The sequence below is a fragment of the Oncorhynchus keta genome, chromosome 11 (assembly GCF_023373465.1).
Source record: "Oncorhynchus keta strain PuntledgeMale-10-30-2019 chromosome 11, Oket_V2, whole genome shotgun sequence".
NCBI classification, from domain to species: domain Eukaryota; kingdom Metazoa; phylum Chordata; class Actinopteri; order Salmoniformes; family Salmonidae; genus Oncorhynchus; species Oncorhynchus keta.
Window position 1 is genome coordinate 45,138,188 of NC_068431.1, and position 144,179 is coordinate 45,282,366.

At 42.7% G+C, this 144,179-nt stretch overlaps 8 protein-coding genes, 1 long non-coding RNA gene and 6 other non-coding genes across 22 annotated transcripts in view; 10 read left to right on the forward strand and 5 right to left on the reverse strand.

Moving 5' to 3' along the window:
• LOC118390323 (vesicle-associated membrane protein 2) overlaps nt 1–4,439 on the reverse strand; it is a 10,506-nt gene extending 6,067 nt beyond the window's left edge. The window contains exon 1 of the mRNA XM_035780770.2: nt 4,121–4,439. Within this exon, the coding sequence (XP_035636663.1) occupies nt 4,121–4,122 (2 nt within the window). The 5' untranslated portion in view covers nt 4,123–4,439. The remainder of the gene's footprint in view (nt 1–4,120) is intronic.
• A 12,620-nt stretch (nt 4,440–17,059) lies between these two features.
• Nucleotides 17,060–17,194, forward strand: LOC118390804 (U8 small nucleolar RNA). Its single transcript, XR_004827005.1, has one exon. It is a non-coding gene; the product is annotated as a U8 small nucleolar RNA (small nucleolar RNA).
• Nucleotides 17,195–17,631: 437 nt separating this feature from the next.
• On the forward strand, nt 17,632–17,713 carry trnas-gcu (transfer RNA serine (anticodon GCU)). The gene has a single exon. It is a non-coding gene; the product is annotated as a tRNA-Ser (tRNA).
• A 2,466-nt stretch (nt 17,714–20,179) lies between these two features.
• On the reverse strand, nt 20,180–27,582 carry LOC118390325 (uncharacterized). Of its 4 annotated transcripts, XM_035780773.2 has the most exons (7): nt 27,220–27,582; nt 26,208–26,304; nt 22,821–23,028; nt 22,186–22,243; nt 21,930–21,962; nt 21,591–21,742; nt 20,180–21,403 (listed from the first exon to the last, which is right to left on the reverse strand). In XM_035780773.2, the coding sequence occupies exons 4-7, from the start codon at nt 22,232–22,234 to the stop codon at nt 20,699–20,701; spliced, it is 939 nt and encodes a 312-aa protein (XP_035636666.1). In that variant the 5' UTR covers nt 22,235–22,243; nt 22,821–23,028; nt 26,208–26,304; nt 27,220–27,582; the 3' UTR covers nt 20,180–20,698. The 4 variants fall into 4 exon arrangements, with proteins under 4 accessions (XP_035636666.1, XP_035636667.1, XP_035636665.1 ...); XM_035780774.2 differs by lacking the exon at nt 22,821–23,028; XM_035780772.2 differs by having other exon boundaries at nt 22,186–23,028.
• A 224-nt stretch (nt 27,583–27,806) lies between these two features.
• LOC118390324 (trimethyllysine dioxygenase, mitochondrial-like) lies at nt 27,807–36,871 on the forward strand. Its single transcript, XM_035780771.2, has 7 exons — nt 27,807–28,692; nt 31,275–31,451; nt 31,879–32,158; nt 33,036–33,155; nt 33,711–33,947; nt 34,302–34,440; nt 34,616–36,871. Exons 1-7 carry the CDS (start codon nt 28,518–28,520, stop codon nt 34,745–34,747), a joined length of 1,260 nt encoding a protein of 419 aa, XP_035636664.1. The 5' UTR covers nt 27,807–28,517; the 3' UTR covers nt 34,748–36,871.
• Nucleotides 36,872–37,011: 140 nt separating this feature from the next.
• On the forward strand, nt 37,012–44,007 carry LOC118390326 (H/ACA ribonucleoprotein complex subunit DKC1-like). Of its 3 annotated transcripts, none has more exons than XM_035780775.2 (15): nt 37,012–37,114; nt 37,927–37,988; nt 38,114–38,200; nt 38,539–38,630; nt 38,852–39,036; nt 39,150–39,214; nt 39,608–39,734; nt 39,864–39,994; nt 40,256–40,399; nt 40,509–40,629; nt 40,833–40,951; nt 41,061–41,164; nt 41,499–41,544; nt 41,831–41,998; nt 42,414–44,007. In XM_035780775.2, exons 1-15 carry the CDS (start codon nt 37,051–37,053, stop codon nt 42,477–42,479), a joined length of 1,581 nt encoding a protein of 526 aa, XP_035636668.1. In that variant the 5' UTR covers nt 37,012–37,050; the 3' UTR covers nt 42,480–44,007. The 3 variants fall into 3 exon arrangements, with proteins under 3 accessions (XP_035636668.1, XP_035636670.1, XP_035636669.1); XM_035780777.2 differs by lacking the exon at nt 37,012–37,114 and adding an exon at nt 37,172–37,193; XM_035780776.2 differs by lacking the exon at nt 37,012–37,114 and adding an exon at nt 37,575–37,706.
• LOC118390814 (small nucleolar RNA SNORD17) lies at nt 38,251–38,460 on the forward strand. The gene has a single exon (XR_004827014.1). It is a non-coding gene; the product is annotated as a small nucleolar RNA SNORD17 (small nucleolar RNA).
• On the forward strand, nt 38,680–38,759 carry LOC118390806 (small nucleolar RNA SNORD83). The gene has a single exon (XR_004827007.1). It is a non-coding gene; the product is annotated as a small nucleolar RNA SNORD83 (small nucleolar RNA).
• Nucleotides 39,308–39,518, forward strand: LOC118390815 (small nucleolar RNA SNORD17). The gene has a single exon (XR_004827015.1). It is a non-coding gene; the product is annotated as a small nucleolar RNA SNORD17 (small nucleolar RNA).
• Nucleotides 40,684–40,761, forward strand: LOC118390805 (small nucleolar RNA SNORD83). Its single transcript, XR_004827006.1, has one exon. It is a non-coding gene; the product is annotated as a small nucleolar RNA SNORD83 (small nucleolar RNA).
• Nucleotides 43,674–69,409, reverse strand: LOC118390328 (55 kDa erythrocyte membrane protein-like). Its single transcript, XM_035780778.2, has 12 exons — nt 69,101–69,409; nt 52,532–52,660; nt 50,891–50,969; nt 50,627–50,712; nt 50,410–50,478; nt 47,083–47,279; nt 46,547–46,650; nt 46,328–46,408; nt 46,131–46,211; nt 45,839–46,041; nt 44,486–44,560; nt 43,674–44,332 (listed from the first exon to the last, which is right to left on the reverse strand). The coding sequence occupies exons 1-12, from the start codon at nt 69,221–69,223 to the stop codon at nt 44,156–44,158; spliced, it is 1,404 nt and encodes a 467-aa protein (XP_035636671.1). The 5' UTR covers nt 69,224–69,409; the 3' UTR covers nt 43,674–44,155.
• Nucleotides 69,410–69,500: 91 nt separating this feature from the next.
• LOC127906192 (uncharacterized) lies at nt 69,501–76,401 on the forward strand. Its single transcript, XR_008060603.1, has 3 exons — nt 69,501–69,568; nt 70,407–70,522; nt 74,575–76,401. It is a non-coding gene; the product is annotated as an uncharacterized LOC127906192 (long non-coding RNA).
• Nucleotides 76,402–83,031: 6,630 nt separating this feature from the next.
• Nucleotides 83,032–85,001, forward strand: LOC118390747 (P2Y purinoceptor 14-like). Its single transcript, XM_035781465.2, has 2 exons — nt 83,032–83,132; nt 83,354–85,001. Exon 2 carries the CDS (start codon nt 83,367–83,369, stop codon nt 84,444–84,446), a length of 1,080 nt encoding a protein of 359 aa, XP_035637358.1. The 5' UTR covers nt 83,032–83,132; nt 83,354–83,366; the 3' UTR covers nt 84,447–85,001.
• Nucleotides 85,002–96,021: 11,020 nt separating this feature from the next.
• On the reverse strand, nt 96,022–100,289 carry LOC118390329 (V-set and immunoglobulin domain-containing protein 1-like). The gene is made up of 7 exons (XM_035780779.2): nt 100,068–100,289; nt 99,695–99,858; nt 98,423–98,627; nt 97,059–97,217; nt 96,842–96,958; nt 96,597–96,732; nt 96,022–96,493 (listed from the first exon to the last, which is right to left on the reverse strand). Exons 1-7 carry the CDS (start codon nt 100,126–100,128, stop codon nt 96,343–96,345), a joined length of 993 nt encoding a protein of 330 aa, XP_035636672.1. The 5' UTR covers nt 100,129–100,289; the 3' UTR covers nt 96,022–96,342.
• Nucleotides 100,290–110,292: 10,003 nt separating this feature from the next.
• The window catches only part of LOC118390330 (gamma-aminobutyric acid receptor subunit beta-4-like), a 65,864-nt gene continuing 31,977 nt past the window's right edge, over nt 110,293–144,179 (reverse strand). For all 3 annotated transcript variants that reach the window (XM_035780781.2, XM_035780782.2, XM_035780780.2), the window contains exons 3-10: nt 141,599–141,666; nt 137,668–137,888; nt 123,084–123,166; nt 120,628–120,765; nt 119,291–119,443; nt 118,636–118,892; nt 117,803–117,892; nt 110,293–117,450 (exon numbers count right to left, since the gene is read on the reverse strand). In XM_035780781.2, the coding sequence (XP_035636674.1) occupies nt 117,097–117,450; nt 117,803–117,892; nt 118,636–118,892; nt 119,291–119,443; nt 120,628–120,765; nt 123,084–123,166; nt 137,668–137,888; nt 141,599–141,666 (1,364 nt within the window). In that variant the 3' untranslated portion in view covers nt 110,293–117,096. The remainder of the gene's footprint in view (nt 117,451–117,802; nt 117,893–118,635; nt 118,893–119,290; nt 119,444–120,627; nt 120,766–123,083; nt 123,167–137,667; nt 137,889–141,598; nt 141,667–144,179) is intronic.

Sequence of the window (144,179 nt, forward strand, 5' to 3'; positions counted from 1 at the left end):
GACAATAAAAATAAAGCTATCTGTCCTAACTGCACCCTCCTCAAGAAAACATCAAGATGACCACGAAGCCATATATTCTGCATACCATATCTGACAGACACCATCCTATCCTACAACCCTCCGCTGGGCATTGTTAGGGTTGTGCTAAGGGGAAACTAATGGACGACAATCAAAAGTCCTGAAGCAATTACTACATGTCTGGTCCTATCAATCTATTCTGACCATCTATGTTGACCATCTACAACTGAGTACAGTAACTCACTCTTTCTCACCAATCTATCTGAATGTGGTATCTTTATTTTCATTATGATCTCAATGCAGTTGTTCTTTTTTCTAAACCTTGACTATGGACTAGATTAATCTACCATTAGGCCTAGTTGTAGAAAAGATGAAAAGGCACTGGAAAGCCTACTGGCAAGGCCAAAAACACTATGATGCAAATGTGTATGCTGGGTAGTCCTTCCTTTGCATGCCCTCATTGCTCTGATAGTTCTGCTGAATTTGTGTTAGTAACTCACTGTGTGGACCATGGAGCTGAGCTGTGTTAGTAACTCAATGTGTGGACCATGGAGCTGAGCTGTGTTAGTAACTCACTGTGTGGACCATGGAGCTGAGCTGTGTTAGTAACTCACTGTGTGGACCATGGAGCTGAGCTGTGTTAGTAACTCAATGTGTGGACCATGGAGCTGCGCTGTGTTAGTAACTCACTGTGTGGACCATGGAGCTGAGCTGTGTTAGCAACTCACTGTGTGGACCATGGAGCTGAGCTGTGTTAGTAACTCACTGTGTGGACCATGGATCTGAGCTGTGTTAGTAACTCAATGTGTGGACCATGGAGCTGCGCTGTGTTAGTAACTCACTGTGTGGACCATGGAGCTGAGCTGTGTTAGTAACTCACTGTGTGGACCATGGAGCTGAGCTGTGTTAGTAACTCACTGTGTGGACCATGGAGCTGAGCTGTGTTAGTAACTCACTGTGTGGACCATGGAGCTGCGCTGTGTTAGTAACTCACTGTGTGGACCATGGAGCTGCGCTGTGTTAGTAACTCACTGTGTGGACCATGGAGCTGAGCTGTGTTAGTAACTCCTTGTGTGGACCATGGTGCTGAGCTATGATAGTAACTCACTGTGTGGACCATGGAGCTGCGCTGTGTTAGTAACTCACTGTGTGGACCATGGAGCTGAGCTGTGTTAGTAACTCACTGTGTGGCCCATGGAGCTGAGCTGTGTTAGCAACTCACTGTGTGGACCATGGAGCTGAGCTGTGTTAGTAACTCACTGTGTGGACCATGGAGCTGAGCTGTGTTAGTAACTCACTGTGTGGACCATGGAGCTGAGCTGTGTTAGTAACTCACTGTGTGGACCATGAAGCTGAGTAACATACGTATATCAAAGAGGAGGCATCCTTTTGTGTCTTACTGTGGTAATGGAGTATATTGTGTCCCTCCAGTATTTCCAGCACCCATGTAGAGCAATAGTCATGTAACTGTAACTTCAACCCAATTTATAGTTCACGTTCTATAAATGGATTCAGGCTTTAGTAAAGTACTAGTGTTCATAATATCTTTAGGCTACATACTGTATGTGAGAGTGAGTATCAAGCTTAACTTGGTATTTAATTTTAAGTGTCTGTAGCCTTTTCATTATAGTACTATCATAGGTTCACAACTTAAGGATAAGTGGGCTGTAAATAATGCACAGCATCGACCATGAACCGCTTTCAATCTCGTTTCTCAACTACATCTTGAGGTTGCTTCCTGCCTGTAGTGACCCCCTTCCTCCAGCAGAGTGAGACAAAACTCTGTATAAAGGTCACCTTTAAGGCCGTGACACACAGAGCTAATCCTCATGTGGCTACAAATCCTTCTGTACACTCATGTTTTCAGTTGCATTTGTCAGTCCAAAGCAAGCGCTGTCTGGAAACACTAATTTGATGTGTTGAGTCACCTTGCCACATTAATCATTATGCTACCCAACTCGTATGTGGTCTACTGGGAGCCTCCATTATGTTGATGTTTAGGACGTGTTCTTTCTCATGTCGATTACAACAATTCAATTTTTAGAGGCCAAATCCTACCCAGACTCGTTCACCTTCTCTGCGGAAGAGGCCATCGTCATTGTGCAGCGAGCAAACGAGAGATGAACGATGGACGAGGACGTTATTGGCAACTCCCCTAGTGTGTTTTGTACATCATCCCCCACATTGCTACAACAACCATTGTTTTCTCGGGGCCTCAGATAAAAGAAGAGGGCGGATTGTGTGTGTGTGTGTGCACAGTGACGGGGAACATATTCAAAGGGCACGACGAAATGGATTGTGTAGGCTTTCAAATAAGAGTAATGGAGTGTCGACAGCAGTCTGGGGGGAACCCAGGGCAAGGTCTACCTCACATTCACAACGTCCTCCACCAACAGGGTGAAAAAAAATGTCCCCTTGTCAAGACCATGGCCAGTAAAATGGTCTTATTCCCTTTGAAAACAGCTCGCATGCTCTTCTGAATTATTATACAGACACGACGATCGGCCTTTTGTTATTAATAGGCGACAACATTAATCACGTCTTTCTTTCGTGCTTTATTGGGCTGTATATGGCCGATTGCCATAGACATGTTGATGAAGCTTTTACAAATCGTCTCTCACGCACGAGACAGCGCATACACACCATAGCCACAAAAACAGTGGACTCTAGTCTACAAGTCTGTTTCAGCACTGTTGGGGAAGACAGCGAAAGGCAGCGCTGTCCAGTGCTGGCAACGGCTTTGCATAGTTCCCAAAATTTGCCTAATGCAGTTAGCTTTTCTATTTATTTTTTATCAAGGGGGGTTTCATATTTGTTGAAAGGGTCCTCAATTTCGTCTAACATCAATGTCACCGCCAGTTTATCGCGGGAATTACAGTGAGAAAATAGGATACAAATGTATATGGCTAGATTTGTTTATCAACAGCATGTTGACGATGTAACGCTAACATTTGTTGCCTGGCCTCAATTAGATGCTGTCTGTTTCAGCAGCTTGTTCGTATGCACGTATCGACAGAGAAGAGAATGCCACGGCCATCTTCCCTGACAGTGAAAAACAACTGCCTCCTGTAGCCTAGCAGTCGCTAAACAAAAACAACCTCAGACGACTGAACCTGGTATAGCTTGTCAAGGAAAGGAGCGGAAACGGCCACATCCCCGGTGTACCCTTGAATCATCAAATTAAATAGGCTACATTTAATTGCCCGTCCTTGCTTGACAATCGACAGATATGAGCGTCAGTTACCCCCACCCCCACAGTTGGTTAGCAATATCACGTAGGCTAAGCCCATAATATGGCTAATGATAGTCTACCCTACTACATCCATTACATCCAAGATAATATGGATGTGTTGCTTCTCTAAGAAGATGTTCAACATGTTGAATGGGAGAAAATGTGTTATTAGGTCCAAATTGCTTAGCCTATGATACGTGTATATTTAGCCGTAGGCCTATACATTCATCTGTGGCAGAAACCAATGCATACGTCCAAATAAGCAAATGAGATATTTGTAGGTTTCTACTTCCAATTCCAATTTTCAAATGGATATACATGCGAATACACGGACGTCAACCCATTCAAATCAAACCAGTCCAATCTGGAGAAAAGGCGTGCGTGTTCAATTCCAATGATAAGAACATATATATTTTACATTTGAATAAATATAACTAACTCATCATAACTAGGCAACATGACTGAATATTTCGTAAAGAAATGTGGCTGACAACAGGGGCCAACCACCGAAGAGTCGCCTAACCGTTATTCGACGCCTATGGAATAGACTATAGGCGAATGTTGGATGCTATTTAGCCTATGTGTATTGTCAGTAAATGTTCATAAATAAACATCCCACAGTAAATCAACACATTTATCCTGTAATTATAGGGTTCTTTAACCCTGACGCACGATTAAAATGCAATAGGCCTATATGCCTTGGAGACAATGGTTAATTTCATTTCCTTTCTAAAATCATTTCTGAACAACAAATAGGCTTGCATTCTGCTACCCAACGAGCACGGATAAATAAATACACATAGGCCTAGACATAACAACAGGCACACAAAGAAAATAAACGTCACACAGAGGCAACAGTGTGATACTCACATTTCTTATGGTGGTTTATTAATGCAGGCTACGCAAGTCCGACTGGAATGTATTTGCCTAATAAGTGGCTGTTGAGTGGGTTGCCTTCAGCGCTCTTTTTCCCTCTCGCACCCTCTCAGTCGATTCACTCTTCTGGCGTTTTCAATAGGAGGGAGTGATAATGTTTACCACCAAATTGATTTTATTCCCCCGGTGTAAATATTCCCTTTTTCTCAGTTCGTGTGCTTATTTTATGCCGCACCTCGCCAATGTATTTGTATAATAACTCAGCTACCACTGGTCTCCTCTGTGTCACTACTGTAATGAACAAGTAATAAATACGCTTGTGTAAGGAGAACAAAGATGGCTTGATGACGTCATTCGCCATCCAGGGAGCCGCAGGTTGAAAGGGTTTTGTCTTTTCGTAGCAGGTTTAGGATCATTTACTCGGCATGCTAGGTGAATTAACTTAACCGGTTAGGAAAATTAGGTTACATTTAGGAAAAGGGTTAGCTAAAATAAAATACAACATCTACGTTTGACTTCAATTTGACAAAAACTGTGTCCCATCTAGATAGGACCTATTGAAAAGGGTGGGGAACCCTAACCCCTACGCTTACACTACCCACAACCCTTACCTAACCTTAACCTTTAGGTTTTAAATTTCTACTTCAATGGCGGGGTATGGACGTCCCAGGGATCCCAGATTGCACAACTGTGACATGGCAGTGTGTCCATGTACAGTCAAGCGTTAGCAGGGGTTAATCCATTTTGAAATCCATATAAATTATAACGGGATTAAACTATGTCATTGAAAACCTATGCGATTAGTTGAAAAGGCACAGTAGCCTACTGTCATTTTGATGGTGGAAGACTCGTTTGAGGTGGATGAAACGTCAACAAAATGGCGTTCCTTGAAAGGGGGTGGGGTGAAACTCCAGCCTAACGTTGAAACTCGCAGGTTAACCCCGATCATTTCGATGTACCATCTACCAGTAGGATATGAACATTCCAAATGGCAACATTTGAAGCCTACCAACCCAACATGGTAACACTACTGATTGGTTGTGCAAGAAAAAAATAATGGTAGAGAAAAACGCAGAGTGAATTCGGAAAGAGTGGGACATCATATAAACTGGAACATCTTAATCCTGATGCGTTTATTTCTTGCTCCGAAATTTCAGATAGAAAATGGGTGTAGTTATACAACGTGCCACGTTCAACCAGTTGGCAAATTGGAAATCTCCGAGTTTCCTAGTTCCAACTAGTATGTGAACTCGGCGTAAACACAACAGGAAGCACATTGTAAAATCATGGGGGGCAGTTTGAATGGTAGGCCTAATGTCGCATTCATATTCTAGTCGGAACTAGAAACTTTGACATTTCCGACATGCTAACTGGTTGTAGTTATACACCTACCGTGCTGCATTCAACCAGTCTGACATTTCAGAGTTTCCTAGTTCCGACTAACACATGAAAGCGGCTAGTCAACAACGGTTCTGGCTGGGATCTTACCTCAGGACTCTGAGGCTGATCCCAGTCGACCTGCGAGCCCCAGTCTCTTTCCTGCTACCCCCGCACTACGCCCAGCTCCAGAAGTTTTTAAGACATTTTAAACTGGAAAAAGAAACAGTCATGGTCTTAATAACAAAAAAACACTCTCTTCTCTCTCTTGTGCAGGATCGGGAACCAGAATGTCCAGTGCGCGGGCTCGCTATAGGTGAGCCCACAACGGTTTGGCGCAACGTGGCCCATCCTGTCTCCTGTATCGGCATCGGGACCTGTCCTGGTTGGTCGCCCACGAGATCCTCCCGGTCAGGGCCGTTATGCACTCACAGGGCATGGCGAGGACATCCGCATGCCCCCGACCAGGCTGCAGCCAAGAAGAGTCGGTGAGGCACATGCTCTGGGAGTGCAGAGCCGCCAGGGACCTGTGGAAGGAAGCAGGCCCCCTGATCACCTCGTGTCTGCCAGCAGGGGAGGACCTAACACCTCAGCTCGTGCTGTACGGGGTGGGCCGAAGGCCCATTCCATCAAGGACCTTCACCAAGCTCTGGCCCACCCTCACGTGCCTGAAGGAAGCACTGTGGTCCTCCCGTAACCTGCTGGTAGCGAAAAACGTAGAGACCACCCCCCAGGCAGTGGCCATGGTAGCCACAGAAGCCCTGGGGTGGTACAGAAGGAAGGGGGCCTCGACCCCAGGCGAAGGGTCCCCCACAACACCCTAGGTCCCGGTGGCCACGGCCTGACAGCGCTGCCCTAGGGCGATGCGCCTAGGAGAGGGATCTCCGAAGGACGGGACGATGATCTATTCAGAAGAGCAGGATGAGGTGAGCTTGATAAAGACTCACCCCACTCCTGTACAAGGGACTGAAGACAGCCTTTTAACAAAGTGGCTTTTTAACATGTTTTTCATGTCTTAAAAATGTTTTACCTTTGTCAGATCATTAGTACACATTTTAAATGGCTTTTACAGATTTGATGTTTTTACAAGGAAAGTACTTTTATTCATGGTTGTTTTCATTGGTTTTAAGAACATGTACTTTTTAACAAATTTAAATGTAACGTTCAAATGCTGTGTTTTATGCTTTGTTGCCGTTTTTATGTGTATAAATTATGTAAAAAAATGTATGAGCTGTTTTTAAAGGAATTGTGCCAATAAAACCTTTCCAAAAGAAAAAATGAAAGCGGCTAATAAACCAACTTTAGACCATTCCAGCCGTTACAATGAGCACGCCCTCCTATAGCTCCTCCCACCAGCTTCCTCTGGTGTGTACATTGTGCAATCAATTAGTGAGAGAGGACTTAAATATTAGGTTCATTCCACTGAATGAATCGCTGCAAAATTGGTTCCTGTTTCAGTCATCTCTTTGGTCACATTGGCGTGGGTCAAACAAAAGCATCCCAATGATTGGTTGACAATAGAGTCTCCCACAATGCAGGCGATAGCTGTTGGTGAAGAGTAACTGCAGTCAAAACCTCATGCATGACCTTTGAGCACATGATTTTTGTAAAGTTCATGCAGTAGACATGTAGGCGCAAGTCTGACCATTTTTGTCCCCATAATGCAACACGCCTTGAAAGGCGGTCTTAACAAAAGTGATCTGCTCGAACGCACCCACACCCTTTTCACAGCACTTCCAAACAAAGTGATTTTAGTAGCAGGTTAGGAGAGTATTTTCCGTAACCATAACTCTTTTGCTCACCTTAACCCCAGTCTTCTTACCTGTTAAATGAATTATTCTAACATGCTGCTTAAATTCTCCTAACCTGCTACAAAAAGTCACTTAGGTATTGAAGTGCATATAAAAGAGGATCAGTGACATAGCTTTAGTCACATATAATTAAGATTGACAAATTCTGATGTGAATGTGCATACTATACTGGTGCATCAAAACACATTAAAAAGTTGGCTATATTTTGTAAATCTTTTTTTTTTGTCCCACTTCACCAACCATAGCTAGCTAAATTAGGACAGCGTTGAGTAGCTAAAGTGGGACAGTCTTATAGGCTTTCCCAATGGAGGAATGAGATCCAGTTTACATTAGAGACCCCATGTACTTAGGTTAGGCAAATCAAATCCAATTTTATTGGTCACATGCACATGTTTAGCAGATGTTATTGCGGGTGCAGCGAAATGCTTGTGTTTCTAGCTCCAACCGTGCAGTAATATTGTTACGGTTTTCTTCCGTCGAAGGAGAGGAGGACCAAAATGCAGCGTGGTTATTTCGATACATGTTTAATAAAAGATAAACATGAACAAATACAAAACAATAGACGTACCGTGAAAACCTAAACAGCCTATCTTTTTTTTATTTTATATATATATATTTTTATTACCTTCAATACCATTCATTCTTTACAACTCATAATTTTCATACATACTCCAATAATGGTATTTTAATTTAACTAAACAAAAACCCCAAACAAAACCTCAGGGGAGCATCTTCCCTCCCCGTCACCCTACAAACTACCTTTCCCTATCTCCCCGTCCCTAATCTATCCCCTTACAAATCTAAATGACACCCAGCCCTAAACCCCCCTTCCACCTCTCCCGAGCAGCATGCTGCCCCCACTTCCTCTCCTCCCTCTTCATCCTCCCCCTCAAATCTCCTTCCACCCTCCTCACTATCCCTTCCACCCCCCAATCTCTCACTGTCTTCACCATGTTCTGCCTGGCTTCCCACAGCCCCCGTTGAAAGAGACTCATGAGAAGCCAGAGCAGAAACCTGTCCCTATCCGTCCCTCTCGCTCTCCCTACACCTCTCTCTAACCTGGCCCACGTCAATACAAAATCCCAACCTTACCAAACCTAACAACACCCGTGCCCTAGCCCATACTACTCCGGCAAAGGCACAGTCCCAAAAGACATGGCACACAGTCTCCTCCCTGCCACAAGAGGATCTTGGACAGGTGGGGGATTGCACCAAACTATACCGGTACATGATGGAACGTACCGGCAAGCACTTATGGAGGCTCAACCAATTCAGGTCCTTGAGCCTGTTGTCCAGACCCCGCGCCTGCACTCCCTCCCAGACCACTTCCGAGATGCCCACTACAGGCGCCGGACTCCCTGCCTTTCTGACCTCCTCATACAGGTGCCTGTGATCTAAACCTATTCGGGCAACTTCAACCTCAGGGTGCATATGCCGCATGACCAAAGTGCCACGGCAGCTGTTCCGCCCGAGGACCCGTGTTAGACCACACCATTACGCTTCTCGCCTGATACGAGAAGAACACCCACCCGCAGGAGGTAACCGGACGGGTGTATCACTGGATGAGCAAGCTCCGTTAACAAGAGGGGAAATGTGGTACCCCCTACCTCCCTCCCTCCCCGATGGGACAGAGCATGCGTGCCCTGGCGACCCACTCGCACCTGCCACTCCACATGAACTGAAACACAAGCCTCACTAGAGGCCTCCTCAGACAAGCATTGGGTAGATGTACGCCAAATACAAAAGAGATGGCAACACATCCACCTTTAGGACCAGGACTTTGCCCATAAAAGACAAATACCTAGCCTTCCACATTGCTAGCTTCCTCTGTACCACTGCGATACGCATGTTCCAGTTTAGCGTCGCTGAGCTGGAGGTCTCAAAATGGACCCCGAGAATCCTCAGGGCCCCCTCACAGAGAGATAACCCCCCGGGCACATCCGTTCTACCGCGCCATCTTCCGAAAAACTTGACGGAAGACTTTGCATGGTTCAGAACTGAAATCCCCAAAGATGGACCTTGTCATGCACGAGTCCTTGCACAGCAGCAAGGAAGTGCACAGCGTACTCGTCATCTTAACACGCAGCCCACCACTTCCAGGGATCAGCAAGCCTTCCACCCCTGTGTCTGCCCTAATGGCAGCCCCCAGAGGCTCCATGTACAGAACGAAGAGGAGAGCCGAGAGTGGGCACCCCTGCCTGACCCCAGACGAGAGGTCAAAAACGTCACCCAAGTGACTATTTACACTAACCCGGCACCCCGCTCCGACATATAATGTACAAGTCCATCCTATGAACTTCTCCCCAAATCCTAATCGACCTAACACTCTGAATAAAAATGATCTATTCACGCGATCAAAGGCTTTCGCCTGATCTAGCGCTGCTACCATTAAAGGCAATCCTCTATCTTCAACCCAAGCGATGGAGTCCCTGATTAACAGTAGGTTCCATCTAATAGAGCGGCCCTCTACCCCGCACGTCTGATCCTCATGGACGATGTAGGGAAGGGCTGTGCGCAACCGGTCTGCTAAAACCTTTGCAAGTAGCTTGTAATCTACACACAGCATGGTCAACGGCCGCCAGTTGCCAAGGTCTGTTACTTCCCCCTTCTTATATAAAAGTGACAGCACACCAACAGCCATTGATCCCCCCGGGGCCCCCGTCTCAAGGATGGCCTTCAAGACTTCGAGGACCACTGGTCCAAGTATACCCCAAAACTTGAGATAAAACTCAGCCGGCAGCCCATCCATCCCAGGCACCTTCCCTTTTCCCATCCTCCTAAGAGCGCTCTCAACCTCTTCTAATGAGATCTGGGCCTCCATCACTTCTCTAATGTCCTCCGGCAACCGCCTGGACAAGTGTTCTAAAAACACATTTCCTTGCTCTACATCTATTTCCCTTTCCTTAAATAAACATTGGAAATTATCAGTTGTCACCCTGACCATATCCTCTGGTTCTCTAACTATACTACAATTTTCGTCCCTAACGCCATGCATTACCTTCCTACTCCGTCTGGCCCTAACCGACTTAAAGAACATAGCAGAACAAGTCTCATTGTGTTCTAGAAAGCCACTATGCGCACGCTCCAGGAAAGCTCGAGCCTTCTGCTCCTGCAACTCCCTGAGCTGCGCCTTTAGGGTTGCGGATCTCTCCCAGTCAAACGACCCGCCGAGGTTGCCTGCCTCGTAATCGAGTTCAATTAACCTTTGGATACGATCCACCTCCCTCCTCTCCTCCCTTTTTTTCCTCTTGCAATACCCTATTATAAAAGCCCTAATCCTCACCTTAACTAATTCCCACCACTCTAACACCCTCTCGCACATAGACCGGAGGCCTTCAAGCCTCCAAAAGAAACCAAAAAACCCGTCAACAAAAGCCTGCTCCTCCAGCACATCCCGATCTAACTTCCAGTACCCCCTACCAAAGAAGCAGACTGGCGACCCCACCTGCAGGAGCACCCCGTCGTGATCCGAAAAGAAAACAGGCAACAGCCGCCCAGACAACTTACCCAAAGACCTAGGTACAAAAATATAGTCGAGCCTCCGCTCAACCCCCCTGGAGTTGCGCCATGTAGGACCGGCCATTTTCTGAGTAGTGTGCAGGCCACCATCAACCAGACCATAGAAAGCCATTAGCCCGGTGTTGGTGCCTGTACTGCTATCCCCCCCCTATTCCTAAATCTGTATTAAAATCCCCCCCTATCACTAATTTCCTATTTGTGACACACAGGGGCGCCAGACAGTCCACCATCTCCCTCCTGTCTGCCACCACCTGTGGCCCATACACCACCACTAATCTAAATTTACAATCCCTTATCGTAACATCCACCCCTATAACCCTCCCCTGCATCACCACAAACGAACCCTCCACTTTTACCTCCCTGTGCCCACACAAAATCCCTACCCCCCGATGAGTGCACCCCCCCAATACCCCAAACCGACTCCCCCTTGTCCCACTTCCTCTTAAACCTACTAACATCCCCTCCATCCCTCAGGTGAACCTCCTGTAAAAAAACAAAAATCAAACCCACACCCTCCAAATAACTAAAAACCGCCCTCCTCTTAACAAAATCCCTTAAACCCCTTACATTTAAACTAACAAAAGTAAAATTAGACCCCATGAAAGAATAAAATAAAAACATGTAATACACTCAAATACTAAACCCAGACAGAAAAAAACAAAAACAGGAGACTCACCCGATGCTCCCCTGCTCCATATCTACCTGTGAAAACACCATCCGTACTCCCGACATCCCCCCCTCTTCCTCCATCTCACCAACCCAGGATGCAGGAATAGTGTTTGGCTCCCCACCTCCTCCTGTACCCAGTCCTGAGTCTTGGTGTGACCCCACCCAACAGAAGGTGTGGGCCTGGGGAAACCAGCAGCAACCCAGAGGTTTCTCCCACCCCCATCACTCTCTTGACCATCCCCTCCCTCTCATTGTCGGCCAATCGCACCCTCCTCTTCATTCTCTTCTTTGGTGATGGCGGCAGTGGAGAGATACCACCCTCCCCCCTCCAGCTCCTCCAACATACCCCTCATCTCTTTCACCAGGGCACTTTCCCCCCACTCCACTTGCTCTTCCACCGTCTCCTTCTCCACCACCCCTCCCTCGCTTTCTTCTCTCTCATGCTCCTCCACTCGCTTGCCTTCTTCCGCCGCTTTTCCTGGTTCTCCTACTCCCGTGCCTTCCGTTTCCTTCTCTCTTCCATCCGCCGCTTCTTGCTCCTCCTCCTTCCTTGCGACCCTCCCCTCTGGACCTGTACTCTGGTCATGAGGCATTCTTCCTTCCCCTCCTCTTCTTCCCCCATCCCCCATCCCCCACTCCTGCTCCCCCCCAGCCACAGACGCGTATGACCTCTGACGAGCCGGGCACCCCCGCCACAGGTGTGCTAACGAGCCACACCCGTGGCACGCCTTAGGCTCGTCACAATCCTTCGCCTCGTGCTCCCCAGATCCACAAAATCTGCATTTTCTTGCACTGCACAAGGCGAAGATATGGCCATAGGCCATACAGTGCCTGCAAAATGGAGGCTGACGTGCATAAAACAACGTCCCCCTGTCAGCCCCCAGGGAGATGAGCAGTGTCAGAGTGGCGTAGACTAAGATACAGTAGAATATAATACAGTATATACAGTTGAAGTGGGATATAGGACAAAGCACTTCATGATGACAGAAGTGAGTGCTACGGGGCAATAGTCGTTTAGTTCCATTACCTTTGCTTTCTTGGGTACAGGAACAATGGTGGACATCTTGAATCATGTGGGGACAGTAGACTGGGATAGGGAGAGATTGAATATGTCCATAAACACACCAGCCAGCTGGTCTGTGCATGCTCTGAGGACACGGCTAGGGATGCCATCTGGGCCGGAAGCCTTGCGAGGGTTAACACACTTAAATGTCTTAAAAGCCCACAGTCATTGGTAGCGGGCGAGCTTGTCTGGAAGCAAGACGTCGGTGTCCGCGACATGGCTGGTTTTCCTTTTGTAGTCTGTGATTGTCTGTAGACCCTGCCACATACATCTCGTCTCTGAGCCCTGAAATTGCAACTCCACTTTGTCTCTATACTGACGGTTTGCCTGTTTGATTGCCTTACGGAAAGAATAACTACACTGTTTGTATTCTGCCATATTCCCAGTCATCTTGCCATGGTTAAATGCGATGATTTGCGCTTTCAGTGTTGCTCGAATGCTGCCACCTATCCACGGTTTCTGGTTAGGGTAGGTTTTAATAGTCACAGTGGGTATAACATCTCCTATACACTTCCTGATAAACTCAGTCACCGTATCAGTATACTCGTCAATGTTATTCTCAGAGGCAACCTGGAACATATCCCTATGTGAGAAAGCTGCTCATTGACTACAGCTCAGCATTCAACACCCTAGTGCCCACAAAGCTCATCACTGAGGTAAGGACCCTGGGACTAGACACCTCCCTCTGCAACTGGATCCTGGACTTCCTGATGGGCTGCCCCAGGTGGTAAGGGTAGGCAACAACACATCTGCCACATTGATCCTCAACACATGGGCCTCTCAGGGGAGCGTGCTTAGTCCCATCCTGTACTCCCTGTTCACCTACGACTGCGTGGCCATGCATGACTCCAACACCATCATTAAGTTTGCTGACTACACAATGGTGGTAGGCCTGATCACCGACAACAATGAGACGCCTAATAGGGAGGAGATCAGAGACCTGGCAGTGCGGTGCCAGGAAAACAACCTCTCCCTCAATGTGAGCAAGACAAAATAAATGATTGTGGACTTCAGGAAAAGGAGGGCCGAACACGCCACCATTCACATCGACAGGGCTGTAGTGGAGTGAGTCGAGAGTTCAAGTTCCTTGATCTCCACATCACCAACCATCTGTCATGGTCCAAACATACCAAGAAAGTTGTTAAGAGGGCACAACAACACATTTTCCCTCTCTGGAGATGAAAAAGATTTGGCATGAATCCCCAGATCCTCAAAAAGTTATACAGCGGCACCATCGAGAGCATCCTGACCGGTTGCATCACCGCCTGGTATGGCAACTGCTCGGCATCCGAACGTAAGTGCATCAGATGACCTGGCCTCCATAATCACCTGACCTCAACCCAATTGAGATGGTTTGGGATGAGTTGGACTGCAGAGTGAAGGAAAAGCAGCCAACGAGTGCTAAGCATATGTGGGAACTCCTTCAATACTGTTGGAAAAGCATTCCAGGTGAAGCTGGTTGAGAGAATGCCAAGATTGTGCAAAGCTGTCATCAAGGCAAAGGGTGCCTACGTTGAAGAATCTCAAATATAAAATATATTTACATTTGTTTAACACTTTTTTGGTTACTACATGATTCCATGTGTTATTTCATAGTTTTGATGTCTTCATTATTATTCTACAATGTAGAAAATAGTAAAAAGAAAGAAATACCCTGGAATGAGTAGGTGTGTTCAAACGTGTACACACAAAAACACTATATATTTATATATATAGTGTGTGTGTGGACTGTATGTACACACTATATATACACTATATATATAAAAGTATGTGGACTCCCTTTCAAATAAGTGGATTCAGCTATATCAGCAACCCCCTTTGCTGATAGATGTATAAAATCTAGCACACAGCGATGGAATCTCCATCGACTAACATTGGCAGTAGAACGGCCTTACTGAAGAGCTCAGTGACTTCAATGTGGCACCGTCATAGGATGCCACCTTCCCAACAAGTCACTTCGTCAAATATCTGCCCTGTTAGAGCTGCCCCGGTCAACTGTGAGTGCTGTTTTTGTGAAGTGGAAACGTCTAGCAGCAACAACGGCTCAGCCGCGAAGTGGTAGGCCACAAAAGCTCACAAAATGGGACAGACGAGTGCTGAAACGCGTAGTGTGTAAAAATTGTCCGTTCTCGGTTGCAACACTCACTTTGGAGTTCCAAACTGCATCTGGAAGCAACGTCAGTACAATTACTCTTCGTCGGGAGCTTCATGAAATTGGTTCCCATGGCCAAGCAGCCGCACAACGTAGAACATAGTAAAAATAAAGAAAACCTCTGGAATGAGTAGGTGTGTCCAAACTTTTGACTGGTAATATATATACTAGGTGGTGTCAGAGGAATGCCCCCCCCAAAAAATGGTCAAAGATTCCAGTCACCCAAGTCATTGACTGTTCTCTCAGCTACCGCATGGCAAGCAGTACTGGAGCGCCATGTCTAGGTCCAAGAGTCTCCTTAACAGCTTCTACCCCCAAGCCATAATACTGCTGAATAACCAATCAAATGTCCACCCAGACCATTTACATTGACACCCCCCTTTGTTTTTACACTGCTGCTACTCGCTGTTTATTATCTATGCATAGTCCCTTTACCCCTACCTACATGTACAAATGACCTCGACTGTATATAGCCTCGTTATTGTTATTTTATTGTGTTACTTTTTATTACATTTTTTACCTTAGTTGATTTAGAAAGTATTTTCTGAACTATTTATTGATCTGCATTGTTGGTTAAGGGCTTGTAAGTAAGCATATCACGGAAAGGTGAATGAATACCTGTTGTATTCGGCGCATGTGAGAAATAACATTTGATTTGATTCTCTTTACCACATGCAAATGCCACCGTAGAGCCCTTAAGTGTAGCCATGCAGCCTATTTTGGCGGTTCACAATATCGGCCATACAGATGTGTAATGCGGGTGGAGGAAGCCAGCCGTGCCCAACCAGGTGACGTCAGTGGAGGACCCGGCTGAGGAACTGTCTACGGGGCACGTTCAGTGGAATGGCATCTCTCCTTGAAACTGAACCAGAACAACCGCTACCCTCCCTGTCATCCCTTTCTGTACTAGACATTGTAAAAATAAAAAAACAAGGGCACCTGGGGCATGCAGGCATCCTGGCTGGCATGGCACTGTTGATGGAGCAGCGAGAGGCTATACGACACGAAACAGTTGGCCAGCGCACCAACCCCAACTGGTACATCATAAGGAGAGGGAGGTTAGGGCCAAGAGTTGCTGCTAAAAAGGGTTCTCAGATCAGTCGCTGGATAGGGTGTCATCTGTAAAGTATTGCTCCTCCTGTTTTCAGGGAAACCAATGGTCCAACAATATTCCACATAGATCACACACACACACTAGGCTCCCAGAATAGGTTATATTACATACAAGTTTGCTCAAAGCAGCCAACTAAAGTAATGTAGTTAACTTTGTCATGGGCACAGTGGGAATTTATACCTGTGAATCTTACCTTGTGTCTTACTTGCTGAAGGTCCCAGTCATCCCTGCCTGTACCTGACATTGTTGAAATTCAAGTGAACTCTGAATAAAGATCATTCACAAACAATATGCTCCTAGAATAGATTTGTATTATATTAAAGTGTTGCTCAAAGCAGCCAACTAAGGTAATGTAGTCAAAATGACCCCAGTCGGTAGTATGAGGGTTAACTCATCAGAGAACAATTCTGTTGAAAATAGTTTTGCAATGACTTAACTCTGGCTAGATAAAAAAACGAAACAGTGATGGTGCGTCATATACTTCAAACTGGCATGGTGTTCCATTACATTGGATACAAAGTGATAATAGGCTAGGACCAGATGGGAGATGGTAAATTCATATTGAAATCAACTGGGTCTGCATGGGTTAGCCTACGTACGACAGTCCTGCTGCTGAAATGGTTTTCTGAGTGTTTCTTTCTGTCTCGGTCTCAATAATAAGCAAGTGCAATGTTCTTTGGAGCAACACAGTCTTGCAAATTATTTGGTGTGGTGATGTCGTTTTACTTATCTGCCGCGTGGAGCAGCAACCACTCGCTGCTAAAGCGGAAAACCTTTGCTGTCATGAGTGCGGTGTAAGTAATGGAGTAGCAGTCACGCTATTTTATTTCCGACCGTTCTCTTTTGTATTTATTCAGCGAAATAACACAGAACAAAGTTCACCACAAAACGTTTGCTTGTAGAAATAGGTTGTTGTCATTAAGATGATAGTACAAACGTGCCACTTTAAAAGCAAATAAGCCAACCAGAGTATGCACCAATGGGAAGGCTGTTGGTCTGAGGTTATGCTAATATTTGCCGCAAAGCATTCGCTAATAAGTAAAAGATACCGGCTTTCCATGACATGTACGTAAATGTAACGATAGAGAAACAAAATACACATTTGTGTAGGACTGACATGGAATTACAGTTTGAAATGTATCAGCATTGGCAAAAATGTAATATTGTAACCATGACCTAAAATTAGTTCCCACGCATTCTTGAACATTGCTGCCATTGGATTAAAGTATCGTCAGTGAGGTACATCCTTACCTGTTACTTCAGTAAATGAAGTATCAGAACATGATGAATGGAATTAGATGAGAAATGATTATTCTCGCCTGATCTTCGGAGAACTACAACACTCCGATGATCCCGTTCTGATTAGCTGACGATGTAATAACTATTGTGAATGTAAACCTACAGTTATGTGCGCATGCTGTCGTCTTCAAATGTATGTTGAACAAGTCTTCCGCCCACGCACACCTTCAAAATACTGCTTCCAATTGTGATTCTGTATAAATCAAATACAACGTTATTGGTCACAAACACATGGTTAGCAGATGTTAATGCGAGTCTGACGAAATGCGTGTGCTTCTCGTTCCGACAGTGCAGTAATATCTAACAAGTAAATCTAACAAATTCACAACAACTACCAGAAGATTTGACCTCTAATGGCAATTGGGAAATACAGTTTACAACTCAAATGGGAATTTGAGTTGGCAATTGGGAAATACAGTTGACAACTCAAATGGGAATTTGAGTATTCCTGTGTATGATGTATTTTCCATAATATGGTACTGGAACAGCGTTCAAACATGTGACGAGGTGGCCGAGTGGTTAAGGCGATGGACTGCTAATCCATTGTGCTCTGCACGCGTGGGTTCGAATCCCATCCTCGTCGTTGAGAGAGATTTTGTCATTGATGGAGGATTTGAAATAGGAGTTTATTTCCCCTCAAAAACGCGTTACCGTTGTATTGGTTATGTTGGGTACAGCTAGCTAGAATTCTACTCGAGTATTTAAGAATATGTTTGAAAATAATATTTGGATTCGGAGCTGTATAGTGAAATGTAATTTAATGTAGGCCTAATCAGAAACATTACAACCAGGCTGTATGTATCCTTAGTTAAATGTTCTACATATATTTAGTCACAATTAAAATAGCATGCTATTAATACCTACAGTCAGAATCAGTTTCGCACCTAATTCAACGTACAAAGAAACACTCCGCTCTCAGAATTCCAGGCGGTGCCGTGGCTTAGATGGTTAAAGCGCCTGTCTAGTAAACAGGAGATCCTGAGTTCGAATCTCAGCGGTGCCTTTTACCTTTATCCACTTGATTGAGTTATAAAGGGTGTATGAAATAACAGTCACTAATTCATTTCACAGAAAGTGTCTGGTAGTGTCTGGTAGTGTCTTACGTTCGATTTTGTACTCCAGCTTTAAAGAGCCTAAAATGCAATATTTTGGGTTATGGAAAATATACTTCACAGCGGTTTAAATACAAGTACAATGACTCGTTACACCACACTTGTTTGTTTTGTCGCACAAATTGAAATGAGACAGAATAGGCCTCGTCTTCGAGGAATGCTCCTCAGAGCCAGATGCTGATGACAGGTTGTCCCAATGCTGGTTAGAAGTGGTTAGGTGTGCATTTTCGCTAACCCAAATACCCTTTTTCCTAACCTGCTACGTTATTTCTCCTAACAATTTAATTGATTGCAGTTTTAGATTGGATGTATGTAGCGAATATAGACCGGCCCACTAATTGGAGTTGTCAGGACACATGATACTACAGCGCTTGATTAAGTGAACCTATGACCATAGGATCACCTCGAGAAATGCTATAAAAATTCATTTGGCAGCGGCGGAATTCGGCAAAACGTCTCCAGAGACTGGAGCCTAAATCCAGCGCCATAGACTGTTCAGAGTTGAAAAGTAAAAATAATACTAATAACTAAATAAAAACTATGCACAGGTAGCGACTTAATAATATCATTATACATACTCACACACACAAATTCGTCCTGCCAATTTCCCAGTCATAATACATTATGTGCATTATGTGTTACACATTAGAAAATGCGATCACTACACATTTAATAAATATTCCAGTCTATTTTCCTAACACTGTCCAGAGAACTGGATTCATTTTCTGTTTCTCACCACTGGAGAGCGCCCTTTGACCACAATCAATATGACTATATACAGTGAATTCAGAAAGTATTCAGACCCCTTAATTTATTCCACGCCACATGTTATATTACATTTTAGAATAAGGCTGTAACGTATTATTTTTTTAAATCATCACACTACACACACACACACACACACACACACACACTACCCCATAATGACAAAGCAAAAACAGTTTTTTTAAAGAAATGTTAACAAATTTATTCAAAATAAAAAACAAATACCTTATTTACATAAGTATTCAGACCCTTTGTTATGAGACTCGAAATTGAGCTCAGATGTATCCTGTTTCAATTGATCATCCATGAGACATTACTACAACTTGATATGAGTCTCAGACCATGAGAAACAAGATTCTCTGGTCTGATAAAACCAAGATTGAACTCTTTGGCCTGAATGCCAAGCATCAAGTCTAGAGGAAAGCAGGCACCGCTCATCACCTGGCTAATACCATCCCTCCAGAGAAGCATGATGGTGGCAGCAAAATGCTGTGGGGATGTTTTTCAGCGGCAGGGACTGGGAGACTAGTCAGGATCGAGGGAAAGATGAATGGAGCCAAGTACAGAGAGATCCTTGATGAAAACCTGCGTCAGAGCGCTCAGACTGGGGCGAAGGTTCACCTTCCAACAGGACAACGACCCTAAGCACACAGCCAAGACAATGCAAGAGTGCCTTCAGGACAAGTCTCATGTCCTTGAGTGGCCCAACCAGAGCCCGGACTTGAACCAGATCTAACATCTCTAGAGAGACCTGAAAATAGCTGTACAGCAATGCTCCCCATCCAACCTGACAGAGCTTGAGAGGATCTACAGAGAATGGGGGAAAACTCCTCAAATACAGGTGTAGCGTCATACCCAAGAAGACTCAAGGCTGTAATCGCTGCAAGAGGTGCATCAACAAAGTACTGAGTAAAGGGTCTGAATACTTGTGTAAATGTCAGATTTTAGTTGTATATTATTTATACATTTGTTGTGAATAAAAACTTGTTTTTGCTTTGTCATTATGGGGTATTGTGTGTAGATTGATGGGGGAAAAAATGACTAAAACCATTTTAACAAAATGTGGAAAAAGTGAAGGGGTCTGAATACTTTCCAAATGCACTGTATACACTGTGTACAAAACATCAGGAACACCTGCTCTTTTCATGACAAACTGACCACATGAATCCAGGTGAAAGCTATGATCCTTTATTGATGTCACTTGTTAAATCCACTTCAAATCAGTGTAGATGAAGGGGTGGAGACGGGTTAAAGAATAATTGTTAAGCCTTGAGACAACTGAGACATGGATTGTGTATGTGTTCCATTCAGAGGATGAATGGAGAAGACAAAATATTTGAGTGCTTTTGAACGGGGTATGGTAGTCGGAGCCAGGAACACCGGTTTGAGTGTTTCAAGAACTGCAACGCTGCTGGGTTTTTCACACTCAACAGTTTCCCGTGTGTATCAAAAGGACATCCAGCCAACATGACACAACTGTGTCTGTGGAACGCTTTCAACACCTCGTAGAGTCCACACCCAGACAAATGTCCTAATGTTAAGGAAAATAACAGGCTCACATACACACGTTGAATACAAGATTTTGTCAGGCTTGTTATGGTTTTGTTCTACCTGTATTTGTTTACTGACCTTCGGTTGTAAACTAACACTACTGTTTTATTTGTATGTCAATTTTGTGTTCTTTTATTCGTCTACTGCGGGTCAGGGGCTTGGTCAGAATAGCGGTACGGGTCAAATATGTCACGCCGAAAATCACGCAGGTTAAAAGGTGTTTTGGTCTCCTCAAGAGCAACGTCTTCCTTCACCTTCTTCTCCACAACAACGGGGAGTGTATGGGGTGGTGGTAGTGGCTCAGTCGCCTTGACAGGGCGAGGTGGGTGATCGATCAGGCAGTCAGGGTCCCAGTAAGGGTCACAGTCATACTCCATCCCTTTAATGATGATGGGAGGAGGACGAGGAGGTTGGAGAGACTTCTTAGGAGATCGTGGAGGTGGTGCTTCAACAGCTGGCTCCAGAGGTGCTGCAGGAGCTGGCTCCATAGGTACAGCAGCAATGACCACCGTAGCAGTTTGTGGTTTGCAGGCAGGGTTGTAGCGTGGGTCACAGAGGACTGGGATGGCCCCTGCAGGCAGGTAGACTATGTGAGCTTTACAGAGGGGGTCTTTGGGGTTACACAGATACAGGACGTCAGTCTTAGTAAAAGAAAGTGGTGCTTGGGTAGTAGGAGTGGGCTGAGTGGTAGCAGGCAGTGTGGTGGTAGTAGGAGCTATGGTGGTGGGTGGTGGGGTTATCACACCCAGGGCATTCTGGTAGCTGGAGGCGTCTGGCCCATAGACCTGCTGCTCCAGGTGACGCATCTGCTGATACAGCATCCTGATCCTGTCAATCTCATACAGCTGGGATGAATATAGAGAGAGATCCACACAGGGTTTGAGAATGAGAGAGGGAGAGAAAGAGAAAATAAGTGATCAGGTGGGTTGAGGAATGGGCAGGTGAAAAGAACCTGTATTAAATTATGTTTAACATTCATTAGTGATGAAAAATCTGCTAGGGAGTGTCTCGTGATTTGCTCCCTTTACTCACTCCTTCAATATGGCCGATGCTGTTGTAGAATTTGTAGTAGGACTGGAAATCAGGCGTGCTGCCGTGCCACTTGTGATCGACATTCCGTTTGGGGCGTGACTGAGACAGGAAGCCACGAGCCTGGGCAGAGTCGATGCTGACCTCCCTCACAGCTGCATTTAATGGCAGGATCCATGGTGGAAGAGAGGGGGATGGAGAAAACACATTCAGGAAAAATAATTGTACCTTTTTTTCTTGCACGTGTGAACACTCGCGCACACACATACGCAAGTCAAACATAAATCAAAGAGTAGGCTACGCAGTAAAACAAGCACGCGCCATTGTTGTATTTTCTTTTACCTCTAGCCTTCAGTGGTGTAGCATCCAGCAAACCTGCAGAGCGGGATAAGGGATAGAGGATACCACAGGGTCAGAGGTGTTGAAAGGGGTCTTGCTACAGAATTATCTGCAGACTCAGAAGTTTAGGAAAACATAACTTTCTATTTCATAAAATCTGTTTGCGTTATCACGTTTGCAATAGAAAGCTATGCCCCGTTATATACGCTATATTTAGTTGCCAACTCGGCATACATGTTGGTTTAGAGTGGAAACAGACCTGGGAGTAGGCAACATAGTGTCCCCGTCAGGAGAACCTGAGAAATCATCCTTGCCACCTGGAAAACACACAGACACTTGACTGGTGTAGAATTCCTACTGTATTTTATGTTCTTCTGCTTTGATCATAGACCAGACAACTGCTGTTCACTTAGTAGCTGTATTGGCACATTGGATAATAAACTGACTAGTTTCTTTCAGATTTGAAACTACCTACATCAAAATATCCTTTCATTTTTATCAGACTACACAGAAAGCTTTCAATTTACCACATGAATCAATGAAATCACCTGTCCACCCTTTAATAGATTAATTACATTACACATGACCCTAAACTGACAAGTTAAACCTTGACTGAGCAGCAGTGATATTTTATATAGAATTATAAAGATCTTCCCACTTCACTCCAGGAAAGGCTCTGGTGCTCAAGCTTATGTCCACAGCATCAATTAACTAATTTAAAGAAATCCTGTTTTAGACCCACGATCAATCATTGATGCATGCAATCACACGTCCCCTTATACAATAATGATAAATATATGAATTGAATGAACCTAGTCAGGCCTCTTGACCAGTCTAATGATCAAAGCACATATTATATGAAGCAGATTATTTTCAAATAATTTTCTTACTCACCTGTACTCGTATCTCTCTTCACAGCCCAGTGTCAGTTTGAGACAATGTTACAGTTCATAAATACTGAACTCAATGCCACTCATAATTTGGGTGCTTTCCATTGGCTATTGAGCCCAAGAAACTCCACCCCTTGCACCTCTACCATCCTTTTCTTCTTGAGACGTGGACATGGTTAAAGCGCTCATTAAGCACCATAATAAGTGTGTACCTGAGGGAATTAACAATAAAATGGAAACTTCAAATTAAATAGGCTTACAACTCGTAAAACCATGACAGCCAGGCACCCGCTGAGGGCAGAAAGTGTGCATGGGGTGGTAGGGTCCCTTGATGTTTTGGCCTCACTACAGCTGCATTTGGTCCTGTTAAAAGTACTCTTCAGAAGAGATACATTGTAGACTCTCTTCATGTCATATGTATTGCATGATGATCATCAACTGACACACACACGTATGCCAAATGAGTTCTAAAATGTCCCAGTACAGAATACTTGAAACTTCTCAACCCTGTTTCAAGTTAACCTCTGTTCAGACACATGTTGGACTCCCAGGGGGTAATATTAGCAAAACAGACATTTTCTTGACAAAACCTGCTTGAACAGCAAAATTAGCCCCTTCTCCCAAAACAGCTGGGGTTTTCCGTTTTAACTTCTGTTACTTGGCAAGACAATAATTAGGTTGGGGGTGTAGGGTTGACTTCTGTTTCAAGTAACTAACACCGAAAAAGGATATCAAAAGTAAGTCTTTACTGCCTTGTCACAGGTTACTAACAAAATGACAACACTTTTGTTTTTGAGGTAGGCCTGCATCACTAAAAGTACACCGAGCATAACCACAGAACAACCTTATAGGTTTGCACATTCAAATTATAGGGCACTGACAACTCAAATAGTCTGTATGAGATGGATTAGTATAGAATGCTACTACACACAAACACACAGCAAGCTTCTGCCAAATTGCTGTCAGAGCTCATATTGCATTACTTAACTATCACACTAAGAGAAACAAATACATTGTACCTCTGCGATCTTTAAGGGAAATACCAGTACCTTGTCATCATGTTCTCTGCCGGGCATTGAGAAAGCACACAGATAATCACTACCCTCCGTGAACCAGACAGGCAATGTGGCAAAGGGCCACGTCCTTTAATTCTTTACTTTGAGAACAGTCACTACTATCTAAAAACACCCAAGGAGGAAAATTAGGCCTATTTGTACACCTACAGAAATCATTTGTATAAAACTGTTTTAACATCAATGGAAAAGGGGAACTGAGGAGTGGCAATATGGCTGTAGGGGCCTTCATCTGGGCTGTAGTCGTGGCATAGGCAGATTCAGAGGCCCCCTGAATGGGCTAGAGCCACACCTTTAAGGAGGCAGAGGGGCGTTTAAACCGGTGTGAGGGGAGCAGGGCAGGAATCTGAGAAATGCGCTAAAACAGTGGGGAGACCCTGAGAGACACACACACTCACCATAATAATCAAAGAATATCCTGTAGTGATACAGCAGTGGATTATAAACCACTTTCATGGCCAGCATGTCCTGACCAGTCTATTCTCACCCCCTTCAAAAGACATACATTCCAAGGAAAATTAAGTTGTGTTTTGGGGCACACATTAACATACTACATGACCACCATTATATGGCAGACAATGGAAATGTCATATTATATCCTTTAGGAGCACTTCGTCATAATACTCCTAAAGGTATTCTTTCCCAGCCACGCATGACACCTCTCCCAAAGCTCCACATTAGGGATAAAACACAATGTTCAATAGTATTTAGACTGTGTATCTAAATAACTTTGTGACAACTGCTGATGTAAAAAGGGCTTTATAAAATACATTTGATTGATACAGTGTGAAAATCTATGGCATGATGTTCAAAATACGCTATTCGTCACTGGCCTTGGCCACAAGTTGGGATGTTGTAGCTGAGACAGCTATCCTCCTCAAGACCGAGGGGTCTTGATTACAAAATACCTTCAAGCTACAGTTGAGTTCACGTCATTCTGTGACACTACATTATTTCCTATTCTACAACAAAACAGAGTCTCAATGCAAGATAGATAGGGTCCAAACAAACACTTTATTTCTGACTTGTTCATCTAAACATTCACTTCATGTCACATTTCAAATACCTCTCATGTACCGTTTGCCATCTGATCTTACTATCCTCCACTGTACAATCCTTTACAGAAATATGGTTAACAGGCAGGGCAAGAATGTCTTCTGTATGTCACCTCCCATGTGATTTACTCCAGTGGTCGCGCTCTGCCAGTGCTGTCAGACCGAGACAAGTGCAATGCCTCTTAAGATTGCCGGCAATTGCCCAAGACTCCGCCTCTCAACACAAGCCAGTCTTAGTGGCCCCACTTAGAATGTAAAACCACAAGGAAGCATAGCATGTTCCACGACCAGTTGCACTAAATTCCAATAAATTGGAGAAAATGGTGAAACAAAAGAGACAAAAAAGAGACAAGCTGTGTGATTCAGACAGCTATACTAGCAGCTAAAGGGCCCTTTTTGGGTCAAAGATGAGACAGCAAAGGTGCAAGTCAATATTAGGCTTACTTGTGTTGACAAGGGGTAGTAAGTTAGGAAGGGTGATCAGTTCCAGTTATAGTCAGTTTTGCATGGGTTTGCACAGCGACTCTTGAGGTGCACAGGCTGATCACCCAGCAAAGCTGTCCAGAACCAGCAGCAACGTAGTTGGATGTTTTCAAGGGATCTAAACCTTTGTGAATTCACATCAGAGACACAGCATCTGGGCTGTGCTTTCATTATAGCGCAAAACCCACCCTAGAGATCCCTGGCAATGTTATTTGCAGCAACTGCGACCAAGGAATTCCTACCCTCTGGTGGAACTGGATGAGTGGTGCACCCTGTGAGTCAGGAAGTGCTGCTTTTGCAGTAGGTCTGATGAGTTTATCTACCTGCACAAACAGCACTTTTGACACCAATGGGCAAAAACAGCAAGTTCAGTGGATCCCACCATTTATGGGGTGGCAGGCTGCCTAGTGGTTAAAGCGTTGGGCCAGTAACCCGAAAGCCAGAAACTATGTAATTGGGAAAATACAATGGTGGACTTCTTTCTTTCACCAAAATGTTGGATGACCACGTCAGATTTGAGCAGATAGGACGTCTGCCTTGTGACAGAAGTGCTCACATTGCGGTAGGTAGGACATAACCATTACCTGCACTGTAAGCACTTTATTACATAGCAGACAAGCTCCCCCCCACAAAGCACATTCTCAGTAAACATTGTAAGGCACCAGGGGTCTCAAAACATGAATTTAATGGTATGTAATTAGGGGGGCGAAGTGTTAAAAAGATGCAAGCAAAATGTTTATGCATAGACTCTTCCATGTTCCCACAGTCCACAACACTCACCCTTACGAATGGTCGGTAGGGAATTGAAACTAGGCATTGAGTTGGCAGATAGTTTGTCCCACTGTCTGAATAGACTGCTCCAGGCAAGTTGCAGGTACTGGGGAAATAATATTGCATGTTAACATCTGAATAACAAATCATGAATCCACAATATCAAAAATCCATAAATAATGTAACATTGTAAAAACATTCGCGTAGCAATGACCATAGCCTCAATCAAACTAATGGAGGAATTGGTGGGTGTGGGGATTGCAGAGGTTGATTGTAAACAAACGTTTTACCCACGTGACCTTCCCTCACCCACATAAAATCCACACGAGGACATCCCTCTAATAGTAAATGTACGCGCAACGAAAAGTTATTAGAGCGCCAATTTATTGCAGAATAGCTAGCTGGCTTCGAGTAAATAGGTTTCAGTGCGCAGTCAATTATTCTCCAAAATACCGAATGTGAAAGTGCACTTTCAAAATTAGCTAATGCACGAGTCATGACACATTTAGCTATTAATACAAATCAAACAATATAGTTGGGTATATCTAACTAGATAGACAATCGATCTGGTGATGTAATATAGAGCTAAACAATCTTTGGGCTCTTTGAGATTTTCGTCCTTACAAATGCAGCAAATGAAAGGTAACATTTGTGCCACTTTCTTCAGGGGTCTTTACCCTCCTTCCGAAATCTCTTTGTTGCGTAACTAGCTAGCTAGCTAACGTTAGCAAGCTGGCTAGTGGCTACACACAATCCGGCGTTTCCACACATTAATCATGATACCGCAAAGTTACGGACAAGTTCCATAGCGGTAATTACCGAAAGACTTAACTAATTTACGCAAACAATTTATGGTTTGATGGTCAAAGCAACATTGATGCCAGCATAATACGAAATAGGAGCGCGCATGTCAAAGGCCATCGACAAAGTAAATCCACGCGTTTTATGTCTCACGCAACACAAAAGGACAACCAATTCATTATATTAGTCTTCAAATAGACTAAAACGCAGACTTCCTTACCAGTTGTGCGGCTCACTTCTTACAAGTCCAAATTCTTTACAGAACTATTCACACAATTTCACCACTCCACTAACAGCCTATGTTTTTGTAAACAAAGAAGCACATGGCTTCACAGCCATATCTTTTAAACGAAATACATTTTCCTCCGCTCATCAAATAGTACCGGCACTCCATTTCTCATTTACTGGCTTTTCAGACATGAAAAAAGTAGTTGTTCTAGAGAGACTTCCATCCTATATCAACGAAAGAATACATTGTATATTTTTTTAAACGAATGTCTTTAAAATGCTGCTTCGATGTTGCAAAACAGGGCGAGGCAAGCCGCGAGTCCTCAGCGGTCATCCCTGTCCGTGCAAACCGGATGGATGGAACCTGTGACGCATAGGGTCAATATGTTTAGAAAATCTGTGGTACGAGACTTTGATTTTACTTTACCTAGCTACAGTATTTGATCATCTTGGGTAAACATTTATCCCTGACACAATTAGACTTTGTAATATAAACCCTGAGCCTCAAATACATTTTTTGTTTCAACATTTCAGAACTCGGAACCAAGCTGCATTATGCCAGTCTACCAGAGGGAGGCAGAAGCAAGCACGCGAACTGGAAGACTTACGCCTCGATCACACAGACAGAGATTTGCATTCTGGTACACCAGAAGTACATTCATTTCCACACGCCTTGATCACACCGACAGAGTTTTTGCATTCTGGTACACCAGAAGCACATTAATTTCCAATGGAACGTTGCGTTTGCTTTACAGCAAGCAGAGGCACTGTGATCAGGGTGTAAAATCTGACATGCGACAGCAACGCCTGGGCAGAGGAACGCGACCTCAAACTGTTCTGTCCCTATTTTATAGCTGCTATACTAGCAGTTCTCAGCGTCAATGTTATTAAGGTACGAGGCCAACGTTTACAATAACTGCAACGCTAGCCAGCAAAGACTATAAACTACTAGGAAAAATCGAGCAAACTTGTTTAATAATTAAACCCCGCGATTGGCATTGTGGGTGTTTATCGAAGCAGAAGAAGGTCCACGAAATCGGAAATACAGCCAAGTCACTGTGCTGCTATCAACAGTTGACTGGAATCCACACGAGATCGGTTCTGTGAGCACTGTATACTCAGATTATCAAACCATACGAGTTGATTTGTTCTCAATCAAAGCAAATTAAGTAAATCGGCGAATTTATCATTTGTGCAGGAGTCTCTGACGCGAATAATCCACATCAACTGCTGTATATAATTGTGCATCTGTCCAGTGTTTCATCTAAACCGATTTTACATGAACAGATAATGGCTTTGGCTCGGGTGTTTTTCCGTTTACATGGCTATTTGCGACCCATATCGAAAACACAGGCTCCTTTGGTCTCCCGACTCATACGGACCCAGAATGAAGCGAGGTATTGGCAGTGTACTGCTGCTCCACAGTCGACGAGTTGTCGCTGGCAACTTCAGGAAGAATGCCTTGGTGAGTGTCTTGACTATTGTTTTTTAAAGTTTTTTTTATTTTTTATCTGCGCTTCCCTTTACCAAAGGCTATGATTCTTTGGCATTTAATTCACTCTAGTTTCCTATGTGTTTGTTATTGAAGTTCAAGTTGTTCATATCAAAAACAATTTTAATCGTCTCATGTTTCGTAAACAACAGGTGTGGACTAACAGTGAAACTGCTTCCGGGCCCTTCCTAACAATGCAGAGAGAAAGAAAATGGAGAAATAATACAAAAGTAAAACACGGAATAATAGCTTACCGATGAGTAACGATAACTTGGCTATATACCAGGGGTATGAGTTAATGGAGGTAGATATGTACAAGAATACTGAACAAAAATATAAATGCAACGATTTTACTGAGTTACAGTTTATATAAGAAAATCAGTCCATTGAAATAAATAAATTAGGACCTAATCTATGGATTTCACATGATTGGGCAGGGATGCAGCAATGGGTGTGCCTAGGAGGGCATAGGCCACCCACTTGGGAGCCAGGCCCACTTACAGGGGAGCCAGGCCCACCCACAGGGGAACCAGGCCAAGCCAATCAGGTTGAGTTTTTCCCCCACAAAAGGGCTTTATTTCATACAGAAATAATCCTCAATTTCACCAGCTGTCCGGGTGGCTGGTCTCGGACGATGAAGAAAACAATGAAATACGATGAAGAAGCCAGATGTGGAGGTCCTGGGCAGGCGCGGTTACACATGGTCTGCGGCTGTGAGGCCGGTTGGACGTGCTGCAAATTCTCTAAAATTATGTTGAAGGCGGCTTATGGTAGATAAATTAACATTACATTATCTGGAAACAACTCTGGTGGACACTCCTGCAGTCACCAGGCTGATTGCAAGCTCCCTCAACTTGAGACATCTGTGCCATTGTGTTGAGTGACAAAATTGCACATTTAAGAGTGGCCTTTTATTGTCCCCAGCACAAGGTGCACCTGTGTAATGAGCCTTCTGTTTAATCAGCTTCTTAATATGCCACACCTGTCAGGTAGATGGATTATCTTGGCAAAGGAGAAATTCTCACTAACAGGGATGTAAACAAATGAATGCACTACATTTCAGAGAAATAAGGCTTTTTTGAATATGGAACATTTCTGGGATCTTTTATTTCATCTCATAAAATATGGGACCAACACTTTACATGTTGCGTTTTATATTTGTGTTCAGTATAACTAGGAATAAAGTGACAGATAGTAAACAGTAGCAGCAGTATATGTGATGAGTTAAAAAAAGGTTGTTCGAAAAGGGGTCAATGCAGTCGTATGGCTTGGGGGTAGATGCTGTTTAGGGTCCTGTTGGTTCCAGACTTGGTGCATCTCTACCGCTTGTCGTGCGATCGCAAAGAGAACAGCCTATGATGACCTCTATACCAGTGGGTCTGGATGGCATGGAGCTCAGCATGGAGCTCAGCTACAGTGATGTACTGGGTAGCACCTTGCCAAGTTGTCATACCAAGTGCAGATGCAGCCAGTCAAAATGCTCTCAATGATGCAGCTGCAGAACTTTTTGAGGATCTGAGAGTCCATGCCAGGTCTTTTCAGCCTCGTGTTACTTGAGAACCAATGTTGTACTTTCAAATCAAAGTTTATTTGTCACCTGCGCCGAATACAACTGGTGTAGACCTTACAGGGAATTGCTTACTTACAGGCTCTAACCAATAGTGCAAAAAAGGTATTAGGTGAACAATAGGTAAGTAAAGAAATAAAAAACAACAGTAAAAAGACAGTGGAAAAACAGTAGCGAGGTGCGTACAGCTGCAAGGCTATATACATATATAGGCTATATACAGACACCGGTTAGTCAAGCTGATTGCGGTAGTATGTAGATATGATTAAAGTGACTATGCAGATATAATGAACAGAGAGTAGCAGCAGTGTAAAAGAGGTGTTGGGGGGGGCACACAATGCAAATAGTCCGGGTAGTCATTTGATTACCTGTTCAGGAGTCTTATGGCTCGGGGGTAAAAACTGTTGAGAAGCCTTTTTGTCCTAGACTTGGCACTTCGGTACCGCTTGCCATGCGGTAGTAGAGAGAACAGTCTGTGGCTGGGGTCTTTGACAATTTTTAGTGCCTTCCTCTGACACCGCCTTGTGTAGAGGTCCTAGTTGGCAGGCAGCTTAGCCCCAGTGATGTACTGGGCCGTACGCACTATCCTCTGTAGTGCCTTGCGGTCGGAGGCCGAGCAATTGCCGTACCAGGCCGTGATGCAACCAACATGCTCTCTATGTTGCAGCTGTAGAACCTTTTGAGAATCTCAGGACCCATGCCAAGTCTTTTTAGTTTCCTGGGGGGGAATAGGCTTTGTCGTGCCCTCTTCACAACTGTCTTGGTGTGTTTGGACCATTCTAGTTTGTTGTTGATGTGGATACCAAGGAACTTGAAGCTCTCAACCTGCTCCACTACAGCCCCGTCGATGAGTGGGGCGTACTCGGTCCAATATTGGACTTTAATCTGATACGTTGGTTAGAATAGTGTCTGAACCTGACACTTGACTAGGCCAGTTTCCATATTATACACTAATATTTACTTATAAATTTAACATTTGAATCTTCAGAGCTCAGCTATGGAGGACTTGTTATGCACTTTGACTATGTGTGGCTACGGGATCATTGCCGCTCTGCCTCCTGCTACAACAGCAAGACCAACCAGAGGAATCTAGATACGTCACATGTGGAGCTGAACATATGTCCCGCCAACACCAGGGTGGATGATGAGAATCTCTTCCTCACATGTAAGTCTTGGTTTGAAGATTGCTTTTCTCAACTAAGAGAAAGCCCACATTGTGAAGTAGCCTGGAACTTGTCCACTGCCAATCCTGAGATAGTTACTGCATTGTTCAGGGAGACCTTTGCCTCTTGTAAAAGGCTATAATGACATACTGTAGACAGTGCAGACATTGCTACCATATGATTTATTTCACACTGTAACCATTAAATCCCTTACTCTGGTTGCAATCAGTCATTTCATTTGAGGTCGCATATCTAGGTCTGTTTGATGTCATCAAACTCTAAATCCATTGCACAGCATTTGATGTTTTTATTTCAGCCCATTTCCTTTTTGGCAGCACTGTGATATATGCACCTATTGCTAGTCATCATTATTTGGAACAGTTATTGAATGTATAATAGAAGGAATTGCCTTTGATGTGTGTACCCCAGGGCCCGATGGTCATGTGACAAAGTACAACCTGAGTTGGCTGGCTCAGAACAGCTATGAGGGACAGAAGCAGAGTGCCATGCAGCCACGCATCATCTGGAATTCTGACATCTATGCCAATGCCAATTTGTCCCCTGCCAATTGGGACAAGTTTATGACCTGTGACGATGAACTGAAGAAGTTCCTCAGGAACTTTCTGCTGTATGGCATTGCTTTTGTGGAGGGTGTCCCACCAACTGTTGAGGCCACAGAGACTGTTACCCAGAGGGTCAGCCTCATCAGGTACTGGCCTCTTAGGGAATGGGAAGTGGGTGTTCAGGGGTCTTAAAAGTAGCTGCATACCACCCACCACAATACATACAAACAGAAATGGTTTTAGAATGGGAGATTATTTAATAAGGGTTAGCTTGTTACAATGCTTGTGTTATAGCAACAGTGCGTTTTAAAAATGTATTTGACCTTTGTTTAACTAGGCAAGTCCGTTAAGAACCCATTCTTATTTACAATGACGGCCTAGGAACAGTGGGTTAACTGTATTGTTCAGGGGCAGAATGACAGATTTTTAATTCAATCTAGCATTCAATCTAGCAACCTTTCGGTTACTAGCCCAACGCTCTAACCACTAGGCTACCTGCTACAGGGAAGATGTTGTTAATTAAGGATACCAACAAGCCGTTGATACTTTTGCCAAGTGAACATGCACAACAAACTTTTCTCAGCACTTAGAATGGAGTGTGGATTTGTCAAAAGAGGAGAAGAGAGAGTAGTGGTACTGCCTTCTCATTAATCCACCAGGTTCATTGAGGACTCCATAGGTGGTGTGGTTTTGAAGTTTCCAATGCCTGAACCAGCACACTAATCCCTCTTTATACTAGACTCTAATTTGGGGTGACGAGGAGGGAAGGGAGGGAGGAAGCAGTGTGTTAGAAGAAATGCATTGCACATGGTTGCCAGATGAGGCCATTCTTCTAGTCCAGTAACACTGTTTGGCCATCAGAAGTAATCACCCTCCTTCTGACACCCCAAAGAAACAAAAGATAACTCTTTGGAGTAATGTTGCCATCATAAACATGTTTGAATTGCTCTTGTATAGTGTTGTCGATTATTATTTTTGAGACGGCAGACTCTACTTTGTGTTTTCATTCCTGTTTCCTATTAGGGAGACTATGTATGGCAAGATGTGGAACTTCACTTCAGATTTCTCCCGAGGAGACACTGCCTACACCAAACTGGCCCTGGACCGTCACACAGACACCTCATACTTCCAGGAACCTTGTGGGTACGTATTCAGAAGATCTTCACACATGGATGGGTGATAATTGGTTGAGTTAACATGCTGATCTGTATCTTGGTTAGGTTGAGATTCCTCTTCAGATGCAGACATGTTAGACATCTATGTAGGTTATTGTGTTAGGTGATTACAATGATGTGGTCCTCTGTAGCTGAGTTGAGAGAGCATGGTGCTTGCTACGCCAGGATAGTGGGTTCGATTCCCGGGACCACCCATACTTTAAATGTATGCACGCATGACTGTCAGTCGCTTTGGATAAAAGCGTCTGCTAAATGGAATATATATTGTTAGTTAAATGGACAGTTTTAACAACAGGTTCAGCATTGTGGAACAGGCCATTCCTTTTGGAAGCTTTTTTTAACTGATAAGATGCAAGGCAGATGCACATTGCTATGGCACAGATTTCTTGAATCTTGATAAAACAAGATATAGTGTGATAGGTTCCACCTTGGTGTCCCATGAAATGACAGGGCAATGCGCCATCTATTGGGCATTTCATCACATCATGTGACTTACATTGATGCCATTGACTTTGAATTACAGGATCCAAGTGTTCCATTGCCTTAAACACGATGGAACGGGAGGAAGAACACTACTCGTGGATGGATTCTATTCTGCAGACCAAGTACTCCAGAAGACACCTGACAACTTTGAGCTGCTAGCACGGGTGCCTATCAAGCATGAGTACATTGAAAATGTCAGCGACCACCGCAACCACATGATAGGCATCGGCCCTGTGCTCAACGTGCATCCCTGGAACAATGAGGTGTACATGATCCGGTATGACCAGTCTGTTTTCATTTGAGATGTGAATGTCTCCCTGAATGTCTTGCTTTAAACATATCTTCCATTGTCATTTTAGGCCATACAACCTCTAACCAGTATTTGTTAGCTATTAATTCACAATGTTGTACACATTTGAGAAATGCTACACCCATCAATATGAATTAAGTCCCTTGGGAGGGTTCTTTGTGGGATGCTCAGGATCTTTTGCTCATAATAAAAAATAATAGTGTATACAGCGTAACACTTGTTAATCCAGAGCTAGATCCTTTGAGCTCAATGTTATGAACATTTAATCTGATATTGAGGATTAATATGGTATCACCTCCTGCTTGGTTGCCTCTCTCACAGATACAATAACTATGACCGGGCAGTCATAAACACTATCCCCCATGACGTTGTCAATCGATGGTATGTGGCTCACAGACAGTTGACCACAGAGCTGAGGAAGCCAGAGAATGAGTTGTGGGTCAAACTGAAGCCTGGAAAGGTAAGGAAAAAGAGATTCCTTTTTCATTGATATAGACAGAAAGGATTCATCACTACATGTTTATATATAAGGGGGGTGGGGGACATTCTGAAACCAGGATTGGGTTTCAGGGGATGGGTAATGTACTACAAAATCATACACAAACAATACAGTATGTTCCCTCTTTTTCTGGTAGGTTCTCTTCATTGATAACTGGCGTGTCTTGCATGGTCGGGAGTCCTTCACAGGCCTGCGGCAACTGTGTGGCTGCTACCTGACCAGAGACGACGTCTTGAACACTGCCCGCTCCCTGGGTCTGCAGGCCTGAGTGAAGAAGAGTCTCCAGCCAAAAGCTGCAGTATTTTGGAGATAAAAGCTGCAGCCCTGCTTCTTCAGAATACCATATTATTAAATCAAATCAACAACAAAAAAATCACAGGCGCCGAATACAACAAGCCCTTAACCAACAATGTAGTTCAAGAAATAGAGTTAAGAAAATATTTACTAAATAAAGTTTAAAAAATGTCATCAAAAAGTAACACAAGATATTTACATAACAACAACGAGGCTATATACAGGGAGAACCGGTACCGGGTCAACGTGTGGGGGTACAGGTTAGTCTAGGTAATTTGTAACATGACTGCATAGATAAGTAACAGTGTAAAAACAAAGGGGGGTCAATGTAGATAGTCTGGGTGGCCATTTCATTAATTGTTCAGCAGTCTATGGCTTGGGGGTAGAAGCTTTTAAGGAGCCTTTTGATCCTAGACTTGGTGTTCCAGTACCGTTTGCTGTGCAGTAGCATAGAGAACAGTCTACGGGTGACTGGAGTCTTTTACTATTTCTAAGTGTTTAAGTGAAGAACATGGACTGTGATCTGCATTATGCATGCATATGCTCTTGTTAGAACAACAATCATGTTTTGAACTGGAACTTAACATATTGAGATGTTTAACATATTGGCTTTGTTTTAGGGATTAGATTCTAATCTTAAAATATTATAGTATGTCTCAATCACTACATAGCACTTTTACCAGACATTTTTGATTAATGTATTTAGGAACTTTTGCCTTTGTCAATACACGTTTTCTTGATTTGATTGAATAATCAACCCTTATCCCAGTCTGCTGTTCCCACATGCTTCAAGAGGGCCACCGTTGTTCCTGTTCCCAAGAAAGCTAAGGTAACTGAGCTAAACGACTACCGCCCCATAGCACTCACTTCTGTCATCATGAAGTGCTTTGAGAGACCAGTCAAGGACCATATCACCTCCACCCTACCTGACACCCTAGACCCACTCCAATTTGCTTACCACACCAAAAGGTCCACAGACGGCGCAATCACACTGCACTAACCCATCTGGACAAGATGAATATCTATGTGAGAATGCTATTCATCGACTACAGCTCAGCATTTAACACCATAGTACCCTCCAAACTCGTCATCAAGCTCAAGACCCTGGGTCTCGACCCCGCTCTGTGCAACTGGGTACTGGAATTTCTGATGGCCGCCCCCAAGTGGGCATCTCCATCCCGCTGATCCTCAACACTGGGGCCCCACAAGGGTGCGTTCTGAGCCCTAGCCCTACCCTCGCAGCAGCGCCTCTTCAACCTCAGGAGGCTGAAGAAATTCGGCTTGTCACCAAAAGCACTCACAAACTTTTACAGATGCACAATCGAGAGCATCCTGTCGGGCTCTATCACCGCCTGGTACGGCAACTGCTCCGCCCACAACCGTAAGGCTCTCCAGAGGGTATTGAGGTCTGCACAACGCATCACTGGGGGCAAACTACCTGCCCTACAGGACACCTACACCACCCGATGTCACAGGAAGGCCATAAAGATCATCAAGGACAATAACCACCCGAGCCACTGCCTGTTCACCCCGCTATCATCCAGAAGGCGAGGTCAGTACAGGTGCATCAAAGCAGGGACAGAGAGACTGAAAAACAGCTTCTATCTCAAGGCCATCAGACTGTTAAACAGCCACCACTAACATTGAGTGGCTGCTGCCAACACACTGACTCAACTCCAGCCACTTTAATAATGGAAAAATTGATATATAAAATGTATCACTAGCCACTTTAAACAATGCCACTTTTATATGTTTACACACCCTACATTACTCATCTCATATGTATATACTGTATTCTATACCATCTACTGTATCTTGCCTATGCTGTTCTGTACCTTCACTCATTCATATATTTTTATGTACATATTCTTCATCCTTTACACTTGTGTATAAGGTAGTTGTGATATTGTTAGGTTAGATGACTCGTTGGTTATTACTGCATTGTCGGAACTAGAAGCACAAGCATTTCGCTACACTCGCATTAACATCTGCTAGCCATGTGTATGTGACAAATACAATTTGATTTGATTTCTATTGGGGGGGTTCTGTTGTCAAGCAAAGGCAGACAGACATGCATTAAAACGTATTCAGCATCAAAGGAACATTTTTTATATTTTTTATTTGAGTGTCATGCATTCTTTTATAGTTTAATGGTGTTATCACAATGTTGAACTCTAATTAGTTGAACTCAAATGTCATTTTTTTCCAGTTCTGGTGAATTCTAGAATGAACTATCGCGTGGCTTGGATGGTAGGTAGCGCTTTTTCCTGAAAAGTCATGCGCATTGAACACACGTGTCCCCCTCAGTCTCATTGCACACCGAAGATGGCGGACGTTGAAAGTAAGTGGTCTGCAGCCCGTCTTTGCACAGCCAAACGGTACTATTTATATAGCTGGCTACAAGTGCTACGCAATGGGAGGTGTGTGAAGGATGTGTAGCTAGTTACGATGTTTATTTACTTGGAAATTGTTGCATGTTTTTAGCAGCACTGCTGCACCCTCAACATGGAGGCATGGTCAAATAGGCGGCCACGTTCGCAATAGCCTTTGCTGATCTAGTGTAAACCGTGTGACTATCCAACTAGCTAGGTCTATGGCATATTTATTTACCTGCGTATGCTCCCAGATGGTTTTGCAACCTTGCTGAATTTTGTTAGCAAAATGGCCAGCTAACTTTAGTTTGCTTAGCAAGTCGTAATGAGTAGCTAACCGTAGTAAATTGCAAGTAGATTAATATCTCAGTTAACTAGCTCGTTAATTTGGCATATCCGAGTTATGTGGCTGTTTGTAGATATACAAGTTGCTGTGAACGCTGGCATAGTACCTCGTTTGGTCAAATTGGCAGTAAAAGGCCTATTTTTTTAATACCATGTGCAGGCCGTGTCGGCCACGTGGGTGTGCCTCACCAAATCCAGTGTGGGCTTCCAATGATGGTGACTTGATGACTTTAACTACCGATAATTCTTACTCGTTATGTAACGATTTCTTCGTTGTCTGAAATAGCTCACAATAATGGTATGCGTATGGAGGTGAGATCTATTAGTTATCAACCACCACCTCTGAAAACGGGGGATCCCCTGTAGATAAACGTCGTGCCATGGAACGAAAAATGTAGTGAGTAGTAACGTGTATCTCTCTGTTTTTGCTTTCAAGTGAACTCTGCCAAAAAACAGAAGAGGAAGAAGGAAAGGACAGTTTCTGATGATCAAGTTGGGGTAAAGTCCTTATTATAGTTGTTATGCTCCAGTTGGCTAAAAGCTTCTCACTGTTATAGATTCAAATGGTATGAAAATGGTAGTGTATATTTTCCTAAATATATATCTTTTTTTTTTTTTTACAGGATATTCAGGAGAGTGGTGATTTCCTCATCAAACCAGAGTCCAAAGTTGCCAGTCTGGACACATCTCAGTGGCCATTGCTGTTGAAAGTGAGTTTTCTTTGTGCTTGTCATCTATCTGTAGAAGCAGGATGCTGTATCTGAAGTGATGAACTTGTTTATCCATTCGCTGAGTGCTGCTGGGCCCTGGCATTGCAGCCTCCCGTGTCTGTTCTTGACTCAGGGGGTTCAGCGGCCTGACTCTATGCTTTTGTCCCCAGTGTTCTACTGGGGTAACTGTTGGGGCAGGTGTGCTGATGCGTGTGTCAAGGGCCCGGTCACAACTAAGACGAGCGTAAACTCCTGATCACATGCACGTCCCTTTGCTGTTACATTTAGTTACTTGTAACTGTAATTAGTTTGTTTAATTCTAACTCATTGTGTTGCAGAATTTTGACAAACTCAACATTCGGACAGCTCACTACACACCTTTGCCAAATGGCTCAAACCCTTTGAAGAGGAGCATTCAGGATTATGTTCGGTAACTCTTGGTTCTTAATTGTTTTTTTTGCGTCATTTTTTTTTATGAAGCCACATGATGAATGTAAATAGATTGCACTAGCACTATGTGCAAAGATGACTTCTTATCTATCACCCTTGTCTGATGGCTCTACATGGATGCATTTGAAAGTATTGACGTCTTGTCTGTGATTTGATTTTGCTCCTCTTCTCTAACCCCATGTCGATCCATGTGATGTGCAGGACAGGCTTCATCAACTTGGACAAGCCTGCAAATCCCTCCTCTCATGAGGTGGTGGCCTGGATCCGACGTATCCTGCGAGTGGAGAAGACTGGCCACAGTGGCACCCTGGACCCCAAGGTGACCGGCTGCCTCATTGTGTGTGTGGACAGAGCCACACGACTGGTCAAGTCCCAGCAGAGTGCAGGTGAGTCGCCTTGTAAACCCAACCCCTTCCTGCTCGGACTGTTTACCTCCTGCTGGTTATGTAAACACATTAAGATTGGCCACTCCTTACTACTCTTCTGCCGTCTGTTTCAGGCAAAGAGTATGTGGGAATTGTTCGGCTGCACAATGCTATTGAGAATGAGCACACACTTGCTAGGGTAAGTTAATAGTTTGTCTTGTCTTAGCATGGCTCAGCGTTTTAATTTAACTGTAAAATTATACCTTTTCATATGAAGGTTTTTGACATGGACGTGAGATGATGAACGTGTTTATCCATTCTCTGAGTGCTTGCTAGGGTCCTGCTTTCTCTGTGGTGCGCATGTCTGTTTTAGACATGCGTGTCTGCTGTGTCCCGGGATCCACTCTGCCACCTCAGTGTTCTACTGGGGCAGCTTATGCTGGAGACAGGGGCAGGACTGGAGGGCCCTGCGATAACAAAGACGAGTTGACACACCTGATCACACATTAGAAAGGAAATGGGTGATATACCCGTGTTTTGGGAGTTCGTGGTTAATCCAATACTTATTTTTTTCTCTCTCTTTTTCTTTTAGGGAATTGAAACCCTCACAGGTGCTTTGTTCCAGCGACCACCTCTCATCGCAGCCGTTAAGCGCCAGTTGAGAGTTAGGACCGTTTATGAAAGCAAACTCATTGAGTATGACCCAGAGAGGAGATTGGGTAAGGAATCGAATGCATTATTTCCTCATGCTCTGGGGGGCGGGGGCGTACTTTTAATACATGAAATTCAATATCATTAAACTAGAAGCTGTTAGCATAGAGATAATAAACTAACCGTGCTTGTTGCAGGTATTTTCTGGGTGAGCTGCGAGGCGGGGACCTACATCAGGACCCTGTGTGTCCACCTGGGGCTCCTCCTGGGTGTTGGTGGTCAGATGCAGGAGCTGAGGAGAGTTCGCTCTGGTGTTCTGGGAGAGAGGGTGAGTCGCACCTCTTTCTCAATCCTTTGGCTGTGTCTTGTCAGTGGTTAAATTGAAGTCCAATGTGTTGAGTTCAACTCTGGGCCTCTCCCCAGTTCTGGTAATTATTTATTGGCACAGAAATGGCATAGTGGCTCTGAGTAGGAAGTAGATATGCCCAGCCACTTGATTCCACTCTAGCCAGCATGTTATGGAAATTATATTTAGGCCTGTGTTCTGTTTGTGTCATGTAATTTCAATGTTGGAACTTGTTCTCTGCAGGACAACCTGGTGACCATGCACGATGTGCTGGATGCTCAGTGGCAGTATGACCACAACAAGGACGAGACGTACCTGCGCAGAGTCATCTACCCACTGGAGAAGCTTCTGGTGTCGCACAAACGTTTGGTCATGAAAGACAGTGCAGTGAGTGATTTCGGCCTTGTAATTGATAGTCTGGGTGTCATTTTCAAACTGACCTTGTTTAGAGGACTGAACATGTCTTTAAATAAACTGTGGTTTATTTTCTCCCCAGGTGAATGCGATCTGCTATGGAGCGAAGATAATGTTGCCTGGTGTCCTACGATATGAGGATGGCATTGAGATGAACCAAGATATTGTGGTGATAACAACCAAAGGAGAGGCCATTTGTATAGGTGAGCAATAGAAATATGCTGTTCTGCAAAGCAATTGGGAGGTTTTTCCAAAAGGCCACATGATGATCTCATAGGCGGCATTAGCGCTTTGTGCAAAGATGACCTATTATCTATCACCCTTGACTGATGGCTTTGAAAAACCACATTTTCTCCATATACATCTTTTATGTTCGTGTCTGAAGTTTCCCCCTTTGATTTTTCAGCTACTGCCCTCATGACTACTGCAGTGATCTCCACGTGTGACCACGGTGTCGTGGCCAAGATAAAGAGGGTCATCATGGAACGCGACACCTACCCCCGCAAGTGGGGCTTGGGGCCCAAGGTATCACCTCTAGTGCAAGCTACTGGAAGTCTTCCCATTTTGCAACTTTATGCATTTAGTGCACATTGTTATTCTTCTTACTAGTAAGATTTTGATTTGTAATGAACAGGCCAGCCAGAAGAAGATGATGATCCAGAAGGGACTGCTGGACAAACGCGGCAAAGCCAACGACAGCACTCCATCAGACTGGAAGGATGGCTACGTAGATTACAGGTGTGAAGCCAGTCTAACAGGCGCTTGATAGAGCAGGGGTGTTGAAACCTACATGTTCTGATTCTAGTCAGCAGACGGTTATCCCTTTCTGGTCTGCCCCGTGGTCTCTGAGGGAGTCAGTCTGCAACATCAACTCTCATAGCTCAGCAGAGGTCTGGTCATCCGTTCTGTATGTCTGGCAGCTGAGCTGTGTGCACATGCATAGCTATTATTTCCCATCCATGTGGGTTAACTTGTGAGGAGCTTGATGACTAGTTTGTGGATGTAGGTGTATTTGTAAATTAAATAAGGTATGCGTCTGAAACAGTGAGACGTGTTGCCTTCTCATTTTCAGTGCGTCCAAGCCCAAGGCTGAAGAAACCGGCAATGGGGACGCGAAGGTATGCTAACATAAGTTTATACTCGGGTATTGCTGGCCACAGGAGGCTGCTGAGGGGAGAACGGCTCATAACTATGTCAGGAACGGAGCAATGGAATGGCATCAAACACCTGGAAACCGTGTTTGATACCTTCCACTAATTCCACTCCAGTCGTTACCACGGCCCCGTTGTCGCCAATTAAGGTGCCCCCAGCCTCCTGTGGTATTGGCACATGCCAAATAAGCAGTTTATTCCACATAAATTAAGCTCATGAGATGGAGTAAATGACAATTTCTCAATCTTTCAGAGGAAGAGGGAAGACAGTGATAGTGATGCTGCGGCAGCCTCTGCATCTTCCACTCCATTGGCAGAAGACCCCAAGAAGGAGAAGAAGAAGAAAAAGAAGGAAAAAAAGCAAAAACTGGAGCAGCCAGCTGCAGAGGCGGCGGAGCCAGCAGCAGAGACCGAAGGAGAGGTGGGTTTCTGCTGCTGGCCAGACTGGACAGCTGTATAATCTTGTGGCTAGAGAAATTCTGGTCGTAGCAAGGGACATACTGACATGTTTTTCGGCGGTAGTTTTTCAGTAACTATACTGGTAATGTACAGTGAGTTAATAATGTGCCATGCCTACGAGTGCACAACCAGTGCAGACAGTTATCCCTTTCCAACCTGCCTGTGGCTTCAGAGGGAGTCGGTCTGCTACATTATTGGGGGTGTGAGTCATTCGAGCATGTGAGCATCCGGTCATGTTGGGTCCTTACATTTTCCACATCTACTTTGTTAGCAAGTCGCTACAGCCAACATGCACTTAAACTGCAGAGAGCATTTTCCCTTAACTTTGAATTGCTTTCAACATTTACCCAAAGAATAACAAATCTCCTTATGCGCAGGTGGGCGAGAGTGCCAAGAAGAAGAAAAAGAAGAAGAAGAAGGAAGCGGATGCAGAAGCGGAGTGAAGAGCTTATGGACAATGAAAGGACCGTAGAATTGTGAGGGTCCAGAATGTGTGCCTGCAGATATTTATCCTACAGATGCAGCTGAAGAGACAGCAGGCGGGGCAAGAACCGAGTAACATTTTTTGTTTTGTTAATCTGTCCAGAATGACCACAAATGGCGAATCATAAGGAGCTAGTCTTATGATCATACAGTTGTGACATCTCAACTAGAGCCATTCAGGCCCTACCCATGCCTGTGACATTGTCTACCCATATCTGGGACTTTCAGGCCTTTACCCTACCCAGGCCCGATTGCTGCTTTCACATTTAAAGCCCGGCCCTACCTGAAATCAGAAGTAACTTCCTCTGTTAATAAATCCATTAGCGACTTCTCTCTGTCACTCAGTCCCTGGGCACAAGGCAGCTGGCTCTACATGCACTCTGTGAATATCCACAGCAGCGGCTCCACTTAAGCTTCCCTGCTCAATAATCGAGACCTGTTAAGTACTTTTGTCACACTAAACTCCAACTCAAGAAACATTTATTTTCTGTGAAATAAATCTCTCCTGGTGTTTATTTGCGGTTGAAGCACTTCTGACACAATGTTCCGACTTTAGTCCGATGTGACTAATGTGCAGCAGAGCACTAGCAAGTGGCCCAGCTTAACATGTTAGTGATCAATTTAGTGCTACCCATACCCTAGTTATTTTGAGGGAAACACAGGCCCAAACCTGATGTATAATGTCGTGGTTGGGTAGCAGAGCCCTGATTTCAACAATCCCTGTATGACCTTGCTTTTGTACTCAAATCTTGTTTTTACGTGTTTTAACTACTGTCCCTATGTGGACTTTGGTTTACTCTGGGCGTACCCTCGACTGTGTGAAATGCCACGGGCAGTTTTTTTATATTGTACTGTAAATACAAATGAGCTGTAAACATAAATTGTCATTTGAAATGAAATGTTTTTTTGTTATGCTGCCGTTGTCCTGTCTACCCAGTGTCTAGGATCTGAGGCTATTTTCTGCAGTATGATGACTTGCAGGGGGAGAGGTAGAATAATTGAGTTTCGTATTCAGAAGTACTTTTCACACCAACTGATGGTGAAACATGACCAGTAATATGGTGTAGGAGGGAAATTGAATTCAGTTTGAAAGTGCCTTACATATGCGGTATACCTTTCTGAGCTGAGACCATTTAATGAGGTCAACAAAATCATTCACGAGGAACCTTGACAATTTAATGTAGAACACACATTTTCCCTGTATTTTAATACATGACCATATGGACAATATAGTTACGTGACATTTCATGACACCCTGTTTACAATTGAACCCGAGATAAGGATACTGATGATGAAACCCTGTCAGGTAGTGTTACGTTCACAGTAGTGGTCCTCTATGCATTCACATGCTAATAATCAGCTGCAGTCATATGGCACCCATCATTCAGCACCTGAAAAGCCAGAAGCACTAAGCTCTTACAAAGATGTAAAATATCCCTTTGTGGTGAGTTTAATTCTACTTTCTGAAATAAAATGGTATCGTCTGTATTGCTTTTTTTTTTATGCACTTGTGCAAAACTTGACAGCAACCATAGCGATTAGCTGCTACCCAAACCTGGTGGTGTATCAGTAATGCGTGGCCAGGTCTTGTGATATTAAAGCAGTTTTGTTAGACTGTTCTTCGGGGGTACACGGGTCAGTAGACCCAGGAAACTGGCACCCATTGTGGGGTGGAAGTGGCTTGCTCTATGGCCGCCTCCACTCCTTTCACACTCTCATCAACATCGTTGTTAACCAGCAGCACATCAAAGAAGTGTCTGTAGGTGGAGTGGATGGCATCTGACTCCTTCTGGATCGACTGCACAGCTTCCGACTACAAGAAAAGGGACAGAGATGTTTCAGACTCCTGATATTTTCAGGACTTCATTACTTATTAGAAAGGTTGATATGGTATAAATGGTGCATTTTGAAAGGTCCTCAACAAATAGCCAAAATTCCTGGATGTAACGAATGAGCAGTATTGTACCTGGGTAGCTGAGTTGGTAGGTGCAATGAACACCACTAGAGGCGCAAAGTCTGCCGTCCGCAAAAGTTTCAATGTCTTGATCACAAGGAAAAATAAGCACCATGTTATTCATCTGACACAAATTAATTGCAATGCTAACCAACAGTTTCTTTTTAATACACTATACATACAAATGTATGTGGACACCCTTTCAAATGAGTGGATTCAACTATTTCAGCCACACCCTTTGCTGACAGGTATATAAAAATAGACAAACATTTGCAGTAGAATGGCCTTCCTGAACAGCTCAGTGACTTTCAACATGGCACTGTCAGGTAGGATGCCAACAAGTCAGTTTATCAAATTTCTGCCCTGCTACACCGGTCAATTGTAAGTGCTGTTATTGTGAAATGGAAATGTCTAGGAGCAACAACGGCTCAGCCGCGAAGTGGTAGGCCACACAAGCTCACAGAACAGGACCACCGAGTGCCGAAGCGCGTAAAAGTTTGTTTTCGGTACAAACACTCAATACCCGAGTTCCACATTTCCTCTGGAAGAAACGTCAGAACTGTTCATCGGGAGATTCATGAAATGGGTTTCTATGGCCGATCAGCGCAAATCATCATGCGCAAATACAAGAGTCGACTGGAGTGGTGAAAAACTTGCCGCCCTTGGACTCTGGAGCTGTGGAAACGTGTTCTCTGGAGAGATGAATCACACTTCACCATCTGGCAGTCCGACAGACTTATCTGGGTTTGGTGGATGCCAGGAGAACACTACCTACCCCAATGCATAGTGTCAACTGTAAACTGTAACTGTAAAGTTCGGTGAAGGAGGAATAATGGTCTGGGGCTGTTTTTCATGGTTTGGCCCCTTAGTTCCAGTGAAGGGACATCTAAATGCTACAGCATACAATGACATTCTAGACCATTCTGTGCTTCCAACTTTGTGGCATCAGTTTGGGGAAGGCCCTTTCCTGTTTGAGCATGACAATGCCCCCGAGCACAAAGCGAGGTCCATACAGAAATAGTTTGTTGAGACCGGTGTGGAAGAACTTGACTGGCCTGCACAGAGCCCTGACCTGAACCCCATCGAACACCTTTGGGATGAATTGGAATGCCAACTGCGAGCCAGGCCTAATCGCCCAACATCAGTGCCCGACCTCACTAATGCTTTTGTGGCTGAATGGAAGCAAGTCCCCACAGCAATGTTCCAACATCTAGTGGAATGCTTTCCCAGAAGAGTGGAGGCTGTTCTAGCAGCAAAGAGGGGACCAACTTCATATTAATGCCCATGATTCCGGAATGAGATATTCAATGAGCGGGGTCCACATACTTTTGGTCATGTGTAGTGTATATTAAGTTCTATGCTTACCTGTGGCTCCACATCGAGCAGGGCAATTTTTCCTTGCTCATGGATCTTCTGGATAGTCTCCATTTTGGTTCCAAACATGAACCCCTGGAAGCTGCCATACTCCAGCAGCTCATTCCCAGTGATGCACTTGGTCATGGCGTCATTGGAGATGAAGTAGTACTCCTGCCCGTTCTCCTCATCCTTACGTGGGGGTCTGGTGGTGTCTGTTGTTTGGATCGAGCCCCAGTTAATGTAGGTTGGTGGATTTGGCAAAACCAAACAGAAGAGTGTTAGAAGTAAAGGTCATACTCACGTGGTGCGGGGTAGGCAAACTTCTCTGGGTATTTGGTCAGCAACGAGCTTTTGATGTGGCTCCTTCCTACACCTGGTGCGCCTGCAAAAGAGAGATTACAGAAGGCCAAGGGAGGTTATTATACTCACGTTTATTGTGATTTCAATTCGTTTTATGGCAGGCAGGTCTTGATTATGACGATGACATTGGGAGCTTACCAATAAGCACCAAGGTTTTTCTGCTGAAGGCAGGGAGCCGGACAACCTCTTCATAAGAAATCATGTCCAACTGGTCAAAGACTAACAAAAGGGAGAAAATAATACATGGGTGGTTTAAGGATCTAAACCAATCCCATGCCATGTAGAATACTTTATACATGTAGCTAGTATAGGTGGTTCTCAAGACTGTATTGGGTATAAACAAATAACAAGTGTTACTAGAGCTGTGCTTGGCCAGATACTTGTCTTTGCACTTCTTCTTCTTTCCAAAGGGGCTGCAGGATTGGGTGCCCTCTGTGGCCTTGCTTTTACTTGCCACCCGCCTGGAGCAGAGAGGAGAGACTTTTGGGGTTACGCACACACTGAAAACCTACTCTCACCTACAATCCATACAACGTTTTTTTTACCTCTAACACATTACCGCTATATTTTATTTGGAGCAAAGTGATCTTTCTTTTTTGGTTTAGAGCAAAGTGATGTTTCTTTTTTGGTTTAGAGCAAAGTGATGTTTCTTTTTTGGTTTAGAGCAAAGTGATGTTTCTTTTTTGGTTTAGAGCAAAGTGATCTTTCTTTTTTGGTTTAGAGCAAAGTGTGTTTTTAAGCGTCTGATGTTTTTGTTCAGGTTAAGGTCAGCTGATCCTAGGGGTTCCAGTACTTCAGATCCCAGGACTTTAGAGCAACTTTGAGGCAAAAGTTTTTAATTTTTTTTACTGGTAATCAGATGTGGATGGACTACTCTACTTTGCGGATCATACCATTCTTGAAGTTCTGGGGAGGGGATGATTCCAGCAAAGTCGGCAGTAGAGATGTCCACCTTGCCTTGCCACCAGTTTGGATCATGCTTGTTGATGATCTGAATGATGTTGCCCGTTTTGAACTTCAGCCCTGCTTCTTTGCATGGGATGAGGTCATCCTGGGCAGGGTCGTAGTCAAACTGAGCCCTCATGTACGTCTGTTGAGTAACACAGAACAGCTGCATACACAGAGATGGCTGAGAGGACATGATCTCCTTTGCTGGGAATTGGGCAAAACATTTTGGAATATGTGTATTGCGGTTAATATGGTCTTTGCAATGATTTATAGCACTGCAGTTTCCAGCATATGGCAGAATTGTATATTACTCTAAAATAAGGAGATAACTTACCTGTCTCAACAGCATCCTAGATGTTAGAGTTAGTTAGTAATCTATGAGTTAATGGGTCACAAACGCTTCCCGTGGTATTATGCTCTCTGACGCAACACACAGAGGACATAGTACCATCCACAGGAGTGATTTGGGCTCCAAAATCGTTTTCTATATAATTACCATATAGTTTAGGATAGGCTTAGTAGCCTATCCTAATTATAATTATATAGAAAACGATTTGCTGGATTAGTATCTATCAATGGGCAAAAAGCTTTACATTAGACTGCCATCACTGACCATACTACTCGAGCAGTTATCATAATGCCTGGACATGCTTCTTTTATTCTGGAATTGACAAACATGACTTTGGTTGAAGGGTTTGTCATTATGTTGTATAACACTGTTTTTCAATTAGTTCACATTTCAAATGAAACTCATATCTCGAAATGTTTCATCATTTTAGGTTGTAAGGCAGAACAATCATTAGCCACTGCCATAAATTGGGGGAGATGTGATGGCATAATGTGACCAGCAGATGGCAGAGTGAATGAAAAGTTGAACACTACCAATGTGTTTCAGTTCAGTTCGCCAGTCTAACATGAGTGATGATCTGTATATCCGGCCACTAGTGGAATCTAATGATTGCATAGTCACCTGTGTCTTTCATTGGCTTAAGGGGAGGATTCGCCTGACAAAGAACAAACTCTATTTAATAAAAAAGGATTTGGGAGAAGATATCATTGGAGGTACAGAAGGTACCGTATCTAAGATACGGTCACGTTTCAAGCATGGTATCGTAGAAAAAGAACATTAACACTGTGGAACCCAGTTTATTTGTCTTATTACAATGGTGGTAGTGAATAATAATTCACCAATTTGCTGATACGGTCTAAAGATAATAGGAACAGTATTTAGATTACGTTATAGCACGTGAGTAGAGTAGGTTATGAGTCAATGGCACCAATAGGTGACTGAGGCCCTCTGTAATGACTGTCAACCTTTTGCAAACTAAAGGATGTACTATATATATATATATATATATATATATATACACACACATATATATAAAAAATATACAGTTGAAGTCAGAAGTGTACATACATCTTAGCTAAATACATTGAAACTCAGTTTTTCACAATTCCTGACATTTAATCCTAGTAAGAATTCCCTGTCAGTTAGGATCACCACTTTATTTTAAAGAACGTGAAATGTCAGAATAATAGTAGAGAGAATTACTTATTTCAGCTTTTATTTATTTCATCACATTCCCAGTGGGTCAGAAGTATACATACACTCAATTAGTATTTGGTAGCATTGCCTTTAAATTGTTTAACTTGGGTCAAACATTTCGGGTAGCCTTCCACAAGCTTCCCACAATAAATTGGGTGAATTTTGGCCCATTCCTCCTGACAGAGCTGGTGTAACTGAGTCAGGTTGGTAGCCCTCCTTGCTCACACATGCTTTTTCAGTTCTGTTCACAAATGTTCTATAGGATTGAGGTCAGGGCTTTGTGATGGCCACTCCAATACCTTGACTTTGTTGTCCTTAAGCCATTTTGCCACAACTTTGGAAGTATGCTTGGGGTCATTATCCATTTGGAAGACCCATTTGCGACCAAGCTTTAACTTCCTGACTGATGTCCTGAAATGTTGTTTCAATTTATCCACATAATTTTCCTGCCTCATGATGCCATCTATTTTGTGAAGTGCACCAGACCCTCCTGCAGCAAAGAACCCCCACAATATGAAGCTACCACCCCTGTGCTTCATGGTTGGGATGGTGTTCTTCAGCTTGCAAGCATCCCTCTTTTTCCTCCAAACACAACGATGATCATTATGGCCAAACAGTTCTATTTCTGTTTCATCAGACCAGAGGACATTTCTCCAAAAAGTACGCTCTTTGTCCCCATGTGCAGTTGCAAACCGTAGTCTGGCTTTTTTTATGGCAGGTTTGGAGCAGTGGCTTCTTCCTTGCTGAGTGGCCTTTCAGGTTATTTCGATATAGGACTCGTTTTACTGTGGATATAGATACTTTTGTACCTGTTTCCTCCAGTATCTGCACAAGGTCCTTTGCTGTTGTTCTGGGATTGATTTGCACTTTTCGCACCAATGTACGTTCATATCTAGGAGACAGAACGCGTCTCCTTCCTGAGCGGTATGACGGCTGCGTGGTTCCATGGTGTTTATACTTGCGTACTATTGTCTGTAGAGATGAACGTGGTACCTTCAGGCGTTTGGCAATTGCTCCCAAGGATAACCAGACTTGTGGAGGTCTACAATTATATTTCTGAGGTCTTGGCTGATTTCTTTTGATTTTACCATGATGTCAAGCAAAGAGGCAGTGAGTTTGAAGGTAGGCCTTGAAATACATCCACAGACACACATCCAATTGACTCAAATTATGTAAATTAGCCTATCAGAAGCTTCTAAAGCCATGACATCATTTTCTGGAATTTTCCAAGCTGTTTAAAGGCACAGTCAACTTAGTGTATGTAAACCTCTGACCCATTGGAATTGTGATACAGTGAATTATAAGTGAAATAATCTGTCTGTAAACAATTGTTGGAAAAATGACTTGTGTCATGCACAAGTCGATGTCCTAACCGACTTGCTAAAACAATAGTTTACAAGACATTTGTTTGTTAACAAGACATTTGTGGAGTGGTTGAAAAATTAGATTTATTGACTCCAACCTAAGTGTGTGTAAACTTCCGACTTCAACTGTACCTGCAGTATTTCTCTGATGAAATAATTTGGGATATCATGGCAGAACTAGTCTAACAATGAGCATAATAACGCTGCTTGAATAGTAACCATTTCTTTGATTATGCATGCAATTGAAATTAGACTTAAGGGTTAAAAAAATAAATAATAATTCAGTCCAGATAGTGATTATAGCCAAGTCCATTCAGGGAAAGGGGAAGTGTGCACATTCATTGGGTCATTTATTGGCTTACCTCACACACAAGAGAGCACCGTGGCTGGTTGGGGATGATTTTCATTGTGACTACTCCGTTGGTATCTTTCTGTAATGGGAGGATGGCAACCATTTTACTTACACTCCACACTATCAAAACTAGGATTGTGAGATTGCAACATGTCACCCATTCTCTCAGGGGCAGAATGCGCTTCAGCATATTTTTCTTTGTTAAAATAGAGACAGTAGGGACTCGCCAAGATCTTTTGTAGCTGGTCGACAGATTGGTTGGCCACACTCGTTCCATTGATCTCTGCTATTTCATCCCCTTCATGTAGGGAACCTGGAGAAGGACAGGAAATAATCAGCACCGGTACAGAATAACCAGTATGGCCAGAGAGAGTTATCAGGCAAGTAACCAATGTCTATTTTCCATACAAGTATGGGGATAATGTGGCTGTTCTAATACAAATTCATTCAAATCACTTCAGTATGTTCGCCGATGTGGTTGAGTTCTGTACCTTGTCTATGTATCATTCCCCCATGTAATATTCTGGCCACAGTGCACTTCTGTTTTCCATTAAATTTCAGAGTCACCCCCTAAAGGCAAAAAAAACATGAAAACAGCACACATCAACCCATCTTCAAAATGACAGAGTGAGTCACAGAGATAGAGGAGAAATGGGGAAGCGGAAGAGGAGAGATGGGGAAGCGGAAGAGGAGAGATGGGGAAGCGGAAGGGGAGAGATGGGGAAGCGGAAGAGGAGAGATGGGGAAGCGGAAGAGGAGAGATGGGGAAGCGGAAGAGGAGAGATGGGGAAGCGGAAGAGGAGAGATGGGGAAGCGGAAGAGGAGAAATGGGGAAGCGGAAGGGGAGAGATGGGGAAGCGGAAGGGGAGAGATGGGGAAGCGGAAGAGGAGAGATGGGGAAGCGGAAGAGGAGAGATGGGGAAGCGGAAGAGGAGAGATGGGGAAGCGGAAGAGGAGAGATGGGGAAGCGGAAGAGGAGAGATGGGGAAGCGGAAGAGGAGAGATGGGGAAGCGGAAGAGGAGAGATGGGGAAGCGGAAGGGGAGAGATGGGGAAGCGGAAGAGGAGAGATGGGGAAGCGGAAGAGGAGAGATGGGGAAGCGGAAGAGGAGAGATGGGGAAGCGGAAGAGGAGAGATGGGGAAGCGGAAGAGGAGAGATGGGGAAGCGGAAGAGGAGAAATGGGGAAGCGGAAGAGGAGAGATGGGGAAGCGGAAGGGGAGAGATGGGGAAGCGGAAGGGGAGAGATGGGGAAGCGGAAGAGGAGAGATGGGGAAGCGGAAGGGGAGAGATGGGGAAGCGGAAGAGGAGAGATGGGGAAGCGGAAGGGGAGAGATGGGGAAGCGGAAGGGGAGAGATGGGGAAGCGGAAGAGGAGAGATGGGGAAGCGGAAGAGGAGAGATGGGGAAGCGGAAGAGGAGAGATGCGGAAGAGGAGAGATGGGGAAGCGGAAGGGGAGAGATGGGGAAGCGGAAGAGGAGAGATGGGGAAGCGGAAGAGGAGAGATGGGGAAGCGGAAGAGGAGAAATGGGGAAGCGGAAGAGGAGAGATGGGGAAGCGGAAGGGGAGAGATGGGGAAGCGGAAGGGGAGAGATGGGGAAGCGGAAGAGGAGAGATGGGGAAGCGGAAGGGGAGAGATGGGGAAGCGGAAGAGGAGAGATGGGGAAGCGGAAGGGGAGAGATGGGGAAGCGGAAGGGGAGAGATGGGGAAGCGGAAGAGGAGAGATGGGGAAGCGGAAGAGGAGAGATGGGGAAGCGGAAGAGGAGAGATGCGGAAGAGGAGAGATGGGGAAGCGGAAGAGGAGAGATGGGGAAGCGGAAGGGGAGAGATGGGGAAGCGGAAGGGGAGAGATGGGGAAGCGGAAGAGGAGAGATGGGGAAGCGGAAGAGGAGAGATGGGGAAGCGGAAGAGGAGAAATGGGGAAGCGGAAGAGGAGAGATGGGGAAGCGGAAGAGGAGAGATGGGGAAGCGGAAGGGGAGAGATGGGGAAGCGGAAGGGGAGAGATGGGGAAGCGGAAGAGGAGAGATGGGGAAGCGGAAGAGGAGAAATGGGGAAGCGAAAGGGGAGAGAAAGACAGAAAGGGAATTAGCGAGACATAAAAAGAGAGGAATTGGCATCTGAATGATTTTTACCATGGGCTCTGAGGGATTTTTTTCAAACGCCACCTCACGCATCCTAGTTGGCTCAGTTCCGTTCATGTGACCAGCACTGCCGTTGGTGTATACTTCTGCTCCTTTTGTCTCATAGGCTGGCATGACCCCCTATGGGAAAACATATCAAGACTCCACATCAACAGGCACAGGAGATGGAATCATTGACAATAGGATACTGGGGTGAAAAACTCACTGTGAACACAACTGCAGTGTGCTCCTATAAAACATGGAATTTTGGATTATCAACTTGACAAAATGTCATAATCCGTCCAAAACAGCCACGTTTGCAGGGTTACTAGATGTCAATGGTTGTCCCTATTTGTTGTAGAAATTGTGGAACAATGCAATCATGGAAAAGCCTTTCTCATGCAAAGCACCCAAACAACTCAAAAGCATTGCCAGTTGCAGCAATACAGCTGTTTGTTTACTAGGAATAGAGTTCAGCATTCTGATCATCTGATGTCAGATTATTTGAACATTGGCATTTCTAGTGGCATTATTAAAAGCTTTTTTCGGCTGTGTCCCAAGAGCCATGTTTAATTCGCAGTTTCAGCATCTGTTCAGGGTTGAAAATTAACTCCGCATTTTCACCAGCTCATTAGGCAGGGACAACCCATATCCGCTGCTCTGGTTCACCTGCTAAAAGATTGCCATGGCTACGCCTGAGTGAGATCCTGTTTCAAAGAAAAGTATTGATATGAACAAACAAATCCCTCGTAAAGATTATGACATCCATTACAGCGACACATAGCAACCCTGGCCACTTGACCACTGTCTGGCTGCAAGAACACTGAGCTGTGTGTAATGTAACTCAAAGGAATGTGGCCTTTGCTGATGATCCCTCACCTCCACTCCACCCATTCCATTTCAGCGATGTGCAAACCAGGTTTGATTGAATACAAATGCCAAACGCTTAAGTACACCAAAGTACTCTATGCGAATGACCTTTCTATGACCTTGAAATACCACAGCAGCTAATTCAAAACAGGGATCCAAAAGTAGGCCATGAAATGATTTAAAGCAGATTGGAGCCTTTCCTTTCCACTCCACACATGGAGAGGATAATAGAAGAAGACCAGTCCAGATGGGACCTCCCGTGGGATTTGGCCTGCTCTGTTGTGCGGATGTCCCTCCATTAAACACAGTGCGGCACAAGCTTTTATCACACTGCCTAATTCACATTTACTGCTCTCACCCCCAAGCCCCATGGGCATTATCACATTACTAGCCCTGCCAGGGATGAGTAAAACCACTCAGGTGGACAGCCATCAGACTAATCTAGCCCCTGACTGTTCTGTACATGGACCCCTGGGTGACAAAGGTTACTTACCACCTGTAAGGTGCAGTAATGGAATTAAGCCTCCTACGCTCCCTGATGGAACACGCTGCCAGCTCCAGCGGTGTGAGTTTGTTTAATGCAAAGCTCTGTGGCTTGAGAGACGCTATCTAACGTAGATACGTTTGAGTATCTTTTAACAGATAACTGCAAGTGTCCCTTCAATGTTGACGATCTTAAGCTCTATGGGGGACATGGAACGTAATAATATTAGTTCAGAGAAATCCAATGGTGCCTTTGTCAACCACGTAAACAACTTCTCTTTTTAGATGAGCTGATCATTTGTTCAATGTGCTTGACCACATCCCACTGACACAAGTTCATTCGCAATGACTCTTGACAGCTTTGTTTGGTTTCCACAATTATCAGCTCACCGAAACATAATTAGGCCTCTAAGAAGGGGGTAATCTGTCATAGTTCTGTATACGAATAGGAATCAATACGCCGGTAGTCTTGTCTAGTGCAGTCAGATCCACTGACTAAAGAACGGATGATGGCAGTGATGTCTTTGAGGGAAAACAACAAGGCCATAAAAATGACTAACAACTCCAATGGCATAATATTTTCACAAAGCAATGTTCCTTTATCTTATCGGTTTTAGTCTCTCCTTGTCCCTTGTAACCGAGTGGGTTATCATTAGTGTGTGTTCTATGTGCCACAATGGCATATTATATTATTGAAAAATCGTGTGGAGGTTTTAGGACAAGGTCTAGTATGCCTATTTCTATGTTCAACAACCCCTAAAAAAAACTCCTGAAGTTGTCTGCCTCGGACGAACCACGAGGACAGATGGGTTTTGAACAAAGATGGAAAGCAAACTGTCAAACTTGTTACCGCTGTTACTTATAGACTGACCCTTCACCCAACCACTTTGACTGGGTCTAAACATGCATTGTTGTCTTGGCCATTAGCCAAAGAACAACTTTTTTGATGTTTGTCTGTTCTCCCCATTTTTTGGAGGAACTGTGTACACTATCTCACTATGCACACGCCCAGGCTCAAACAAACTGGGTGTGGGGAGCCTTGAGAAAAATGCTGAGGTAGGGAAAATTGAACACTGATCCTGACCATACCTTCCCTGACTGAGAATGACAAAAAGGATACTGTCAAAGCCTGACACAGGCCCATTTGTCTTTCAACACAAACCCCAGTAGGCTGTGGATTCTTTCCGACATTTTGAATAGACTTGAACGTTAAAACAGCAATGACCGAGGACAGATGTTAAGATTCTGTGCCCTGTTTGGTGCTGCTGCCACTGGCCATGGGGAGTGTGTGTGTGTGTGGGGGGGGGGGCTAATCATGGGAGATTCCTCTTCTCTACGGAAGATACATTCCCGGAAACGCAGAAAGGTCACACACACACACACACACTAGGCTCAACACCATGTGGACTCGTCTGCAGTGTTCTAGTAAAAGCCTAGAGGGGTCTTGTGGTCAATGTGAGTAAACACGTTGTTTACTCTGCAACATAATACTGATATTACAGGAGACCAGTACCAGGAGTGTAGAAATAGTGTCTGTCATAACACATCAGCACATCATTGTAGTGGAACACTCTTCAGACTGGATCCAAGGTAAACACTGAAAACATCCCCATAGGGCCATAGAGCGCAGTATGCTGCATGTTTACCAAGACGGACCTGTCCTGGCCTGTTTTGAAAGAAACTGGTAAGGGACACATGACAATAGTTTCACCATCATACAGGCAAAAAGGTTGAAGTTCATTAATCATATTGTTCAGCACACAGGACTAAGTCATAAAAGGACAGGCTCACCCAGTCTTCAATAAATCCCCCTACAAAGTGCTGACCTTGGTTAGACTGCGAAGGAAGTCACATGTTTAAAGGAAACTGACAGACTTTGGTCTAAAGGGTAACTGGTGTCATCTGAATAATGAATATTTTTAATAGCAGAAAACCGCCGAGGTCAGCTGAAGAACACACAGCACACGCATTTCTTGAACAAGCTTACTACAAAGTTGAAAAACGTTCCATTTTTGTTTTAATGATGACTCGGGTATACTTGGTTCCCACTATTACAAGCCGACCTTGGTGAACTGTCTGCCTACTGGGCCGTGATTTCAAGGTCATGTATAACTTAAAACATTTTTTTTTTTACCTTTATTTAACTAGGCAAGTCAGTTAAGAACAAATTCTTATTTTCAATGACGGCCTAGGAACAGAGGGTTAACTGCCTGTTCAGGGGCAGAACGACAGATTTGTACCTTGTCAGATCAGGGATATGAACTTGCAACCTTTCAGTTACTAGTTCAACACTCTAACCACTAGGCTACCCTGCCGCCCCAATTGAAGGCACTAGTTTTCTTGAAGCTTTTTTTGGAACTTCTCCAAAAGGGGAACCAAGGGTTTTTAACAAGATCCCGTTTCTATAGTTACAGCCAAGAATGAAAAAGGTGTGGGTCTAAAGTTTGGCTGTCAAACATACAACCCGCAGGTGGTTTGAGTTTAAAAAAAAGTATACGTTATATATAACTCAGTATACTTTAAAATGACTATCTTGCTGATTTTCAGTGCGGCCCTCCGGACCTCGTTGAAGACCGAATGTGGCCCCCGGGGCAAAATAAGTTTGACTCCCCTGGTCTAAAGTGAGACAGAAAAGGTACAGCCTTTTAATACCCAACACAGTTTGAAAGTTAGTTTACCTAGTGAGTAATCAACAGCCCAGTTAGAGCTAATTGGCCCAGCGTCGTCCGGGTTAGGGGAGGGTTTGGCCCGGGGTAGGCCGTGGTTGTAAAATAAGAATTTGTTCTTAACTGACTTGCCTAGTTAAATAAAGGTTCAATAAATACAATTCCAAAAGAGTCCTGTTACTATGTCATGTGAAATACAAAACTCGTTATGCTGTTAGTGTCAAATTAGGCAAACAGCCACTGTAGATATTATCAGTTTGACAAAGAGGGTAATCCTCCTCAACAGGTAACACAGTTTAACTATAGCATTATTACAAGTTTACAGCCGCTCATGGTACAATCCCTCCTAATGTCGCTTTAACAGAGTAAGCATTGTCAATCATCTTCTTTATCTCATAATGCTGAACTAGTCAACAGGACTCAGAAATACCGAATTATAAACCATAACATTTTTTAAAAACACTTCAGGCTCCAAAGTGCCAAAGTGGATTCAACTGTGGAGGTCCTTGGCACTCCCAGTCTCCCAGAAGAAAAACACTATGTTCTTCTGTGGCTTCCTACTCTCACTGCACTGAGCGGTGTCCGATTACGAGGAGGGCAGGGGGAGGGTCTCAGAGTCAAAGAAAAACAATCTGGTCTTAAAGCCTTTGGGTCTTTTGAACATGTGATTTCCTAGTTGGTGTTGACCCCTGACCTCAGTGTGTGAACAGCAGGCCTCTGGGAGTTGTAGTCATCCACCAGTGATGGAAGCTTGGTTATTGATGACTATTTATGACTCCCTGATAAAAATGAATGTTAAATACATTTAAAAAAAATTGAAGTGGGCAGGGGAGTAGTGTCAAAAACAACAGAGACTAAGGGCCATGTTCTGAATCAGCATCACAACACAGCGTTGTGTTGTGATGCTGTGTTGTGATGCTGTGTTGTGTTGTGATGCTGTGTTGTGTTGTGATGCTGTGTTGTGTTCTCTTTCATTCATCTGTGGTTCCCATCACCTAATCCAGTGACGATAACATTCATCTGTTATGTTGGAATGTAGGACATTTTTGTATTAATTTAGATAAGAAATGAACAGGAGGAATTACACCGGGTGCTGTGAATACACAATGTGAAAGACAGAGTGTTCCAGTGAAACAGCAACAACACAAGGTTGCTAGACAAATAGTTCAAGGTACAAACTGGATCTAATGTCTCTATAATCAAACCCTCCCAAACATACCAGGGCTAGGTTAGGGTAGATATCTAACCAATAGACTAACAACTATTGATCCATGAGACCTTGCAGGGCCACAGCGGTAAGGCTGCGTTTACACAGGCAGCACAATTCGGATCTTTTGCCACTACTTGGTTTTTTGACCAATCAGATCAGCTCTTTGGCCAATAATTGGGCAAAGGATCAGAATTGGGCTGCCTGTGTAAACGCAGCCTAAGGCAGCACATATCTGTGAGCCCCTCCCTATATCTAAACATAAATTATACAATAAATGGCATTCAAAATATAGAAGAAAATATGAGACAAGTTTCTGCCTACACTCACATATTGCTGTAGGCATTTTGTTTAGTCGAGCTCATGTTGGATGAGTCCCACTTGACAATAAGTTTTGCGAAAACATACCGTATGTATTTATATTGTAATTACAACTACAGGTACAGTGTGAAGTAGTGTGGTTGGTACTCTTTGTTACATAGTACTTATTATGTAGAATACACAGTTAACAAATGTAATGCATAATCATTTTGTAATTACACAACCTGCAAGCAGGTATCATCATTTCAAGTAAGCTTGATATAAAAAGCAGAGCAACATTATTCATGAGGACATGTCTTTTGGTTCAATGAGAGGATGAGAGCACGGAACATAACACAAGCACATCCGCAATGTTCCCGTGTCTGTCTGTCCCTGTTTTAACTGCTCCGATGAGACACGGGTTTAGGACGGGAGACATCGTGCATTAGGCAGACATTGCTGTGTGTCTATTTATAGAAAGCTGCAGTTCTTTAGCCTGGAAGATTAGGCTAGTGTCCAGTGAAACATGACTCAGCTTATGTAGTCTGCACACTCCAGGCAGCTAGCACATACGGGAAGCCTTATTCACACACAAGCAACACACACACACACAACGAATGAGACACCAGCACTCATCTCTACGATATTCTTAAGATAAGGTATTAGTTTGCCTCCTCAAAGCAGATATGATCCTGACTTGGCGACAGTCCAGATCTCACAATAGATGATGATTTCACATTTCAGCTTCTCCCTGAGGTACTGCTGCACCAGGTTATTACACCCGTTGCTGATGTCAGGGAAAAGTCTCCACGCAAGGCTTCCCCTTACCATGTCAAAGTTGCTACTAAGTCCTTGTTGGAAGTGTCATGGCTTCTTTCGAACTTGATTGCCTGGCTTACTCTATCACTCATTGGCTCCTTCTCTGATCAAGCAGAGTATTTGAACCCGTCATTCCACTTCAATAGAGGGGTGACACCACAGAGATCCTATTCAATTACTAGAGGCATGTGATATAGCAGAAATTGTGTTAGTAGAAAATATTGTCACCCCAAAATATTGTTGTATAATTGTTCAAAAAAGTTCATACGGGTTTTATACAAATTATCTGTATAAATAGCCTCTAAAATATATATATGTAAACAGACCATAAACGTCAAAATGTTTGTTTTCTTGGAACGCTGTGAGTGTTACAATGTCAGTACTTGATGTATTTACAAGTTGTCTAAATCCTGTCATCAACAGATTTCAGCCAGTGTAGGGCTGTGGATTGACTGCATTTAAAAAAATGGAATGTTGGCATTTTGGCAGTTCATTTGAATAATTCCTCTCAAACTGTCTGGCTATAGAGCAGATTATCTTCAAATTCATTGTTTTGCACAATATCTTATCACAGCACCAGCAAATCATGGTTGTCCAACTCCCAGACCAACATGGCTGACCTTTTTGACCATCATAAGAAGGTTAATGTCCATTCTAGTATTCTAATTCATAATTCTATGGGTGACCCATTCCTCAAGTAAATCCCCTCAAACTCCAGGCAGTAAAGGCGCTGCTATGCACCTTAGCCTTAGTCCTCTGAAACTGGCGAGGCCTATTGTACAATCATCACATACCAAGAAATCCCCACTTGAGACGGACAAAGGACAACCTCCTGCTTGCATCTAATAGGTACACCTGGCTCGGCAAGCAAACAAAGACAAGGACATGGGAATGCCATCCTGACCTAGGGGACCAACGGGACTGAGGGGATTAACGGTCTACTATAGTTATGCCTCATTAAGACGCTGATAGCATTAAGCCCTCCTCACCTGTGGGGTCAAAGGTCCATGGTGAAATGTGTGGTTGGAATGGGAGCCTACTACTACTGTAAGACCCTTACTTGACCTACGGAAGTCTTTCACAAATAATTAAGAAGACAGACGAAAATCCATATTAAAACATCCAGAACAGCTGCCTGCATCCCTTGACGCTCAGGGACGTTTCTAGCATTTTGGGGGCCCTAAGAAAGATTTGGCTGGGGGGCCCCCCCACCTCACCGTCCAAACATTTTAGTCGCCCCCCTCTTGGCGGAGGAGAGAAAACGTAGCAAATTTTAAAATACATTTCATGAGATTTTATTCATTTTCCCATGGGGTTGAGAGAAACATTTTGCAGTTTTAAAATACATTTCATGAGATTCTATTCATTTTGCCATGCGATGGAGAGAACATTTTGCTGTTTTGAAACGAATTGCCTGCAATTCTACACATTTTTCCATGACTCATGCCATGTTCATATGATATCTGAGTGAGAAAAACCAATAGGGGCCCCCTGGATGTCAGAGCCCTTAGGCACACAAGGTGCCTGGTCAGTAATTTGGCCAGAATTACTACAAGGTTTAGATAGCTAGCTAGATTAATTTACCTAGCAATCTATAAAATGTTAGCTGGCATGGGCTAATTGAGTGACTGTCGGTAACTGACATAACAAGAGGAAAACGTACACATTTGGTGCTTCTCCATTGAGATTTACCCACAGACCAGTGGGACGCCAATGTTTTAAGCTAATGTGTATAAGCTCTAGATTTGTTGCGTTTCCATCAGTAGTGTGTCACTTGAAGTGATACTGACAGCATGTTATCAACATGAAGTCTTATTCAAATCTGTTCATATACACCCCCCAGGAAGAATATGACACCTTCTTTGTTCATTTTCAGACACGCGAGCACTTAGATATGGTCATTTTCACATTTTCATGAATTCATCGAATGTTTGGGGATGACGTAGAGTAAGACATTTGTGGAGATTCTATATAAATATAGAGTGGGAAAGCAGCTGTGCATTTGGACAATTAATAGACACTGCAGTAAATAAAACCTAATAAAAAATTCTGTCTGCGCCATAGCCAATCAGAGCTACAGCAGGACTATATGTAAATAAGCCACTTGCCACACGGGCCTGGCATCATTCACTTTGAACTGGACTGTGTGTTTACAGGCAGTAGCAACAATGCGACTTTAGATCATTAGAACGCATTTGAATGGATTTCTGCAAATATGTACAGTAAATACCACAGGAGTCCTCTTACATTTGGGGACTTCACAGTCCTAGTGATCAAACAAACATGAAAAGGTAGGCTATCTCTCCCTAAGTTGCCTATGCACATCAACAACAACAAGATCAACAACTAATGCTAGCCAGAGCAAAATGAGCAAAAATCTAATGAGGGAACATTAGATAAAGTCTCTCAAACTTTTTCAGCTGGTTGACCGTCGTAATTGCACTGATAAACGATGGAGAATTTTAGTTATTTTTATTTTTATTTTTTCACCTTTATTTAACCAGGTAGGCTAGTTGAGAACAAGTTCTCATTTGCAACTGCGACCTGGCCAAGATAAAGCATAGCATTGTGAACAGACAACACAGAGTTACACATGGAGTAAATAATTAACAAGTCAATTACGCAGTAGAAAAAAAGGGGGGAGTCTATATAGATTGTGTGCAAAAGGCATGAGGAGGTAGGCGAATAATTACAATTTTGCAGATTAGCACTGGAGTGATAAATGATCAGATGGTCATGTACAGGTAGAGATATTGGTGTGCAAAAGAGCAGAAAAGTAAATAAATAAAAACAGTATGGGGATGAGGTAGGTAAAAATGGGTGGGCTATTTACCGATAGACTATGTACAGCTGCAGCGATCGGTTAGCTGCTCAGATAGCAGATGTTTGAAGTTGGTGAGGGAGATAAAAGTCTCCAACTTCAGCGATTTTTGCAATTCGTTCCAGTCACAGGCAGCAGAGAACTGGAACGAAAGGCTGCCAAATGAGGTGTTGGCTTTAGGGATGATCAGTGAGATACACCTGCTGGAGCGCGTGCTACGGATGGGTGTTGCCATCGTGACCAGTGAACTGAGATAAGGCGGAGCTTTACCTAGCATGGACTTGTAGATGACCTGGAGCCAGTGGGTCTGGCGACGAATATGTAGCGAGGGCCAGCCGACTAGAGCATACAAGTCGCATTGGTGGGTGGTATAAGGTGCTTTAGTGACAAAACGGATGGCACAGTGATAAACTGCATCCAGTTTGCTGAGTAGAGTGTTGGAAGCAATTTTGTAGATGACATCGCCGAAGTCGAGGATCGGTAAAATAGTCAGTTTTACTAGGGTAAGTTTGGCGGCGTGAGTGAAGGAGGCTTTGTTGCGGAATAGAAAGCCGACTCTTGATTTGATTTTCGATTGGAGATGTTTGATATGAGTCTGGAAGGAGAGTTTACAGTCTAGCCAGACACCTAGGTACTTATAGATGTCCACATATTCAAGGTCGGAACCATCCAGGGTGGTGATGCTAGTCAGGCGTGCGGGTGCAGGCAGCGAACGGTTGAAAAGCATGCATTTGGTTTTACTAGCGTTTAAGAGCAGTTGGAGGCCACGGAAGGAGTGTTGTATGGCATTGAAGCTCGTTTGGAGGTTAGATAGCACAGTGTCCAAGGACGGGCCGGAAGTATATAGAATGGTGTCGTCTGCGTAGAGGTGGATCAGGGAATCGCCCACAGCAAGAGCAACATCATTGATATATACAGAAAAAAGAGTCGGCCCGAGGATTGAACCCTGTGGCACCCCCATAGAGACTGCCAGAGGACTGGACAGCATGCCCTCCGATTTGACACACTGAACTCTGTCTGCAAAGTAATTGGTGAACCAGGCAAGGCAGTCATCTGAAAAACCGAGGCTACTGAGTCTGCCGATAAGAATATAGTGATTGACAGAGTCGAAAGCCTTGGCAAGGTCGATGAAGACGGCTGCACAATACTGTCTTTTATCGATGGCGGTTATGATATCGTTTAGTACCTTGAGCGTGGCTGAGGTGCACCCGTGACCGGCTCGGAAACCAGATTGCACAGCGGAGAAGGTACGGTGGGATTCGAGATGGTCAGTGACCTGTTTGTTGACTTGGCTTTCGAAGTTCCTTAGATAGGCAGGGCAGGATGGATATAGGTCTGTAACAGTTTGGGTCCAGGGTGTCTCCCCCTTTGAAGAGGGGGATGACTGTGGCAGCTTTCCAATCCTTGGGGATCTCAGACGATATGAAAGAGAGTTTGAACAGGCTGGTAATAGGGGTTGCGACAATGGCGGCGGATAGTTTCAGAAAATAGTAGCCTGCTCGTCCTTCTGCAGCTTGTAGTATTGGGCATTCTGGCTCTTTTCAGTGAGCCAACTCGTTCGGCTCAGCTCACCAAAAAGAGCCGGCTCTTTTGGATCCCAAACGGCTATTTAAAAAAATATGTTTTCTATTTTTCAAGTCAAAAAGTTTGCAATAGTTTGACTACGATTGGTGTTAAAACAATTCTAATTTAATTATTAAATTAAATCATACTTTACCTTATCCACATTGTATTTAAAAATGCATGCATTTGTTAGGAAAAAGAATGCTATTAAACATTTGCATTTAAAGTCTAACTTTTTAATGTATATCAACAAAGTGCATATAAATCTAACCATTCAAAACTAATACAATCTGAACAACATAATAGAATATTGCACCATATCAAAGAAAAATAAATAACAATTTGCAAAACTGCAGCATACCCCTTAAAACTTTAAACTGGTCCCTCTTTTCTCTCTCTTCTTTATTGCCATGTTATAACCAGCAGCACACGGCAATGCTGACCATGTTTTGTTTTTATGAGAGATTTGCTTTCAGAAAAACAAGCTGCCTCACTTTCGAGGGGCTGATGCGGTTTCTTCTCTCAGTAATAATTTGTCCTGTTTTCGAGAAGACCCTCTCAGTGGGAACGGATGTGGCCACTATGCAGAGTCTCCCTGTCATGACTTTAGTAAGCTGTGGGTAGACAGAGCCCTTGTTCTTCCACCAGCTCAGAAGATCTGCAGATCTGTGGAGGGGGAGTCCTCCAAACAAGATCGGACCTCCATTATGGCATCTGCTGAGGGATTCCTTCGTGCTGCATCCCCGGTTGCTCTCTCATCAAACAGCATTCAAACAGCAGATGTTTGTGGCACTACAGCTGGTGCTTCTGCTGCATCTGATCCCTTTTCTTCCTGTTGCCCTGGTGCCTGAGCCAGATGACTGCTGGGGCTGCCCCTCCCTGCTGCTGAGGTTATTCTTTGATGAGCCTCATCAATCGCTCTGGCATCACTGAAGGCTTACTTATTAAACCTGGGGTGAAGTGTAGCGGTTTCTGATAGCACCTGATTATATTCCATTCTGTGGAACTTTCTGTCCATTGATGAACATAGGGTGTCCATCTACTCTGTCACATGTCATGTGGTTACATTTGCTTCTCACTGGCGGCTGGCTGTGATTCGCTGCAGACCCTCACACAGGAGTATCATTTTTGAGGCTGTCACATAGCTGAAAAGAGAGAAGAGTAATTGATTAGTTCAGGTTCATGTTTTGTCTACTGATACTACATTCTCATCTACTGCTCATATACATATATAATACTGGATTAAACAATGATGTTGTAATAACTGCTTACTGTACCTCTCGCCACTGATCTCCACAGTGACCTGCTCAAAGGGTTCCAGGACTTTGCACACCTACTCCACCACCTCCCATTCCTCTTGGGTCAGAGCATCAACTGGTGCATTGACTATGGCCAGGGTAGAGATGATGGCATCCTGTCTCAAGAAACCGCTTCAACATATAAAATATTGAATTCTACCTTGTAGTGCAGTCTTGTTTAGGCCTCAGCTCAGGCATCGGCATCTGGCGTTATGTAGACTTTAGTTTTTCAGCACCTACTGTGCTCCTGTGGAAGTATTCCACAGCTGCTTTCACTTTGTCCACAGTGGGTCATCACCTTCAGAGCATCTCTTACAATCAGGTTGATTGTAAGAGATGCTCTGAAGGTGACGACCCACTGGCAAGACAAGGATGATGGGTCCATTTTAAAATGTTCATGGCTTTGGTTATGTTAGCTGCATTGTCGCTAACACAACAGGCCACTTTTCCATCTACTTGCCCTTCTCTGGCCACTCTCAACAGTTCCTCTGCCAAGTCCTCTGAGGTGTGTCTGTTGCTGAACTCAAAGCTGTCCAGAAGACAGCTAGACATCAGAAAATCTTCAATGAAGTGACATGTAACCGACATGTAAGAAGTGGTTACCCTTGATGTCCAGCAGTCAGTGGTAAGACAAACTGCAGTAGCTTTCTGGACTCTTTCCCACACTGAAGCCTGTGTGCTCTCATACAGTTGTAGAATAAATGATTTTGAAAGGGTTTTCCTGCTTGGAACTGTGTACATTGGATTTAGACTATTGCTATAATTTCTAAAACCTCTGTCCTCCACGATCGGAAACGGCTGTAAATCGGTGGCAATTATTTTAGCCAATGCAATATCAATTTGGCCTTGTTTCGCTACAGACATAGACTTCGGCATAAACTGGTCCATAGAAGACTGTGTTGCTGTGGGTCGCGGAGTGGGCCTACTTGACTGAGTGGATACATCTCCACGTGTGGATACATCTCCACGTGTGGATACATCTCCACGTGTGGAGGTGCTGGCTCCACCACTATCACTAGCAGGGCCGCTAGTTTCTCGAAGCTCCGCTACAGCTAGCTTCACAGTTGGGTGCACAGTTCGCATATTCCCGGTGTAGGTTGTGGGTAGAAACGGCTTTATATGAGATTTTGTTTTGGCAAATTCTACACTGTGCTCTCACATCGTCTACATTAAAATGCATCCAAATGCTACTGTGCTTTCGACTCATTTTCCAGCTGTTGTTTTCACAGCTGTCCTTCCTCTCTCTCCTCGGCTGCTAAGTGTGTGACTGTGAGTGAGTTGGCTCGGCCCTCCCTCACGCATCTTTGGTTCATTGGTGGACACTGAGTGTCTGATTGACAGGAACAACAGGTGAGGCTGTTAGTCTGAGCAGACAGTCCGAAGGAATGTGTGTGCGCTTGAACATTTAGGCCTATATTATTTTATTTCTTTCTTCGTTCTTTGAATTAGTTCTTTCTATTCATTTAAATCTTTTGATTATTCATATCTTATTTTGATTCACATTTCTTGTTAGCTAACAAAATGACACTTGCATCTCTAGCTGTAGCCACTGAAAAAAACAATATGTTAGCTAGCTACACATAGACTACTTGTTTTAACAAAAAAACGTGCAACTGCGACCCAAACTGCCCATTGTTTTATTAAAATATGGCCGTTATAATGTCCACTCCTGTACATAGGATGCTGTATATAGCATTTTAACATATTTAAACAATAGAAGAGATAAATTATATTGGTCCAGCCTTTGCTGCTATGCATGCAGATGTGCATAATATACTGTGACCCTAATCAGAAAAGTATTTAATAACTCCAAATAACAAAAATGTAGCTGTAGGTTGTCATAACATTTCAACTTAAAACATGTGTTTTTTAAATTCACTGACGCGAGCGCATCAGGCTGTAATTTCATAAAGTAGATGACTCTGTTGATTCATTTATACTCGCTTGTGACTTGTTGTGCAGCGCATCGCGGGCGGTATGATAGCGGGACGAAATGAATTGACAACCCAAATCCTAGCACGGGCCAGATAGAAATGTGTCAGGCCTTGTGTATGACAGGTGCGCTAGCCTCCAATGCCTTACTGTATGTCATTGATTTTTTTTGGTCAAAAACAACCTATTTTTAAAACCTCTTATAAAGTTGGTTTTGTAGCATAAACTGGGAATTTAATATTTTTGACTGAAATTATGATTGTGTGTTTGTTTCATATTTGAAAAGTAGTTCAAACACTGTCAGTTCCACTTTAAGGCTTGTGGTGAGCAGAATCAACAACCTCTGCATCATTCAAGACTGTCGCTTTGTGAAAAGGTGGTACAGTAACTGTTCAGTGAAAACGTCCATATTCTGTTAACTCATACCCAAATCATGTTGTTCACTCATCCTATATTTGTGGCCAAAGTATTAATTGGAGAAAAAACACTAAAAAAGCCCCACCTCAAACTTCTCAAACAAAAAATACTTCATCATAGACGATGAGGTCATCCTTCTAAGGAAGATGAGCTGGCCAATCAGTGGTCTACTCACATTAATATTTTTAATGACCGGTATATGCCCCCACCATTCTGTTGTTGGGGTACACCCACATCATTCCAACATAGAAAAGCTGTTTTTTAAAACTTCTTCAGGATCGGTGTCCCTTCCACGGGACGGTTGAGCTAACGTAGGCTAATGCGATTAGCATGAGGTTGTAAGTAACAATAACATTTCCCAGGACATAGACACATCTGATATTGTCAGAAAGCTTAAATTCTGGTTAATCTAACTGCACTGTGCAATTTACAGTAGCTATTACTGTGAAAGAATACCATGCTATTGTTTGAGGAGAGTGCACAATATTGAACATGAACAGTTATTAATAAACAAATTAGGCACATTTGGGCAGTCTTGATACAACATTTTTAACAGAAATGCAATTGTTCATTTGATCAGTCTAAAACGTTGCACATACACTGCTGCCATCTAGTGGCCAAAATCTAAATAGCATCTGGGCTGGAATAATACATTATGGCCTTTCTCCTGCATTTCAAAGATTATGGTACAAAGAAAATACACGTTTTTCCTTTGTATTTTACCAGAACTATTGTGTTATATTCTCCTACATTCCTTTCACATTTCCACAAACTTGAAAGTGTTTTCTTTCAAATGGTACCTTTCTTCAGGGCCTGAGGTACAGGCAGTTAGATTTGGGTATGTCATTTTAGGCGAAAATTGAAAAAAAGGGGCAGATCCTACATACTTAATTACTATTTTTTGGAAGGAAAACTATTTCACTCTTACTGTAATTAATTATAGGTCATATTTCAAAGAAATCTGGAAATACTGGACAGTTACTTTAAAGTTGACAGTTATCCATTGTTATGTAAATGCCCGCTGAAAAGTACCCACGGCATTGCCTTGGCTCCAAGTCAGAGCAGGTCTGCCAGAGCCCTGGCCAAGTGAGACACGGGGAAAACACGGGTACATCCTCAATGGAAATGTGCCAGTTGTGTATTCTACTATCCTAACAGTAAGTTGAGACTTCCTGGAGCCCACTAGTGTCTGTGGGGCTCTAAGCGGCCGCTTATGTCGCTTATGCCTAGAAACGACACAGTTGAAGATTACAACTGGAGCATAACACATTGTAGAATTCAGATGCTGTACATGATCACCATATGGACATGTCTAAACAAACATCATGAGGTAAAAGTAGTGTTAAAAACTACAGTAGGCATAGTAGACCTATGCTGGCAATTAGTACCATAGTCAGTCCCCTCTTCTGAAAAATACATTCATCCATTATGTAGACATCACATCTTGGCCTACTTCCCCCTATTGCTGTGAAATGGTTAACCTGATTCTGCTAAGCTGTGTTTAAACTAATCTAATCAAATGTTGTTGGTCACATACACATATTTAGCAGGTATCCAAATTCTGATATTTTTTCCACTCATTGGTATTTTGACCATTCACAGCACATCTTTTCTGAGCTTATCTGATTGGTCAAATGACCAATTAGTGAAAAAATAGATCAGAATTTGGCTGCCTGTAAGATAAATTGCAGAACTGAATCTTGCTTATTACCTGTCTGGAACAAACTAAGATAGAATTTGACAAGCACTGAACTCTCCTCATGCAGTAACGTCTTGGAGTGAAGCTCTGAACATGATAGCCTATATGACATAATAGGCTGTGTGGTCATCATGTTAAACTATTTACAAATAGGAAAAACCTATATTTAATCATGTATATATGAATAATATATAAATATCTTCATAATAATATGTTTAATAATGTAGGCTATGTTTGAAAAACACAAAAAGCACATGAACACCAAGAGGATCGTTTTAAACCGGATTTTACCAGCGCTGACCAGCGCATTAATATCCCCTGCGTCTTGAACTCCTGCAATGAAGTTAACAGACACATCTGTATAGCTTTTACCACATCACCAAGGAACGTACGTAGGCTATAGCCTACCAGACATACATATAGGCCTACTGTTTATCTGATTTAAGACATATTTTCTATCATTTTAATGTTATGGCAATCGTATGAATGTATTGTAAACCGCTTACCTTTTCTGGCTTTGGTTTGTTTTGAAGCAGCTGCTCCAGGTACAGGTCGGAGAGGGCTGTTCGAGCACTGTTCACCCGCTCAAGTATGACAGCGGGTTCGTTTTTATTCGATTTTAATGTCATCTTTACTGGTTAGCAAAAAAACGAAAGTGAACGTAATGCGCCCTTGTTCAAGGTCCTATAGTAGCAGAGAAGGGGAAATGAGTGACAAGGAACCTTGGCGGTCTGATGTATTGCTGTTCTGGGGTTCAAGTCCGAGGTTCTGATCAATTCGGAGGTAGACTATAGTAGGCTAGGCTGCGAGGACACAGCTGACAAAGCAAGTAAACATCCGATCGCTAAAGGGGGCAGGCCCACTGCAGCTTCCTCAGTGGTAGAGCTGTTACGTGTTGCTGGCACAGTCAGGGGGTCATACCAAAAGTGGGGAACGCGCGCCGGAGAACTACGTGACGCGAGGCTTGAATAAAGGTGGTATTACAGCACCACTGGTTTTCAGCTGACCGCTAAATGAAAAACATGGGAAATGCCACAGACCACTACAGCCAAGACCTAGAATATACTCAGAAATGGTGTTGTCCTCTAATCTATATGCAGTGCCATACAGCTGTCAATTAGGCTAGCCATATAATAAATAGCTCTACAATATGATAAAGAGTAGCCTAAACCATCCTGGACTCATGGGTAGACTTAACATGGTACATGTAATTCCGGGATACTCCAATTAGTATGATATGTTAGGTTTGTATAGTATGTATTAATTTGTGATGTGCGTCATCCATTTCATATGATATGTTATGAATTACAATTAATATATGATATGTTCCGAATTGCAATTCGTATGCTATGTTACGAATCGCAATTCGTACAATATGTTATGAAAATGTATGATATGTTATGATTTCCAATTTGTTGAGGCTAATGTTAGCTAGGTGGCTAAGTGGCTAACGTTATCTATTAAGGTTAGGTGCTAAGGAAAGGGTTAAGTTTAGGAGTTAGGTTAAAGGGTTAAGGTAAGAGTTAGGGGGAAGGGTTAGTTAACATGCTAAGTAGTTGAAAAGTAGCTAAAGAAAAGTAGTAAATAGTTTAAATGAGTGAAAATGCTAAAGTTGTCTGTGGTGAGATTCGTTTTTTGCCTTAAGTAACCTTCTGTCTTATATAACCATGCCAAATGTAACATATCATACTAATTTGAGTGTACCGGATAAACATGTACTATGTTACCGGGCAGTCCAGACATATGTGCCCCACAATAATATTTGTATTATTTAACCAGGCAAGTCAGTTAAGACAAATTCTTATTTTACAGTGACGGCCTAACCTGGCCAAACCCTCCCCTAACCCGGACGACGCTGGCCAATTGTGTGACGCCCCGTGGGACTCCCGATCACAGCCGGTTGTGATACAGCTCGGGATCGAACCAGGGTCTGTAGTGACGCTTCTGGCACTGAGATGCAGTGCCTTAGACCGCGGCACCGCTCGGGAGCTAAATAGTGTGATACATAGACCGTATGATAAATAACTAAAGTGCCTTATGAAACCAAGACGTAGAATTTCATGTCTACTAAAGTAAGCCTGGAGAAAAGCCCTGTCAAACACATGATTTCATATCATATTAACGCGTGTCTGCCATCCTGTGGTTGAATTGTGTTACTGCACCCACGGCCAGGGCCACAGGCACCGTCACATATAAGGCCACTTTTGTTTGGACAAAATCCAATATCAAAGAAATGTCTTCTGTCTTATCAAAATATAATTGAGTGTCCAACTGTAACATTTTTATTGGTTTGTTTTGAGTTGATTTGTTTTTAAATAATAACCAACTTAAAGTTCACATATAGGCTACTCCAAAACCCAAACTCTTATAAGCCCTTTCACACTGGGCACAAACGTCAATTCAACGTCTATTCCACGTTGGTTCAACGTAGTTATATTGAAATGACGTGGAAACAACGTTGATTCAACCAGTGAGTGACCAGTGGGTTTCTTCCCTCATCCTGCCAACTGAAGAGGCATATTTTTTTTAATCATAGCCCAAAGCTGTTTTATTAAATTATTCCAATTGACATTGTCACTCAACTTGTTCAAAACAAAATCTAAATAATGATTTGATGTTTCTGTATCATTATGGACTATGAAGAACACCCAGCCAAAAACACCCAATTCTGCCTATAGTAATTTGATAGATAGGACCTTTATTTGAATCTAAGTTTCTCTGGAGACATAACAACAAGTTGTCCAGTGATTTTGACCAGATAGAGACGAATCATCTGCAGAGACATAGCTTCCCATGTATTCGCCTAAGATTGTACTTTTCTATACCATGTATCTTATGATGGACAAAACACAAAATTACCTTATTTTTGTGCGTATAACAATCTGCCAGTGGTATACATTCTTATAACTGCAATACAGACATTATATTCACTCTGAATATACACAGAGAGCTGTATTGGTATGCACTTCCAAAGAGTCATTATTCCAGGGCAAATCTAAAAAAGTATTCATTTGAATCCACGTTTCTCTCGAGACATAATATTAAGTTATACATATCCTCAGAGGGTGGAGCCTGTTCGATCGACAGATATCCTGCAGAAATGGAGCACCTGTACTCACCTATGGTTATAACTTGTTATAACTAGGTATGGCCGTGTACAAAATCAGAATTACCATAGATATGTGCTGAGTTGAGGTCAAAAAAGCTCATAAAAGTCTGTCGGTGGTATACATACTTGGTACAACTGTAATAGATAAACCAGCAGCTGCCCTCTGAATGTACACATGGTGCTATGTAGTTATTGTGCGGAAAATGTTATATGAATGCCAGAATTCCTGAAATATCCTCCAGTATTTTGTATGTGCAACTTGTTATTGTATTTGGGTTGCTATAACATGTAATTTGAAATGACTTTTGGGCATGCTTTTTGAAGCCTCCTGCAATAAGCACTACCACTCCCATTATTTCCAGAGCAGAAATGCTAATGATGGTGTACCGGCCCTATAAATGGCATTCATTTTTACCACATAAATAAGACAAAATTCATATTTACTTCAAAATTCTAAAAACGAAGTCATACTACAATCAAATGATTGTAAATCAGCTTTTTATTACCAGTGTGCACTGTACTTCGGAAAAAGATGCTGCACATATTTAAGGCAAAGATTGACATTTTAGTTTGACAGCAGATATGCAAATTAACTGTTTTTCATATGTAATATGTAATATGTTTACATGTCTAATGACATTTTGATAAGAATTAAGTTAATATTTTGCTATGCTGTTGTTTTTTTACAATGGTTTCTTCTTGGGGTCAAAATGACCCCAGTTGGTAATCCATGTATGTAAAATATGTTAGTAGTATGAGCATTAATATGAATGTTGAACCATTTGTTTGACATCATTTGCTTTCCTAATGTATCTGTTATATGTAGGCTATGTAACTAGTTCTAGTTCTTTCTCTTGTCCTTAAACTTCGGCTCTGATAACCAATTCATACATGAAAGCAGCACTTCTTCATAGCTACACTGTTAAAATAGAACGACTCAAAACACCATCATTGTGTAGTAAAACAATGACAAGTAGTGCACCTAAACTGAAATCTGGTGTTTGGGGGGCGTTTGAATGTAAACCCAATGTAAGGTACCAGTCAAAAGTTTGGACACACCTACTCATTCCAGGGTTTTTCTTTATTTGTACTATGTTCTACATTGTAGAATAATAGTGAAGACATCAAAACTATGAAATAACACATATGGAATAATGTAGTAACCAAAGAAATTTTCAACAAATGAACATTTATTTTATATTTGAGATTCTTCAAAGTAGCCAACCTTTGCCTTGATGACAGCTTTGCACACTCTTAGCATTCTCTCATCCAGCTTCACATGGAAAGCTTTTCCAACAGTCTTGAAGGAGTTCCCACATATGCTGAGCACTTGTTGGCTGCTTTTCCTTGACTCTGTGGTCCAACTCATCCCAAACCATCTCATTAGATTAAGGTCAGGTGATTGTGGAGGCCAGGTGATCTGATGCAGCACTCCATCAATCTCCTTCTTGGTCAAATGGCCATTAAACAGCCTGGAGGTGTGTTTTGGGTCGTTTTCTGGTCTCTGTTCGATTGGGTTCAACTCCGGGCTCTGGCTGGGCCACTCAAGGACATTCAGAGACTTGTCCTGAAGCCACTCCTGCGTTGTCTTGGCTGTATGCTTAGGGTCAGTGTCCTGTTGGAAGGTGAACCTTTGCTCCAGTTTGAGGTCTTGAGTGCTCTGGAGCAGGTTTTCATCAAGGATCTCTCTGTACTTTGCTCTGTTCATCTTTCCCTCGATCCTGACTAGTCTCCCAGTCCCTGCAACTGAAGAACAGCTCCACAGCATGATGCAGCCACCACCATGCTTCACCGTAGGGATGGTGCAAGGTTTCCTCCAGATGTGACGCTTGTCATTTAGGCCAAAGAGTTCAATCTTGGTTTCATCAGACCAGGGATTCTTGTTTCTCATGGTCAGGGTCCTTTAGGTGCCTTTTGGCAAACTCCAAGCGGGCTGTCATGTGCCTTTTACTGAGGAGTGGCTTTCATCTGACCACTCTACCACAAAGGCCTGATTGGTGGAGTACTGCAGAGATGGTTTTCCTTCTGGAAGGTTTTCCCATTTCCACAGAGGAACTCTGGAGCTCTGTCAGAATGACCATCGGGTTCTTGGTCACCTCCCTGACCAAGGTCCTTCTTCCCTGATTGCTCAGTTTGGCCAGGCTGCCAGCTCTAGGAAGAGTCTTGGTGGTTCCAAACTTCTTCTATTTAAGAGTGATGGAGGCCACTGTGTTCTTGGGGAACTTCAATGCTGCAGACATTTTTTGGTACCCTTCCCAAGATCTCCGCCTCAACACAATCATGTCTCAGAGCTCTATGGACAACTGTGGGACCTTATATAGACAGATGTGTGCCTTTGCAAATCATGTCGGAATCAATTGAATTTACCACAGGTGGACTCCAATCAAGTTGTAGAAACATCTCAATCTGAGCTCAATTTCAAGTCTCATAGCAAAGGGTCTGAATATTTATGTTTTGTATTTTCAATACATTTGCAAAAATGTCTAAACCTGTTTTTGCTTTGTCATTATGGGGCATTGAGGAGGGTAAAAAATATGTAATACATTTTAGAATAAGGCTGTAACGTAACAAAATGTGAAAAATGTATCGGGGTCTGAATACTTTCCGAATGCAATGTATGCTTCAGTAAGAATATATTTTTTTTAGCATTTATAGCAATGGTTGTCAACTGTACTGCAGGGATGTTTTTACTATTTTTAAAGCTTATTTCCTGCAATTCTATGTATTTTGATATGGCTTAGGCTAATGAGCAGGGTGGAAAATTAAAACCACAGGTCAGGTGTATTTAGGATGCTTTGAACGTTAAATTAACACTCAGAATATGTTGACTTTGTCACTTGAAATGATTTGATGATTTGATACTTTTTTCAGAATCTCGGGTGGAAATTTGTAGGCAACACGTGCCAGGGAGTGACACCACTACAGTAAGGATGGAAGAAAATCCTGCTCTCCAGGAGGGTTGGCCAGCTCTGATCTGTTTCCCAAGTGCTGAGTGTTTGAAAATGTTCTTCTTATAACAATTAATTTCTCAAAATCACCCAAACTTCAAGAAAAATCGAATGAATATCAATCATTCTGGTGGTTTATGCCTACCAGTTGAAGATCCTTGCCATCTTACTCTACGTAGACAAAATATGATGCATTTATGAGTTGTGTCCCCCTACCATCTCTGCCAAGCATGTTCACAAAACTAAAATGTCAAATATAATATTTGAGTCCTGGAGCATTTTATCCAATGCTTATTTGAAAAATGCATAGCTTCATATGATTCATTTTCAAATACACAAGTAGGCATATCATATTTCAAATACACAAGTAGGCATATCATATTTCAAATACACATGTAGGCATATCATATTTCAAATACACAAGTAGGCATATCATATTTCAAATACACAAGTAGGCATATCATATTTCAAATACACAAGTAGACATATCATATTTCAAATACACAAGTAGACATATCATATTTCAAATATGGAATTACACTGTCAAAATTGTGAAGAAGCTAAATAATAAAATAAATTTAGGAAAGAATAATTACCCTATATTTTAACCCAATGTTAAGAATGAGAATTGTCCAACTGATCAGGTAAATAAAGTAAATAGATAATAAAATATCCTGATGACTAGACTACATCCTAAACAATATATTTGTCTATTTATTTTCCAACCTCTAGAATCAAACGTACACTTGGGTTCACTTCACAATCTGTTGGGACATAATTATTTTCATAGTCACAAATCAGGTCACCCTGCCAAACTTCCCTGCTAAAACATACTGTAGGTCTGTTTGCTGCCTTTTCATTGTCACAGTCTAAAAGCCCATCTCGAAACGAGGGGACTAATGTAAATGTGTATTAAATCGACTTTAGTACATGCTGTCAAAAGGCTGCATTCTGCAATAGGGACGGAAGTTACAGCAACCTCATTTTGTTGACAACATTGTACATAAAACAGCACTGGCGTGCTGCTCTTTTTGCAGTTTTATAAACTCAGCAGAGAACGTTTTCATTGTCTCCATTAAACGCCACTCCAATCGTGAGGGGCGTTTCTTTAAAACATACATCCAATCCCCATGAGCCCTCACATAATTTGACCAATCATATGCTTTAATGTGCCGCGGTTCACAGTGCAGTGGCAAAACAGGACAAAAATGATAAGAGGTTCCACTCGTGATTTTAAAGGAAAGGTTCACCCATTTTTATGTTACATTGTTTTTGTGCATCTCTGAGGGATGTTCTATCCCTGTGTCATTTAATGGTTTGAAGTGTGGTTGAGTTTCCCATGTCAATAAAGCCCCTTGAATTGATATTAGAAAGAAGATATGAAACCAATGAAGGATTTATGTAACGCCACACCCAGTAGACTGTCGACCGCGTTCACGTTGTCATGCTGCGTCACGTGATTGTTAAACCTATCGTCACGCAATCCCTTCTCAAATCAGTGTCTATGTCGAGAAATGTGCCTCTTTTCTAGAAAGTACGTAATTTTGAGATTTCAAAGCAATACGATATTACAAGGAGCAAGTTAATTATCTCACATCTCGGAAAATATGTGTAATCTTGTACTTGTTGACGAAATTCGTGCTCATCTTGGGTTTTGAGCTAGCGCCCAATAGACTCCCATTCAATCTTTGCAGGACCGCTCCTTGTCTCGAATCGCCCAGAATGCTCCGCGCGGGCCATCAACGTTTCCCATTGCCTCAAGTATATATATTGTAACGACCCTGGGTTTATACATTTCCAAGCTTATAAACCCAGGGTCGTTACAATATATATATATTTATGCCTTTGTGAATGTAAGACTTTCTCACTCTGAGGCATATACAGGTTGAACATGGTGAGACGCCTAAATTGATATTGCAGGATGTTTAGACGATTGAACAGCTAACTAGCTACTTTACATGCTGATATTGTTTTTGGTATTATTTTAAATGTGTATTATTTATTTTTTACTATGAACACAACAAAAACAGAAATATACAAACAAGAGTACATAAACTTAACAGACAGGGGGGGTATTACATATCAAGATAAATGTTACATTTGTTAAATACTTTTATGGTACGTAATTGTGTTTTGTTTTTACATTCACTGATCATTTCAAAATCATATTTAAATTCTATCTTAAATCATGTGAAGAGTTCTCTGCCCATTTCCTTTTATGGATAAATAATCTTCAACGAAAGATAAACAAATTAACAATGAAAGTTAAGTCAGGGTCCACATAAATTGGGTCTTTGGTATTAGTGTGTAGTTACGTTGTCTAGCTAGCTACATAGCCAGCCAGCCCACAGAGAGAGCATTGCAATGTGTATTTTGTAGTTGACTTGAGCTGCAACGATTTCCACAATGATTTTCCATGTTGCTACCAAATTTATTATAACGTCAAAATGAAACATTTGTTCAAAAAATATTGTTCTCACATATTAGTGTTATTTAACACTGTAATTTAAAGGAATTAGTGGTTTTGGATGGATTTTTCCTTTACATTTCTGGTGCAGATACTAGGATTTCAAAACGATTTGGGCGCAGTTGAAAAGTTAAAACACTGGATTAATTAAAAAAATAAAACCAGTACTTTTTGATGCGTGAGACATGAGGTGTGGTGTGTCAACGTGAGAACAGTGTCAAATGCGTGTGTCTTATTGCCTATGTGTGAGAATTAGCAGCGCTGACATTTGACAACCAAATTATGCATTTATGTACTATCATTATTGTTTGAGATTATTGGCTATTTCTCTCTCCCTGTAGAAAATCAGACATGCATACATACATACATACATCATACATACATACATACATACATACATACATACATACATACATACATACATACATACACACACACACACACATACATACATACATACATACATACATACATACATACATACTACGTTACCCCCCTGCTGGCCAATCCTAACTAAAGCCGACCAGGATCACAGGCTAATGTCAATGGTCAATCATATCATCTAACTCAACTGTACTGTGATTTATATTAATATGAACAATCTTCCATGCTATGTACCATCTTCTGAAAATAAAGACTCAGGTCAGGACATTAGCATGGGCTGAGGTTTTGTATGAGTGCTACTGCTAACATTAACAGTCATTGCCTGTATTTTGTTCCATGAGTGTGTAAAATGTCACGTTTCTGATGATAAATACCTTACAGAGCTTTGAACTGCCTTTATCAATATACAAATGTTTGACTTCTTTTTAATGTTTTGGAATTTGCAATAAAATATTGAAAAGTAATTTTGTACTCATTATCCCGGACAGATGTAATAATTTGTATTTTCACACGTATTTCTTTCTCTTGTCCTTTGAGCATAATATTGTACATTTGACCTTTTGGAATTACCAATGAGTTTATAAACACACCATATACTGTAAGGGCAGGGAACATACAATAAGAGGAAACTCCCATTTACAGTTTTTTGGAAACTCCATAAGGGACATTTACAGTTTTTTGGAAACTCCATAAGGGATCTAATTCGGCGCGAAACAGGATTTGAAATACAATCATGGTGTTTATGAGATTTTGAGAGGAAACCACACCAAAGGAGTAGGGATCCAATTCGGCTACACAGGACTAATAGTGTTTCCAAGCATTTCCGGGTTAGGGCTCCCAGTCTCTGGCAAGGGGTTATGACACTGACACTTAACAGTGGGGCAAAAAAGTAGTTAGTCAGCCACCAATTGTGAAAGTTCTCCCACTTAAAAACATGAGAGAGGCCTGTAAACTTTCATCATAGGTGCACTTCAACTATGACAGACAAAATGAAAAAAAAAAATCCAGAAAATCACATTGTAGGATATTTTAGGAATATATTTGCAAATTATGGTGTTACAACACACCATGTCATGTTTCAGAACACCTCAAGATTAATGTTTCAGAACACCTTAAATCTGTCCCAATACCCTCACAACAATGTGTTTCAATACTCCAGCCAAGTTAAGGTTTTGTCTCCTTTTAAGGTGGTGGCAGCTCATTTGCCACTAGTTTGTGTAACAAAGCACTTTCTTTTTTACAATGTACATTAAATTCAGTGGATGTATTCTGCTTCATGTTTGACAACATCTGTGTGAGATATGAGATAAAGATATGTCACTCTCGGCCTGACTAATACAGCTATGCTCTGTGGCCACAATAACCTGAAGTTCTGTTTTCTCCGGATGGCGTGTTTGCACAGCTGCATGCACTGCTACATGAAACCAGGCCCACCTCAGACATTTACTGTTCCTTTTAATGTTTGTGAAACCAAAAAGGGTTGCCGATTGCTTGACATATGCATGTCATACTTTGTAAAGAACTGAAGGAGGGGGTACCTTGAACAGCTTTAAATAGGATGAAGAGTTTCCCTGACAATGTGACCAGACAAAACACTACAGGTACCACAGATTGACACAGGAGGGTGGTAATAATGGTATACAATAAACAGACAGTTAAATTAGTTATTGGGGTGGTGTATTGATTTGGTATCACGAACAATCCCACTGCCATCCGCTGTGGGTGTATCAGTGCTGTGCTTTGGTGTGTAGCTTGAGCTGTGAACAGGTTGAATCCTCAGCCACACACAGTCCACATGGATGCTACAGTAGACTACACACCAGCACAGATGCAGCTTGCTCCATTGTCTCAGATTACAAATGATAAATGCCTCCCGATGCCAATGCATCCATCATTTCAGAAGACGAATGTGCAGAGAAACATTTCTTAAAACACCTTGATATATGAGGTGGCTTCACCTCTTCTGAATGAACTGAGAAGAAAAGTTGCAATGCACCATCGATAACATAGACGTATCTGATTACTTATCTCTGTGATAGGTGGCTTGGAGTTTTAGCATGTGGCTTGTGAAAGTGTGCTTTTGCAGGCTGCTAAAGCATATCATTTCCTGTTCTATAAGTTTGTTTTTCAATGTGGTTTGATAATTCAGTATAAAGTTCAAGCTGCATTACTACAAAAGTGAAATGCTGAATTCTTCCATTTAACATCCTCTTTAACTGGAAATATGTGTGTCACGAACCAGCCAATACAGTAATGCACCGTCAGCAGAATCAAGCCCCCCACACAGGTTGTTGACTCTCTGACCTGTGTCACGAACCAGCTAATACAGAAATGTACCGTCAGCAGAATCAAGCCCCCCACACTGGTTGTTGACTCTCTGACCTGTGTCACGAACCAGCCAATACAGTAATGTACCGTCAGCAGAATCAAGCCCCCCACACTGGTTGTTGACTCTCTGACCTGTGTCACGAACCAGCTAATACAGAAATGTACCGTCAGCAGAATCAAGCCCCCCACACTGGTTGTTGACTCTCTGACCTGTGTCACGAACCAGCCAATACAGTAATGTACCGTCAGCAGAATCAAGCCCCCCACACTGGTTGTTGACTCTCTGACCTGTGTCACGAACCAGCTAATACAGTAATGTACCGTCAGCAGAATCAAGCCCCCCACACTGGTTGTTGACTCTCTGACCTGTGTCACGAACCAGCCAATACAGTAATGTACCGTCAGCAGAATCAAGCCCCCCACACTGGTTGTTGACTCTCTGACCTGTGTCACGAACCAGCTAATACAGTAATGTAGCGTCAGCAGAATCAAGCCCCCCACACTGGTTGTTGACTCTCTGACCTGTGTCACGAACCAGCTAATACAGTAATGTACCGTCAGCAGAATCCAGCCCCCCACACAGGTTGTTGACTCTCTGACCTGTGTCACGAACCAGCTAATACAGTAATGTACCGTCAGCAGAATCAAGCCCCCCACACAGGTTGTTGACTCTCTGACCTGTGTCACGAACCAGCTAATACAGTAATGTACCGTCAGCAGAATCAAGCCCCCCACACTGGTTGTTGACTCTCTGACCTGTGTCACGAACCAGCTAATACAGTAATGTACCGTCAGCAGAATCAAGCCCCCCACACAGGTTGTTGACTCTCTGACCTGTGTCACGAACCGCTCGAAGTTCGTAACAAAAAGGAAGACAACGTGGAGATAAGGAATAACATAATATATTTATAAACTGAAGTAAACTAAATACAAATAACAATGGTGTGTGTCTGTAGTCAGTAATCAGTAGTGTAAGTGAGTGATTGCGTGCATAAATGTGATAATGAGGGGTGTTGAATGGTGCCAACGCAAACAAACAAAACAGACACAAAAAGGCCACAACCAAAATCGTTCAGTGTGTCTGCATGGAGATAGTCTCCTCAATGAATGGGGAAGAGGTGTATTCATCCTGGGACACACTCGAGCCCAGGTGTGTTCTTGGGTCATTAGCTGACGACCCTCTCGGCTCCGCACACTGACATCCTATTCAGCATTATGAGAACACAGCGACACGTTGGTGAGGATTTACTGAGCTGGGCTCGGGTCATTGATAAGTAATTGTCTCAACGCAGCCTTATACTGCTGTGAAAGGATCCAGGAACTCAAATGATTTGGGTGGATCCCATCCTCCTTATAAAACAAGCTTTTTTTCCAGGATGGTCACTGTAGGGCCAAGAGTTTTTCAAAAAGTTTTTCCTGATGAAACAGATAATTGGGTCATGTGAAAAGAGTGCCCTATATATTCTCTGTAAGGTTAGTGTGGTGAGGGGTCTGAGGTTTTTTCTTGACAGGAAGTGAGACTATCTTGAACACATCCTGCTGCTACATCCTGTAGCAAGACACTAAAGAGTCATAGATTAGTTTCTAATGATATACAGTGCATTCGGAAAGTATTCAGACTGCCTTAAATAAAATATGAATATAAGGCCCCCCAGTTGACAGTGCATGTCAGAGCAAAAACCAAGCCATGAGGTCAAAGTAATTGTCCGTAGAGCTCCTAAATAGGATTGTGTCGAGGCACAGATCTGGGAAGGGTACCAAAACATTTCTGGAGCATTGAAGGTTCCCAAGAACACAGTGACCTCCATCATTCTTAAATGTAAGAAGTTTGGAACCACCAAGACTCTTCCTAGAGCTGGCCGCCAGGCCAAACTGAGCATTCGGGGAGAAGGGCCTTGGTGAGCGAGGTGAGCAAGAACCTGATAGACACTCTGACAGTGCTCCAGAGTTCCTCTGTGAAGATGGAAGAACCTTCCAGAAGGACCACCATCTATAGAGCACCATGAGAAACAAGAATCTCTGGTCTGATGAAACCAAATTTAACTCTTTGGCCTGAATGCCAAGTATCACATCTGGAGGAAACCTGACACCATCCCTTTGTAAAATATGGTGGTGGCAGCATCATGCTGTGGGGATGTTTTTCAACAGCAGGGACTGGGAAACTAGTCAGGATCGAGAGAAAGATGAACGGAGCAAAGTACAGAGAGATCTTTGATGAAAACCTGCTCCATAGCTCTCAGGACCTCAGACTGGGGTGAAGGTTCACCTTCCAACAGGACAATGACCTTAAGCACACAGCCAAGACAACGCAGGAGTGGCTTCGGGACAAGTCTCTGAATGTTCTTGAGTGGCCCAGCCAGAATCTGTACTTGAACCCGATCAAACATCTCTAGAGAGACCTGAAAATGACTGTGCAGCGACACTCCCCATCCAGCCTGACAAAGCTTGAGAGGAACTGCAGAAAAGAATGTGAGAAACTCTCAAGCTTGTAGTGTCATACCCAAGAAGACACTAGGCTGTAATCACTGCCAAAGGTGCTTCAACAAAGTACTAAGTAAAGGGTCTGAATACTTATATAAATGTTTTTTATTTGTGATTAATTTGCAATATTATCTAAAAACCTGTTTTTGCTTTGTCGTTATAGGGTATTGTATTGATGAGAGAAAAAAACAATTGAATTCATTATGTTTGACATCAGATGAGGAGGATCGTTACAATAACCTGAAGTTGAATAAACCTAGACCCCCCCAAGACCTTTGGGTTGCTGGAGTGTGGTAATTTTAATTTTGTGACGTTTCCCTTTCCGTATCAAATTCAAAACTGAACTTTGAATCTTTTCCCAGTACCCTAATGGTGTGGGCAAATTAAAAGTAATGCAAGAAGTAATCATCTATTTTTCCAAAAGTATCTGTAATCTGATTACAATATTTATTGTCTTCACAACGCTTGTTTGTACTCCATAGACCTAGGAGCAGCACATCATAACCTCATATCGTCCCCAAAACAATGAAGTCAAGACAATGTTGGTTTTTCTTTCAAATATTAATCCTCCTCATCTATCTAGAGATCAACGTCGTGACAGGGCCCTCAGAACTGCCTGTCTCATTTTCCCTTTGCTGAAAGCTTTGCGATTGAGGAAGCAACATCAGCTGTCTTAACAGGGATGATTTGATGGTTGACTCACGTCACATCTCAGTATTTCCTTGATGGGACAGGGTTCTGTCAAAAGCACTGCTCATGCACAGGAACTCATTCATTTCAGTCTGAGACTGAGTGGAGCGGAGGGCAGAGCAGCTACCCATGTAAGTCCTTGTTTTCTGGTTGTAATAACATGGCTTGATAGTTTATTCAGACTTCAATCAACACAGCATAATATAACAAATATTGCAACTTTCATACAGTTTGTTTGTTTCATTTGATTATACTTTTTCTTACATTGAAAGAAAACAATTGTATGCATGGTGTTTATAAAACACTGTCTTTGAAATATATGGGTTTTAATTAAACTTTTGCCTTTCTTTAGTTGATTGATCAGCATGTGTCGTCCGTGTGATTCAGCTTGTGTCTCGGCCTTTGGGACTAGATCGAATACCACCGTTAGTGGGACGATGATGGAACTAGGAGTTAACACCAGTGGGGTTGATGTAAACGGCAACTGTGAGATCCATGACGGCATCCTGTCTCCTGCCTTACCCATTCTCTACTCAATAATCTGCTTCTTCGGCCTGATCAGCAACACCATGACCATATTTGTGTTCTTCCTGAAGAAGCACTCCGACTCATCTATGGCTGTGTACCTGAGACACCTGGCCATAGCTGACTTCCTATTGGTGCTGTGTCTGCCTATGCGGGTCTATTACCACAACAGCCAGGGCCCCTTCTACATCTGCAAGGTGCTGGGCATCTTCTTCTACGTCAACATGTATGCCAGCATCCTGTTCCTCAGCCTGATCAGTCTGGATCGCTACCTGAAGATCATCAAGCCTGTGTGGGTCCTGAGAATCCACAGGGTGCGGTGGAGCCACCGGGCGTCCTTCTCGGTGTGGGCAAGCCTGATCCTGGGCATGTCTCTGTTCTTCCTCAGGAATGACAGGCAGCAACCCTGTGACAAGATCTGCTTCCACTTCCACCATAAAGGTCTCCTGGGGGGCCTGGTCAACCTCACCATGGTTGCCTTCTTCTGTGCCACCTTCATCCTCTTCCTCTGCTTCTACGCCAGCATAACCACCAAGGTGAGGACCATGTCCTTAGGGAACCTGGACCCCAAGGCCCAGCGGAAGAAGAGCAGTGTGGTCCGGAAGACTTTTGTGGTGCCGGTGATCTTCACACTGTGCTTCCTGCCATACCACCTGGTGCGAGTGCCCTACGTGCTGGCCCAAATGGATCTGATTCAGGCCCTGGACAGTAAGCAGATTCTTCACATCCTCAATGAGCTCACTCTGCTCCTGTCTTCTATCAACAGCTGTCTGGACCCCATCATCTACTACTTCCTGTCTTGCACCTATAGGAGGACTATCCTCTGTGCCCTGCAGGGGCAGTTCAAGACCATGTATGCTGTTAACAGTAGACGCAACAGTAGACGCATCAGTATTAATCAATCTTTTACAGAGATATAGAGCCATCGAAGGCAGGGAGTTTTTAACATTTTGCACAATGGGGTTAAAAATCTATTTAGATTAGTAACTGAGAAATGATGTATAATGTACAATACATGTTAATCCTGTTGATACTATTGACTCTATAAAATAAAGTATAGAAGATTATTATTGAATGTACATTATGAAATATATATATATATATATATAAACTCTTGTTATCAAGTTCTTACTGGCCTTTGTAGTTATAATTGTTGGTCCAGTAAGAATGGTGTTTGTATAAGTATCTGTACAGTCTGTTATTTGAGTATATTACTCACACTTATGGTGACCTTAGGTTGTCATGGTTAAAAGGGCATTATAAACCAGGTGGTTCGAGCCCTGACTGGTGATGCTGATTGGCTGAAAGCCGTGGTATGCCACGGATATGTCCCCAAAAAAAGGTTTATTGTCACAACCTCTGTCTGAAAACGTATGAATTCGATGAAGTACTAACAAAAGCTGTAATGGCCATGTTGTGTCAGTCTTGTACACTTTAAAACATGTTTTTCTGCCATGAGATCAATAAATGTATATTTCCACACAATAGAGCCTTGAAGTTTATTTATGTGGATATTTGCCTTTTACAGTTGCAAAAGTTAAGTACTGATTAAGTTCACCAAAGTTAATTTCATTTGATGTTCATGAGGGATTGTGTAATGCTTCAGGTGTCGTAGGTGTGTTGGAGTCAAACGCAGGAGACAGTGAGTGCAAAGCTGTGCGTCTTTAATAGCACCAACGCACCACAGGGTGCTCACAATAGTAACGGCCCCAAACACAGGGAATGAGAATGTACAACGGAAAAGTAACGACCAGGCACTAACACGTACCTCTACAACAGAGCCGAAGGTTACACTGAAATAATCCCGCACAACAACCAGGCGGGCCGGCTGTCTAATAAAGACAAACTAATTAACTAATTACACATGAACAGGTGCTACCACTAAACATACAAGGAGGGAGAGGAAAAACAATCAGTGGCAGCTAATAGGCCGGTGATGACGACCGCCGAGCGCCACCCGCCCGGGAAGGGGAAACGCCCTCGGTCGGACTCGTGACAGTACCCCCCTCCTGACGCGCGGCTCCCGCAGCGCCGACACCGGCCTCGAGGTCGCCCGGAGGACGAGGTGCAGGGCGATCCGGATGGAGGCGATGGAAATCCCTCAACATGGATGGATCCAAGATGTCCCTCACCGGTACCCAGCACCTCTCCTCCGGACCGTACCCCTCCCAGTCCACGAGGTACTGCAGGCCCCTCACCCGGCGTCTTGAGTCCAGAATGGCCCGGATCGTGTACGCCGGGGTCCCCTCGATGTCCAGAGGGGGGGAGGGACCTCCGGTACCTCACTGTCCTGCAGGGGACCAGCTACCACCGGCCTGAGGAGAGACACATGAAACGAGGGGTTAATACGATAATAGGAAGGGAGTTGTAATCGATAACACACCTCGTTTATTCTCCTCAGGACTTTAAAGGGCCCTACACACTGCAGACCCAGCTTCCGGCAGGGCAAGCGGAGAGGTAGGTTTCGGGTCGAGAGCCAGACCCTGTCCCCCGGTACAAACACGGGGGCCTCACTGCGGTGGCGGTCAGCACTCCTCTTCTGCCGTCCACTCGCTTGTCGTAGAGATTCCTGGACGGCCCTCCAGGTCTCCTTGGAGCGCTGTACCCATTCCTCCACCGCAGGAGCCTCGGTCTGGCTCGGATGCCATGGTGCCAGGACCGGCTGGTATCCCAACACACACTGAAAAGGGGACACGTTAGTAGAGGAGTGGCGTAGTGAGTTCTGAGCCATTTCAGCCCAGGGAATGTATCGTGCCCACTCCCCTGGCCGATCCTGGCAATACGACCGCAGAAACCTACCCACCTCCTGGTTCATTCTCTCCACCTGCCCATTACTCTCGGGGTGATAACCGGAGGTCAGGCTGACAGAGACCCCCAAGCGTTCCATGAACGCTCTCCATACCCGAGACGTGAATTGGGGGCCCCGATCAGAAACGATGTCCTCCGGCACCCCGTAGTGCCGAAAGACATGGGTAAATAATGCCTCCGCAGTCTGCAGGGCTGTAGGGATACCGGGCAACGGGAGGAGACGGCAGGACTTAGAAAACCGATCCGCAATCACTAGAACCGCGGTGTTCCCCTGAGACGGCGGAAGATCGGTCAGGAAATCTATGGACAGATGTGACCATGGCCGCTGTGGAACGGGGAGGGGTTGTAGCTTCCCTCTAGGAAGGTGCCTAGGAGCCTTACTCTGAGCGCACACTGAGCAAGAGGAGACATAACCCTTAACGTCCTTAACCAACGTAGGCCACCAATACCTCCCCTGAAGGCTCCCCACTGTCCTCGTCACCCCAGGGTGACCCGAGGAGGGTAGGACGTGAGCCCACCGAATCAGCTTGTCCCGAACATCAAGCGGCACGTGCCTTCGCCCCGCTGGACACTGAGGAGACGCGGGTTCAGCCCGTAACGCCCGCTCGATGTCCGAGTCCACCTCCCATACCACTGGGGCTACCAGCTTAGAGGCGGGAAGGATGGGAGTAGGTTCGGTGGACCCATCCTCGGTGTCGTAAAGGCGGGACAGTGCATCAGCCTTCACGTTCTGGGAGCCCGGTCTATAAGACAAAGTAAACCGGAACCGGGTGAAGAATATGGCCCACCTTGCCTGACGTGGGTTAAGTCTCCTTGCAGCCCGAATATACTCCAGATTCTGGTGGTCGGTCCAGATGAGAAAAGGGTGCTTAGCCCCCTCAAGCCAGTGTCTCCACACCTTCAGAGCTCTAACCACCGCTAGCAACTCCCGGTCCCCACATCATAGTTACGCTCCGCTGGGCTGAGCTTCCTTGAGAAGAAAGCGCAGGGGCGGAGTTTTGGTGGCGTACCCGAGCGCTGTGATAGCACGGCACCCACCCCAGCCTCGGACGCGTCCACCTCCACTATGAATGCTAGAGAGGGATCCGGATGCGCCAACACGGGCGCATCAGTGAACGGCGCCTTCAACTTGTTGAATGCTCTGTCCGCCTGTGCTGACCACTGCAATCGCACCGGCCCCCCTCAGCAGTGAGGTAATGGGAGCCGCTATCTGGCCAAAACCCCGGATAAACCTCCGGTAGTAGTTGGCAAAACCCAAAAACCGCTGCACCTCCTTTACCGTGGTTGGAGTTGGCCAATTACGCACGGCCCTAATGCGGTCACCCTCCATCACCACCCCGAGGTGGAAATGCGATATCCCAGAAAAGAGACGGCTCGTTTAGAGAACACGCATTTCTCAGCCTTGACGTATAGGTCATGCTCCAGCAGTCTACCAAGCACTTTGCGCACCAGAGACACATGCGCGGTGTGAGTGGCCGAGTAGATCAGAATGTCATCGATATAAACAACCACTCCCTGCCCGCACAGGTCCCTGAGAATCTCGTCTACAAAGGATTGGAAAACGGCTGGAGCATTCTTTAACCCATACGGCATGACGAGGTACTCATAGTGGCCGGATGTAGTACTAAATGCGGTTTTCCACTCGTCTCCCTTCCGAATACGCACCAGACTATACGCGCTCCTGAGATCCAGTTTTGTGAAGAACTGCGCTCCGTGGAACGATTCCACCGCCGTAGCGATGAGAGGGTAACTATACCCCACTGTGATGGCGTTTAGACCTCTATAATCGATACACGGACGCAAACCTCCCTCCTTTTTCCTCACAAAAAGAAACTCGAGGAGACGGGTGAAATGGAGGGCCGAATGTACACCTGTCCCAGCGACTCCGTGACATATGTCTCCATTGCCAACGTCTCCTCCTGGGACAGCGGGTACACGTGACTCTTGGGAAGCGCAGCGTCTACCTGAGATCTATCGTACAATCCCTTCCCGGTCGATAAGGTGGTAATTTAGTCGCTTTCACTTTACTGAAAGCGATTGCCAAATCGGCATACTCGGGGGAATGCACACCGTGGAACCCTGGTCTGGACTCTCCACCGACGTGGCACCGATGGAAACTCCCAAACACCTTCCAGAACACTCCTCTGACCACCCCTGGAGAACCCCTGTCTCCACGAAATTTTAGGATTGTGCCGGGCCAGCCAGGAGTCCCCAGCACCACTGGAAACGCAGGCGAATCAATAATAAAAACTGATACGCTCCCTATGATTCCCCTGCGTCACCATGTCCAGTGGGACCGTGGTCTCCCGACCATCCCTGACCCTAATGGCCGGCTATCTAGGGAGTGCACGGGGAAAGGAGAATCTATCGGCACCAGCGGAACCCCTAACTTAAGGGCGAGTCCGCGATCCATAAAGTTCCCAGCTGCGCCTGAATCGACTAGCGCCCTATGCTGGGAAGAGGGAAAAAAGTGAAGGAAAGAGATTAAGACAAACATATGGCCAACAAGGGATTCTGGGTGAGTCTGATGCTGACTCACCTGGGGTGACCGAGAAGCGTTCCGCCTGCCATCTCTACTCCCAGACGGACCCCCCCAGCACCGATCAGACGTGTGTCCCCTCCGACCACAGTTGGTGCAGGGAAGGCCTCCTCCTCCGGTACCCCTCGGCGCAGCCCCTCCCAACTCCATCGGAATGGGAGCGGAGGGGCTGGGTGGTGGAACGCACAGGACCCTCTCTGAACGCCCGCGGGCAGCCAGCAGATTGTCCAGTCGAATGGACATGTCAATCAGCTGATCCAGTGACAGAGTGGTGTCCCGACACGCTAACTCCCGGCGGACGTCCTCTCGGAGACTACACCTGTAGTGGTCCATAAGGGCCCTGTCGTTCCACCCAGATCCGGCTGCCAAGGTCCGGAACTCCAGCGCGTAATCCTGGGCGCTCCTCCTCTCCTGCCTGAGATGAAAAAGTAGTTCTCCCACCGCTCGGCCGTCTAGAGGGTGATCAAACACGGCACAGAAGCGGCAGGAAAACTCTGGGTAGTGCTCCCGCGCTGAGTCTGGGCCATTCCAGACTGCGTTCGCCCACTCCAGAGCACGACCCGTGAGGCAGGAGATGAGGACACTCACCCTCTCCGCTCCTGAGGGAGTGGGTCTACCGGTGGCCAGGTATAGCTCCAGCTGAAGCAGAAACCCCTGGCAACCCGCCGCTCCATCATAAGCCCTCGGTAGTGTCAGACGGAGGGTGCTGGAGTCGAGTGATGGGGAGTCCGGAGCCGGGGGTGCCGAAGGTGGAGAGAGGAGACCACTCCTCTCCCATCGGTCCATTCTCTCCATCACTTGATCCATCGCGGATCCGATCCGATGGAGAACGGTGGTGTGGTGGAGAACCCGTTCCTCCATCGATGGGAGAGGGTTGGCTGCTGCTCCTGCTGACTCCATTCAATTTGATGTTGGTGCGGGATTCTGTAATGCTTCAGGTGTCGTAGGTGTGTTGGAGTCAAACGCAGGAGACAGTGAGTGCAAAGCTGTGCGTCTTTAATAGCACCAACGCACCACAGGGTGCTCACAATAGTAACGGCCCCAAACACAGGGAATGAGAATGTACAACGGAAAAGTAACGACCAGGCACTAACACGTACCTCTACAACAGAGCCGAAGGTTACACTGAAATAATCCCGCACAACAACCAGGCGGGCCGGCTGTCTAATAAAGACAAACTAATTAACTAATTACACATGAACAGGTGCTACCACTAAACATACAAGGAGGGAGAGGAAAAACAATCAGTGGCAGCTAATAGGCCGGTGATGACGACCGCCGAGCGCCACCCGCCCGGGAAGGGGAAACGCCCTCGGTCGGACTCGTGACAGATTGTCTCATAACACCGACTTTTATTTTCTTGCTTTCAAAACATTTCTATTAAATGTATATTAAATGATAATAGAGTACTGATCAATTTATGTATGGTATGTATAGAAGAGGCAGCATATTATCAAACTTTTAAGTAGTCTAATCCAATCACTGTCAGGATTCACTCAGTTATTCAGTAATTTATCAAATAAATTATGGGTTGAATTATTTAGTTTTATCACCTACTGCACAAAAACAGGCTGGGCTTCGACTAACAGCATAGATTGATCACAGAGACGCGGAGGAGCAGAGGAAAGAGTGAAATACCTGTTGTTCAAAGCCAGAAGCTCACTTTGATGATATCACTTCACTGTCACTGGTGGATGATCAGCAGCCTTTCATTAAAGAGAACAAAGCCATTTCCAGTCTTTATCTTGGATAAATACTGTTTGGTGCGTATTTAGGCTTATTGCATTTGGATGAGTTGACCGTACAATACCTGAAGTAACAATGTCCATAGCTGACAAACATGTTTTTTTGTCGTTCGTATAATAGCTTGTAAATGATTCTTTGTCTGTCATTTCAAACCGATTCTTATCCTTTTTAATCAAGGCAGTGCACAGAGCTTTCAGGGGGCAGGTGCTCAAAATAAAAACACTTTCATAATTCATATCTTGATATTCCTGAAATATCAACTGCCTCTGTAGCGATGTATTTTTATTTTGAAGAAAAGGGCTATTTATTTGTACAATACACTCATTACAAATTGTATGCCTCCTAAAGACATGATTGACAGGGGAAAGAGGGTGGGCGTTCAGCTTGTCATTGTTGATAATTGATGTTAACCTGCTAGTTAGCTAGCTTGATTTTTTTTTTTTTTTTTTTTTTTGTACTGATTGTGATTTATCCTCGATGTTCTTCAATTCTTAAATAATAATTTTATAATGTAACATTCATAATCTTCTAACTCATGATATATGACTGGCTGGCAAGTGGCTTGTATTGATATTTGAGTATTCTGGTGGTCAGCGCCAGTAGACTGCCTGTGTTGCTGCTGCCCTGACATATGATGCAACTCCCGATTGAAGAAGGCATGGAGTTGAGTCAGAGGGTCGTTGATGAAGACGCACCTCTGTCTTTCTGCCTCTCTCTGCTGCGTTTATTAGCCAACCAGACCAGGTATTGATGATGCTATTTAATCTAGTGTTATCAAGTGTTAATAAAATATTATGCTGATGTGGCAGTACTGCTGATATTTAAACGAGGTAGCTGGCTAGTTGCAAAGGGTCGGAAACTTTCCGGTAGATTTCCGCATATTTTCCGAAAATGTTTCATGGAATGTTTGCTTAATAAATTCATCAAAAAAGTTAGCTTATAACAGTGAACCTTTTGGGGGGGGATACACATAAGGCAATTCTAGGTCTTGTGGCATATTTTGGTTAAACTATCCCCAATTCAATGGAATTGCAACCCTCTGCATACACAGTGCATTCTTCCATCACATGTGCAGCTGATTCTCAAGATCTTGCATACTAATGAGATGCTGTTGAGCCCACACTACTATACTGTCTGAGCCAAGGACTACATTATTTCTGGTAAGTTTTGATGACAATACTGGGTGGGGTGGATATATGACAATGTTTGTTTTGTTAACTAGTAAATAGTAGCCTACATCAAAGTGTGTATAAATAATTTAGAACTTGTTAACCATTTCTGCTAGTTAGTTTATGCTACCATGTGGGTTTTAGCTTGCTTGAGCCTGCTAACCGAGGAGTGTTAATTCACCTGTTTCCATACATGTTTCATTTCAAAATATACATCTTACAAAGGAGTTGTTTAATCTAACTGCTTAACTATTTATCTGTACATGGAATTGTATTTGTTTTTTCTCTAATTATTTTCTAACGTTTACAGGAAAATGCCACGGGTGTCACGCCCTGTCCTTAGATATCTCTGTTTTTCTATATATTTTGTTTAGGTCAGGTTGTGACTAGGGTGGGTACTTTAGTTTTTGTATGTCTAGGGGGTTTTGTATGTCTATGTTGGCCTGATATGGTTCCCAATCAGAGACAGCTGTTTATCGTTGCCTCTGATTGGGGATCATATTTAGGTAGCCATTTTCCTCATTTGTGTTGTGGGATCTTGTCTATGTATAGTTGCCTTAGTGCACATCAGTAGCGTCACGTTTCGTTTGGTTGTTTGTTGTTTTGTTCAGTGAGTTTCGATTTATTAAAATTATGTGGAACTCTACTCACACTGCGCCTTGGTCTCACTCATACGACGATATTGACAATGGGCACTATCAGATGTGTGGAGACATTTCACTGCAGGTAATGTAGAAGGAAAGCTGTTTACATTTGCAAATACTGTGCCAAATCATATGTGAAGAATGCAATAAAGATGCAGAATCATCTGGCCAAGTGCATTAAGTTCCCTCAGCGCTCACAACAAGCAGCCTCTGACAAAAGTCCCTCTACTTCTATTCAAGGTGAAAATGATGAATCAGACACCTTAACGATAGCAACAGCTCATGGTCGTCTTGGAATCAGTAGTTTTTTGACTCAATGGAGGAACGTAGTCTGAGAAATGCTGATGAATGTCTTGCTCGAGCTGTGTATGCAACTGGTTCACCTCTGATGCTCATAAGCAATGTGTATTGGAAGAAATTTCTGAATGTTCTTCACCCAGCATACACCCCTCCAACCAGACATGCTTTATCTACTAATTTGCTGGATGCAGAGTTCAACAGAGTTCAAGTGAAGGTCAAGAAAATCATAGAGAAAGCAGACTGTGTTGTAATCATCTCTGATGGGTGGTCGAATGTTCGTGGGCAAGGAATAATTAACTACATCATCTCCACCCCTCAACTCAGTATTCTGCTAGAGCACAGACACAAGAGATGACAGACAAACATGTCTCTACATTGTAGATGTGCTGAAGGCAGTCATCAATGACCTTTGACCACATAAGGTATTTGCACTGGTGACAGACAATGCTGCGAACATGAAGGCTGCTTGGTCTAAAGTGGAGGAGTCCTACCCTCACATCACACCCATTGGCTGTGCTGCTCATGCATTGAGTCTGTTCCTCAAGGACATCAAGCCACTGAAAACAATGAATACATTCTACAAGAGAGCCAAGGAAATGGTTAAGTATGTGAAGGGTCATCAAGTTACAGCAGCAATCTACCTCACCAAGCAAAGTGAGAAGAATAAGAGCACCACACTGAAGCTGCCCAGCAACACCCATTGGCGTGGTGTTGTCATCATGTTTGACATGGAGAGTATGCTGGCAAGAGCATCCTGTCTGGTGCAGAGATCAACGAGGTCTATGGTGTCATCACTACCATGTCTCCCCACCTTGGCCTGAATGAGGGCAAGGTTCTTGGCAGTCTGGCGAAATACACTTCCAAGCAAGGGCTTTGGGATGGAGATGCAATATGACAATCGTGCCAACATAGGACTGAGGCTCTTTCCCCTGTTGCCTCCCTCATCCTCAAAATCCCACCATCATCAGCCGCCTCAGAGCGCATCTGGTCCTTGTTTGGGAACACACACATCAAAGCAGGCAACAGGTTGACCAACACAAGAGTGAAAAAATTGGTGGCCATCCAGGCAAATTTTAGGCTTTTTGAGCCTGACAACGAGCCGTCCTCAACAAGGTTGGAAAGTGACAGTGAATATGAGGCCTCAGAGGCTGATGTTCAAGAGGTGGACATTGAGGAGGTGCAGGGAGAAGACATGGAAGCCTGAGAGGAAGACAACCAAAGCTTTAGTTTCTAGACTATCATTTTACAGATGTATGTTGAAAATGTTTTTGGGGGATGCGATGGACCATTGGGGATCATTCAATATTCCCTTTCTTTTGTTGTTCAGTGAAGTCATCCCATGTGAAGAGTCAACTCACTGTGTTCAGAACGATGACAAAAACTGTATACAAAAAAACATACAGTGCCTTCAGAAAGTATTCATAACCCTTGACCTTTTCACCCATCAGACTATCCTCAATTTAAACTTGTATTTACTAATATGTTGTTACAGCCTGAATTCAACATGTATTAAATGTATTATTTTTCTCACCCATCAAGACACAATATCGCATAATGACAAAGTGAAAACATGTTTTTAGACATTTCTGCAAATGTATTGAAAATTAAATATCGAATTTACATAAGTATTCACACCCCTCAAAATTCTTCAAGCTCTGTCAAATGGTTGTTTATCATCGCAAGACAATCATTCTCAGGTCTTGCCATAGATTTCCAAGTAGATTTATGTCAAAACTACCTCGGCCTCTCAGGAACATTCACTGTCTTCTTGGGAAGCAACTCCAGTGTATATTTGGCCTTGTGTTTTAGGTTATTGTCCTGCTGACAGGTGAACTCATCTCCCAGTGTCTGGTGGAAAGCAGACTGAACCAGGTTTACCTCTAGGATTCTGCCTGTGCGTAACTCCATTACGTTGATTTTTTATCCAGAAAAACTCCCCAGTCCTTAACAATTACAAGCATACCCATATCACAGCGCTGCAACTTTGGTTTTTAGATGTGTTTTTTTGTTGTTGTATCCAGTCGGATAAACACTCCAAACCACCTACCCAATGCTCGGAGGAGTCTGCGTGGTCCTAAAGCACACCGTTGTGTCCCCCCCATGATAAAACTGAGGGGGACAAAAATGACATGTCCCCCCATCCCCAGTGAAAGTTGCATCCCTGCCATAACATGATACAGCCACCACTGTGCTTGAAAATATAGAAAGTGGTACTCAATGGTACTCAATTATGTGTTGTATTGGATTTGCCACAATGAATGCTTTGCTTTCAGCATTTGAAAACCTCCTTGGTCTTTGTGGTTGAATCTGTGCTTGAAATTCACTGATCGACTGAAGGACCTTACAATTATCTGTATGTGTGGGGTACAGAGATAAGGCAGTCATTAAAATGATTTTAAACTCTATTATTGCACACAGAGCAAGTCCATGCAACTTATGTGACTTGTTAAGCATATTTTTACTCCTGAACTTATTTAGGCTTGCCATGACAAAGGGGTTGAGTACTTATTGATTCAATACATTTCAGCTTTTAATTTTGTATTCATTTGTAAAAATTCCCTAAAACATCATTGCACTTTGACATTATGGAGTATTGTGTGTAGGCCAGTGACCTAACAAAAATCTAAATTGAATCCATTTTAAATTCAGGCTGTAACACAACTAAATGTGGAAAAAGTTAAGGGGTGTGAATAGTTTCTGAACGCACTGTATACATACTACCCCCTGAAAGGGCACTTGGCGAGTGGGAGGGCAAAGGGGCACGTGCCCCTTTAACAAAAATGTATCTTATCTGTGTATGTATCTGGCTCTAATGTCAGTTAATTTTCCTGTGATTTTGTTAGTAGTGACATCACTTCTGGCCTTTCAGCTCCCCCTACTGGTCATTAACACTGTCTTTGAATCAGTATGTGGCATAATATTTGACAACAATGTTTTTCCTTTCTGTTCGGACCATCTGTATCCGGGCCATCTGGATCCATCTGTACGCACCAGAGACTTAAATGTCCACACTCCTCTATTTTCATGCATATCTGAATCGTGACTGTGGGATCAGATGGACTCTGTACTCACACAGCTCTCTCTCTCTCCTGATAATGAAAAAGGTGAAGGATTAACAGAACATTAACACCTCTGATTGGCTGTGCTACTTTCATGATGCTCTCCTCAGGTTGCCTGGAAAGGCCACAGGGAGTCATCACAGTCATTTCAGACCAAACATATCAGGATTTACCCCATGTCATTCCAGACCATGTGTATATCCACATTAGTAATTAAACACTTGTCTCAGTTATGCAAAATTGAATTTGTATTTATTTTCTTCCAGAAAGCATGGATGAGCATTGGTTAGATTTGTCACAATGTATATGAAATGGGAATAAACATTTTGTCAGGGAATGGGTGGATTACCACATTAATCAGGGTGTAGAGTGATTTGTATTTTTTGTGTGTGTGAAATCAAGACAATTTGAATTCCTTATATCACATAAAACAAATATGAACCATTACTTAAATTGTGACTTAAAAAAAAACATTATACAAAAACACAAGCTTCAGTGGACCATTGTTTTTCAGAGTATTGATGTCACCCCAGAAGCATGTCAGGCCTCTCCTAAGCTTCGGCCCGCTCTCCGTCAGCGTCAGAATGGACGTGGCTGTTTGTTGCCATGGGAACCCCTCCGGAGGTCACATAGGCTTGATGGCCACTCTCCCTGGTAGGGACGCCTTCATACGCCACTGTGGCCGAACTCTTAGGGATGGCTCTGGCGGGGGGAAAGGAAACTGTCAGTAAAACACTGCACCACACATTTGAATCGTATTGTCTGTGAATGCGTTAAAAGTACAGCACAAATCATAATCACTCACTGCATCTCTGTTGCCTTTGAAGCCTTGTATTTCTGCTTCTTCATGGAGTGTGTCATGTACCAGATAATAAGGATAATAAGGACAGCTCCAAGAAGTGCTCCAATGACTGCACCAGCAATGGCCCCATCACCTAGCTCTGTTAATAGTGGGTTATTGGTAAGATTAGTTACAGCAGTGTGTTTAAAGATTATATAGCCGCAATCAATAAAAGTCTAAACAACAGTATACGTATATATTACCCATACCATGGCTGAGCTCCACGGTGCAAGTAGCAGATCCTACAGCGTTAGAGGCACTGCAACAATACTCTCCAAATTCAAACTGGGATATGTTTTGGAAATACAAGGATCCTATATTCGGATCTGAAAAGAAAGAGAAAGAACACAAGTCTAGCAAAAGCATTCTAATGAATCAGAGAACAACAGAGTGATGGGGGATGTGTGTTACAGTATGGCAACTCACCAGGGTTCCCCATTACAGGTGTCTTGGTCTTGTCCTGATCCACTCTGATCCAGGTATAGGTGGGGGTGGGGCTTCCCCGCTCACTGTGGCAGGTGAGGGTAACCAGGTGACCAGACTCCACATCACCATGGACAGCACAGAAGGGCACAGATGGCCTCTCTTACAGACCATGTAATAGAGAGAGAGAGAGAGCAAGAGTTAAGCTTACGTAATATGCTGCAAGCTGGACCCAGTTCATCCAACTACCGGCAATCAGAGAAAGTGCCCAAATGGTATGGCCAAGTTAGACATAAAAGTCAACACTTTGCCCTGGACCAGTAGCTAGCTATTTAAAATAATGACTTTATTATTCTGGTGGGGACATTTTGGTTGCGGCTCTATTCATAGATAAAAAAAACATGATCAAACATAGACAAAGAACATATGCAATATATACAGGTAGAAAAGGGCAGTTCATGAGCGATCAATGATGAATCTGTACGTTATACACCATACACAGCAAAACACTCTGTCAACTACAAATTCAACTGTAGGCCAGCGCTCTGGTCCTACTTGGGGTTTTTAACACTCAGGATTTGGTCTAGTACTAGGTACCGTTGACGTTGGAATGCAGAACACTGGATGATTGATTGATACGAGTCGTTACAGTGGTACATTCATACATGAGCGTTCTAGTGAAGCTGGATGTCATCGCCCTGAGTGTTTCTTATGCTTTGCAATGGTGACAAAGGTGGCATTGTACTGTACACAATGATACCGGCAGGGTTTACGGTGACAAAGATGATGAATTTATACAACAGACATGACCAATTAAGACAATGATATATTGGTAAGATGAGCAGCCATTGTTACAGTCAAGACCATTTCCATGGTAGGACTGAATACCGCGTATTACCTTCACCATAATGCTTCACTACAACCTCTCTGCTTTATCAAACTGGGAATCATTCATTTCATCTGAAAAAGTCATGTGTCTCTCCAGTCTATTCCTGAGGAGTACGAGACATGTCGGAAGACGGCCTTGTACTCCGGTGTTCCTGTTCTAATTTCTGACACTGACAATGAAGATACTAGTCTGCTCCAGTTCCCATGGAAACTACTGTGGACACTGAGGCCTGCAAGGTTGTCCTGGTAACTCTGTGGATGAGTGGAATCACAGAAGGCATGTAATTCAACGATCACCAAACTCAGACTAGGAAAAACAGTGAAACTATTTCATAGATCTGCTCGTGTGTTGTGGTGACACTGAAATAGGAAGAAGATTTACTTCAATTCAATTATTAAATGTGACATCATTGTATTCATTTATGAAGTAAACCATGACTCATTTCAAAGCATTTGACCACATGTAAAACAGAACTTACCAAGAATGTTGACAATGATAGTGGCCTCAGTCTTCCCATTGACATCAGGGAAGTTGTGGACTTCGCAGGTGTAGGCCCCTGAATCTGACACTTGCATGTTGCTTATTGTTATTGAGGCATTGCTAGTAGCTGGATAGGTGGGAGCATTCAACCTGCCTTCATACGGTTTCGAAATAACGTCCTCTCCTGACTGAGAGTAATACACCTAGAAAGTAACAGCAAGAAAGTTTTAGAGCTTACATAAAAACAACCACGGGACAACCAACAGATTTCGTGCTGATATTTCAGAGACCTACTCCTTCTACAGAATCAAGTTACAATACGGCAGGGAAGTCGGAGCAACCCCAAGTGTTAGTGAGACTGCGTGACGTGAGGATTCTGAGGTCTGAGGTTCTGCTCTACTGTAACACTGCCTCTGGTAGGAGAGCAGGGAGCCACTTGTGCTCTGGTGACTGTGCTTTTTTTTTTTGTCGTTCCAAGGTGTGTCACAAAATGGGCGCTCAAGAGCAAACACCGTATTGAATAGTACCTGCCTTGGCTTTTATGAAAATACGGAGGCACAGCAATCAAGAGCGACGATGTACTGTTTGTGATTGAGGGGAGGTCCAGAATGAACTGCACTTCTTAATTTATTGTACTTTATGTGATGATTTGAGAGCTGTACTGTTTGATAGAATGTTGCAAAGATAACAGGAACTGTTCTGAATTCGAAAAACTTGAATGGTTTTCGAGGAAAGAAGTATTCCTGGTTGCAAATTGTATCTCCAGCTTGGAAGACAAGATCAGTTGTATATTTGAAATGTTTTTGATTTGTTCTCTCAATAGTTTTCCACTGATGCATGAACGTATGTTTATATACTGTATATGTATGTGTGCACATGTAGACATAATGATTTTTATTTTGCTACAGAAAATGCAGTGTCTGATATGCCCATGTGGGCATCCAGAAGATGCATGACACTGTACTTACAAAACAAATCAAATCATCGATCCTTGTGGGAAGTCATGCTGTCCAACAGCATGCCCATCAACTGCAATGACTCTCCTGAACTCCCATGTACACCCGGAAGCAGTTTGATCACACATTTTCAAATTCAGACGTCTTTGTAAATCCCATGTAAGTACGATGACATTGCCCTTGGCACTCTTGTCCATGAACAGAACAATATCCATTGGCGCACTAGGTGTGTAAAACGGTCCAGGTGACATTGAGGACACAGAGGGAGTGTGATCATGTGGCAACATAGGACATAGTAGCGTCAGCCTACATACCTGCTGTGGCACATTGGAGGTTTTGGCAACAAAACTCCACTGGATGATGATGTCGCTGGTGTTCTGCACGGTGGTAACAAACGTGCACCGGAGAAGAGCACTTTCCCCGTTTGTCACGTTCATAAACTTCTCGGGGACCGTCACTGTGATTAAATGCCCACATCCTAGAAAAAAAAAGAAGACTGTTAAAAACAAAAACACATATTGTTTTTACTGCTATGAGTATTTTTCCTCTGCTTGAACATGATCCTTTAAATCTCAAATATGTCGCACTCCAATGTGTAAGGCCAAGATATATACAGTAGGTACACAATACTTCATCATTATTGTTTCAAATAAAGTATAGCACAGGAACGAACGGATAGTTACTCACCCATCATGCTGAACAGCAGCGCCATTCTGAGTGGAGGGGACATTTGAAAGGAAATGTCCATGTCTCGTTCAATAAGGCAGTCGAGAGCGTTATCGTAGCAGTACCTGAAAAGCCCTCGCCTTTCTCAGTCCTTTACCTATCAACTAAGGAGTAATGGGCAACGGCCAGGCAGAGTGTACTGTATTAGCCCGTGGTGACACTGTAGTAGTGGTCAGGCTGATTTTGTGCCTGTAGGAATCGTGGGGGTGTTTGCACAGCCATATTTGCCATATCACCTAGACTGGGCGGGAACACTCTCTGACTGTTATCTTTCAAAATGAGGATTTGAATTTCCAAATGACTGCTATTTGTTCATACTTCAATGTTTAGACTTACAGGCAGGCCATGATGTCTGTGCTAAAGAATATATAACACAATTTAATTGATGTCTTTGCACTTTGCACCATACTGTACTACACAGTACAGTATACCTTCTTGATTCTGTCTGTTAACCGTATTCCAACGGCCCACTATGTATTGACAATGACTGTTCCAGTAATTCATTATTTCGTATTTGGCCTGATGGTCATCTCTCCCTCTTCTATGCTCTAAATGTACCTTGTAATTCATTCTGGGTCAGGGCTTCTGAAAAAGGAATTAACGTAATGTAATCTCTACTTGGTTTTTATCACCTGCCCTGAGGAAGTGTGAGCCAGAGCAATACAATACCCTGCTTATCTTTGGGGAGTTCACTCCCTGGCACTGCCGCTGAGTTGTAAAAGACAGTTTTGCCTGTGTCACTCTGCTCGTGCTAAGTGATCGACACGGCGGTAGGGGGGACAATGAATCAAGTATAATTAATTGTGCATAATTACAATAAAGTGACATAAGAAATGAATGATGTGGAAATGTTGATCAGCAGTGACTAAACTGTCAGAGGGGAAACAGGGAAGGGGGATGTAGAGGGAGATGTGGAGAATGGAGGTGGTGTTGAGGAAGGTCACAGGGAAAACAGGGAACGGGGATGTAGAGGGAGATGTGGAGAATGGAGGTGGTGTTGAGGAAGGTCACAGGGAAACCAGGGAAGGGGGATGTAGAGGGAGATGTGGAGAATGGAGGTGGTGTTGAGGAAGGTCACAGGGAAAACAGGGAAGGGGGATGTAGAGGGAGATGTGGAGAATGGAGGTGGTGTTGAGGAAGGTCACAGGGAAAACAGGGAAGGGGGATGTAGAGGGAGATGTGGAGAATGGAGGTGGTGTTGAGGAAGGTCACAGGGAAAACAGGGAAGGGGGATGTAGAGGGAGATGTGGGGAATGGAGGTGGTGTTGAGGAAGGTCACAGGGAAAACAGGGAAGGGGGATGTAGAGGGAGATGTGGAGAATGGAGGTGGTGTTGAGGAAGGTCACAGGGAAAACAGGGAAGGGGTATGTAGAGGGAGATGTGGAGAATGGAGGTGGTGTTGAGGAAGGGGAGTGGGAAGAAATCAAGTCATTGGGCACAGAGCTCATTTACAGTACCCATCAAAAATTTGGACACACCTACCCATTCAAGCGTATTTCTTTATTTTTACTATTTCTACATTGTAGAATAATAGTGAAGACCTCAAAACTATGAAATAACACATATGGAATCATGTAGTAACTAGAAAAGTGTTAAACAAATCAAAACTTATTTTATATTTGAGATTCTTCAATGTAGCCACGCTTTGCTTGATGATAGCTTTGTACACTCTTGGCACGCTCTCAGCTTCATGAGGAGGTCACCTGCAATGCATTTCAATTAACCGATGTGCCTTGTTAATTTGTGTAATTTCTTTCCTTCTTAATGCGTTTGAGCCAATCAGTTGTGTTGTAACGAGCTAGGTGTGGTAAACAGAAGATAGCCCTATTTGGTAAAAGACCAAGTGCATATTATAGTAAAAACAACTCAAATAAGCAAAGAGAAACGACAGTCCGTCATTACTTTAAGATATGAAGGTCAGTCAATGAGAAAAATGTCAAGGACTTTGAAAGTTTCTTCAAGTGCAGTTGTAAAAACTGGTTCTCATGAGGACCGCCACATGAAAGGAAGACCCAGAGTTACCTCTGCTGTGGAGGATAAATACCAACATGTTTGAAGCAGACCACAATAATCCCTGTGCCCAAGAACACTAAGGTAACCTACCTAAATTACTCACGTCCATAGCCATGAAGTGCTTTGAAAGGTTGGCAATGGCTCACATCAACACCATTATCCCAGAAACTCTAGACCCACCCCAATTTGCATACCACCCAAACAGATCCACAGATGATGCAATCTCTATTGCACTCCACACTGCCTTTTCCCACCTGGACAAAAGGAACACCTATATGATAATGCGATTCATTGACTACAGGTCAGTGTTCAACACCATAGTGCCCTCAAAGCTCATCACTATGCTAAGGACACTGGGACTAAACACCTCCCTCTGCAATTGGATTCTGGACTTCTTGACGGGCCGCCCCCCCAGGTGGTAAAGGTAGGTAACAACCTATCCGTCACGCTGATCATCAACACGGGTGCGCAATCATCTCCTGTACTCCCTGTTCACTCATGACTACAATGCCGTGCACGACTCCAACACCATCATCAAGTTTGACGATTTCACAACAGTGGTAGGCCTGATCACCGACAATGATGAGACAGCCTATAGGGAGGAGGTCAGAGACCTGGCCGTGTGGTGCCAGGACAACAACCTCTTCCTCAACGTGATCAAGACGAAGGAGATGATTGTGGACTACGGGAAAAGGAGTACCGAGCACACCCCCATTCTCATCGACAGGGCTGCAGTGGAGCAGGTTGAGACCTTCAAGTTCCTTGGTGTCCACATCACCAACAAATGTCATGGTCCAAACACTAAGACAGTCCTGAAGAGGGCATGACAAAGCCTTTTCCCCTGCAGGAGACTGAAAAGATTTGTCATGGGTCCTCAGATCCTCAAAAGGTTCTACAGCTGCACCATCGAGAGCATCTTGACTGGTTGCATCACTACCTGGTATGGCAACTGCTCAGACTCTGACTGCAAGGCACTACAGAGGGTAGTACGTACGGTACATCAATGGGGCCAAGCTTCCTGCCACCCAGAACCTCTATACCAGGCGGTGTCAGAGGAAGGCCCTAAAAATTGTCAAAGACTCCAGCCACCCAATTCTAGGTCCAAAAGGCTTCTTAACAGGTATATCAAAGGGCTACCCTAACTATTTGCATTGCCCCCCTTTACGCTGCTGCTACTCCCTGTTTATTAACTATGCATAGTCACTTTAACTCTACCTACATGTACATATTACCACAATTTTACTGCTGCTGTTAAATTATTTGTCACATTTATTTTCTATTTTTTACTTATCTATTATTTTTACTTACCACTTATTTTTCTTAAAACTGCGTTGTTGGTTAAGGGCTTGTAAGTAAGCATTTCACTGTTGTATTCGGCACATGTGACAAAGACAATTTGATTTGAGATGGTTTGGGATGAGTTGGACCGCAGAGTGAAGAAAAAGCAGCCAACAAATGCTCAGCATATGTGGGAACTCCTTCAAGACTGTTGGAAAAGCATTCCTCGTGAAGCTGGTTGAGAGAGTGCCGCAAGTTTGCAAAGCTGTCATCGAGGCAAAAGGTGGATACTTTGATGAATCTAAAATCTTAAATACATTTTCATTTGTTTAACACTTTTTTGGTTACTACGTGATTCCATATGTGGTTTGATGTCTTCACTACAATGTAGAAAATAGTAAAAACAAAGAACCACCCTTGAATGAGTAGGTGTGTCCACACTTTTGACTGGTACTGTACGTCTGCCAAGTTGTCATACCATGACCATCATTAGGATGTATGAAAAAGATCATCTTAAACAGCACCAGAAATGTCAGAGCAAAGCATGTCCATGTTATAGTTCTGCTGGGTTTATGAAAATGAAATGTGGCCATTGTGAATAAAACCTGAATCAAACTGCATGACTAAACACACACACGAAAGAGAAAGAAAACATATAGGTTAATCATTGAAATCTCTAGGGCCTTACTGGTGTGGCCCTGCTAGCTCATCTAGTTTTTGCAAACTCAAGTATGCATCCACAGCAACCATACTGGTGGGGGGGGGGTTGGAAGTTACGTTTTAATGCCCAACAATTACAATAACATTTTGTCACCAATTAAATCAAAGAACTCAGAACTGCATCCTTCCCAACATGATCTGTTCAGGACATGGTCATGATTCCAATTGACCCTGAGAGTATCCAAACATCCAACATGCAAGTAATTTACATTGGCCATAGATGCGGTAAAGAGGTCAATCGAACCCGACCAAAACAATGGAATTGCCATGGAAACGTGTTGGGGGAAAGGGCTATGGTGGAAAGATCCTGAGTCTCCTCATTGCCCCCCAGCAAAATAGCCTACTAGGCTATTGTTTAAATGTGTATTTCTCACTAAGTTGAGGTAAAATCGGAGTATAATACTTGTATGGATGTCAACCCCAGCAGCAGTGTAGCCTAGTGGTTAGAGCGTTGGACTAGTAACCGGAAGGTTGCAAGTTCAAATCCCCAAGCTGACAAGGTACAAATCTGTTGTTCTGCCCCTGAACAGGCAGTTAACCCACTGTCCCATTAGTTAAATAAATAGAAATGTTGATGTCATTGTCACCAATCAACTGCATTACAGTTGAAAATGACTCTGACTACCACCATTGATTTATGTATGGTTGCTATGCTAACCATCTTATACAAATGGGAGTAAGCATTTAGTAGTCACTTCTTCTAAACCTGAAAAGGGACTTCAGCCAAATGTATCCAAGTTGGATTTAAGTAACCACATTGTGGGCCTGTTACAATACATAAATCATGACGGATTTGACGAATATCCACTGTTAGATTTGTTGAATGTGCGCCAATCTAGGCTACCCTGCCACCCCTCTGCGGTCCATTGACTCCTTTAAAGCGTCTATGGTTTGTCACAGTGCTCTAATCATCTTTGCCATGGAAATGCTCTAGACCTTTCCAAAGTTATCCTCAGCATTCGGAAAGACAACTTCTGATAGTTGAAGCACATTGGAAAACATTATCAGTCTGCCATTTTGAGAAATGTAAACAAAAAAATGAACCCAAAAGTCTCCCAACAACGTTTTACGATGTTAAATACATTTTTATTTTGCATCCGGATTTGAAATTGCAACTACAGTGTATCAACATTTGCATTACCCCTTAAAGGGGGTCTCACAGTAGTTTGAAGTTTGACATTACACAGTAGTTTAATATTTTACATTACATTAAGGCCTAGATGAATCATGAACACTCCATTTGGAATGCTGTTCAGAAATGACACATCGTTAACTGTTTTGAACAGGAGTTTATCATTCATGAGACCCAAGTAATCTACTCCAGCGATGGATATGGACACTGACAGGGTGACCTGGAGATAAAGACTAAGACTGCTGGGGCCTCCCAGCCAAAGGACTCCCAGCCCATCCAGGGCATCCAGAACCTCTCCTATGGCGTGTGCTATCCTACACCTTTGTGCCTGGGTATAAGGTGATCGACAGGTCCTCAATCAAAAGACACCACGACGAGTCTGATGAAGAAGAGGAAATGTTTCAAAGACCCCTCTGAATTCCTCACATGGAACTTGATCTCTTTCTACTCTTGTCCAGAGAAGTGGACCGAGCAGTCACCGAATCCTGGAAAGAGCTCGGCGTCTTGCCCAATCAGTGTTGGATGCAGAGAACGACTGTGGTCATATTTATGACATGGTGACCGGTCAGAGCGATAATAGCAGTCGTCCTGTCATGCTGACCCTGGTTGTGAAGATGTCCAAATGAGTGGTACCAGCCCATGTAGATCCTGAGGAGGACCACTGCACGCTGGTCCTGCCTCCCAACAAAAACTATGGAGAGAGGCCATGTCTGATTGATGCAGCATATTTACCTAGTTTAATAAAGCTATCTATTAAAACCCTGCTTGTGACCTGTCCTCTCTCTCTCTGTCCATTAATCACGCCATAAAAAAGAGGCCTTTGTAACTCTTCCAGGAGTCCTGACATGGTCTTAAATTCCAACGTGGCTCTCATATTTTAAACCTCTCTCTTGCACTCATTGATTTTTATGGACTCTTCAAATGATCCCAATCAAGTAAGTGTCAATGTTTAGTGATATGATAAACTATGCTAGCTCCCTCAAACGCAGAGAGCAGAAGGGCTTCACTCTTACTGTGCTTTGATGAGAATATTAGCCTGGAGGACACAGTGTGCAGGTCTGCCTGTAATTACATATAATCATCTCATATTAGATTCGATTAGGTAACAAAGACGTTGGTTTTGGCTGCTGTTGTTCAGCCAGAGTGGTTCATAAGAGATGTGATTTAGCAGTGGTGTAGTTAGATCCTCTGCCAACAGAGAGCAGTGTTGGCTGCCGACTGATGAGTGGGAGGGAAGGCCATTTGGGAGATGGAGGTGAGGGGAGTTTGAGGCGTGAGATGACAACAGAGAGAAGACCTCCTCTCTGTCCTCAACATGGCTCACTCCTTGCCCCTCGTCCCATCTTCCCAGCAGCCTGGGGAAAACAGGCAAGGCATGTAGCATGACTTCACACAGTCCCCACAGCCACTGAAAATACCATCAACACAAAATAGGGAGGGGACACATCGCAAATTCACATATGTGACAACACACAACCATGTAAAAACTCTCACGAGATTGTTAAAAATAAACATTCAGGGTGCGTTTCTCAAAGGCAAATGCAATGCCAATGAACCACCGTCCTGCATTGCCGTCAACTGCAGGGATGCAATAATGTTCTACTGGAATTGTTGCAGTCATTTTGTTTGAAGCAAGATAAAATAAGAGAAGCCTGAACAGACAGTCAGCCTTCCTTGTCTTTTTTCAATCTCTGCCGTTCCAAGTGTATTTGGTAGACATTTGTAGAGGTTTCTTTGTATGTGCTGAATAAATAAGGAAGATATATATATATATATATATATATATATATATATATATATATATATATATATATATATATATATATATATGTAGAGAGAGAGAGAGAGAGAGCGAGAGAGAGAGAGAGAGAGGGAGAGAGAGAGAGAGAGAGAGAGAGGAGTGAGACGGAGAGAGAGAGAGAGAGAGAGAGAGAGAGAGAGAGAGAGAGAGAGAGAGAGAGAGAGCTAGGGATATATATATAGAGAGAGAGAGAGATAGGGATATATATATATATAGAGAGAGAGAGATAGGGATATATATATATAGAGAGAGAGAGAGATAGGGATATATATATATATATATATAGAGAGAGAGAGATAGGGATATGTATATATAGAGAGAGAGAGAGATAGGGATATATGTATATATATAGAGAGAGAGATAGGGATATATATATATATATATATATATATATATATAGAGAGAGAGAGAGAGATAGGGATATATATATAGAGAGAGAGAGAGGGATATATATATATAGAGAGAGAGAGAGATAGGGATATATATATATATAGAGAGAGAGAGATAGGGATATATATATATAGAGAGAGAGATAGGGATATATATAGAGAGAGACATAGATCCAGCAGTGCAGCGATGGCCACATTGTATTGGATAAAAGAGCTCTGTCCTAATATTTTATTAGACACATTCCGTCTCCACTCCCCCTCATCTCTCCACTCTTTCTGATCAACCTCAAAACAGGACCTCCCAAATTAAAATATCTCAAAATGGATGGACATCCCAGAGTGAAGTGACCTCTCCCTTAGAGAGACACACCACGGCCAAAGTCAGAACATGTGGCTCAGTTGGTAGAGCATGGCGCTTGTAACGCCAGGGTAGTGGGTTCGATTCCCGGGACCACCCATACGTAGAATGTATGCACACATGACTGTAAGTCGCTTTGGATAAAAGCGTCAGCTAAATGGCATATATTATTATATATTATGGTTTCTCTGAAGGTAAAAGCAACAAAGGCACGTATTCATAAAGTCATCAGTCACCAGTAAGAAATAAATGTTTCTACCAGTAACATTTTTATCTTTAATTTGTTTTTATTTAAAAGACCATCACTTACCAATGTGTGTTCTCAATAATTGGGAGTTGGGGAAGCAACTGCTGATATGAAGTAGTCATTTTCTCTCCCACTACTGAAGCACCTTCCAGAGAATCATAAGGAGTCCTTTGGAAGTCTGGCCTCTAACAAGACATTTCATTTCCTCAAGCAGTTTCCCAAGTCTATTTAAAAATCAACACCAAATATCTGTCTCCATGAGATATTTGAATAGACGATGCTCAGTGGCTTTTATCAAGCACAATTGTGACAACTACTGCCTTGCGCTTTACATGGTCAAAATCTGTGTTTGAACTAAACAACTCCATTCATCGCATAAGATGGCATGGTGCTGTCAGGCTTATGATGACCACAGTTTTGAATCCATTGTCTTGATATCATCATCACATTTACAACTATGTACAGGTAACTGCCAAAATAAAGGAAACACCAATATAGTGTCTTAATAGGGCGTTGGGCTGCCAGAACATCTTCAATGCACCTTGAAATAGATTCTAAAGTGTCTGGAACTCTGTTGGAGGGATGTGACACCATTCTTCTAAGACACATTTCCATAATTTGGCATTTTGTTGATGGAAAACGCAGTCTCGGGAGCTGTTCCAGAATCTCCCTTAAGTGTTCAATTTGGTTGAGATCTGGTGACTGAGACACACAAACCCCTTTAAACCTCCCATGCTCCTTTGAGAACCCCTCTTTCAAAGTCACTGAGATCTCTTCTTCTTGCCATGGTAGCCAAAATAATGGGCAACTGGGCATCTTTATACATGACCCTAAGCATGATGGGATATTAATTGCTTAATTAACTCAGGAACTACACTTGTATGGCAGAACCTGCTTTCAAAATACTTGTTATCCATCATTTAGTTGTGTTTCCTTTATTTTGGCAGTTAACTGTTTTTTGTCAACATCATCTTTTGTAAAAAAAAATATTTTAAAAAATCTGATTTTACGACTCAACCCCAGCCAGTGCAGGGTAAGGGTTAGTTTTGCTTGTGACACAATAGATCAAAATACATCACTGCAGTAGAAAGTGTAAGCCATGAAGCTAAAGCATCATCTTCTTTATGACCGGTTCTGCTCCTTTTTTTCCTCAGTCGAGCAGCCATCAATTTCTGGCCCATGTTAATGCACCCTTTCAATATTTGATGTTTTTATATGGGAGTGCTGATAATAGAACACGGAAATGGAGGGCACATTTTGCCGATCTAGTTCAATGGCTCTGCATCCATCTTCTTAACAGAGCAATGCACTCCAATCCTGTGAGTGCTTCTTCTCCACCAGCCCCTCCACTGGGGCCATTTTCAAAGTTTACCATAGAAAGAAAGACAGAGCGAAAAGGGGGGAAAACAGCAAAGATGTATGGCTACCCCATGGCATCCTGGTAAGAGTTGCTCCTGGATCTGTCTAACATGTCCCACACCAAAGGTCATGGAAAACATGTATGGAACTAGGATCTACAGAAGCTTTTCAATAACAGAATGTGACCGTTTCTGAATGAGAATCTTTGACTCCTGTAAGTATCAATGTGCTAACTTCACAAGATCAGATTGATGACTCTGGTCACATGTTCTTTGTCCTCTGTTATCTCTCCAAATACCGTCACCACTCTACATACTCCAAAACATAGAACAGACTCAGTGTGAGCCAGAGGACTGAGCGGTCCAGCAAAATGATCTTAAATGATAGTAGAGCACAGTTAGTGCTAGGTGTCTATATTATGTTATCCATCTCTCTTCATGCAGATAAGAGGTAAACAGTGCTATGGCTTGAGTTGAATGAGGGGCGAACATTGCACTTCTCAGCAGGAGTCACTTTGTGTCTTTATTCAGGAAATAGGGCACGAAAGGAGGTATACTCTCATTAATGCTTCATGGTTGTAATCAAATTAAGATCTGTAACAAGAAGACTCTCTCTTGTCTTTTCTCTCTTTTGTACTCATGGCTGATAGCCCAACAAGCCCTTATGAGAAAGTAACACACCAAACAAATAGGTGAAACCTCCCACGACAGCTTGGAATTTCAGTGGTAAAGAACTTATTTCGTTTTTCAATAGATTTTTTTTGTTTTGTTGCAACAGAGTATGTTATTTACCTTTTGGGGACTAACACATTCAAATGAACTCAGCAAAAATGTGAATTAAACAATAGATATTAGTCCTCAAAGGGCAAACAAAAAGACATTGTCATTCGTTACTGTATAAGCCTTTATTAGTAAAAAGTCTGTTGTTTGAATGATAACCCTTTTATACCACACACTTTAACACCTTGTATTTGTAAAAAAAAAACCACATTTTGCTCAAACACCTAAAAAAAAAAGCTGATTGACACTATAACATTAATTGGCACTGACAAAAAAAAGTAAATACAACTGCATACTATACAAATGTTGATTCCATGAGTACAACTCATACCCCAAATTAAATAAAACACCTCATTAGATAACTGAATCAAATAAAGCGAACTCATCAATTACAGTGCAAAAAATAAATACATTTGACTTCCAGGGTAGGTTGTAAGTACATGTCCTTTTTTTTATGAGAAAACAACAGTAATAATAACAATCCATAACAAAACGCAACAAATACAGCCAATTACGAAGAAAAAAAAATAAAAAAATAAATAAATATAAAATACTGATTGAAATCTTTAAAATAGATATGGGTTGGTGGCCTTTCAATTTAATTGATTTTTTAAACATTTTTACAGATTTTTCCCCATAGCTATTTGTTTTACAAGTAGTGTTTTCCCTGGTAAAAACTTATTGAAAGAGGGAGCTATACTGATGTATAATTGGGACTCAGCATAGCCTCCTGAAAGTACCATCATAATCAGTAACAGACCAGAACCCCCCCCCCGGTCCAGAGGCAACTCATTTAAGAGAAACGGCTGGGAATACCCACTCAGCATGCAATCTCATGGCTTAAGTTCAGATGCTACTGTTAAGCATCCTTTACATCCTTTGTAGTTGAAGGGCGATTGATGTTAGTGCTAAAGCTAAACCTGATAAAACTACAGTATGTACTTGGTGCATTGATTCCAAATTGTATGTGCTTCGGTACACAGTAAGTGAATGATTGAGAGGTACATATTATTCATGTTGACCATGAGATATAAATGTACGTTCCATTTTTCAGTTTTTCTCCAGTTTTATTGAATGTACAGTTTGTTTTACAGTGTTTTGTCGAGCTGGCTGTAAAACAAGTGCAACTAGAGCATGTAAACACTGGGTCCTTCCTTTCCTGGCTGTGAGAATGAAGCTGATGAAAAGTGTGAAATAGAAAAATACGAAAATAAACTTTTCCAAACTTAGGTCATGCAAAACAAAACCTTAATCTTCTCTTCTTAACATTTTTTTTTTTTTTTTTAGGTTTTCTTTGCAGAAGTATGCCAATGCCATAGAAGCTGTCCATGCCATTAGCAGTGAAGCTAGCTGCTATTACGTACTGCCCTGTTTTGTTCATGCATTAAGAAATATCCAGTGAGAGATATCATATTTACAGTACAATTCACATGTAATTACACATATACACAAGAGGCAAGAAAATTCACATTGAAATCAGTTCAACAGCTGTTGTTGTTTTTTTTCCATTTTCATCTCCACTCATTTTTACCTCCACTAAATGAATGTATCAACAAAACATATGTGGCATAACCAAAATAAATCATAACATGAAAAACATGTAGCTGGTATTTCTTCACAGCTTTTGAGACATGAAAGTGGTTTACATTTGCACGTAGAGTAGGTGTGAGTTCAATGTCAATGAGTATATTGACTGCACTCATGCAAGGGTTTCCATACAGACCAATCTTAAGTTACTTCTGGGAAAAATGAAATCATTTTTAAATTTAGGTTATATATGAAATTAACTGTCATTGTGTGAAAAAGAACAAACATGTATAAGCTATTTAGTGCATAGTGAAATTCAGATCAAATTGATTATTTCCAAACAAAAGGCCAAAATGTTGTAATCCATCTATTACCTTTACTTGATATTTTCACTACGCAGTATAAATGCAATGTGCAAAGGCTTAGCTAGTACATCTGGCCCTAAGTTGTTTGTTAGAGTTGGGTGGCTTTATGTATTGTCTCCTTGTTTCTCAACTCTTTGTATAGTATGCCCTTGTAAGACTTGTTTTGCACTTTAAATCATTACATTTATTGTATTGCCATTGAACATTTTCACAAAATGTTTTGTGACCACCGTCTTGAAGCTATGTAAGCCAGAGTGATCTGCTATTTAATCATATCTCATTTTACTCAAGTGCTGGCTACTTGAGGGTGGGGAGGTTACCTAGCATGACGTTTAATATCCAGTGGGCTCCATCCATCCAGGCCAAACCAAACACACCATAGGTAGGGAACATGTGTAGTGTATGTTGGATCACTAACAGACGAAAATCAACAGAGCTGAACTTTTTATCTACAGGCTGTGGACAAGAACAACAACTGCAAGATGATGCCAGATCTAGTTGTTTCCTGTTCGAGATCTGGTTGGACATCTAGTGCTACTCTGACAATATGATCAGCTGGTTGGACATCTAGTGCTACTCTGACAATATGATCAGCTGGTTGGACATTTAGTGCTACTCTGACAATATGATCAGCTGGTTGGAAATCTAGTGCTACTCTGACAATATGATCAGCTGGTTGGAAATCTAGTGCTACTCTGACAATATGATCAGCTGGTTGGACATCTAGTGCTACTCTGACAATATGATCAGATGGTTGGAAATCTAGTGCTACTCTGACAATATGATAATCTGGTTGAACATCTAGTGCTACTCTGACAATATGATCAGCTGGTTGGACATCTAGTGCTACTCTGACAATATGATCAGCTGGTTGGACATCTAGTGCTACTCTGACAATATGATCAGCTGGTTGGAAATCTAGTGCTACTCTGACAATATGATCAGATGGTTGGACATCTAGTGCTACAATGACAATATGATCAGCTGGTTGGACATCTAGTGCTACTCTGACAATATGATCAGCTGGTTGGAAATCTAGTGCTACTCTGACAATATGATCATCTGGTTGAACATCTAGTGCTACTCTGACAATATGATCATCTGGTTGAACATCTAGTGCTACTCTGACAATATGATCAGCTGGTTGGACATCGAGGGCTACTCTGACAATATGATCAGCTGGTTGGACATCTCGTGCTACTCTGACAATATGATCATCTGGTTGGACATCTAGTGCTACTCTGACAATATGATCAGCTGGTTGAACATCTAGTCTACTCTGACAATATGATCAGCTGGTTGAAGATCTAGTGCTACTCTGACAATATGATCAGCTGGTTGGACATCTAGTGCTACTCTGACAATATGATCAGCTGGTTGGACATCTAGTGCTACTCTGACAATATGATCAGCTGGTTGGAAATCTAGTGCTACTCTGACAATATGATCAGCTGGTTGGACATCTAGTGCTACTCTGACAATATGATCATCTGGTTGAACATCTAGTGCTACTCTGACAATATGATCATCTGGTTGAACATCTAGTGCTACTCTGACAATATGATCAGCTGGTTGGACATCGAGGGCTACTCTGACAATATGATCAGCTGGTTGGACATCTCGTGCTACTCTGACAATATGATCAGTTGGTTGAAGATCTAGTGCTACTCTGACAATATGATCATCTGGTTGGACATCTAGTGCTACTCTGACAATATGATCAGCTGGTTGGACATCGAGGGCTACAATGACAATATGATCAGCTGGTTGGACATCTAGTGCTACTCTGACAATATGATCAGTTGGTTGAAGATCTAGTGCTACTCTGACAATATGATCATCTGGTTGGACATCTAGTGCTACTCTGACAATATGATCAGCTGGTTGAACATCTGGTCTACTCTGACAATATGATCAGCTGGTTGAAGATCTAGTGCTACTCTGACAATATGATCATCTGGTTGAACATCTACTGCTACTCTGACAATATGATCAGCTGGTTGGTGTCTCAGTGACTGAGTGAGTGATAGCTTACAGTATATACAACATAAATACACATAGTTACTTATGAATTCTATAGGCTAAAGCCCATATAAGGCCATCTTAACCATGACACAATCCATACCAAAACCATTCATAGAAATCCTGATGACACTAGCAAGCCTAAGTCCTTATATGTGACACCACAGGGGTCGTTGGCCAAAAGGAGATGTATGGTTAAAACAAGAGTTATGCCATGTTTATGAAGTATTATGTAGGCTAGTTTGACATAGATCACTAGGGAGCAGAAGCGGAAGGTCTTTAAAATCTGATACCAGGTTCCTGAGTAACATCAAGTGACGTCATACAGTATTTCTTCCCCCTACAGATTAGCATCATCCACTGATTATGTTTTAGACTAAACAGAAACTCATTTGTTCAACCTTTAGTCTCAATAGCTACACTGTACTGCTTTATTTTCTGCTGTAGTGTAACCTGGCATTGCAGGTTGGACTTAGTGCAAACTCTGGTTCATTTCTCTGAAATATGTTGCAGAGACGAGCCGTCATTGGTGGCGTAACATTGTAACCAGTGACAACAGTATGCTACAGTATCCCAGATACAGTTCCGGTTACAATCAACTACAGGTAGAACGTTGGAGTCGGATCCAACTCACTGGGGCGAAAAGCGTCAGGATCCAAGATCTCTTCTTTGCTCCACACTATGATCTGTCTCCTTTTCTGTATCTCTGTTTCTCGCTCTTTGTCCTTCTTCCTGTCTCTCCTCTCTCTCTGCCCCGTGGTGCATCCTGTCCTGTGCTAGTCCTCCATGGGGCCCGGGGCTCCCAGTTAAAGGTCCGTTTCCTTCCTGTCTGGTGCCGGCCAGGGGAAGGAGACGTTGGAGAGACAAGCTCTTGGAACTTAGGGGAGCCCATCAGTGAGTTCTAAGGAGATTGGTCACTGCAATGTGCAAGGCAGTAACTGTGATGCTCTCAACATTCTCTCCTCTCTTATCCTCTGGAACGTCCAAAGGACCCCATCTCTTGGTTTGGCTACCTCTGCATCTGACCTGCAACTTTTCCTCCCTCTGTCACCCCATGTCATTTGATAACCATGCAAACCCAGTAGATTCAACAATGCGCTGCATGTTTCAATCACAACCGCAATTGTCATTCCTTAGCATGAATATTCAAATCCACTGCACTGCATTGTTGAATCAATGCAATGCTAGTTTGAACACAGAGATAGCCTGTAAATGCCAGTTTAAACTGAAATGCCTGAATGCATTTGCTCTTCTCTTCACTCTAGGCAGAACCAAATAATGAAAAACAAGGTTGTCCTTTAAAGGTACACTGTGGCTCAAAATGGCATGGCATCAACTCTGCAGTGGACATCTCATTAGTGTGTGGATCTGAGCAGATGGAATGTAGTGACATTAAGAGCAAAAGCCAAAAATAACATAGGGATTCTAGGCCTTTTTGGTTCTCAATTTAGTTCATGGCTATATTTATCACACATCTGGTCTTGCCCCCTAAAAACTGAAAACCAAATGTTCCCGATTCTGCTGATGTTTCTGATCTTTGGGGTGTGATCCTCAGAGCCCATTTAAAGGGTGGTAGATCTGCAGTGTTTTCAGAGCTAATGGATGCGAGAGGTTGATTCTTTTTCTTCCTCTAATCCCGCTACAACCGCAACTAAAAAAGCTAATTTGAGAACACGGCCATTCAAATTTTAAGACAGGCACGTTTCATAGGAACTATAATATCAGTGCCCAACATTCTCGGGGTGAAAACTGTTTCAAAGTGAGAGAGTATTACATTCAACTACAGGTCAAACTATGGGCTGATATGTTGATTTCACTCTCAAACAAAGAAACCATGGCGATATCCCTTTTTTAATACACAATATTGTTTCTCACATTTTTATAGTGGAATAACTTCAAATGTGTTCATTCTAGGTATCGTTTCTTCCTTACAGAACACAAAGCTGAATATGAGGCAATAATGACTGTATCTACAGAGCATGTGAAGCACGAGGAGGATGGTAAAGAAAACGCACAATTATATTTGCCAACTATGTTCACGAGGATACTGAATTACAAAATGTACATTATATGTCTATTTTTTAAACAATCAAAATGAGCAATTCATACCTGTGACTTTTTGTTCTAGTAATGCACTAACTAGAACCTCGTTAAGTGACACACTCCCAAAAGCCCAGTATTTTCAAGACGAAATAATAATTACAATAATCATCATCTGGATAACCATAATGAAAATACCCCAAGGAACTGCTCTAAAAACAAACATGAATAGAGAAATGAAGAGAGGTTTTGCACTGACTCAGAAACGCAGTGGTCTAACATCCCATCCTGATGGCCCCCAAACGCAGACCAGCATTGTACCAGAGCCGATGTCCCATAAAGAGAACGTCACTCGAAAAAAAAAGCCAAGGAACGACACATAATCCAAACAAGGTTGCTGTACAGGGTCGAACCCGGAGAATTCCGTGTATGTTATCCATGGGAAATGGGCTGGGGGGGGGGGCTGGATATTAGGGACTTGACTCAGCCGATGCCTGAACACACGAGTCACCTGATTTGATGAGCTGCAGTAGAGGACGCCGATTACGGAGTATCAATAAAAAGCCAATGAGACTGAGACATCTCTTCTCTCAAGAGCTTTCGCTTTCTTTTTTAGCAAAAATATCATGCAGTCTTTAGTTCCAAAATCCCCCAAAGGGATCTCTGATGGTTGTTAGTTCGTTCGTTTCTTTGCTAGTTTGTTTGTTTCGCAAGGAAAAGGAAACTCAAAGGCTTGAAATTATTCTTAAACATTCAAGTCATTCTAATAATACTTTATACAGGAGAAAAGTCCTTCAGATTTACACACACACACGTGTATATATAAATATAATATATAGAAATATGCATATACATACTGTATGTATCAACTTGTATATGTGTATACATATTTTCCAACTGTATCAAAGCCAATTTAATGTGCTCTCAAAATATGGCCCATGATTCCTAGTGGGATGCACATCAATTCACATAGTACAACCAGTAGATTAGGTTGAAAAATCCAAACATGATGGGGAAAAGGACCCGGGACCATTTGTCAATGGTGCTGACATCTGCCAGATTGGGGATTTTCAGCTTGAGCTTGGAGGAGCGCCGTCGTAGCCGACAGTTGGCCCTGCTGCGCATAGCGCTGCGGTCCAGTGAGTGGTGGCTGAAGCCGTCCCGGGGAGCCATGGGCTTCCTGAACTGGACCCCGGAGCTGTCGAATGACATCACTGAATTCCGGGAGTCACTGACGCTACTTCCCACATCTGACGGCATCACCTCATTATTCATCTCCAGCGTGGTGAGCAGGATATTCCCGTATGCGTCCACCTTGGAGGACAGTGGAGGGGTAGAGAGAGAACGTCAGGGAGTAGCAGAACACGGTGACATTACCACAAACTGTCCTACTAAAACTCTACACCCACCCAGCGTTTCATTTCCAATTTTCCAGCTAAAGCAAATGTAATGATGATGTAGAAGGACATTTCATTTTTTCATGCCTCTTTAAAGAATTCTGAATTGATGCACTTTTCCCATTTTCTTCCTTATAGCTGATGCCTTACGGTGCTTTTTCACTGAAAGTAAATCGACACAAATGAATTGCCACCACTCCATCAACCATTGTATCAGACCTCTATTAGGCCACAGTGCCACAGCTCATATGATTTCTAAATGCATGTACCCCAACTTTTCTTTGCTCCTCGAGGTACAGATTTCTTCTCTGTGTATATGACCTGAGGGTGTTGGTTTGAAACGGCGTGGCAATGGAGTCCTTGCAATGGAAGAAGAAAAGTGAAGAGAACATTAAACCCCTATAAGACACTGACAATTAAGCACAATTTCTTAAAAATACAGAATGCATAAACATGAGGTTAACAAGAACAACTTTGCATACGGATGGCGTGTCAATTTTCAGACACAAAGACAAGGGGCTTCGTTCAGTCGGACCGTTTCAGCATTTTCCTTTGAATACTAATGTTTCTGGCTGCATACCCATTACGATTTGTTACATTTTAGACGGAAGTGGGGTGAATGTTGGTAAGAAAGCAACTCCCAGGACAGAACAGAGATAAGACTAAGAATCAAGCCCACAGCAAAAACATAGACAACAACCTGAGAGGAGAATGAGAATGTAGTTTTACACATCTCCAGAGTTAAAGAAACAGCCACAGTATATCTCCAAGCCAAAATACTCTGCTCAATCAAGTCGAAGTGTCAGTGCTGGAGGAAAAGCAATGAAGGGTGGTCGTTGGATGTGTATCTGGTGAAGGTGGCATCTATAAGCTTGTGAAAGTACTGTCTTATGACAAACTAACATAGGGGATTCCCCTAACATAGGGGAATAAGGGGATTCCCCTAACATAGGGGAATAAGGGGATTCCCCTAACATAGGGGAATAAGTGTTTTGGAGTCTATGTGATTCTCCCTAAAAAAAAGAATGCATAAGGATTCAGATAGACATAGAGAGGGAGTGTGCAAAATAGCCAGCGAGAGAAGCCAGCTGAAGATACAAACCTGTTCTCTCAGGCGCTTCTCTTCGTATCGCGGGCGCTCGTTGTTGGTTTTGTTCAGCCGCTCGTGGATTTTCTTCTGTTGCTGGGGGCCCCGGCCAAAGAACACGTAGTTTACGAAGGCATATTCGAGCAGGGCCAGGAACACAAACACAAAACAGCCCATGAGGTAGACGTCGATGGCTTTCACATACGGGATCTTTGGGAGGGTCTCCCTAAGGTGGGTGTTAATGGTTGTCATGGTGAGCACCGTTGTAACACCTGGAAATTGCAAACACAAACACAAAGAAATTATTTTTAGTAACTAAAACAATCAATAGTCATCGCCATCAAAGTAAAGTATTGGTCATCAGGAAGGCCAACATGCAAGGTAATGATTTTGAGTGGGAAGTGTGTGCCTCTAAACATTGCTTGACAATTTGTTCCTGCAGGGTGGAGATTTATTCAATGGAAAGTGCACATTATTAGTGGTTGTAAGGGCTCCTTTGTGTAAGTGGGAGTTGGCCACTAATCTGTTTATGACAATTCCCAATTGTGCTGTGTGTAGCATTTCGTACTGCAACAGCAACATAAGTCACCTCAATGTTAGGGCAACCTTACCCACTCTGTTCACTGGGAATACTCTGTGTTGTAACACTGCAGTGGAAGCGGAGTCTTACCAAGGGCCACCCGAGCTGCAGAGGCATCGTAATTGATCCAGAAGGAGACCCAGGATAGGATGGTGATCAGGATGGAGGGCATGTATGTCTGCAGGATGAAGTAGCCAATGTTCCTCTTAATCCTGAAACTCAGTGATAGCCTGGGATAGGAACCTTTCACAGAGAACAAGAGAGAAGGAGAGGTTGGAGCGATGGAGCGATGGAGCGAGGCAGCGGAAACACATCAGTGAAGAAAAGAAACGCTGGCACAACTTATGAGTTCCAAAGTCTGCACTTTGACAATGCACAGGGTAGTCATTTCTCCATTTGTTCAGACGGAGCACTTCATTTCCCCAAAGCAATGGATTCCTTTCCAGGGACAAGTTCGATTCCAATTAAACATGGCAGAAAGTCGCAAACAAGGCAGATTTTTCCTCAACCCCCCCCATCTCAGCAGGCAGCTCCAGCGTCCCTGTGAGAATTGTCACGGAAAGCTGCTGTGCTTTTCTCTGTTTAGCACTTTCTCCGTCCTCTAAATAGCACCAAAAGGGGATTTAAAAAGGTCCGTAATTGGAGAGCACATCTTCTCACTACTTAAGTGAGGAGGAGGAACCCACATGAGACCGTGCTGTAGCTGGTGGGGTGAACCTATGGCGCTTAACATTTATGCATGTTGCAGAGAAAAATGCCAGCTCGTTGTGATGAGACATTAATTTGTTGCATTGAATGTATTGATTATTCAAACAAGCTCAACAACAAGTTGTTAAAGAGAAATACATCTCAGGATATTCCCCTGTGGCTTTGACTTTCCCATACTTCAGCTAGAGAGAAATGTTTACTGCTATGAATGCATAGCTAATTCCATCAAGGGAATTTGTATGGCCACTTTATCAAAATGAGAGAAAGGGAATAAGAGAGCCATGATGGTTTTAATTTAAATGGCAATCGACTGTGAGATGCACAGAGTGAGAAATGACCCTATCATCTCGCTGGTCTGGTAAATCTTTTAATGAATCAATATTCAGGCATACATATTTTATCCCAGCAGGTCCTTCCTGCCATACCTCGTGAATCTAAATAAACAAGTGCACACACAAGGGCAAGACTACTTCAATCATGGCAACCTTTTCCAAATGAACTCAAGTTAACTGTCACACAGAGATGAATTGTGAAGCAGCAAGTGGCAAGTGTTCCCCATTGGAATAACATCAACAACACAAAACAGTGAGTGGAACTGGACTGACAGTTTAACTCATCCTACAATCAAGTCCACATTAAAATATATTCCTGAGAATGTATTCTTATACCATACTATACCCTTTCAGCACAGATATGAGGTGTGGAAGTGGAGGCCTTACCTGTGGTAAACCTGACCTCCCTGGACACCAGCCGAAGCGCCACGATGGAGAACTGGGGAAGCTCCAGTTTGTCCACCCCTGTCACCGCATTGTCCCCTCCGTGCCAGTAGAACACTATGTCGTCTGTGGTGTACCCATCTGTCCCAGGTTACAGAGAATAGGTGGAGGGGATGAGAGGAGAATGAACAGCTTCAGTACTGGTACAACCTCTCACCTTAGACATTAGGGAAAGCCGAATGGGCCAAAGCAGAGGAAAATAGGACTTCCTTCCATTAGTACTGTATAGAATATGGTCCAAGCTTATGTATGTCTCCCACTTCAGCAAAACTGAACTATATAAGAGCCTGCATAATGACACGGCTAAGTTACGTCAGACAAACATGAATATTTATCACGTGTCAAGTCATGCTTCTGTTTATGATTCATGTTGACTCCACGGGGCTCCATCAAAATGCCAGTGGAATCAAAGCGAGAAGTGTAAGGTAGATTTATGTAGTGCGGTTCAGGCGATATACCGCCTTACATTCACTGTTAAACCTCATGGCAATTACATTTCCTGGATATAGGTGCCTTTACTGTATTTACATTTAATGACCACTCTTCTGCCCCCTGGCTGTGCCAGCTCTCTGTCCATGGTTATATACCAGCCAGCACCGGAGCACCATTCATCCACTTTTAATCTTTTTCTAAAGTTAGAGGTCCAGGAACTGAATTTGACATGTTTTCATAAGTGGATGCTCCTTGTTAATCTATGATATTGAACGGTTGTTAATGAATTTTATCCCCCATGGCATTCTGCCTCTCCCAACATGTAGCAGGATATAGAAGAGTTTCATTTCACAGCATGTCCAGATGTCCGCCCTTATCCACATGTTATTGAGGGTGTGGGGTGATGGATGTGGTAGGTCTATTCATAATTACACTTTATATCTATGGGGACCTAGGTAGGGCCAAGCCATGGACATGTTATGTTGCTTGGCTGTCACTAATGGGGAAATCAATGGCATGACATCATTGGTTTGGAGAGGAATACTGTAGCTGTAACTTCTCTGTACACATTGCATGTTTCACATTTGCATATGTTAGGATGTGACAAAACCTTTTTCACTCTGGCTGTAAAATTAAGGGAATTTGGGTTGATAAAAGATATCCATCCAATGCCATGCCTCTGTGCTGCTTTGCCATGAAAGGAGCATCGAAGTTGTTATGACAGACGGGGTCCATCTGCCTGCTCAAGTTGCCTTCAATGGTCAATATGTAACGGCTTCTAATTGAAATTACAAGCAAGCATTAAACATTTCACCTGCTTCTGTCAATGCAGTCATTGCCCTCTGAGTTAACGCATCTATAAGAAATGGTACTCAGAGTCAGAGATGCCAATAATGTTGGCCAGGATAGCTGCTTTAAATGATCCATAATGATCACATCTGCTGACAGCAGGCTTCTGCAGACTGAACCCGGAACCACCCCAGTCAAAGATACATCAGTACAGCTTAGACCTAAACCACCCCGAAGTCAAAGATACATCAGAACCACCCCAGAGTCAAAGATACATCAGAACCACACAAGGATACATCAGAACCACCCCAGAGTCAAAGATACATCAGAACCACCCATGCTGACATCAAGCCTCTGCAGACTGCACCCAGAACCACTCCAGTCAAAGATACATCAGAACCACCCAAAGATACATCAGAACCACCCCAGAGTCAAAGATACATCAGAACCACCCATGCTGACATCAAGCCTCTGCAGACTGCACCCAGAACCACTCCAGTCAAAGATACATCAGAACCACCCAAAGATACATCAGAACCACCCCAGAGTCAAAGATACATCAGAACCACCCCAGAGTCAAAGATACATCAGAACCACCCCAGAGTCAAAGATACATCAGAACCACCCGGGAGTAAAAGATACATCAGAACCACCCGGGAGTAAAAGACACATCAGAACCACCCGGGAGTAAAAGATACATTGGAACCACCCAAAGATACATCAGAACCACCCGGGAGTCAAAGCTAGAGGGTGAAGTAAGACTGTATGGAGAATTTTGGCCTAAGGACTTGGGCTTCATCTTTCAGTAAGGATAATAGAAATGGTTCAATTCCAAATATGTTTTGTGAATATTGACAGAAACAACTTGAAATGCAAAAGGCTCCTTTTGTATTTTTCATCTAGAAACATACAGTATGACAGGTCTAAAAGTTGACTTTTGCCTTAAATGTATAGAGACGTGAGCTGAATTATGAAGAAAAAAACACAAATTGCCTGCAATCATGGGCAGTCCCTTGCTGTGTTTTTAAAACGCTGTGATACCCAGTGAAAATGGCAGGAAGACATTCCTGCTGAGATGCTTGGAGAAGCCAAGGCAGGGAGTTGGGGGAGGGATGGGAGGTGACTTAGCTAGAGTGCAGAGGAATGGGGGAGAAGACGTTTGTATTAAGTCCACCTACAGCTTTCGATTTCCAAGGTGCAGTTCTGTTCGTCGAGGGGGTACCTCCTCAAATCCATCATGCAAGCTGCTGTGGTGGTTATTCTGGAAAAGATAGAGAGCAGAGACATAGAGGGTGAGAGAAAAGGGAGAGCAGAGAGAACCGCTGTTACCTTGGTAACCTTTAAGAAATCGTAGCTTAGCCTTCACTGCACGATGTGGATCTTTAATTGAGCAATGTTAGGCAGTTGTCTTGTGTTAAAAAAAGAAAAAGGCAAGCTGGTGTTGGATACAACCTCTGAGGTCTGAGTTTTAGGAGCGAGGGATGAGAAGGGATGGGGGAAGACGAGGAAGATACATTTAGGTCCGTTTCTAATCATCTGGCTCACTGTTTGAGATCTTCCATAATAGCCGTGGTCAGTTCTTTATGAATTTTGAATGAATGAAATTGCAGAAAGTGAGGTTGTTAGGAATGTGTTCTGACTGAGGCAAGTTGATTCCAAACAGAGAGAGGTTGGAATAAGAAATTGTATGCGTCTCAGTGAGCAGCATTTTAGTGCTCATATACAGGCTTAATGACAGCCCTGATCTATGTTGTGACTGCAACCTCGCACACAACTGGAGCTGTTTGCTTCTTATTTACAGTTCTACCTATAGAAACATTATGAATGAATTCAAACTGTTAAAACGTCAAACAAAACCATAGGTACAGTTGAAGTCAGAAGTTTACATACACTTTGGTTGGAGTCATTAAAACTCGTTTTTCAACCACTCCACGAATTTCTTGTTAACAAACTATAGTTTTGTCAAGTCGGTTAGGACATCTACTTTGTGCATGACACAAGTCATTTTTACAACAATTGTTTACAGACAGATTATTTCACTTATAATTCACTGTATCACAATTCCAGTGGGTCAGAAGTTTACATACACTGAGTTGACTGTGCCTTTAAACAGTTTGGAAAATTCCAGAAAATTATGTCATGGTTTTAGAAGCTTTTGATAGGCTAATTGACATCATTTGAGTCAATTGGAGGTGTAGCTGTGGATGCATTTCAAGGCCTAACTTCAAAATCAGTGCCTTGTTGCTTGACATCATGGGAAAATCAAAAGAAATCAGCCAAGACCTCAGAAGAACAATTGTAGACCTCCACAAGTCTGGTTCATCATTGGGAGCAATTTCTAAATGCCTGAAGGTACCACGTTCATCTGTACAAATAATAGTACGCAAGTATAAACACCATGGGACCACATAGCTGTCATACCGCTCAGAAAGGAGACGCGTTGTCTCCTAGAGATGAAGGTACTTTGGTGTGAAAAGTGCAAATCAATCCCAGAACAACAGCAAAGGACCTTGTGAAGATGCTGGAGGAAACAGGTACAAAAGTATCTATATCCACAGTAAAACAAGTCATATATCCACATAGCCTGAATGGCCGCTCAGCAAGGAAGAAGCCACTGCTCCAAAACCGCCATAAAAAAGCCAGACTACGGTTTGTAGCTGCACATGGGGACAAAGATCGTACATTTGAGAAATGTCCTCTGGTCTGATTAAACAAAAATAGAACTGTTTGGCCATAATGACCATCATTATGTTTGGAGGAAAAGGGGGGAGGTTTGCAAGCCGAAGAACACCATCCCAACCGTGAAGCACGGGGGTGGCAGCATCATGTTGTGTGGGTACTTTGCTGCAGGAGGGACTGGTGCACTTCACAAAATAGATGGCTTCATGAGGAAGGAAATTTATGTGGATAAATTGAAACAACATTTCAGGACATCAGTCAGGAAGTTAAAGCTTGGTCGCAAATGGGTCTTACAAATGGATAATGACCCCAAGCATACTTCCAAAGTTGTGGCAAAATGGCTTAAGGACAACAAAGTCAAGGTATTGGAGTGGCCATCACAAAGCCCTGACCTCAATCCTATAGAAAATGTGTGAACAGAACTGAAAAAGCGTGTGTGAGCAAGGAGGGCTACCAACCTGACTCAGTTACACCAGCTCTGTCAGGAGGAATGGGCCAAAATTCACCCAATTTATTGTGGGAAGCTTGTGGAAGGCTACCCGGAATGTTTGACCCAAGTTAAACAATTTAAAGGCAATGCTACCAAATACTAATTGAGTGTATGTATACTTCTGACCCACTGGGAATGTGATGAAATAAATAAAAGCTGAAATAAGTAATTCTCTACTATTATTCTGACATTTCACGTTCTTTAAAATAATGTGGTGATCCTAACTGACAGGGAATTTTTACTAGGATTAAATGTCAGGAATTGTGAAAAACTGAGTTTCAATGTATTTAGCTAAGATGTATGTAAACTTCTGACTTCAACTGAGGAGGGGAAATTATGTGAGTGTATATATATATATTTTTTTATGTGGGTATATTGAAGCAACATGTCAGGACATCAGTCAGGAAGTTAAAGCTTGGTCGCAAATGGGTCTTCCAAATGGACAATAACCCCAAGCATACTTCCAAATTTGTGGCAAAATGGCTTAAGGACAACAAAGTCAAGGTATTGGAGTAGCCATCACAAAGCCCTGACCTCAATTCTATAGAAAATTTGTGGGCAGAACTGAAAAAGCGTGTGCGAGCAAGGAGGCCTACAAACCTGACTCAGTTACACCAGCTCTGTTAGGAGGAATGGGCCATATTTCACCCAACTTATTGTGGGAAGCTACCCAAAATGTTTGACCCAAGTTAAACAATTTAAAGGCAATGCTACCAAATACTAATTGAGTGTATGTAAACTTCTGACCCATTGGGAATGCGATGAAAGAAATAAAAGCTGAAATAAATCACTCTCTACTATTATTCTGACATTTCACATTCTTAAAATAAGGTGGTGATCCTAACTGACCTAAAACATGGCGACTTCAACTGTACATCTTTAATGCTCAATGTAAACATCTATTTCATTCAAACCCAACAGCCAACAATCAAAACGCAGAAAGTCAATTTACCAAGCTTGTTTAATTCCCTTGGGATACATTGAATCAGTTGAAAAATGAAACTAAATGTATATGCTTTAAATCTCACACTAAATTGCGATCGACTGCTATACGTATATGTTTCCGCCAGGTGTGTTTATGAGGGTGTACATTCATTATATTCCATTTCAATAAATGCAGAAAAGTAGGAAAAGTGCACTGCTTACAGATGATTAGTGTGGGAGTCTATGGCATTGAACTGAGATATTAACTAGTGCAGCACATTTTAGTAATTACATTTGTGCTGTTAAGTCATACCAGCTTGTGCCTGCTTTCAGGTTTGTGGGTGTAAATGAACTAGGGAGCTCACTGGTTTGCCTGAATGGGAAAACTAATTGAGTTTCAACTCATCACCCCTGTGTGTCAGATGCACCGTCACATTCATGGGGAGAATTTGAAAGGTAAACCATTTGTGTGTGTTAGGGGGCGGGAGAGAGTGGTGGGGAGTTTACCCTTTACAGCAGCCTATTTTACATTTGGGATGCCCAATGTAGGATACCTGAGTCCATGCTGTCTTCCAGACTGCTGGAAAATTCAGCACATTGCAAAAGATTCCCAGTATGCAGGCTAATACAAGCCAACCCAACTACTGTCGCACACATGCACAGGTACTGGTGAAGTGTATAGAGAGCAATAGGAAAACAATGTGGAGTGTTAGCAGGGCATATACAACCATGATGAAAACAGAAATCATTTTAATACAGTGAGTCACTGTTTGGGACGATATACTTTTTGACTCCCTCTACTTTGGTGCGTTAGGACATAATGCCGTAGCAAAATTATTGTGACTCTCCCCATGGCACAACACAACCTCATTATCACTCCCCTCCGGCTTTATCATAGACCAAGTACATTTCACTTCGCATTGTACATTGTTTTCCATCTCACAACTTTACTGTAAATGACTAATGTAAAGCAAAGCTGAAAAATGTTGGGGAAAGAAACAAAGCCTGTGTCCCTTTGGGCTCTGGCTGCTGTGCTACTTTGAAAGGGCCCCAGGATGCTCCTCTCCCCCCAGCAGCCCCCCAGTCCTCTGGGTGGGTCCCTGTGGGCACCTCACTGCAGACTCACTGTCTGGGATGTTTCATTGATGAAACTGGGACATTGTGGTGATGAGGGATTAGGAGGGTGGTTTGTGGCTTTTTTCTGGGGCACAGAATTCTGGATGGGAATTGAGCCTCCTTTCCAGTCAAACAAATAAGTAGAAAAAAGTGGTGCACTATATTTGTTTGTCTTGTGCAGTACAATAGTGACTGCAACATACAATAGTGACTGCATCATAAGAGTGACAGCTTAATACAATAGTGACAGCTTAATACAATAGTGATTGCTACATACAATGTTGACTGCTCCATACAATAGTGACAGCTACATACAATAGTGACTGCTACATACAATAGTGACTGCTACATACAATAATGACAGATACACACAGTAGTGACAGCTACACACATTAGTGACAGCTACATACAATAGTGACCACGACATACAATAGTGACTGCTATATACAATGGTGACCGCTACATACAATAGCGACTGCAACATACAATTGTGACAAGGACATACAATAGTGACTGCTACACACAGTAACGACTGATAAATACAATAGTGACTTCTTCATACAATAGTGACTGCTTAACACAATAGACTGCTTCATACATTAGTGACAGCTACATACAATAGTGAATGCTACAAACAATAACGACAGATGCATACAACAGTGACTGCAACATACAAATGTGACTGCTACAAACAATGGTGACTGCTACATAAAACAACAACTGCTACATACAACAGTGACTGCTACATACAGCAGTAACTGCAACATACAACAGGAACTGCTATACATACAACAGTGACTGCTACATACAACAGTGACTGCTACATACAGCAGTAACTGCTACATACAACAGTAACTGCTACATACAACAGTGACTGCAACATACAAATGTGACTGCTACAAACAATGGTGACTGCTACATACAACAGTAACTGCTACATACAACAGTGACTGCTACATACAACAGTGACTGCTACATACAACAGGAACTGATAGTTGCAATAGTAACTGATAGTTGCAATAGTAACTGCTACATACAACAGTGACTGCAACATACAAATGTGACTGCTACAAACAATGGTGACTGCTACATACAACAGTAACTGCTACATACAACAGTGACTGCTACATACAACAGTGACTGCTACATACAACAGTGACTGCTACATACAGCAGTAACTGCTACATACAACAGGAACTGATAGTTGCAATAGTAACTGCTACATACAATGGTGACTGCTACATACAATATAGACTGCTACATACAATGGTGACTGCTACATACAATAGTGACTGCTACATACAATAGTGACTGCTACATACAATAGTGACTGCTACATACAATATAGACTGCTACATACAATATAGACTGCTACATACAATATAGACTGCTACATACAATATAGACTGCTACATACAATAGTGACTGCTACATACAACAGTGACTGCTACATACAGCAGTGACTGCTACATACAACAGTGACTGCTACATACAACAGTGACTGCTACATACAACAGTGACTGCTACATACAGCAGTAACTGCTACATACAACAGGAACTGATAGTTGCAATAGTAACTGCTACATACAATGGTGACTGCTACATACAATGGTGACTGCTCCATACAATATAGACTGCTACATACAATGGTGACTGCTACATACAATAGTGACTACTACATACAATATAGACTGCTACATACAATATAGACTGCTACATACAATATAGACTGCTACATACAATAGTGACTGCTACATACAATAGTGACTGCTACATACAATAGTGACTGTTACATACAATATAGACTGCTCCATACAATAGTGACTGCTACATACAATGGTGACTGCTACATACAATAGTGACTGCTACATGCAATAGTGACTGCTACATACAATATAGACTGCTACATACAATAGTTACTGCTACATACAATGGTGACTGCTACATACAATAGTGAATGCTACATACAATAGACTGCTACATACAATATAGACTGCTACATACAATATAGACTGCTACATACAATGGTGACTGCTACATACAATAGTGACTGCTACATACAATGGTGACTGCTATAAACAACAATGACCGCTACATACAATAACGACTGCTGCACACAACAGTGATTGCTATATACAATAGTGACTGCTACATACAATGGTGACTGCTACATACAATAGTGACTGCTACATACAATAGTGACTGCTACATACAATATAGACTGCTACATACAATAGTTACTGCTACATACAATGGTGACTGCTACATACAATAGTGAATGCTACATACAATATAGACTGCTACATACAATATAGACTGCTACATACAATATAGACTTCTACATACAATGGTGACTGCTACATACAATGGTGACTGCTACATACAATAGTGACTGCTACATACAATGGTGACTGCTATAAACAACAATGACCGCTACATACAATAACGACTGCTGCACACAACAGTGATTGCCATATACAAAGGTAACCACTACATACAATAATGACTGCCACATACAAAACCGACTGCTACATACAATACAATGGTGACCGACACACACACTAGTTACAGGTAAATACAAATGTGACTGCTACCTACATTAGTGAGTGCTACATACACTGGTGAATACTACATACAATATCGACTACTACATACAACAGTGAGTGCTGCATACAACAGTGACTGCTCCGTACAATATTGACTGCTACATACAATATCGAATGCTACATAGAAGTGTCAGCTACATTCAATGATGACTGCTAAATATAAGAGTGACTTGTACATACAACAGTGACTGCTATATAAAATTATTACAGCTACATACAATAATGACTGCCAAATTCATTAGTGAGTTAAACATACACTGGTGAATGCTACATACAATATTGACTGCTACATATAATAGTGACCTCTACATACAATAGTGACCTCTACATACAATAGTGACCTCTACATACAATAGTGACTGTGACATACAATGGTGACCGCTACACAAAAGAGTGACTGCTACATACATTAGAGTACTACATACACTGGTGAATGCTACATACAATAGTGACTGCAACATACATTAGTGACTTTTACATAAAATAGTGACTGCCACATAGCATATAGACTGCTACATATAATGGTGACTGCTACATACAATAGTGACTGCTACATACAATAGTGACTGCGACATACAATAATGACTGCTACATACAATAGTGACAGCTACATACAATAGTGACCACTACATAAAATAGTGACTGCTACATACATTAGTGAGTACTACATACATTGGTGAATGCTACATACAATATCAACTGCTACATATCAAGGTGACTTCTTCATACAATAGTGAGTGCTACATACAATAGTGAGTGCTACATACAATAATGACTGCTCCATACAATAATGACTGCTCCATACAACAGTGACTGCTACATACAATAGTGTCTGCTACATACAATGTTGACTGCTCCATACAATAGTTACTGCTACATACAATAGTGACTGCTACATACAATGGTGACTGCTACACACAATGTTGACTGCTCCATACAATAGTTACTGCTACATACAATAGTGACTGCTACATACAATAGTGACTGCTACATACAATGGTGACTGCTACATACAATAGTGACTGCTACATACAATAGTGACTGCTACATACAATAGTGACCGCTACATACAATAGTGACTGCTTCATACATTAGAGTACTACATACACTGGTAAATGCTACATACAATATCAACTGCTACATATCAAGGTGACCTCTTCATCCAAAGTGACTGATACATACAATGGTGACTGCTACACACAATAATGACTGCTCCATACAATAGTTACTGCTACATACAATAGTGAGTGCTACATACAATGGTGACTGCTACATGCAATAGTGACTGCTACATGCAATAGTGACTGCTACATGCAATAGTGACTGCTACATATAAGTGACTGCTACATAAAATGGTGACTGCTACATGCATTAGTGAGTGCTACATACAATAGTGACTGCTACATACAATAGTGATCGGCTACATACAATGTTGACTGCTTCATACAATAGTGAGTGCTACATACAAAAGTGAGTGCTACATAAAATAGTGACTGCTACATACAATAGTGACTGCTACATACAATAGTGACTGCTACATAAAATAATGACTGCTACATACAATTGTGACTGCTACATAAAATGGTGACTGCTACATGCAATAGTGACTGCTACATACAAGTGACTGCTACATAAAACGGTGACTGCTACATGCATTAGTGAGTGCTACATACAATAGTGACTACTACATACAATAGTGTCTGCTACATACAATGTTGACTGCTACATACAATAATGACTGCTACATACAATAATGACTGCTACATACAATAATGACTGCTACATACAATAATGACTGCTACATACAATAATGACTGCTACATACAATAATGACTGCTACATACAATAGTGACTGCTACATACAATAGTGACTGCTTCATACAAGTGACTGCTACATAAAATGGTGACTGCTACATGCAATAATGACTGCTACATGCAATAATGACTGCTACATGCAATAATGACTGCTACATACAATAATGACTGCTACATACAATAATGACTGCTACATACAATAATGACTGCTACATGCAATAATGACTGCTACATACAATAATTACTGCTACATACAATAATGACTGCTACATACAATAATGACTGCTACATACAATAATGACTGCTACATACAATAATGACTGCTACATACAATAATGACTGCTACATACAATTGTGACTGCTACATACAATTGTGACTGCTTCATACTATGGCGACTGCTCCATACAATGGTTACTGCTACATACAATTATGACTGCTAAATACAATAGTGACTGCTGCATTCAATAGTGCTACATTCATTCTGTTGCACAGTCAAAATAATGTTGTGTCCCCGTGTCATGCCTGCTGAAAACACTCTAGGCGTATACTGTATGTTCCTTCTCATGTAAGAGAAGCTCACATGCCAATCGAATTAAGAGGAAAGTCTTCCCTTGTGAATGGTAAAGTCATAGAGGCATATTTGTTACAATCATGAATATATACCCTACAGGCAATCTAAACAGGCATGACTTTGTCCTCACTTCATCCTTCCACCTTTTCACCAACTCCCTCTGGGTAACAAGAGATGCTGTGACCAATTCCGCCCCCCCCCCTCGCTCCTTCCTCTGCACCCACAGCTGATTCCACCAAGAGACATATTAAATAAGCATTTACCAGACCATTAGTTTCCCGTCTCACTTCCAAACATCATCAAATTCTCATTAATACCCCAGTCTGTCTGACAGATCCTAAAACATCTACCCCTCGGAGACAGACACCAAGATGTCCCTGTGTTTGGTGGGGTGGACTGGGGATGAGGACCTAGTTGATATGAACAATCTCAAAGTGATTTAGTGAGGCAGTGTTAACAAAGTGTATGCTGACTGGCTGAAAAACCACCAAAGAATGGAGAAGACTGCCATTCTCTTGCAGACACTGATAATGCAATCATGTATCTCATGTCAATAAGCAAGGGCATGCGCTAAGTCCCCCATTCTGGAAAAATAACACAATCCTTTTCCAGAGGCTTACCTAAGCTATATTTCATCTTCCAGACAATAGGGACATGACAAGAGCAAAATGCCATCTCCACTGATTGTGAAGTGGAATGAGGTAATAGAGCCTCATAACAGAGCTACGCATCAGATAGCAATACAGCCATTACAGCAGCATCTGTACATTTAGCTGTAAGCTTCCTATAATTAACATTTGCAGCTGAATTTTATTTTTTTTTGCTTTGAAACATAAAAGAAATGGGACTGCCACATGTAAACAAAAGAAACAAACATCATTGGCCAATGCACATCAGCATTATTTTTTAACCCAAAGAAGGCCTCCATTCACTGGAGGCACATGATGCTAAACAAATAAAGTTAAGTCAAATTAATTTATTTAAAAGCACAAGTGCATGTGTACCATGTGTACAGTCAGGTCCAAAATGATTGGCACCCTTGATAAAGATGATAAAAAAAGACTGTATAAAATAAATAATGCAAATACTGAGATATTTTGTATGCTAAATTTTATACTAGTACAATTGCTCAGAGAACGATATTTTGTTTAGCAAGTCATATTTTTGGGGGGTAACACATTATTTGGATAGTCCATCTGGGCAATTCAATGGTAAGGGAATTTAGGTTTTGACTCAGTATTTTCCCTTTAAAATGTATGCCAAAGAAAAACCATTCATTTCAAAGTTTAGCTCTATGTACAAGGACAACTTTTAACAATTTCCACTGAACATCTTACAAAAATTAATTTAGTGGAAGAACTGTGCAGATGCAACGTTTGTTAAGGGCATTATGGAGAAATCTCCAGTCAGGTTTTCATGTGACAACGTTTTCCACAAACTCTATTAAATATCTGTTCCGAACTAAGATTCAAAGATGTGTGTCAGCTATGACATGACACATAGCTGGGTGTGTCAGCTATGACATGACAAATAGCTGGGTGTGTCAGCTATGACATGACAAATAGCTGGGTGTGTCAGCTATGACATGACAAATAGCTGGGTGTGTCAGCTATGACATAACAAATAGCTGGGTGTGTCAGCTATGACATAACACATAGCTGGGTGTGTCAGCTATGACATGACACATAGCTGGGTGTGTCAGCTATGACATGACACATAGCTGGGTGTGTCAGCTATGACATAACACATAGCTGGGTGTGTCAGCTATGACATGACACATAGCTGGGTGTGTCAGCTATGACATAACACATAGCTGGGTGTGTCAGCTATGACATAACACATAGCTGGGTGTGTCAGCTATGACATAACACATAGCTGGGTGTGTCAGCTATGACATAACACATAGCTGGGTGTGTCAGCTATGACATAACACATAGCTGGGTGTGTCAGCTATGACATGACACATAGCTGGGTGTGTCAGCTATGACATAACACATAGCTGGGTGTGTCAGCTATGACATAACACCGTGAGTTATATTTTTAAAATTTTAGTTATTGAACTACAGTAAGTGAAGTGGATTTACACCTGGTAACAGAATTAAGGGATTGGGTTTACATCCATGGGTCCCTGATATGTACTACACAGAAATGCGTAATTATGTAAATCAATGTAATTCTCTTCATTTTTTCACAAGTTTGGACATCACAGCAGATTACAGTACAGTGCAGTAAAGTAGAGTCCAGTACAGAGGGATAAATCATGTGATTCTATGTTCAGCAAAGATCTTCTGTGTATAAGTGACGCACGAGGGCAAAAAAGCATCTAACACAATTCTACGAGTAGTCTGAGGCAGACGTTAGGGTAAGGAGCGTTTTCAAGTGCAACGTTAATAACGACGGTTTTGGGAAACAGTTCAAAGATTTTAACAATGCTCCTACGACGGTTCTAACAATGAACTTAGCCTTAATATGCTTTTGGGAAACCTGGTCCAGTACTGTGCTATCCAAACTTGGGAAACCTGGTCCAGTACTGTGCTATCCAAACTTGGGAAACCTGGTCCAGTACTGTGCTATCCAAACTTGGGAAACCTGGTCCAGTACTGTGCTATCCAAACTTGGGAAACCTGGTCCAGTACTGTGCTATCCAAACTTGGGAAACCTGGTCCAGTACTGTGCTATCCAAACTTGGGAAACCTGGTCCAGTACTGTGCTATCCAAACTTGGGAAACCTGGTCCAGTACTGTGCTATCCAAACTTGGGAAACCTGGTCCAGTACTGTGCTATCCAAACTTGGGAAACCTGGTCCAGTACTGTGCTATCCAAACTTGGGAAACCTGGTCCAGTACTGTGCTATCCAAACTTGGGAAACCTGGTCCAGTACTGTGCTATCCAAACTTGGGAAACATACGTCTATGATGGGTTCAGATTTGGTCCACTCTGGTCCATCTGTGGACGTTAACATCAAGGCCAGAGTGGACTGACCAAATTTCAACTACCCTAACCGCAAACTTAGCAGACAGTTGCTTATCAACAGATAGTTTGTTAATAGTATGACCATCTATAGAGAATCAACAGATGGACAATCGAAAGTTGTTTTTTTAATTTCCCCCAAAAAGATAGGAGTCAAAACGACTGTTTTCAGTACCTTTCAATACCTCACCTTGCGAGGATAATGGCACAGAGCCTTTTTCAAAAATGTTTTATGAGATTGGAGAACACATTGGGAGGGATCTTAGACCATTCCTACATACACAATCTGCCCAGATCCTTAATATGCTTTGTCAGTGCTTATGGACTGCCTTCTTCAATTCACACACACACAATGGGGTTCAAGTCCGGAGACTGACATGGCCATTTTATGGTCATTTAACCTCCTTTTTGGAATTTGATGTGTGCTTACGGTCATTGTCTTATTGGAAGTTTCAGCCTGCTGGTAGAGGCAACCAGTTTTTTGGATAAAAAATCATGGTACTGGGTAAAGTTCATGATTCAGTTGACCTTAACAATGGCCACAAGACCAGTGGAATAAAAATAGCCCCATAACATCAAAGAGCCACCATCATATTTGACCGTAGTTATTTGGTTATTTTCTGCATATGCTTCTGTTTTTCAACACCAAATCCACCGCTGGTGTACCTGGCCAAACAGCTCTATTTTCATGTCATCTGACCAAAGCACCAGTTCCAATCCATGTGCCAGTGCCGTTTAGAAAACTCCAGGCGTTTACATTTGTTGGATGACATGAAAATAGAGCTCTTTGGCCACGAACAACAGTGGTGGGTTTGGCGTCGAAAGAAAGAAGCTTATGCAGACAAACTTGGCTGCAAGTGGATCTTCCAGCAAGACATTGACCCCAAGCACACATCAAAATCCATAAAGAAATGGTTAATTGACCACAAAATCAATATTTTGCAATATCAGTCTCTGAACTTGATCCCCATTGAAAACCTGTGTTTTGAATTGAAGTGGACAGTCCATAAGCAAATGACAAAGGATATTAAGGATCCGTAAAGATTATGGATGGAGGAATGATCTAAGATCCCTCCTAATGTGTCTTCCAATCTCATAAAACACAAGAAAAAGGCTCAGTGCCGTTAAGGTGGGGTACTGAAAGGCATGTTAAACAGGGGTGCCAATCATTTTCCCCCATACTGTATTTTTTTTGAGAAACAAAACGATTACTTGTTAAACAAAAATATCTTTCTCTGAGCAATTGTATTAGTATCAAATAATATAATCTATTTTTTTTGTATACAATATAGCTCAGTATTTGTATAATTTACAGTATTTTTGTCACGGCCGTTGAATGAAGAGGACCAAGGCGCAGCGTGGTCAGCGTACATTTTCTTTTTTATTAGAAAAGACGCTGAACAAAACAATAAACACTACAAAGCTAAAGGTGAAGCTAAAGGCTGTGTGCCATAAACAAAGTCAACTTCCCACAAAGACAGGTGGGAAAAAGGGCTACCTAAGTATGGTTCTCAATCAGAGACAACGATAGACAGCTGTCCCTGGTTGAGAGCCCTATCCGGCCAAAACATATACAAATAATAGAATAGAATACAAATAATAGAACATAGAATACCCACCCCAAATCACACCCTGACCAAACAAAATAGAGACATAAAAAGGATCTCTAAGGTCAGGGCGTGACACTTTTTTACTAATCTTTATCAAGGGTGCCAATAATTTTGGACCTGACTGAGTATACAGTTCCTTCCATGACAGACTGACCAGGTGAATCCAGGTGAAAGCTATGATCCCTTATTGATGTGACTTGTTAAATCAACTTCAATCAGTGTTAGGTGAAAGCTATGATCCCTTATTGATGTGACTTGTTAAATCAACTTCAATCAGTGTTGATGAAGGGGAGGAGACAGGTTAAATACGGATTTTAATCCTTGAGACAATTGAAACATGGATTGTGTATATGTGTCATTCAGAGGGTGAATGAGCAAGACAAAAGATTTAAGTGCCTTTCAAAAGGGTATGGTATTAGGTGCCAGGCACACCGGTTTGCATCAATAACTGCAAAGCTGCTGGGTTTTTCACGCTCAACAGTTTCCTATGTGTATCAAGATTGGTCCTCCACCTTAAGGATATCCAGACAACTTGACACAACTGTGGGAAACATTGGATTCAACATGGGCCAGCATCCCTGTGGAACGCTTTCGACAAATTGTAGAGTCCATGCCCAGCCGAATTGAGGCTGTTCTGAGGGTAAAAAGTGTGTGTAGGGGGAGGAGGTATACTCAGTGTATATGTCAGGTATTAGCATGTCATGTAATTGTCAAGGTAGGCTATAACTACTTACAATTGAATCCTGTCATCAGAAATTCAGCTAAATAATTTAAGTTAGTCGTGCTTTTATCAGTGATTCTCTGGACTCATGTTTTTTTAAATGGAAGTAAGGAAAGTGAAAAGGCAGGAGGGCCGTGATACTATTTAGACACAGACCTCGTTTCTCATGTGCCTGCCCAAGGTCTCTTCCAGTCCTGCCTGACAGGCCAGGCTTTAACCAGTTTAGTTACAGTAGAATTCCAATGAAAGTTAGCTGTACCTGAGCCCATATAACACGGTGCCATCAGGATGCAGTCGAATCATACGGTTCTTCACTGTCACGCCATGCAGGAAGGACTTCTTGTCATTGAGGAAGTAGGTGTCTGGGAGCCACAGCTGGTCTGCTACGCGGTTATCCAGAGTCAGGTTGAGGGGCAGCTCAGCGTATGCCAACCGCTTGTCTCGCCAACTTTGCTGGAAATACATTGTGATGGTGTAATCCTGTGGAAAAAGGGGAAACAGCACTGTGGGATTGAAAATAAATAGTTGCTACACTCTTAGAAAAGAATGTGCTATCTAGAACCTAAAAGGGTTATTTGGCTGTCCTCATGGGAGAACCCTTTGAAGAACCTTTCCAGGTAGAACCCTTGTAGGTTCTCCAAAAGGTATGGGGACAGCCGAATAACCCTTTTGGAACCTTTTTTTCTAAGAGTGTATGTATGCATTGACAAACCCTTCAACTATGGGAAGGATAAGTTACCCTTACTGTAATTGCCCTATCCTACACCATACACTTACTATCCAATGTGCATAAATGTATGCACATCTAAATGTATCATCATAGTCATTATGTGCAGAGTACATCAAAAAGCATTAACAGTGTTTTTCAAGGATACAATGGAAACACAATGGAAACGTAATGAAAATGGGAGACTTACAGGGAAGTGATTTAAAGGCTAAGTTAAGTTGAACACCTCCTCCAATGACAGTACAGTATTTCTGAGTTTCGCATGATAAATGCTGCCAATTTATTCTGAGAACCTCAGTGTCCCGAAATCTCAATATAATTGTCTTAAAACCATAATATACATCACATTTTTTTAAGCGGACTGAGAGCTAATCTTAGTGGTTATTCAGCTGGACATAAAATGACCTATATTCTCACAGGGTTTACCCTATCTGAAGAATATTCCATATTTTCCAGAAAAAATACACTTGCTGCATCGTGAAAAAAAATGAAATACTAACAAGGTCATTTTGTTTTTCATGGCTTTCGTCTGATTGCAACAAAAAAAAGTGAAACGATGTGGTTTTCTTTAGCTATGACTATGTTGGCTGGCTGACATAATGCAAAAATGAACAGCTAAAATAGACGAGTTATGGCGTTAGACATAACATGCATGTTGAGATTATCCAATGTTTTCCAAATTGACAATAACCAGGTTTCCATCCAACCTTTTTATGCGAGTAAAGGAAATGTCGGATAAAAAAATGTAATGACAGGCCTTTTATCGCTAAACTTTCCAAAACAAAATACGCCGGCTAAGGTAGAATCTTTTTTGTGTCGGTAAAATTAATTATGCGAGACATATCGGTGGAAATGCTTTTAATGCACAAATATTGATAAAATAATGACATTGTGTGGTCCTCCCACTACGACTCGCCGGGAAAGCATGCCGTTTATTAGGCTACAGATGAAAAATGATCATATTCACAGGGTGGTGAAAGTGCAAGGTGAGGAGCATGATGCTCTTTTCCAATAAATATTGAGGGTCTTATTCTGGTGACATGATCAAATGCAAATGCTTTCCGTTTGAGTTATATTAGGTTTTATTTTCATCGTTTGACAAATAGAAAAAATCTTGCTCTTTTGTTCATAATAATCTCATAATGTAGGCTATACCCGCATTGTATCTGCAAACTGTTGGATAGAGCTCACGTTCCAATACCAGAGTGGGCACACTCGCTATTTAACGCAACACTTTTTTTTGTGAGAAAACCATCAGTATAGTTGCAAATCTGCAACAAGTCAATTTGACGCAAACACATCTCTGGTGGAAAATGCACATATTTTTTTTAATGCCGATTTTTAAATATTCGCATGGATCTATGTCTCAAATTGAGTGGAAACCAAGCTAGTCATGTCGTTTTGTGTCTGTCTTTGTTCACAGGAACCTTTTTCAACCTTTTCAGCCCTGCACCTAATGCTACCTTCTCAAATGTCCAGGGAAACTAAAATAACATCAAACATAGGATAAAACTTGCTGTCTTCAAAAACACCGGAGTAGAAAATAAATCTCAGAAATAAAAAATGAATATATCAAAGCGCCTCATGTGCTCTTAAAAATAAAGAAAACAGCTTTGTACATGATTGACTACCTCTAACAAATTAAAAATAAAATGTGCTATTGCTTGAAACTGGATGAAAATCCTCTCGTGATTCGAAATGGCAACATTACAGGGAGAACAAATCCAGAATAAAAAACAAAGCTCCTCTGGCTTGTGGGGGGAGTGAACTCTTGAGTGTGTCTGTGCCACATTAAAGAAAATACAACGGCGAGCAGAGAGACAGAATGATGTCATTGCAGAGACACCAGCCATGTTGTCTTCTTTAAAGACTGAGCCTGATTTCTCACCGCGCTCTAATAAACATAAGTTAAATACGTAATATAATCAAGTAAATCAGATGCACAACATGTCTATGGTTATCTAATGTTTGCCAGGCCAAATATGATTGACTGAAATGGTATTGCATTGTAAATACACCGAACAAAAATACAACACCTGAGGTCATACAGTGCCCTGAGAAAGTATTCATACCCCTTATTCCACTATCTGTTGTGTTACAGCCTGAATTAAACATTTTTTTAAAATGTCACTCATCTACACACAAGAAGTGAACATTTAAATTTGTTTTGCAAATTTATTGAAGATGAAGTACAGAAATATATACATATTTTTTTTAAGTATCACACCCCTGAGTCAATACTATACTGAACAAAAATATAAATGCAACATGTAAAGTGTTGGTCCCATGTTTCATGAGCTGAAATAAAAGATTCCAGAATTATTCCAGAATTTCTCTCACATTGTGTGTCCAAATTTGTTAACATCCCTGTTAGTGAGCATTTCTCCTTTGACAAGATAATATATCCACCTGATAGGTGTTGCATATCAAGAAGCTGATTAATCAGCATGACAATTACACAGGTGCACCTTGTGCTGGGGACAACAAAAGGCCACTCTAAAATGTTCAGTTTTGTTACGCAACAAGTTTTGAGGGAGCGTGCAATTGGCATGCTGACTGCAGGATCGTCCACCAGAGCTGTTGCAAGAATTGAATGTTCCTTTCTCTACCTTAAGATACCTCCAATGTCATTTTAGAGAATTTGGCAATACGTCCAACAGGCCTCACAACCGCAGACCACATGTATGGCGTTTTGTGGTCAAGCGTTTTTTCTGATGTCAATGTTGTGAACAGTGCCCCATGGTGGCGGTGGGTGTATGGGCAGACATACGCTATGGACAACAAACACAATTGCATTTTATCGATGCCACTTTGAATGCACAGAGATAACGTGATGAGATCCTGAAGTCCACTGGCGTGCCATTCATCCGCCGCCATCACCTCATGTTTACGAATGATAATGCACGGCCCCATGTCGCAAGTATCGGTACACAATTCCTGGAAGCTGAAAATGGCCCAGTTCTTCCATGGCCTGCTTACACGCCAGAAATGTTACCCATTGAGCATGTTTGGGATGCTCTGGATTGACGTGTACGACAGCGTGTTCCAGTTCCAATATCCAGCAACTTTGCACAGCCATTGAAGAGGAGTGGGACACACCAGATACTGACTGGTTGTCTGATCCATGCCCCTACCTTTTCTTTAAAGGTATCTGTGACCGACAGATGCATATCTGTATTCCCAGCCATGTGAAATCCATAGATTAGGGCCCAATGAATTTATTTCAATTGACTGATTTCCTCATATGAACTGTAACTCAGTAAAATGGTTTATATTGTTGCATGTTGCATTTATATTTTTGTTTAGTATACTGTACATTGAAACAAATTAATTTATCAAAATTGTAGTTTATAAAATGGGTGCATCATGCTTTAACCACGAACCCTAATAAATGAAAAGGGACACATTGAGTCGATGTTCTATATGGACAGTGCTACTGTAAGAGAAGGGGTTTGTAACTCACCATGTTCACTTCTGAGATGGAGTCAATGCTAGCGATGTTGATGCTCATTCCTACGATGACTGGGGCACCTGAGGGAACACAAGAGCCAGTACAGTCACACAACAAATTCACACCATTATTCACACTGGGCCAAAAATACACGTCTAACATAACATAGGACAACACGTACACAGATTATAATGTACTTTATTTGCAAAAGTAGTATGCAATTAAGCAAGGCATGTTTTTTTCTGTTTGGTTTTTCTTTTATCTTATGAGATTATTCTGTATAATGAAAAGCGCTTTACAAATGTAATAAACTATTATTAATGTTAAGATAATTTGATTATTTTCTTATCTTCACATGCTGGGTTATCTCAATAATTATCAGGATATTATCAGGATATCATTGTATTTTTTTTTTTTTTAGATGCATTACATATGAGACTGGACGTGGACATTTCTGATGTGGCAGAGTGAATCAGACATTTTTGGGAAAACTGTCATAAATGTGTCACTGTGGGAACAAGCCTCATATGAGCAGGAAGAGACCACTGACGGTATCGAGATGGGCATGAAGACAATTGACCATTACTTAAACCCATTGACCTTTATCATACAGTATGTGGAATGTGACCAAAAAAAGGCGGCAGACTTTAAAGTATGAAACAAATTGGTGGAACAAAAATCATAAAAATTGCAGAGGCTGATGAATAGTCAAATCCAATTTTTGGGAGGCTTTAAACAGCCATATAAAATCTGACTAAATCTTTCTTTAAACTTCATAAAATTGTAATCCATATGAGATTCAGGTACATCACGCTAATTTCACGGTCAATATTCTCGCCCCCAAACCATGTAATCTTTGAGTATCTCATCCTACCTCTTTCTCCTTACAAGAAAGGTAAACATTGACGTGAAAGGGATGTAAAAGTGTGTGGATATTCAGCAATGTCAAAAGTGAATAATTAAAGGCCCAGTGCAGTCAGAAACGTGTTTTATACACTGCTCAAAAAAATAAAGAGAACACTTAAACAACACAATGTAACTCCAAGTCAATCACACTTCTGTGAAATCAAACTGTCCACTTAGGAAGCAACACTGATTGACAATACATTTCACATGCTGTTGTGCAAATGGAATAGACAACAGGTGGAAATTATAGGCAGTTAGCAAGACATCCCCCAATAAAGGAGTGGTTCTGCAGGTTGGGACCACAGACCACTTCTCAGTTCCTATGCTTCCTGGCTGATGTTTTGGTCACTTGAATGCTGGCGGTGCTTTCACTCTAGTGGTAGCATGAGACGGAGTCTACAACCCACACAAGTGGCTCAGGTAGTGCAGCTCACCCAGGATGGGACATCAATGCGAGCTGTGGCAAGAAGGTTTTCTGTGTCTGTCAGCGTAGTATCCAGGCGCTACCAGGAGACAGGCCAGTACATCAGGAGACGTGGAGGAGGCCGTAGGAGGGCAACAACCCAGCAGCAGGACCACTACCTCCGCCTTTGTGCAAGGAGGAGCAGGAGGAGCACTGCCAGAGCCCTGCAAAAGGACCTCCAGCAGGACACAAATGTGCATGTGTCTGCTCAAACGGTCAGAAACAGACTCCATGAGGGTGGTAGGAGGGCCCGACGTCCACAGGTGGGGGTTGTGCTTACAGCCCAACACCGTGCAGGACGTTTTTCATTTGCCAGAGAACACCAAGATTGGCAAATTCGCCACTGGTGCCCTGTGCTCTTCACAGATGAAAGCAGGTTCACACTGAGCACATGTGACAGACGTGACAGTCTGGAGACACAGTGGAGAACTTTCTGCTGCCTGCAACATTCTCCAGTATGACCGGTTTGGCGGTGAGTCAGTCATGGTGTGGGGTGGCAATTCTTTGGGGGGCCGCATAGCCCTCCATGTGCTCGCCAGAGGTAGCCTGACTGCTATTAGGTACCGAGATGAGATCCTCAGACACCTTGTGAGACCATATGCTGGTGTGGTTGGCCCTGGGTTCCTCCTAATGCAAGACAATGCGAGACCTCATGTGGCTGGAGTGTGTCAGCAGTTCCTGCAAGAGGAAGGCATTGATGCTATGGACTGGCCCGCCCGTTCCCCAGACCTGGATCCATTTTAGCACATCTGGGACATCATGTCTCGCTCCATCCACCAACGCCACGTTGCACCACAGACTGTCCAGGAGTTGGTAGATGCTTTAGTCCAGGTCTGGGAGGAGATCCCTCAGGAGACCATCCACCACCTCATCAGGAGCATGCCCAGGCATAGTAGGGAGGTCATACAGGCACGTAGAGGCCACACACACTACTGAGCCTCATTTTGACTTGTTTTAAGGACATTACATCAACGTTGGATCAGCCTGTAGTGTGGTTTTCCACTTTAATTTTGAGTGTGACTCCAAATCCAGACCTCCATGGGTTGACAAATTTGATTTCCATTGATCATTTTTGTGTGATTTTGTTGTCAGCACATTCAACTATGTAAAGAAAAAAAGTATTTAATAAGAATATTTCATTCATTCAGATCTAGGATGTGTTATTTTAGTGTTCCCTTTCTTTTTTTGAGCAGTGTATATATTTCCACACTATGAGGTTGGAAT

What these genes read in the sequence shown, in the direction of transcription:
- LOC118390324 (XM_035780771.2), top strand. Translation starts at nt 28,518, where the DNA reads ATGGCTTTGGCTCGGGTGTTTTTCCGTTTACATGGCTATTTGCGACCC. An exon ending in TGAGAATCTCTTCCTCACAT is followed by an intron (nt 31,452 to 31,878) that starts GTAAGTCTTGGT and finishes TGTGTACCCCAG; the next exon opens with GGCCCGATGGTCATGTGACA. An exon ending in TCAAACTGAAGCCTGGAAAG is followed by an intron (nt 34,441 to 34,615) that starts GTAAGGAAAAAG and finishes TTTTTCTGGTAG; the next exon opens with GTTCTCTTCATTGATAACTG.
- LOC118390325 (XM_035780774.2), bottom strand. Translation starts at nt 22,234, where the DNA reads ATGATTTCTCAGGTTCTCCTGACGGGGACACTATGTTGCCTACTCCCA. An exon ending in ACTATGTTGCCTACTCCCAG is followed by an intron (nt 21,963 to 22,185) that starts GTCTGTTTCCAC and finishes CCCGCTCTGCAG; the next exon opens with GTTTGCTGGATGCTACACCA. An exon ending in TACACCACTGAAGGCTAGAG is followed by an intron (nt 21,743 to 21,929) that starts GTAAAAGAAAAT and finishes CATTAAATGCAG; the next exon opens with CTGTGAGGGAGGTCAGCATC.
- LOC118390329 (XM_035780779.2), bottom strand. Translation starts at nt 100,128, where the DNA reads ATGGACATTTCCTTTCAAATGTCCCCTCCACTCAGAATGGCGCTGCTG. An exon ending in TATCATTGTCAACATTCTTG is followed by an intron (nt 97,218 to 98,422) that starts GTAAGTTCTGTT and finishes ATGGTCTGTAAG; the next exon opens with AGAGGCCATCTGTGCCCTTC. An exon ending in ACCTGTAATGGGGAACCCTG is followed by an intron (nt 96,959 to 97,058) that starts GTGAGTTGCCAT and finishes CTTTCTTTTCAG; the next exon opens with ATCCGAATATAGGATCCTTG.
- LOC118390747 (XM_035781465.2), top strand. Translation starts at nt 83,367, where the DNA reads ATGTGTCGTCCGTGTGATTCAGCTTGTGTCTCGGCCTTTGGGACTAGA.
- LOC118390328 (XM_035780778.2), bottom strand. Translation starts at nt 69,223, where the DNA reads ATGACATTAAAATCGAATAAAAACGAACCCGCTGTCATACTTGAGCGG. An exon ending in ACAAACCAAAGCCAGAAAAG is followed by an intron (nt 52,661 to 69,100) that starts GTAAGCGGTTTA and finishes GTTTTCCCATAG; the next exon opens with GGGGTCATGCCAGCCTATGA. An exon ending in GGTGCTCTCTTGTGTGTGAG is followed by an intron (nt 47,280 to 50,409) that starts GTAAGCCAATAA and finishes GTTACTCAACAG; the next exon opens with ACGTACATGAGGGCTCAGTT.
- LOC118390326 (XM_035780775.2), top strand. Translation starts at nt 37,051, where the DNA reads ATGCGCATTGAACACACGTGTCCCCCTCAGTCTCATTGCACACCGAAG. An exon ending in CTGGTGTTCTGGGAGAGAGG is followed by an intron (nt 39,995 to 40,255) that starts GTGAGTCGCACC and finishes TGTTCTCTGCAG; the next exon opens with GACAACCTGGTGACCATGCA. An exon ending in AGGAGAGGCCATTTGTATAG is followed by an intron (nt 40,630 to 40,832) that starts GTGAGCAATAGA and finishes TTGATTTTTCAG; the next exon opens with CTACTGCCCTCATGACTACT.